The sequence below is a fragment of the Camelina sativa genome, chromosome 2 (genome assembly GCF_030686135.1).
Source record: "Camelina sativa cultivar CO46 ecotype springtype chromosome 2, ASM3068613v1".
Lineage (NCBI taxonomy): Eukaryota > Viridiplantae > Streptophyta > Magnoliopsida > Brassicales > Brassicaceae > Camelina > Camelina sativa.
Window position 1 is genome coordinate 11,901,323 of NC_141881.1, and position 144,179 is coordinate 12,045,501.

The 144,179-nt window shown below is 39.4% G+C and overlaps 9 protein-coding genes, 1 non-coding gene and 3 pseudogenes across 11 annotated transcripts; 6 read left to right on the forward strand and 7 right to left on the reverse strand.

The window, feature by feature from the left end:
- Positions 1-10,641: 10,641 nt before the first annotated feature.
- LOC147948476 (small nucleolar RNA R71) lies at positions 10,642-10,748 on the reverse strand. Its single transcript, XR_015586213.1, has one exon. It is a non-coding gene; the product is annotated as a small nucleolar RNA R71 (small nucleolar RNA).
- A 6,251-nt stretch (positions 10,749-16,999) lies between these two features.
- Positions 17,000-22,195, reverse strand: LOC147948477 (uncharacterized). The gene is made up of 10 exons (XM_087467117.1): positions 22,007-22,195; positions 21,760-21,909; positions 20,626-20,684; positions 19,899-20,015; positions 19,163-19,799; positions 18,925-19,060; positions 18,513-18,805; positions 17,850-18,232; positions 17,670-17,757; positions 17,000-17,578 (listed from the first exon to the last, which is right to left on the reverse strand). Exons 1-10 carry the CDS (start codon positions 22,193-22,195, stop codon positions 17,000-17,002), a joined length of 2,631 nt encoding a protein of 876 aa, XP_087323243.1.
- Positions 22,196-65,491: 43,296 nt separating this feature from the next.
- Positions 65,492-66,698, forward strand: LOC147948478 (uncharacterized; annotated as a pseudogene).
- A 440-nt stretch (positions 66,699-67,138) lies between these two features.
- LOC104750353 (uncharacterized) lies at positions 67,139-69,507 on the forward strand. The gene is made up of 9 exons (XM_087467125.1): positions 67,139-67,354; positions 67,438-67,644; positions 67,721-67,810; positions 67,893-68,000; positions 68,095-68,352; positions 68,440-68,760; positions 68,835-69,104; positions 69,223-69,318; positions 69,388-69,507. The coding sequence occupies exons 1-9, from the start codon at positions 67,160-67,162 to the stop codon at positions 69,505-69,507; spliced, it is 1,665 nt and encodes a 554-aa protein (XP_087323251.1). The 5' UTR covers positions 67,139-67,159.
- A 1,798-nt stretch (positions 69,508-71,305) lies between these two features.
- Positions 71,306-75,887, forward strand: LOC147948479 (uncharacterized). The gene is made up of 7 exons (XM_087467129.1): positions 71,306-71,786; positions 71,829-71,887; positions 71,942-72,234; positions 72,327-72,344; positions 72,502-72,709; positions 72,976-73,026; positions 75,663-75,887. Exons 1-7 carry the CDS (start codon positions 71,306-71,308, stop codon positions 75,885-75,887), a joined length of 1,335 nt encoding a protein of 444 aa, XP_087323255.1.
- Positions 75,888-77,099: 1,212 nt separating this feature from the next.
- LOC109126543 (defensin-like protein 206) lies at positions 77,100-77,462 on the forward strand. Its single transcript, XM_019230213.2, has 2 exons — positions 77,100-77,166; positions 77,259-77,462. Exons 1-2 carry the CDS (start codon positions 77,100-77,102, stop codon positions 77,438-77,440), a joined length of 249 nt encoding a protein of 82 aa, XP_019085758.2. The 3' UTR covers positions 77,441-77,462.
- Positions 77,463-83,343: 5,881 nt separating this feature from the next.
- LOC104721612 (UDP-glycosyltransferase 79B8 pseudogene) lies at positions 83,344-84,939 on the forward strand (annotated as a pseudogene). The gene has a single exon (XR_015578422.1). The product of XR_015578422.1 is annotated as a UDP-glycosyltransferase 79B8 pseudogene (transcript).
- A 5,902-nt stretch (positions 84,940-90,841) lies between these two features.
- On the reverse strand, positions 90,842-91,173 carry LOC104750378 (defensin-like protein 206 pseudogene; annotated as a pseudogene).
- A 9,187-nt stretch (positions 91,174-100,360) lies between these two features.
- Positions 100,361-101,032, reverse strand: LOC147948480 (defensin-like protein 206). Its single transcript, XM_087476905.1, has 2 exons — positions 100,926-101,032; positions 100,361-100,833 (listed from the first exon to the last, which is right to left on the reverse strand). Exons 1-2 carry the CDS (start codon positions 100,990-100,992, stop codon positions 100,652-100,654), a joined length of 249 nt encoding a protein of 82 aa, XP_087333031.1. The 5' UTR covers positions 100,993-101,032; the 3' UTR covers positions 100,361-100,651.
- Positions 101,033-110,145: 9,113 nt separating this feature from the next.
- Positions 110,146-110,816, forward strand: LOC147948481 (uncharacterized). The gene is made up of 2 exons (XM_087467152.1): positions 110,146-110,274; positions 110,364-110,816. Exons 1-2 carry the CDS (start codon positions 110,146-110,148, stop codon positions 110,814-110,816), a joined length of 582 nt encoding a protein of 193 aa, XP_087323278.1.
- A 3,482-nt stretch (positions 110,817-114,298) lies between these two features.
- Positions 114,299-114,745, reverse strand: LOC147948482 (defensin-like protein 206). The gene is made up of 2 exons (XM_087476909.1): positions 114,639-114,745; positions 114,299-114,546 (listed from the first exon to the last, which is right to left on the reverse strand). Exons 1-2 carry the CDS (start codon positions 114,703-114,705, stop codon positions 114,365-114,367), a joined length of 249 nt encoding a protein of 82 aa, XP_087333035.1. The 5' UTR covers positions 114,706-114,745; the 3' UTR covers positions 114,299-114,364.
- Positions 114,746-130,284: 15,539 nt separating this feature from the next.
- On the reverse strand, positions 130,285-130,906 carry LOC147948483 (defensin-like protein 206). Its single transcript, XM_087476913.1, has 2 exons — positions 130,840-130,906; positions 130,285-130,747 (listed from the first exon to the last, which is right to left on the reverse strand). Exons 1-2 carry the CDS (start codon positions 130,904-130,906, stop codon positions 130,566-130,568), a joined length of 249 nt encoding a protein of 82 aa, XP_087333039.1. The 3' UTR covers positions 130,285-130,565.
- A 9,538-nt stretch (positions 130,907-140,444) lies between these two features.
- On the reverse strand, positions 140,445-141,066 carry LOC147948484 (defensin-like protein 206). Its single transcript, XM_087476917.1, has 2 exons — positions 141,000-141,066; positions 140,445-140,907 (listed from the first exon to the last, which is right to left on the reverse strand). The coding sequence occupies exons 1-2, from the start codon at positions 141,064-141,066 to the stop codon at positions 140,726-140,728; spliced, it is 249 nt and encodes an 82-aa protein (XP_087333043.1). The 3' UTR covers positions 140,445-140,725.
- Positions 141,067-144,179: the final 3,113 nt, after the last annotated feature.

Consider the following 144,179-nt stretch of genomic DNA (forward strand, 5'->3'; position numbering starts at 1 on the left):
CATGGTCATGCACTTACCTTTGCCACACGAGAAACTAAACCTTAAACAATCAAGAACACGCTCCCAGAAAGCTCCTACGACGATCCCAGCTACAGATCTCTACAGGAACGCCCCAAATCTCCAAGAAATCACCAAGAACTCTCAAGAACTTTTTCTCTCTTTTCTTCTCTCCAAACACGGCCACACCACGAAAATCAGACCAAAAGCAACGACCCTAAGGGTTTTCTTTTCTCTTTTGACCAAAACGCAGCGTTTGACTTAAGTCAAAACGCAGAAAATTACCCTTGCATCGACCGATGCACCTCTTGCATCGACCGATGCAATCCTCTAAACCGGGTTTTTGGTTCACGGATGTTACAATTCTCCCCCACCAAACTAGATTCGTCCTCGAATCTCGAACAACCATCAGCCAAGGACTCCTGCGCAACCGTCTCCACGGCCCGCACTCCTCCGACCGATCTGCAGAAGGTCACCTCTAGGCGATAGACTCACGCTCCAGGCGTCATTTGCTCTCGACTTTTGGACTTTCCTTTACTCACAGGCCTAAACCTTGAGTTTTTATTGGCTCCTCATCAGACCTAAGTCTGCATGCCATAATGTTGGCTCCTCATCGGGCCTAGACCCGCATGCCATAATATATAAGGAAAATCCAACTCGTCTCTCGGGTTGCCACCCTACAGCGCGCCCCCGGATCGTCATCCGAAGTCGATATACCAACTATATTCCCAAGCCACAAAGTCTCTGAATATGGCAGTACTTGGAGAACTAACTCCTCCAAGAGTCGCGAGCAACAATTCTGAACACGTCTGAGTCCTATCCCTCTCCAGGTTTCCTTCCTGTGACTCGTGTAAAAACATCTCAATGTCCTACCAGCCACATATCCCCTCACTGGAATACCTCATCACCACACAAGGATCATATACATGCCACAAGGGCCGCCACAAGGGCCGCCACAAAGCCCAAACAAAATGTCCTAAAGAGGACCGCCACCAAGGCCAAACAAAATGTCCTAAAGAGGACCGCCACCAAGGCCAAACAAATGTCCTAAAGAGGACCGCCACCAAGGCCAAACAAATGTCCTAAAGAGGACCGCCACCAAGGCACTCTGGCTAAAAAGCCCGTCACAAAGACCATCCGTCCCGAAGGACCGCCACAAAGACCATCTGTCCCGAAGGACCGTCACAAAGACACTCTGGCTAAAAGCCCGCCACAAAGGCCATCTGTCCCGAAGGACCGTCACAAAGACCATCTGTCTCGAAGGACCGTTACAAAGACACTCTGGCTAAACAGCCCGCCACAAAGGCCAAACAAATGTCCTAAAAAGGACCGCCACCAAGGCCACACAAATGTCCTAAAGAGGACTGTCACAAGGACACTCTGGCTAAAAAGCCCGTCACAAAGACCACACATTGTCTAAAAAGACCACCACACACGGGCACACTGACTCAAAAGTCCGCCACTAAGGCCACATACAAGCCCCCTTTAAGGCTTTCCGCCGCTAAAATGGACAAATTCTAACTCCCATAAAACTTTCCATATTTAGCACTTTCCATTTTTGGAAACTTTCCACTTTTGGAAACTTCTAATCCAGGAAACTTTCTTCCAAAACCCCGCCTCACGGAAACTTTGTACCCCAAACACCACCTCATCTTGTTACTGAGTCGCACAACCAACCACCCTAAGCGACCGAGTAACAAGAGAGATGGGCTGGAATACTCCATTCCCGCTCCAGCCACGGATTACAGATGGGACCCGGCTAAACAAGCTCCAGTCGCGGCTTGCTTCTCATACCACTTCTTGAACCTTGCCTTAATCTTTGCATCAGGCTCCCAAGTCTGCTCCTCCACACCATCACAGTCCCACATAACTCTCATCAAAGGAATCTTCTTCTTCCGAAGTTCCTTGATCCTCCTCTCGAGAACCCTCACTGGTCTCGCCTCCAATGTCATGTTAGGCTGAAGATCCTCAGGAATCTTAGCCAACACCTCCTCTCCCTCGCGGACACACTAAAAACACATGGAAAACCTTATGGAATGCACGCATCACCTCAGGTAACTCCAATCTATATGCCACTGGTCCAACCCGCTCAATCACTCTGAATGGACCCATATACCTCAGACTCAACTTAGTCTCTGACAATGACCTGTTCGGACCCTGCAACATGGCCATCTTGAGGTACACTCTGTCTCCTACCTGAAACTCAAGATCTTTCCTCCTCCTATCAGCATAACTCCTCTGCCTATCCTGAGCCTCCTTCATGTTCAGGTTGAGAACCCAAATCTTCTCTGAGGTCTCCTGAACAAAACTAGCACCAAACATGCTCCTCTCCCCCACCTGAGTCCAGCATAATGGTGTACGACATGGCCTCCCATACAAAGCCTCATAAGGAGCCATCTTAATACTCGCCTGATAACTGTTGTTGTAAGCAAACTCTACCAGGTTCAGGTGATCTGCCCAATGGCCACCCCAATCCAACACACACATCCTCAGCAAATCCTCCAGCGTCTGGATCGTCCTCTCAGACTGTCCATCTGTCTGGGGATGATAAGCTGTACTCATATGCACCTTAGTGCCCATCTCTGCCTGAAATGCTTTCCAGAACACCGAAGTGAACTTAGAATCTCTGTCAGACACAATGCTCGCTGGCACCCATGCAATCTGACTATCTCCCTCACATACTTCTTAGCCAAGACCGCTGCTCCATCAGACTTCTTAATGGCCAGAAAATGTGCTGACTTAGTCAACCGGTCCACAATGACCCAAATAGCATCAAAGGTCCGTGACACTGGCAATCCTACCACAAAATCCATGGTGATCATATCCCACTTCCACTCAGGAATGGGTAAACTCTTCAGCAACCCGCCAGGAACCTGATGCTCAGTCTTCACCAGCTGACACACATCACACCTCGAAACCCAACTAGCCACATCCTTCTTCATCCCGACCCAATCATAGTACCTCTTGAGGTCACGGTACATCTTAGTCGCTCCTGGATGAATGGACAACTTGCTCGCATGAGCCTCTCTCAGAACCTCCTGCCTCAACTCCTCATCCTTGGGCACACAAACCCGACCGTGCACCAAGATAGTACCATTATCTGAGACCTGATACTCTGAATCTACATCTTTAGAGGCATTCACCAGCCCCAAATCCTTCTCCTGAGCCAACCGCACCCTACTCAGAAGATCTGCTCTATCTACTGCTTCCAAACCCAACGGTTCCTGTGAAACAGCACACAAGCTCAAAGCACTGATCTCTCCAACCAGAGACTCCATCTCCTGCTCCTGAGCCGAAGCTACCCTCTTCCAACTCAGAGCATCTGCAACCGTGTTAGCCTTACCAGGATGATAGGCTATCTCCAAATCATAATCCGCCACAAGCTCCATCCACCGCCTCTGTCTCAAATTCAACTCAGGCTGAGTGAATATATACTTCAGGCTCTTATGATCTATGAACACCTGTACCTTTGCACCATAAAGATAAGATCTCCAAATCTTCAGGGCAAAAACTACAGCACCCCTCTCCAAATCATGAGTAGGATAGTTGCCTTCATGCACCCGCAACTGTCGTGAAGCATAGGCAATCACCTTCCCATGCTGCATCAGAACACACCCCAAACCAACTCTAGATGCATCTGTATAAACCACATAGGGTTCTCCCTGCTCAGGCAAAGCCAACACTGGCGCAGTAGTCAACATCTCCTTCAGGCTTGCAAAGCCTTCCTCACACTCTTCTGACTAGACAAAAGGAACATCTTTCCCTGTCAACTTAGTCATAGGACGTGCTCTGCTTGCAAACCCCTGCACAAATCTCCTGTAGTAACCTGCCAATCCAAGGAAACTTCTGATCTCTGTGGCATTTTGCGGTCTAGGCCAATCTCTGATAGCCTGAATCTTCTCTGGATCTACAGAAACCCCCTCTGCAGAAACAATGTGACCCAGAAAGCCCATCTCACGCTGCCAAAAACTACACTTGCTCAACTTGGCAAATAACTTCTGCTCCTGCAGCTTCTCCATAACTGCCCTCAAATGCACTGCATGCTCTTCAGGACTCTTAGAATAAACCAGAATGTCGTCGATGAAAATAATGACAGATACATCCAGAAACTCCTGAAACACACTGTTCATCAATCTCATAAACGCTGCTGGTGCGTTAGTCAACCCGAAAGGCATCACCACAAACTCATAATGCCCATACCTCGTCCTTAAAGCAGTCTTCCTCACATCTGCCTCATCTATCGGTATCTGATGATAACCCGACACCAGATCTACCTTGGAGAACCAAGTAGCACCCCTCAATTGATCCAACAACTCATTGATCCTAGGAAGAGGATACTTGTTCTTCACAGTGACCCGGTTCAAACCCCGATAATCGATACACAACCTGAAACTCCCATCCTTCTTCTTCACAAACAACACCGGCGCTCCCCACGGTGATACACTAGGACGGATGAATCCCTTACTCAATAAATCTTCTAGCTGCTTCTTCAGCTCTGCCATCTCTGCTGGAGCCATCCTGTAAGGAGCCTTGGATAACGGCATCGTCCCTGGTTCCGGTTCAATGGTAAAAGGATCCGACCGAGATGGTGGTAATCCCTGCAATGACTGAAACACATCCTCAAACTCCTCCACTACCGGAATACCGCTCACCATAGACTTCCCCACTGACTCAAGCATATATATAGTAACCAAATAAGCCTCACGGCCCTTCTCGATCATCTTCCCAGCCTAAATGGCTGAGATCACGAGACTCCCCAAAGTCGGTCTAATACCCTGAAAAACCAACTTCCCTCCTGAACGCTCAAACTCCACTCTACCCCGATGGCAATCCAAATGCACCCTATGCCGATGCAACCAATCCATCCCGAGAATAACATCATATAGCTCCACTGGACTGATAAGCAAATCCGCTGGCCACGACTCCCCTGCGATCTGAATATCAATTCCTCTGGCTCGTCCATTCACTCTCAGGAACTCGCCTCTCGCAACTCTGACAACTCCTACACGCTCTCCAGGATCCCCGCTGATCCCCGCACACTCTGCACACTCCGGAATAATGAAGCTATGGGAAGCTCCAGAATCAAATATAACATGGGACTTAAACCCGCCCACCAACAAGGTCCCTACACAAACCTCATGTGTTGAGAACCTAACACTTTATCACAGGAAAACATAAAATCTGACCCTACTAAATTCACAAAGATTAAGTACCAGAAATTATACCTGTGATCGCCCCCGCACTGGTTCCACCAGTCTCTATTGTCGTGTAACCCCGTGGCGCCTGCTCAATCCGTGCCACCTGCTGACCTCCAGGCTGCACCTGCTGCAACACTGCCACTGCTGCCGGCTGCAACTTGGGACAAAGAGGCCTGATGTGCCCTGTCTCCCTACAATGATAACATACCCGAGGCCCCGTCGTCGGAACACTCCTCTTGGGACAACTAGCAACCCTGTGATCCTTGCTCCCACAACCGAAGCAACCCGCACCACTCGGCTTCTGCGAAGCCTCCCACTCCCTCTTGGTTCCCTGAGCATGCCTACCGCCCCTACTAGAACCACCCTGCTGCTGAGCCTTACTAGGCTGAACTGCTGGAGCTACCGCCACTGACTGTGCCCGGATATCCTCCTCAATCTCGGCTGCAGTCTCAACCAGCTCTGCACGCGTAGCATAACTCCTCCCTCTACAGTGAACTCTCAAGTCATCACGTAGAGCCCTCAAAAACCTCCTGATCTGAGCCTCCTCAGACTCCATAGCCCGACCCCCATAACATAGAAGTCGACTGAACTCCAAGTCCAGCTCCCGCACTAACCGCGTCCTTTGAGATATCTGAAGGAACTGCACCTCCAACCGGTCCAATACCTCTTTAGAAAAATACTTGCGGTTGAACTCCATGACGAAGTCAGCCCAATTCATCTCCCTCTGCACCCTCCTAGCAACCACGGATCTCCACCACAACTCAGCATCACCACCCAAAAAGTATACCCCTATGTCCACCCAAAACTCCACAGGACATCTCAGAGTATGGATGTTACGTTCCATGCATCCGCAGCAGTAGGATCTGTACCACCCAAAAACCTCTCGGTGAACAGACCCTTCATCTCCTTGAGCATAGCCAAATAACGTCTATGCTCTCCCACATCCGCAACCACTGGCTGCCGCTCCTCCGCCACCACTGGTGGCACTACCTGAGCCCGAGCCGGTACCACTGGTGGTAACCGCTCTAACACCTGTGCTAGCATAGCCGCAAAGTCAGTACCAGGGACTCCACCCGCTGGGACTCCCACACCCGGAACCCTAGCATCACCGGCCACTGGAGCATCAACACCGCCCCCTCCTGCCACACTCACGGAATCCCCCGGAACACCCTGCGACTCGCCAACACCCTCAGCTGTCACACTCTCGTCCTGGGTCTCACTAACCACTGGGACTCTGCCCCTACCACGACCACGTCCGCGTCCACGACCACGTCCGCGTCCACGACCTCGACCAGCCACAGTATCCTCTCTAACCATCTGCACTACCATGAACAGAAGGCTAAGCAAACAATTTCTGTTATAACACAGAAACATAAACTCACCGTGGAATCACACAGTCGGCTCGAAGAGGATGTTCTAGGACTCCATACCACACATAATTGACTAACTCACATAATCAATCAAAGCATGCAAATCCCAAACATCTACAACAGAAACCTAGTGAACCCAAACCTAGAACCGTAAGGGCTCTGATACCAAAATGAAACAACCGACCCCTTTTTTTTTAATAAATAATAAATAATAAATAATAATATAATAGAATAAATAAAACTACAACTAGTGGTCCCATATCCACTAGCCACCTAACCACAATCACAACCAACAGCAGAATAACCAATACCAATCAATATCCAATAATAAAATATAACCGTATTCCAACATAATCAATATCCAAAACAACAGGAATCATAGAACCAGCAACCTAGCAATGTTCTAAAAGACCCAACTCTAGCAACCTAGCAATGCCAGACAACATAAAACCGAGTCCCTAGAACATCCTCCTCTTCATTGCCTTGATTCCACGATCACACTTTGCCTTTACCTGCACCACAAACACATATTGCAATGCATGAGTATTTTATAAACACTCAGTAAGGCAATCCTCCCATCTACTGGTCTATACACACAAGCAATAGAGTATCAATAACCAACACACAACAATCAACAAATGACAATAACAAAACAGGACTTAGCATCGACCGACACCACACATGCATCGACCGATGCCAAATGGGGAAGCATCGATCGACACACAAGCTGCATCGACCGATGCAAGTGTAACTTGCATTGACCGATACCCAGTCTGCATCGACCGACGCATGCTCGACGTAACACGAAAACCCTAGAGTTTACGCACCGTCCTCGCACTTGCATCGACTGATGCAAGATATGCATCGATCGACGCAACGTCGAGCACCATGATTTCCTCGGTTGGTGGTTATATGCTCTGTGCCAGGATGCACGTGGAGGGTCGTGGCCACTGTGAAGAATAATTCAACCACTTTTTGGGTCACCAAATATCTAAATGTGCATACATTTTCTATTGTGGACCGCGTAGCTCACCGTAAGCGTTGCACCTCCAAATATATTGGGATGCTTTTTGTAGACCGGATAGGAATATTAGATGGTATTGTCCCACAACATATCGAAGATTCAATGAGGACAATGTTCGGCATGACATTGGATTACACAACTTTGTACAGGGCTTTACAATATGCCTTGGAATATGTGAGAGGAAACGCCAAATCTGGATATGCGAAGTTGCTTTATTGTCTTAAAAAAATAGAGCAGTCAAACCCGGGAAGTGTCGTTGACCTTGTTGTTGATGACGAGCATAGGTTTAAGTACCTTTTCCTATCTTTCGATGCTTCAATCTGTGGTTTCAATTACGTGAGGCGAGTTATTGTGGTTGATGGGATCTATCTCACCGAAAAGTATGAAGGTGTATTGCTAGTCACTTGCGCACAGGATGGTAACTTTTAGATATTTCCGTTGGCTTTTGGAATTGTCGACTCGGAGTGTGATGCTTCATGGGATTGGTTTTTCACCAAATTAAGTGAGTGTATCTCAGATGAATATCCACTGGTAGTAGTTTCAGATAAGTGCAGTTCAATAGCTAAAGCATGTCGCAATGTAATGACATGGGCAACACGAGGATAAGTTACTACCATCTCCAACAAAACATAATTTCTAATTTCCATGGGAAGCAACTGATGTACTTGGTTAAAGGGGAAGCATATGCGCATACGCATGCTGATTACAACCGCTACATGGCTTCTCTTACTAACGTAAATCCGGCCCTTGCAGCGTACTTTAATGAGGTAGATCCAGCTTTATGGTCTCGGGTTTACTGTCTAGGAGATAGATACAACATCAAGACTAGCAACATTGCGGAATCTATCAACTCCATGCTAAAGAAAGCCAATGGTTATCCCATCACATATCTCATTGAGTTTATTACGAAAAAGTTAGGTAGGTGGTATTGGAAAAGACGAGATGATGCATGATATATCATGGTTTTGTGGTTTTAACCATGATATAAGGAGTTTTTTAGAGTCTTTTGATTTGTTTTCTAGGATGTTTTGAGTCTTTACAGGTTTTCTAGGATTTTGGCATGAAAGGAGCGAAATGGAGCAATTTGGATGATTCTGGAGCATTTAATCCCGAAGGAAATCAATTTGGAGTTTGATTTTATGAAGAGCATTGATCGACACTCTTTAGCATCGGTCGACACCAAGTCTAAACCGACGAGAGAGCCAAGTTTTGGAAGTTTTACAATTTTACCCAAAGTCTTCCATATTAGCAACACAAGTCCCTGACGTGTTTTAGGACATATATATATAGTTTTTAGGTTTTTGCAAACCCTTAAGTTTTATTCTAGCAAGTTTTATTTTTCTGCAACCCTGTGAGATTTTGAGAGCTTTTGGGAGAGAGAGATCTGTTTTGTAGAGAAGAATTCTTGAACTCCTTCTTACTCTTTTTAATTTCAATTGCTTATTATTCAGAATTATGTTTTGTTCTTCATTGAATATGTCTGAGTAGTTTGCTTGTTAGGTTTAGGGTTTTTCACAGGGATTTTATGAATTGTTAGATCTGTTTATGTAGGATTTTTTATCTTTCTAGATCATCATCATAGGTTGTTCTTAATGCTAGATCTTTGATTAGTCATCTGGATTTAGATCTTAGGATTATTGATTGATATGAGAATATAATTGATTTTCCTGATAAAACCTTTTGATGAGCAAAATTATTTCTTGCAAAGAGATTTGATTTAATAATTTTGTGAACAATCTAAACCTGATTTTATTGCTGATTTTTAACCTAGAATTTTACAAAGAGATTTGGATTTTCTGGTTTTAAATTTAGATATTACTTGCAGTGAGAACTGATTTAATTTACAAAAGTGTTTAGAGTTCTAGATCTGTTCTTAATTGTTTGAATCCTATTTATTTCCTGATTTAATATTTTATAATTTCTTGAGAAATTCCCTAGGCCTAGCTTTTTGTTCCATTGAATTTACAATAGCTTTTATTTAATATTTTGCATTGTTTATTTAAATTCAATTTAATCTGTTTAGCATAATTGTAAAACTCTATAATTTATTGTATAGACTTGAGTCCTTGTGGAATTCGACCCTAAGTATTACAGTGACCTCTTAATTTGAGAGAGTAGCTCTAGGGTAAATTTGAGCATATCAAATTTTGGCGCCGTTGCCGGGGACTCTTTGATCTACCATTAGATTTGAGTTTTTGATTTTGTCTAAATTTTTATTTTTATTTGAAACTTACACACTTTTGTTTTCTTTTCTCTCGTGTGTTTCAGGTGTATGCCTAATAAGCCTAACACAAGGAGCAACAAGATTGGTCCAATTCTGAAGCTTTCAAACCAAAAGTTGGGAAAACTTGAGCGTGAGAACAGAAAAGCAGCCAAATCCTTGAAGATAATTAACCCAATCATTCTGATGCGAGATGAGGATGGTGCTTTGTGGGATCAAGAGGGCCACTTGCGCAATGAGCTAGGCCAAAAGATTGATGTAGAAGGCAATGTGATTGCCGAACCTGTTGTCAACGAGCAGGCTGTCGTGAACCAGCAAGCTGGTGTCGTTGATGATCCGAATCTTGGTATCGATCGACACCAACCAGGTGGTATCGATCGACACCCACCTGCAGCAGACGGACGTGGAGCTGCCAACCACGTCCAGAACACAGTTCGAAGACAGGAACAGAACCGAGATCTGATCAGGACCATTGCTGACAACAACCAGGCTGATCTGGTATATGAGAACCGGTCTGCTATTGTTCCTCCTCCATTCCAGAGGAATGATTTTGAGTTGAAACCTGCTTACTTTCAACTAGTTGGGCAGAGACCTTTCTCTAACCTGCCCAATGAGAAGCCTTTGGACCACATTGAGCACTTTGAGGATCTTGTGACCAGTATCAAGGCTAATGGAGTGACTGAGGACTTCATATTCTGCAAGCTCTTCCCATACTCACTTGCAGGAGAGGAATCTCAGTGGTTGAAGCAGTTGCCAGCTGGATCTTTGACAAATTGGCATGATATCAAGGTGGCTTTCCTCAACCATTTCTATGATGATGCAATGTCAGATGAGCTGAGAGTCAAGATCTCTTCATTCAAGCAAGGACATGATGAAGCTTTCAAGGCAGCTTGGGTGAGATTCAAAGCTTATCAAAGGGACTGTCCACACCATAGTTTTTCAAGGGTACAACTGTTGAGTATCTTCTTTAGAGGGTGTGATTGGAAGTATCAGTTAGCTTTGGATGCTGCAAGTCATGGGAATTTCAAGACAAGATTTCCAGAAGATGCTGAAGTTTTGATTGAGAATTTGGCTTCTAGCAATAGCACTAAAAGAGCTGATGCTGAGAGAAAGAGACTGCATGGAGAGTTCGATACAAACCAGCTAGCTTCTGTTAATGCTAAGCTGGATTCAGTGCACAATCTTCTTATTGGAAAGAAGTCAGTCCAATTTGCTGCTGAAGTTGAGACATTTGAGACAGAGCCAGAGAATACAGGGGAGAATGTCAACTATGTGTATGGAGCTGGGTATCAGGGACAAAGATTCGGTAATCAGCAAGGCAACATACCTTACAATGGTGACCAAAAGCAGCAACAGAACAATTGCTATACAAGGACCTATGGGAACTCCTCCTATCAGTCTTCACCTCCTAAGAATTCTTCAGAGAGTAGAATGGAAGCCATGCTTGAGCAGCTTTTGCAAGGACATGAGCAATTGACAGTGACATTCAATGGGAAGATTGACAATGTCTACACTGAGCTGAATGGAATGATTGAAGCATTGAACATTCATGCCAAGAAGTTAGAGAATCAGGTTATTCAGACTGCTGGGTCTGTCAAACGACAAGAGGGTTTTCTTCCTGGAAGAACTGAGTCAAACCCCAAGCATGCTTGCAATACCATATCAGTGAGAGATGAAGGTGATGGTGAAATTGCTTCTGCAGAAAAAGGAGAGAAATCGACAAATCTCTCGGTTTCAGATGATGGTGTCGATCGACACCACCTGAGTGTCCGTCGACACTCATCCCAGACGAACCCAGAACCTGAAAAATCTCAGGTTCCAGCAGTTGAGAGGGTGTACCAACCTAAGGTTCCTTTTCCTAAGCCTAGGAGGTCTAAGCAGGAGCTTGAGGAAGCTAGATGCAAGGCTATGATGGACAAGGTGATGATTGAGATGCCTTTGATTGATGCAGTTAAGCTTTCACCACCCCTTAGGCGCTGTCAAGAGAATGGTATCAAATGGTTTGAGCCCTGAGGAAGGAGCACTGCTTACTAAGGATGTCAGTGCGATTCTGTTAAACCAGCCTCCACAGAGGAAGAATGGAAAGAAGCAGGAGGTGGTTGTCTCTAAGGAAGTGAGTGCAATCATTCAATGTAGGACTGCAGAGAAGTTACCAGATCCTGGAAGCTTTGTATTTGATTGCGCTATCTCTACAGGAAGATTTTCTCACTCACTTTGTGACCTTGGCTCTAGTATCAATTTGATGCCACATTCTGTTGCTGTGAGACTTGGGATGACAGAATTCAAGCCAGCTCAGATTTCTCTAATCCTAGCTGATCGATCCCAAAGAATTCCTGAAGGTGTTTTAGAGGATATTCCAATTAAGGTTGGCAACTTCATGATTCCCACTGACTTTGTGGTGCTGAAGTATGATCAAGAGCCTAAAGATCCTCTCATCTAAGGAAGATCTTTCTTGGCTACAGCTGGTGCAATCATTGATGTGCAGAAGGGACACATAACACTGAATGTGGATGGTTTGAGTATGAGTTTTGAGATGGATAAACTGAGGAGAGCTCCTACCATTGATTGATAGACGTTTTTTGTTGAGAAGATTGCTCAGATAAACTGCAGAGAAGCAAATTCATGAGCATCAGAAGCAGTGTGGATCGACATCATCAACATGGTATCGATCGACACCCCTCCACGACCGAGACAGAACAGCTCCAAGACTGATGTTTCAAGTCAGAAACCTGTTCCCAAACAGAAAGTCTCCCACTCCACACTCCAGAGTCCTCAGGTAAGCAAAGGTACACCTCTTCTGCACCTAATCCTCCTCCTATCATCAACAAGAATTTCAAAGAGATAAAAACTGTTTTGCAGTTAACCAAGCCACGAGATTATCGTAGAGCGCTTGTTTCTTCTGTTGATAATTTTGCAGGACATAAGAGAAGCAAACCCATCCCTAAATCCTGCCCTGGTCCTATTCCTCACATCCTTGGCAGACCTCATGCACCTAAAGCTTATACACCACCTTGGATGAAGAGGACCTCAATGCCATGTTCTTATCCACCGGATGCCTGAGCTCCAGTAAAGTCAAGCTAATGACTAAAAACAAGCGCTTAGTGGGAGGCAACCCACTGGTAGGATTTTCTTTTTCCTTTGCTTTTCATTTATATATATATATTTTTTTTGCCAATCTTAGGCTTGATAACACTGGGGACAGTGTTGTTTAAGTCTGGGGTAGGTTGTCTACTAACTATGTTTTTGTTTTTGAGTTTCAGTTGTGTGAGTCAAAACCATAAAGTTTGAGTCAAATGTTTCAAAAAAAAAATTTTTGTCTTTGGGAATTATGATCTTGATTAATGATTTCTCTTATTTGGCTAATACTCTAATGATTACTTGTTTATGCTTGATCTCAGAACTGAAGCTTAGAGAGACTATGAGCCTTATCAACAATCCTGAAAGCCCTTATTCAAAGGATATCTGGTTCAACCAACGTTGTCTCAACTTTTATCAGGATTTTAACCGGACTTAATCTCTTACTCTGGGGTTGGAAATCAGTGGAGTAGACTTCTTCTTCAGGCCATACAAGACAGTGCAATTTTTCAAAGTATGTCTCCCCTCTCTCTTCCCTTCAGTGCTTTAAAAAAAAGATCAGAAAAGAAAGAGAATAAAAGATGAGATGATTTTGATCAGTTTAGAGAGGTAGGTAAATTACCTGTGACCTCATTATTCTACTCTTGAGTCAAATGATCACACAAAGCTTGGAAGCGAGGGGTAGGTAAATTACCAATGACCCCGGTATTCGCTTACACCTTTGATTAAGAAAAGAGAAAAAGAAAAAAAATTGGAAGTGAGAAAAGGGAGAGGAAAGGAGATGTAAGAAGAATGTCTTGGCCTGAAGAGAATCCATATGCCACTGATGAATACACCCAAGGTAAGAATTCACCTTATTTGTGCTTTATTATTGACTAATGAGATGGCAATGGTGAGACCAGAGATTCCATAGGATTGTGGATTTGAGTAAGGAATGTTGATGCTAATCATGGTTAAGTATAAGCAGTAAGTTCTTGAGTCAGGTAAATGAAGAGTGCGAATAAGAATCATCATGCAGTTGAGTGAGTTCCCTGTTTTCAAACCTCTTTCACATGTCTAAGCTTATGTTTTGCTTGAGGGCAAGCAAAGGCTAAGTCTGGGGGAGTTGATATATCATGGTTTTTGTGGTTTTTAACCATGATATAAGGAGTCTTTTAAAGTCTTTTGATTTGTTTTTTAGGATGTTTTGAGTCTTTACAGGTTTTCTAGGATTTTGGCATGAAAGGAGCAAAATGAAGCAATTTGGATGATTCTGGAGCATTTAATCCTGGAGGAAATCAATTTGGAGTCTGATTTTATGAAGAGCACCGATCGACACTCTTTAGCATCGGTCGACACCAAGTCTAAACCGATGAGAGAGCCAAGTTTTGGAAGTTTTACAATTTTGCCCAAAGTCTTCCATATTTGCAACACAAGTCCCTGACGTGTTTTAGGACATATATATATATATAGTTTTTAGGTTTTTGCAAACCCTTAAGTTTTATTCTAGCAAGTTTTATTTTTCTGCAACCCTGTGAGATTTTGAGAGCTTTAGGGAGAGAGGGATCTGCTTTGTAGAGAAGAATTCTTGAACACCTTATTACTCTTTTTAATTTCAATCGCTTATTATTCAGAATTATGTTTTGTTCTTCATTAAATATGTCTGAGTAGTTTGCTTGTTAGGTTTAGGGTTTTTCACAGGAATTTTATGAATTGTTAGATCTGTTTATGTAGGATTCTTTATCTTTCTAGATCTTCATCATAGGTTGTTCTTAATGCTAGATCTTTGATTAGTCATCTGGATTTAGATCTTAGGATTATTGATTGATATGAGAATATAATTGATTTTCCTGATAAAACCTTTTGATGAGCAAAATTATTTCTTGCAAAGAGATTTGATTTAATAATTTTGTGAACAATCTAAACCTGATTTTATTGCTGATTTTTAACCTAGAATTTTACAAAGAGATTTGGATTTTCTGGTTTTAAATTTAAATATTACTTGCAGTGAGAACTGATTTAATTTACAAAAGTGTTTAGAGTTCTAGATCTGTTCTTAATTGTTTGAATCTTATTTATTTCCTGATTTAATATTTCATAATTTCCTGAGAAATTCCCTAGGCCTAGCTTTTTGATCCATTGAATTTACAATAGCTTTTATTTAATATTTTATATTGTTTATTTTAATTCAATTTAATCTGTTTAGCATAATGATAAAACTCTATAATTTATTGTGTAGACTTGAGTCTTTATGGAATTCGACCCCTAAGTATTACAGTGACCTCTTAATTTGAGAGAGTAGCTCTAGGGTAAATTTGAGCATATCAATGCACTTAGTCTGACAACCACTTTTAGTCGGGGTGTTGAGTTCTTATTGGCCATAAAGGAGCATTACGCAGATATGATGACGGTAGAACGCATTGATGGTTGGCGTTTCTATGTTAGAGGTGGGCAACATGACTGTTTGGTTGACTTGGAAGCAAAATCTTGTTCATGCGGGGTGTTTGATGTTGAGAAAGTACCATGTTCACATGCAATTAAGGCTGCCAAGTCAAGCGGATGGCATATGTCTACCGTAGTCAAAACTTACTATAGAAAATATTATGTCTACGCGTCGTACGCGGGTAACATCATTCCCAATATCGAGCACAATCCAATTGGGCCAGATATCCGATGTATACCTCCCATACCGAAGCGGAAGCCTGGTAGGAAAAAGAAACCTCGTTGGCTAACATGGCTAGAACTGTCATGTAAAAAGGGGAGCAAGCTGAGGAAGTCTCATAAGCAATATGCTTGTTCAAAATGCAGACAGCCTGGAAATACTCGACCTCATTGTGTAAGTAACAATCCCACTTGATACATTTTTAACGTTTTGTATATGATCGAAGGTTACACTAACAATTATTTGTTCAGGTTGCTGAAGACGGCGAGTAGAAGTTAACTTCATTGTGAAGTCATCTAGAATTTCCGTCGCAAGAATTTGTCTCTGTAATATTTTAAGGGATTATCCCACGTGTTCAAGTCGACATTATTAAAGACTAGTACTTAACTATCATTTACTCGTAAGACCATTTTATGATACTCCTCTTCTTAACCAAGCACCATCAGCTAGAGAATGATGAGTCAAATTTTGGGGTCAGTTTCTGATACAAATTCGCAAATACAAATTACTGGTCCAATCTGCAACTACTGAGGTAGATCGACGATACTTGTGAAATCATGGACAGATGCAAATCCGGGAAGAAATTTCTTCAGATGCACTGTTCATGGGTTTTCCCATTGGTCAGACGCAGAACCATCATGTGGTTGGCAAAGGCGGAGCTTATTGGATGCAAGGGCTGAGATCCGTCGGCAGAGAGAAGAAATCAAGGTACTTAAAGAATCTATAAGAGAAATGAAAGAACAAGTTGTTAACGGTTTGGTGAACTCTGGGGTGGTTAACACATATGAGGAAGACAAGAAGAAGTTTGAATGTGATTTACTGGTAGCCAATGAAAGGGAAAAAATGCTTCGACAATTCTTGGTTTTGTCTTGGATAGGGCTCATTGTTGTCATGGCCATGTGTCTTGGGATGTGTATGAAGTAGGTTGCAGAAGAAGTCTTTTGGTTAACTTCAATCATATGTCTACTAAGCTTTCGATGTACGCTACTTATGTTTGCTAAGCTTTCGGTGTACGCTACTTGTCTTTTTTTTTTAAGTATTTTTTTTTTGGCCATCTACACTCTTTCACCCTGTTTTAAGCTTAACGTTTGAAGTTATATATATGTAACGAAAAACTGACCAAAAAAATACCAATATCCCACATATAACTAGTAGACAACAAGAACAATCATCCTTACACATTAGAGTTTTAAAAGGAGGATCCCACAAAAAATATCAAGATCCCGCCCATCATCATCCTAAAAATATCATGATCCCACCCACAAAATATAAAGATCCCCCAACAGAAACAAAACATCATCCTACATCATTCTAATAAGTCATACATAATTAAAACACGAGTTTAAGTCTTTCAAACAAAGTTTATAGTTAGTCCCAGATTGGGGGAGGATCATAGAGCCCAAAGTCGTCCATGTAGTTCTCCTCATTTGGTCCACGATGTTCAATCTCGTGAAATAAGTCACAAGCCATCTTCTACCTTATCCATGTGATGTTTGCGTCGCATAAAGTAGTAGGAAAGGTTATCCCAAGAGCATGACATTCTATGTACTTCAAAGTATACACACCACAGTCACATGGCTTCCTGTTCGGAGGCACTCCCTTTATAACACGCTCATGATTGAACTTCTCGTACGACCATATTTGCTTGTGGTCAGGGCTGGCTAACTCCCGCAGCACGTAGGGAACCAACACAGCAATAGGCTCGATGGCAGATGCAAGCTCTTCGTCGTTGGTGACACTCGGGATGCTATCCCAGACGACGATGTGTCCCATGGGAATCGAGATCCACAAAGCAACCCAGTGCGTCGACTTCACGTTTAAAGGCGCGTATAAGTAGTCCACTTCCAGACCCCATTGCTTGTTAGTCTGAGCATACGGTGGATACTCCCCTGCGTGGTAGCTGAAGGCACCGGCCGGCAAAAGTTTCCCAGATCGATTATCATTTGCCTCATAATTGACAAAGTCAAGGTACTTCGTTGTCCACAGATGAGTGAACATCTCAGGATTCTGTGCGTGTCGATGTCTCAATAGATTCAACCCCGCATCCATGTGCTGGATAACCACATGGATTTAAAACGAAGTTATATAATCTGACCCAAAGTTTTCTAGTATACTTGAAGAAGAAGTTTTCTAGTAGACTTACCGAATCTCGTAGCCAGACTGTTTTTGTCTGCAGTTCGTACCACCAAAGACAACGTCGGGATTTCTCTGGGACCTTGTTCTTGTACGTCCTGCGGGTGATGAATGGTTTGGATACATATAAGTTACTAGAGTTTCGAAAAATAGAATTTTTGAAACATACCATAAAAGTTAGTAGACTTACGGATCTTTCTTCAAGAAATCAAGCAAAACCTTCTTCAACTCCTTGTCTGCTTTATCAAAAGGATTGTATGCTGACGTGGCTGACTTATCACCCATGATAGTCTTGGCTGTGTTATCACCAACGAACGGAGAACGTTGACTTGACGCCAACCTCTTAACCTTTTCAGCCTTGCCATGTGCCGCAATCCTAGCCGCTTCTTTCATTGGTTCTTGTTTCTTGGCTCTAGCAGTCAAGTCGGCAGCTGTTGGGATTTCCGTGCGAATAAACACAGGTGGGTCTGACTCAGTGTCAGATGATTCAGAGCTGACTATCTTTGGTACCTTCGTATCCATACGAGTAACAGATGGAGATGGTTTCAGGGTCTGAGATTGACTTGGCTTGTTCTGCAAATTCCAATTTAAAAGTTACATGATCATTTATGAAAACAAATATTAATCAAAAAGTCGCAGCATATGTTTAAAAGTCTCGAATAAAACAAACAAAGACAACACGGATATAGAAGTCTACTTCACATAAGGAATTCTACTTCACATAAGGAAGACAACACTTGTTTTTATGTCTTCAAAGTTGACAACTTCTGGAAGTCTATTTTTTATTTGCCTTGTACCTGGTATTGTGATTGTGAGGGATCATAGTAGGAAATTGCAAGTGTTCAGAACTAACCATATCCGCTTGAGAGTCCTTCTGTTCCTTTGATACAACATCTTTCGTACTAGTAGCTGCCTGAGAGTCGTTCTGTTCCTTTGATAAAGGATCAGCCTCTTTCGTACCAGTTACATCTCCCTTCATTTTGGTAAGATTCGAAGCCAGACTTTCAATCTTCTCATTCAACATGTCAAACCGCAAATCACAACTGTTGAAACCTTCCTTCATCTGATCGAGCAGAGCTGCTCCCCACATGCCGAGCTCATCTTTAATAGCATCCAAAATGCTGATTTCCAACTCAGTTGAAGGACCTGGACAATGCCTCTTCCCACTTGGTTCACCAAATTCACCGGCTCTCTTGTTTGATCCTTTTCTTCAATCTTAACCTTCGCATTGTTGGATTCATAAATACCAACCGTCTGCCACAAACCTCTCCCCACTTCCATGGACCAAAATCCCCATTGAATGCTAGCTCTCAAAATGTTATCAATCTTGTCATCTGCTTCATCCTCTTCCCAAACAGAACTAATCATGCCACCAATAGTTTTGAAGTGTCTGAAGGAAGTCTACAATTTATACCAGTATACTAGTTCAAATCTAACACAATAATGGTTACCGACTCATCTAAGATCATAGATAAACTATAGACAAATCACAGAGATGTGTACCTGTTTTAGAATGCCCTCTTTGACATATTTTATACCGCGAGAACCACGGTAAGCAAGCAACAGTGGACTTAGATTGTTCGGCAACGGTTCCCCAATTAATTTGGCAAAATCAGGCATAGATTCGTACACCCATATCTGCAGAGGTTTGACAAATCTGTCTATGGTGTAACTCTTCTTGTTTAAGTCCTTCTCCTTAACAGACTGAATCAGGTTCTTGAAAGCAACTCTTCCCCAGGGATAATCAAGAAATGCATCTAAATCTATGACTAGCCTAGCCATATTTAGACGGATGGGCACTGATGGTTTCCTAGCTTCTATAAACCCAACGTAGATGGCTAAACAACCCAACCTAACACGATCTATTATATCCCAATTGTTTGAGTTCTTACATGCTGCGACCAGTTTCTCAATACTCGGACCGCTGTCTAAATTGACTCCAAGCTTCTCCCAAAACTCTTCCATCTCGTCTGAAACCTCAACCTGTGGCTGCTCCAACGACTCAACATCTTCACAGTTAAGTCCAGTGATGGCTTCAAACTCATTCAAAGAAAATCGTAAAGGGTTAGATCCAACCAGACTCCAGATCTTGTACTTTTTGTTGCAGACTATCTGTAAGGTGAGCATATGGTGAACCAGTCTGGAAGCCCATTCGAATTGGAGAAGGTTGAACTGTAACAAGACACCCAGTCAAGATTGATAAATCTCGTCCCATTCATCTGGCTCGAGAGCTTTGTACAGTTCATCAAACAGCTTCGTATCATTACTGTAGTAGCCGATGCTTTTTTGAGGAAGCGGCTCATCACCTTTCGTGCAAAACCTCCGAGGAAATTCTGGTTTTCTCGCCTCCTCCATTCTGCAAGATAAGATTAGGTTTGGCGGGGAAATTAAAAAACGAGAGATTGAGAAAGAGGAAGACTAATCCAATAAGTCTATGCGTCAAATTGAAAAAGAAGGCTACTATCGAATTGCAAAAGAAGTCAACCTTCAGTTTAATCAAAGAGGACAACGGCAGCGAAGACGATGCGGCGAAGATGAAGATGAAGCGGCTGGGTTGAAGAAACATAGTTCGTCGAGATCTGGTACAAATAAGTTAAACAAGTTAAGTAAACTGACAATCCGAAAGATAGAGATTTAGGTTTAACATGAACAAAAAAATGGGAAAATCAACCGTTAGTGATAAGCGATAGAGATAACCGGAAGAGATAAACGGAAGAGAAGCGTTTTCTAGTTCCTTATGAGGAAGAATTAGAGATGGCTATCCTATGTTATCTCGGTTTTTAAGTTGTATAAAACTACAATAATTATAATAATCCCGGTTTTATAAAACCAAAACCATTTTATTAGAAACAGTATCAGAAAATTATAAAGAAAATATAAAGAAACCGATTAATACCGGATCCCGCTTATTGGTAAATTATATATATAGATATATTACCGCCAACTAACGTCAAATCAATTTATACCTTGTAATGATTATGTTGACGACTTCTCTGTTAGACTTCTCCACGGGAAACTCAACCGTCTGCAAATCCATCAAATCAAATTAATTTTTGTACTATTATGATGAAGACTTATCAAGTAGACTTCTTTCTGGGGAAACTAAGACGTACTTTAAACTGTAAATCCATCAAATCAAATTAATTTTTGTGCTATGATGCTGAAGACTTATCAAGTAGACTTCTTTCTGGGGAAACTAAAACGTACTTTAAACTGCAAATCCATCAAATCAAATTAATTTTTGTACTATTATGCTAAAGACTTATCAAGTAGACTTCGTTCTGGGAAACTAAAACGTATTTTAAACTGCAAATCTATCTAATCAACCAAATTAATACATCGTTAACGACGATGAATGAGTTTCTATGGTACAGGGACAAAAGTTGCGTGTAAATATAGAATTCTACACTTATAAGTATAAAGTGATATGATATAGAAACTTTCTAAGAATTACACAACCGTGAATGATAGATGATTATACACTTATATGATGAAGTGAAGTGATATAGAGAAAGTTTCAATTACCCAACCGTGAACAGTCTCCAATTAAGCGTGGATGATTTATATTGACCGATTCAAGTATTAAAAGATTTTCAATCACCAATTCTCCGTCGTGAAGATGAACTACGTACTATTTTTTTTAAAGAGAAAAGAAATGATTTACTGATAACTTTTTTGGTTGCAGTTTTAAAATAATCAAAAGGCCCCGGGCTGGTTTATATATACGTGACGAAACGGTTACAATGAACAGTTACATAATTAATAACGAAAACCGTCGCATCGTAAATCATTAACGAGTAGACTTCTTCGACTGACTTCTTAATGTAAACGGGAGAAGTCTTCTAAATAGGTCAACTAATGAAGTCAACGATATCGTCCAAATATTACAGAAACTGAAGTAAGTTCACAGATTTACAGACATAAATACGCCATTCAAACAAACGGCCACAATAAACAGAGGTCACAGATTTTTATTGAAAGATCTACAAAGCAAAAGAGATTAATACAACAATTAAGATTATACCGGCGATTAAGACATTCTCGACCACCCCGCGTACACAACGAACTGACAGACGTAATTCCTTCATCTAATCTTTCACCTTGTCTAGCTCCTGCTGAACCCATAGTGTTTCATCATTTTCCTGGATGGCTGTAATAGAATTCCTTTGGTCAGCAAGTCCACCTCTCATTGCTTGAAGTTCTTGCATAATAGCCTCATCCCACCATTTCATAATATGGTCCTCTCCATCCTATACCGTACCATATAAATAAATATACTATAAGAATATTTTCTATACTCAAATAATAATTATACCAAACGAATAAACCATCATACAATCTAACAACCTCATGATTATTGCATCCAAAGAAAATCCTTCCAGGATTGTCGGCTATGGTGGAACATTTCATAACGGTTTCCCTTCCGCAGAAACCTTTGTCAGGAATTCCAACTCCAAGAAAGTTTACTTCGGGTGGACCTTCACTGCATACTTGCAAAGAACTAGAAGATGGCTGAGTGTAGCTGTGTAACCCCATATCTGTGTGCAAAATGAAAAAAAAAACTATGAGAACATGTATATTTTCGAACAAAATTAGCTAAAGCGTTACAAAAGCAAATAGCCGACGATAAATGATGAGAATATTTATCTGAGATGTCCTTGAGTTTCGAAGACGATAAATGATGAGTATAGAATCTGAATTTTTGAGAGCAACAATATCAGAATTTTTGAGAGAGAAATTGTGGAGAGAGAAAGCATATACAAACTAGGGTTGACTTACAGAAAGAAGTATTTATATGGTTACCGAATCCGGTTAGGTTAAAATCAAGGAATCGGTACGCATTTGGTTATGTTCAGCTATCGGTTTGGTTAAATTGTCGGTGAAATTAAAATATAATAATATTAATAGTTGATGGCATTACAAAGTCAGCCACCAATAGTCTACAGAGAAGTCTACTTAAGCAAACTCTAAATCAAATAATTTTAACATAATCAACCTTTCCTCCCTTAATTTGACTAGTTTATATGTAAATTTATTTTATTTCAATGCAGAAAATCTATGTGGTTATTATTTAGTTAATAGGTTTAGCAAATTATTTTTTATAATTTTTTAATTAAAATTTAAACTATAATTAAGGAGTAGACATATTTTTATGTCTTCCATTAGACGTCAATTTGAAATCCACCATAAAGAAATCTATTTCAGACTTCCTCGGGTTACATCTATCATTTCGGCTTCTGTTTTTTGTTTGGTCGTAATGGAGTCAACTGTAATTTCAGCACCCTTAGTGGTTATGTTTCTCGAATATTGAATATTAGGTCTACGATTTCATTCAAATACAAATAAAGGTACAAAAAATGCAATTGTCCCAAAGTTGAATGGGTTGAATCATTTTTTTCAACTCTTTCATCCCCAAAAAATAAAAATTAGATAAATGTTTATTCAACTTTGTAACATCCGTGAACCGGAATCCCGGTTTGGGAGTTGCATCGGTCGATGCAGATGGTGCATCGGTCGATGCATGTTCAATTATGTGCGTTTTGACTTAAGTCAAACGCTGCATTTTGGGTTAAGGAAAACCCTTAGATGCGAGTTTTGTCTCATTCGTGGTTGTGTGGCCGTTTTTGAGAAAAGAGAAAGAGAGAAAAGTTGTTCCTGAGTGTTCTTGAGAATTCTGGGAGATTGGAGGCGTTCCTATAGAGATCTGTAGCTGGGATCGTTGTAGGAGCTTCCTAGAGGCTTGTTCTTGTTTGTTTAAGGTTCAGATTCTTCTGTGGCAAAGGTAAGTGCATGACCATGGCTTATCTAAGCTAGAAGATTCTTTAATCTGCTTGTTGTGTGATGTTAGGCTTGTTAGTTCGATGCTATGGACGTTAGGAATCTTTCTTGTGGCTTGGGATCAAGTTTTGTGGTTGTAGGAACGAAGATCCGGTGAGAAGCTTCGGAGAAATCACGGTGATCGACGTTGCGTTGATCGATGCATATCTTGCATCGGTCGATGCAAGTGTGAGGACGGCGCGTAAACTCTAGGGTTTTCGTGTTACGTCGAGCATGCGTCGGTCGATGCAGATTGGGTATCGGTCGATGCAAGTTACACTTGCATCGGTCGATGCAGCTTCTGTGTCGATCGATGCTTCCCCATTTGGCATCGGTCGATGCATGTGTGGCGTTGGTCGATGTTGAGTCCTGGTTTGTTATTTGTCGTTTTGTTGATTGTTGTGTGTTGGTTATTGATACTCTATTGCTTGTGTGTATAGCCCAGTAGATGTGAGGATTGCCTTACTGAGTGTTTATAAAATACTCATGCATTGCAATATGTGTTTGTGGTGCAGGTAAAGGGAAAGTGTGATCGTGGAATCAAGGCAATGAAGAGGAGGATGTTCTAGGGACTCGGTTTTATGTTGTCTGGCATTGCTAGGTTGCTAGAGTTGGGTCATTTAGAACATTGCTAGGTTGTTGGTGCTATGATTCCTGTTGTTTTGGATATTGATTATGTTGGAATATGGTTATATTTTATTATTGGTTTATTATTGGATATTGGTTTGTTATTTCCGCTATTGAATGTGTTTGTGGTTAGGTGGCTAGTGGGTATGGGACCACTAGCTGTAGTTTATTTTATTATAATATATTTATTATTTATTATTATTTTTTTTTTTAAAAGATCGGTCGTTTCATTTTGGTATCAGAGCCCTTACGGTTCTAGGTTTGGGTTCACTAGGTTTCTGTTGTAGATGTTTGAGATTGCATGTCTTGATTGATTATGTGAGTTAGTCAATTGTGTGTGGTATGGAGTCCTAAAACATCCTCATCGAGCCGACTGTGTGATTCCACGGTGAGTTTATGTTTCTGTGTTATAATAGAAATTGTTTGCTTAGCCTTCTGTTCATGGTAGTGCAGATGGTTAGAGAGGATGCTGTGGCTGGTTGAGGTCGTGGACGCGGACGTGGTCGTCGACGCGGACGTGGTCATGGTAGGGGCAGAGTCCCAGTGGTTAGTGAGACCGAGGACCAGAGTGTGACAGCTGAGGGTGTTGGCGAGTCGCAGGGTGTTCCGGGGGATTCGGTGAGTGTGGCAAGAGGGGGCGGTGTTGATGCTCCAGTGGCCGGTGATGCTAGGGTTCCAGGTGTGGGAGTCCCAGCGGGTGGAGTCCCTGGTACTGACTTTGCGGCTATGATAGCACAGGTGTTAGAGCGGTTACCACCAGTGGTACCGGCTCAAGCTCAGGTAGTGCCACCAGTGGTGGTGGAGGAGCGGCAGCTAGTGGTTACGGATGTGGGAGCACATAGACGTTATTTGTCTATGCTCAAGGAGATGAAGGATCTGTTCACTGAGAGGTTTTCGGGTGGTACAGATCCTACTGTCGCGGATGCGTGGAGGACGAGTGTGGAACGTAACTTCCATATTCTGAGATGTCCTGAGGAGTTTTGGGTGGACAAAGGGGTCTACTATTGGAGTGGTGATTCTGAGTTGTGGTGGAGATCAGTGGCTGCTAGGAGAGTGCAGCGGGAGATAACTTGGGCTGACTTCGTCTTGGAGTTCAACCGCAAGTATTTTCCTAGAGAGGCATTGGATCGGTTGGAGGTGCAGTTCCTTCAGTTGTCTCAGGGGACACGGTCAGTGCGGGAGCTGGACTTGGAGTTCAGTCGACTTCTTTGTTATGGGTGTCGGGCTTTGGAGTCTGAGGAGGCTCAGATCAGGAGGTTTTTGAGGGCTCTACGTGATGAGTTGAGAGTTCACTGTAGAGGGTGGAGTTATGCTACGCGTGCAAAGTTGGTTGAGACTGCAGCAGAGATTGAGGATGATATCCGGGCACAGTCAGTGGCGGTAGCTCCAGCAGTTCAGCCTAGTAAGGCTCAGCAGCAGGGTGGTTCTAGCAGGGGCGGTAGGCATGCTCAGGGAACCAAGAGGAAGTGGGAGGCTACGCAGAAGCCGAGTGGTGCGGGTTGCTTCGGTTGTGGGAGCAAGGATCACAGGATTGCTAGTTGTCCCAAGAGGAGTGTTCTGACGATAGGACCTCGGGTATGTTATCATTGTAGGGAGACATGACACATCAGGCCTTTTTGTCCCAAGTTGCACCCGGCAGCAGTGGCAGCGTTGCAGCAGGTGCAGCCTGGAGGTCAGCAGGTGGCACGGATTGAGCAGACGCCACGTGCTTACACGACTGTAGAGACTGGTGGAACCAGTGTCGGGGCGATCACATGTATAATTTCTGGTACTTAATCTTTGTGAATTTAGTAGGGTCAGATTCTATGTTTCCTGTGATAAAGTGTTAGGTTCTCAATACATGAGGTTTGTGTAGGGACCTTGTTGGTGGGTGGGTTTAAGTCCCATGTTATGTTTGATTCTGGAGCTTCTCATAGCTTCATTACTCCGGAGTGTGCAGAGTGTGCGGGGATCAGCGGGGATCCTGGGGAGCGTGCAGGAGTTGTCAGGGTTGCGGAAGGTGAGTTCCTGAGAGTGATTGGACGAGCTAGAGGAATTGATATTCAGATCGCAGGGGAGTCGTGGCCAGCGGATTTGCTTATCAGTCCAGTGGAGCTATATGATGTTATTCTCAAGATGGATTGGTTGCATCGGCATAGGGTGCATTTGGATTGCCATCGGGGTAGAGTGGAGTTTGATTGTTCAGGAGGGAAGTTGGTTTTCCAGGGTATTAGACCGACTTCGGGGAGTCTCGTGATCTCAGCCATTCAGGCTGGGAAGATGATCGAGAAGGGCCGTGAGGCTTATTTGGTTACTATATCTATGCCAGAGTCAGTGGGGAACTCTACGGTTAGCGATATTCCGGTAGTGGAGGAGTTTGAGGATGTGTTTCAGTCTTTGCAGGGATTACCACCATCTCGGTCGGATCCTTTTACCAATGAACTGGAACCGGGGACGACACTGTTATCCAAGGCTCCTTACAGAATGGCTCCAGCAGAGATGGCAGAGCTGAAGAAGCAGCCAGAGGATTTGTTGAGTAAGGGATTCATCCGTCCTAGTGTATCACCGTGAGGAGCGCCGGTGTTGTTTGTGAAGAAGAAGGATGGGAGTTTCAGGTTGTGTATAGATTATCGGGGTTTGAACCGGGTCACTGTGAAGAACAAGTACCTTCTTCCTAGGATCGATGAATTGTTGGATCAGTTGAGGGGTGCTACTTGGTTCTCTAAGGTAGATCTGGCGTCGGATTATCATCAAATACCGATAGATAAGGCAGATGTGAGAAAGACGGCTTTCAGGATGAGGTATGGGCATTCTGAGTTCGCGGAGATGCCTTTTTGGGTTTAGTAACATACCAACAGCGTTTATGAGATTGATGAACAGTGTGTTTCAGGAGTTTCTGGACGTGTCTGTAATCATTTTCGTCGACGATATCTTGGTATTTTCTAAGAGTCCTAAGAAGTATGCAGTGAATTTGAGGGCAGTTCTGGAGAAGCTGCGGGAGCAGAAGTTGTTTGCTAAGTTGAGCAAGTGTAGTTTTTGGCAGCGTGTTATGGGTTCTATGGGTCACATTGTTTCTGCATAGTGAGTTTCTGTAGATCTGGAGAAGATTCAGGCTATCAGGGATTGGCCTAGACTACAGAATGTCACTGAGATCAGGAGTTCCTTGGTTTGACAGGTTACTACAGGACCAGGAGATGAAGTCTCTGGTAAGAGAGATCAGTGCGTTGAGCTTGTCTGCGGTTTCTCGAGAACGATTGGGTTAGGAGGCGGCTTATGGACCGGATCTTCTGAGCAGGGTGTGGTTGGCTCAGGAGAAGGATTTGGGGCTGGTGAATGTCTCTAAGGATATTGATTCAGAGTATCAGGTCTCAGCTAATGGTACTATCTTGGTGCGCGGTCCGATTTGTGTGCCCAAGGATGAGGATTTGAGATAGGAGATCTTGAGGGAGGCTCATGCGAGCATGTTTTCTATTCATCCAGGAGCGACTAAGATGTACCGTGATTTTAAGAGGTACTATCATTAGGTCCGAATGAAGAAGGTTGTAGCTAGTTGGGTCGCGAGGTGCAACGTGTGTCAGCTGGTGAAGGCTGAGCATTAGGTTCCAAGAGGATTACTAAAGAGTCTATCCATTCCAGAGTGGAAGTGGGATATGATCACGATGGATTTTGTAGTAGGATTGCCAGTGTCACTGACCTTTGATGCTATATGGGTCATTGTAAACCGGTTGACTAAGTCAGCACATTTTCTGGCCATTAAGAAGACTGATGGAGCAGCGGTCTGGGCTAAGAAGTATGTGAGGGAGATAGTCAGATTACATGGGGTGCCAGCGAGCATTGTGTCTGACAGGGATTCTAAGTTCACTTCGGTGTTCTGGAAGGCATTTCAGGCAGAGATGGGCACTAAGGTGCATATGAGTACAACTTATCATCCCCAGACAGATGGACAGTCTGAGAAAATGATCCAGACGCTGGAGGATTTGCTGAGGATGTGTGTGTTGGATTGGGGTGGCCATTGGGCAGATCACCTGAACCTGGTAGAGTTTGCTTACAACAACAGTTATCAGGCGAGTATTAAGATGGCTCCTTATGAGGCTTTGTATGGGAGGCCATGTCGAACACCATTATGCTGGACTCAGGTGGGGGAGAGGAGCATGTTGGGTGCTAGTTTTGTTCAGGAGACCTCGGAGAAGATTCGGGTGCTCAAGCTGAACATGAAGGAGGCTCAGGATAGACAGAGGAGTTATGCTGATAGGAGGAGGAGAGATCTTGAGTTTCAGGTAGGCGACAGAGTGTACCTCAAGATGGCCATGTTGCGGGGGTCCAAACAGGTCATTGTCAGAGACTAAGTTGAGTCCGAGGTATATGGGTCCATTCAGAGTGATTGAGCGGGTTGGACCAGTGGCATATTGATTGGAGTTACCTGAGGTTATGCGTGCATTCCATAAGGTTTTCCATGTGTCTATGTTGCGGAAGTGTCTCCGTGAGGGTGAGAGAGTGTTGGCTAAGATTCCTGAGGATCTTCAGCCTAACATGACTTTGGAGGCGAGACCAGTGAGGGTTCTCGAGAGGAGGATCAAGGAACTTCGGAAGAAGAAGATTCCTTTGATGAGAGTCCTGTGGGACTGTAATGGTGTTGAGGAGCAGACTTGGGAGCCTGAGGCAAAGATGAAGGCAAGGTTTAAGAAGTGGTATGAGAAGCAAGCCGCGACTTGAACTTGTCTAGCTTGGTCCCATCTGTAATCCGTGGCTGGAGCGGGAATGGAGTATTCCAGCCCATCTCTCTTGTTACTCGGTCGCTTGGGGGTGGTTGGTTGTGCGACTCAGTAACAAGATGAGGTGGTGTTTGGGATACAAAGTTTCCGTGAGGCGGGGTTTTGGAGGAAAGTTTCCTGAAATAGAAGTTTCCAAAAGTGGGAAGTTTCCAAAAATGGAAAGTGCTAAATGTGGAAAGTTTTACGATAGTTAGAATTTGTCCATTTTAGCGGTGGAGAGCCTTGGAGGGGCTGTGTGTGGCCTTAGTGTCGGACTTTTGAGTCAGTATGCCCGTGTGTGGAAGTCTTTTTAGACATTGTGTGGTCTTTATGACGGGCTTTTTAGCCAGAGTGTCTTTGTGACGGTCCTTCGGGACAGATGGTCTTTGTGACTGTCCTTTGGCACAGATGGTCTTTGTGACGGTCCTTTGGGACAGATGGTCTTTGTGACGGGCTTTTTAGCCAGAGTATCTTTGTGATGGTCCTCTTTAGGACATTTGTTTGGCCTTGGTGGTGGTCCTCTTTAGGACATTTGTTTAGCCTTGGTGACGGTCCTCTTCAGGACATTTGTTTGGCCTTGGTGGCGGTCCTCTTTAGGACATTTGTTTGGCCTTGGTGGCGGTCCTCTTTAGGACATTTGTTTGGCCTTGGTGGCGGTCCTCCTTAGGACATTTGTTTGGCCTTTGTGGCGGCCCTTGTGGCATGTGTATGATCCTTGTGTGGTCATGTGGTATTCCAGTGAGGGGATATGTGGTTGGTAGGACATTGAGACGTTTTACACGAGCCACGAGAAGGAAACCTGGATAGGGATAGGACTCAGACGTGTTCAGAATCGTCTGCTCGCGACTCTTGGGGGGACTTAGGTTCTCCTAGTACTGCCATATTTAGAGACTTTGTGACTTGGGAATATGGTTGGTATATCGACTTCGGATGACGATCCGGGGGCGCGCTGTAGGGTGGCAACCCAAGAGACGAGTTGGATTTTCCTTATATATTATGGCATGCGGGTCTAGGCCCGATGAGGAGCCAACATTATGGCATGCAGACTTAGATCTGATGAGGAGCCAATAAAAACTCAAGGTTTAGGCCTAAAAGTCGAGAGCAATTGACGCATGGAGCGTGAGTCTATCGCCTAGAGGTGACCTTCTGTAGATCATTCGGAGGAGTGCGGGCTGTGGAGACGGTTGCACGAGAGTCCTTGGCTGATGGTTGTTCGAGATTCGAGGACGAATCTAGTTTGGTGGGGGAGAATTGTAACATCCGTGAACCGGAATCCCGGTTTGGGAGTTGCATCGGCCGATGCAGATGGTGCATCGGTCGATGCATGTTCAATTCTGTGCGTTTTGACTTAAGTCAAACGCTGCGTTTTGGGTTAAGGAAAACCCTTAGATGCGAGTTTTGTCTCATTCATGGTTGTGTGGCCGTTTTTGAGAAAAGAGAAAGAGAGAAAAGTTGTTCTTGAGTGTTCTTGAGAATTCTGGGAGATTGGAGGCGTTCCTGTAGAGATCTGTAGCTGGGATCGATGTAGGAGCTTCCTAGAGGCTTGTTCTTGTTTGTGTAAGGTTCAGATTCTTCTGTGGCAAAGGTAAGTGCATGACCATGGCTTATCTAAGCTAGAAGATTCTTTAATCTGCTTGTTGTGTGATGTTAGGCTTGTTAGTTTGATGCTATGGACGTTAGGAAGCTTTCTTGTGGCTTGGGATCAAGTTTTGTGGTTGTAGGAACGAAGATCCGGCGAGAAACTTCGGAGAAATCACGGTGATCGACGTTGCGTCGATCAATTCATATCTTGCGTCGGTCGATGCAAGTGCGAGGACGGCGCGTAAACTCTAGGGTTTTTGTGTTACGTCGAGCATGCGTCGGTGGATGCAGATTGGGTATCGGTCGATGCAAGTTACACTTGCATCGGTCGATGCAGCTTTTGTGTCGATCGATGCTTCCCCATTTGGCATCGGTCGATGCATGTGTGGCGTCGGACGATGCTGAGTCCTGGTTTGGTATTTGTCGTTTAGTTGATTGTTATGTGTTGGTTATTGATACTCTATTGCTTGTGTGTATAGCCTAGTAGATGGGAGGATTGCCTTACTGAGTGTTTATAAAATACTCATGCATTGCAATATGTGTTTGTGGTGCAGGTAAAGGCAAAGTGTGATCGTAGAATCAAGACAATGAAGAGGAGGATGTTCTAGGGACTCGGTTTTATGTTGTCTGGCATTGCTAGGTTGCTAGAGTTGGATCATTTAGAACATTGCTAGGTTGCTGGTGCTATGATTGTTGTTGTTTTGGATATTGATTATGTTGGAATATGGTTATATTTTATTTTTGGATGATTATTGGATATTGGTTGGTTATTTCCGCTATTGAATGTGTTTGTGGTTAGGTGGCTAGCGGGGGTGGGACCACTAGCTATTGTTTATTTTATTATAATATATTTATTATTTATTATTTAAAAAAAAAAAATCGGTCGTTTCAAACTTGTTCATCCCAAAAAATAAAAATTAGATAAATGTTTATTCAACTTTTTCATAATCTTAATTTAAGTTAACCATTTACACTCTAAATGGAGAAATTTATCATTTTGCTAATGAGCTAAAAATACATATATTTTGAAAAAATAAGCATGGAAAATACTTAATGACACTCTTTGTCAAAAACAAATTTAAGTCTCAAACATTCTTTATGAAAGAGAGAGTAATTAATTCGAAAGACAATTGTATCTGATATGTATGGTTGTTCACTTCTAAACCGCACAAAAAGTTTCAAATGCACAACAATACATTTAGTTTAAGGATTGAATCTCATAGAGAGAAAGAGACTGAATGCACTCAAAAGGAATTCAGATTCACGAAATCAAGCTAATACTAAACTATTAAGGTGATTATTACGAGTAAGAAATCAACCGAAATAAAAACGATTGAAATTTAGAGATTATAAACGTTGGGCATAGGGTATATATCTTATATCTTATATAATATGAGAAGACTTTTTCCTAATTCTATCTGTAAGTGCGACACTTGGCGCTCTATATTTGTAATATATATCTTTCTCACTAATCTTAAATTAAATATTTTTATATATATTTTATTTTATTTCTATCTTATATGGTGTATAGTTTGCTCTAAAAGAAAAAAAATCATATTGTTACAAAAATATATTTCTTCCAACTTTTTAGTTTTAACATATAATATATTTTCTAATGAAAGCATATACCATATAACTTAAAAATAAAACTACTGATCAAACCAATTAAAGTAAAAAAAGTTTTCATACTTTTAAAGTAAAAATTGAAACCAAGTTCATTTATGATAGATTAATTTTAAAATATAGAATATGTACTAATATATTTTTAAAAATCACATTGTATTCAATAATCATATATATTGTATTAAGACAAAACTCAGATAAAAATAAAACTCTTGATTAAACCAATTAAAAAATAACAATTAACTCTGTCTGCTAATGCAACACTTGGCGTTTTATATTTGTGACACATGTCTTTTTCACTAATCTTAAAGTAAACATTTTTATATATTTTATTTTATTTCTATCTTATATGGTGTATAGTTTGCTTTTTAAAAAAAAATCGCATTGTTACAAAAATATATTTCTTCCAACTTTTTAGTTTTAATATATAATATATTTCCTAATGAAAACATATACTATATAACTTAAAAATAAAACTACTAATCAAACCAATTAAAACAAAATAAGTTTTCATACTTTTAAAGTAAAAATTGAAAACAAGTTCATTTATGATAGACTAATTTTAAAATATAGGATATGTACTAATACATTTTTAAAAATCATATTGTATTCAATAATCATATATATTGTATTAAAGACAAATCTCAGATAAAAATAAAATTACTGATCAAACCAATTAAAACAAAAAAAGGTTTCATACTTTTAATGTAAAAATTAAAACCAAGTTAATTTATGATAGACTAATTTAAAAATATAGTATATGTACTACTATATTTAAAAATCACATTGTATTCAATGTATTAAAGACAAAACTCAGATAAAATTAAATTGTATTTAATATTATATAAGTTACCGTTTGACTACCTTTAAAACGCATGTACTAAAAGAAAATAAAAATAGCATAATGGTATAATAACATATTCTTTAGTTTTAACATATAATATATTTCCAATTTCTTCCAACTTTTTAGTTTTAACATATAATATATTTCCTAATGAAAACATATACCATATAACTTAAAAATAAAACTACTGATCAAACCAATTAAAACAAAATAATAAGTTTTCATACTTTTAAAGTAAAAATTGAATCCAAGTTCATTTATGATAGACTAATTTTAAAATATAGAATATGTACTACTATATTTAAAAATCACATTGTATTCAATGTATTAAAGACAAAACTCAGATAAAATTAAATAGTATTTAATATTATATAAGTTACCGTTTGACTACCTTTAAAACGCATGTACTAAAAGAAAATAAAAATAGCATAATGGTATCATAACATATTCTTTAGTTTTAACATATAATATATTTCCTAATGAAAGCATATTTTATTATATAAAGTTTGATGTTAAAGTTACTCATCCACAAAATCGTGACACGTGTCAATTGTATATCTAAGATTTTTACACGTGTTCAAATTACTGTTTAACATGATCACGACAAGTGTCAAATTAACGATCTTAGATTTTATATAATGCTACACATATATTTTTGACTATTTCCACCTCTCTAACTATTTTCACATCTATGAATAATAGACATCGTATTATTATAATTTTTTTTCGTTGTTTAACATTATTTACCAAAATATTGGGTTCACAAATTACAACTTCACAACTTAAACGATGGTAAGGAATTTTATTATTATATAAAGCTTGGTTTCAAAATTACTCATTAACAAGATTGTGACACATGTCAATTGTATCGATAAGATGTCGACAAGTGTAAATTCAATATATTAAAATATTAAATATAAAATTTTTAAAAGTTTTAAATTTATCATAAAAAGAAAATCTATACATAAGTAACAATAAATAACTATATATATATATATATATATAATTGAACTAGTTTCTAATTATTAACCTAATTCTACTAGATTTTTTTTTTGTATTTATATAATAAGTAAGACATATATAAATGTTAGTTTCAATTTAGTTATTAACATGATCGAGACAAGTGTCAAGTCTATCGATAAGATTTACACTTGTCAAAAAATTTAGAAAAGGAAAACTAACAATTTTATCATGTAAATTATAAACTTTTGTTTTCAAATTTAGTCGTCAATGTTATCATCACATATGTCAAGTAATCAATTTAAGATGTTGACAAGTGTGTAAATATGTCGTCAACGTATAACAACACATGTTATTATACAAAACTTTGTTTTGAAGTTACTCATTAACATAATAGGAATTATATTCTATTTTTATGTTATATATTCATATAAATATTATATATGAGATTAAAATACGTATAAACGTTTGTGACGATACAATTTAAAATATTATATTATTTATTTCAAATTCATTATCAATTATAAATCCGTGATGATCTAAATTAAAATTTTATATGTGTTTTTCAAATTTCATTTTTCACTTAAGGATTTGAACGATTAGTATTATTAGATTTTAAATTATTTACTTCAATTTGATTTTCAAATTAGAAATCTGTGATGATTTAAAATAAAGTTTTGTAATATTTTTTTTTTAAGTTAAGGATATGTAATATCGAAAAAAAAATATTTTTGAAAAAAAAAGATTATTATGTTGTAGTATTTTTAGTTTCTATTTATATCTATGAATTATCTAAGTCTCATATGTCATTTTGTGCTTATAATTTTCAAATTTTTATCTTCATTATGTCAAATAAATTTCTTTTTTTTTTTTTTCAATTTCTCAAATTTTATTGGGTGGGTTATAAACTCATTGCAATGGTGGAGATACTTTTTTCTAGGTTTTTTTTTTTGAGTAAACAATTTTAATGGTTAAAGAAACTATGACATAAAACAATTTTAGTTGTTAAAGAAACTATGTCAAAGTGAAAGTAAAGGGACATAAAATTGGTTCAATTTGTTCATAGGCACATTTTATAGGTGGTGATAAAGAGTATACTTTAACAAGAAAATATTTTTTGGTGTATGAACACATTCTTTGTGGGAAAACTTAGAGTTAAATTGTATGAAGAAGTCCTGGAATTTTGGTTGATGAAAATTTCATTTTTGATTATTTTAACAATTTATATAATAAATTTTAATATAAAAGTATAAATTAATGTATTAATGTAAAAATGAAGAAAAAACAAATTTCACTTACAGGATTATGATTTTTTTTCTAACTAAATATTTTATAGCAAAATATTAATCTATCATTTTATTTATTTTTATTGACAATTTCAAATCCGCATATTATGCGGGTACTAATCTAGTTTTCAATAATCCAGACAATCATCAGTTGATTTTACTAGGTGGATTCTAAGACTAGCGAATCTTTAGCAATCAATAAGGCTCTTTGTTCCAGAAGTAGAACTTGTCTGTCACCAAGTTCAGTTCCTTGCTTCTACTCAAATATGACGGCATAACTTACACGATAAGATGATAACACTATAGAAGATGATGTTTCTTATATGTGATCCAAGGGACGGGTAGAGAAAATCGAGGTTAGAGAAAAAGCTAACTTGTGTGATTTATTGATTTCACAATCTGAACATAGGCTGGTCAATGAGACAGATTGATGACAAGGTAAAAAAAACGAGAAATAACGGTTTTGGTGATAGATGAGGCATGGTGGCCAAGATGAGTAGATGACAATGCCAATCATTGTGAAAACCCATCTCGTTGATCCTACTAGTCCTCCGCTAGCTTGTCTTTATAGGCCCGAAGCTGGCTCTGCAGGGCATCGATCCTAACTCCTCACTGTGGACATCTAAATCTACCAATAAGTTTTGGATGATTAGTTTCATTTCCACGGTGAGGGGTTAGGATCGATGCCCTGCAGGGCCAGCTTGGAGTCCATTGGGGCGGCTAGCGATGGACTAGTGGAGTCCGCAGGACAGGTTGTCACATAAAAGGTTAATTGGTGACAGCTTGTCCTGTGGAAAGGTTGTTAAAGGGTGGGGACCAGGGTTCGAGGAACGCCTGGCACACCAATAATCTACTGGTAGATTTGGATGAATAGTTCCTATCCACGGTGAGGGGTTAGGATCGATGCCCTACAGGACCAGCTTGGGGTCCGTTGGGGCGGCTAGCGGTGGGCTAGTGGGGTCCGCGAGACGGGTTGTCACATGCAGATCAACTGGTGACAACTTATCCTGTGGGAAGGTTATTAAAGGGTGGGGACAAGGGTTCGAGGAACGCCTGGCGCACTAATAACCTACTTCTGGATTTGGATGTCCACGGTGAGGGGTTAGGATCGATGCCCTGCAGGGCCAGCTTCGGGCCTATGAGGGCAAGCTAGCGGTGTGCTAGTGGGGTCAACGGGACAGGTTGTCACATAAAAGTTGCAGATCAATTGCTGACAACTTGTCCTGTGGGAAGGTTGTTAAAGGGTGGGGACCAGGGTTAGTGGAATGCCTGGCGTACCAATAACCTACTGGTAGATTTGGATGTCCACGGTGAGGGGTTAGGATCGATGCTCTGCAGGGCCACATTCGGGCCTATGGGGGCAAGCTAGCGGTGGGCTAGTGGTGTAACACCCGCAAACCATTTTCAAGAGATTTTAGTGAGGGTGTCGATTGACACCACAGGGGGTGTCGATCGACACTAGTTGTAGCCGGTTTGGTCGGTTCAATTTTAATTGTCCGGTTTGCGTGGTTGGTTTAGGAAATCCCTAAAATCGAGTTTTAAAAGAAAGAAAACGACCTAGGGTCGTGTTTTTGGTTGTCTTGCGCCGTTTGAGAGAAAAAGAAAGGAGAAAACAGTTCCTAAAGGTTCTTGAGAGAGTTTGTGAGAGTTCAAGGCGTTTTTGGTGAGATCTTGCTGTGGGATTAAAGATCCAAGGCTATGAACGTGTTAGAAGGTTGCTGGGAGTGTTGGATTTGTTTCCCTTTGGTCTAAATCTTCCTGCAAAGAGGTGAGTGCATGACCATGGCTTATCTAAGCTAAGATCTCTAGATTTTATGTGATTTGGTATTTATGTGGTTGTTTCTTTGAGTTCTCTATGGTATTTCGTCGCTCCTTTGGCTGGGTTTGGCTTCTGGGAATGCATGGGGAGGATTGGAGAAGATTGGAGGCGAGATTCGGAGTTTTTGATCGAAGGAAGTCGCTGCTCGACATGGGTGTCGGTCAACACCATTTGGGGTGTCGGTCGACACTAACGCGAGGACGACTCGAGACTTTGGCGAGTGTCGATCGATGCCATGTGGAGGTGTCGGTCGACACAAACTAGGGTTTTCGGGAGTGTCGGGCAGGGTGTCGGTCGACACCCTTCTTTCAGCTACGTCGGTTGTTGCATGCTTTGTATATTGCCTGGTTTGTTTTATTGATTGTTGATTGTGGCATGTAGAGATCTTATTGCTTGTGTGTATAGCCCAGTAGATGGGAAGATTGCCTCACTGAGTGTTTATCAAATACTCATGCATCTCAATTTGTGTTTGTGGTGCACGTAAAGGCAATATGTGATCGTGGAATCAAGGCAATGAAGAGGAGGATGTTCTAGGGACTCGATTGGATGTTGTCTGGCATTGCTAGGTTGCTAGAATTGAGTCATTAGAAACATTGCTAGGTTGCTGGTTCCTTGATTCTTGTTGTTTTGATATTTGGTTATTGCTTATGCTATGATATTGGATTGTTGTTGGTTATTATATTTATTGGATATTATTTATTGGTTATTGGTATTGTTATTCCGCTGTTGGTTGTGATTATGGTTAGGTGGCTAGTGGGTATGGGACCACTAGTTGTAGTTTATTTATTATATTATATTTATTATTTATTATTATTTTAAAAAAAAAAAGGTCGGTCGTTTCATTTTGGTATCAGAGCCCTTACGGTTCTAGGTTTGGGTTCACTAGATTTCTGTTGTAGATGTTCGGGATTGCATGCTTTGATTGATTATGTGAGTTAGTCAATTGTGTGTGGCATGGAGTCCTAGGACATACTCTTCGAGCCGATTGTGTGATTCCACGGTGAGTTTATGTTTCTGTGTTAAATAGTAATTGTTTGCTTAGCCTTCTGTTCATGGTAGTGCAGATGGTTATTAGAGATGAGGCTGTGGCTGGTCGAGGTCGTGGACACGGACGTGGTCATGGGCGCGGATGTGGTCGTGGTAGGGGCAGAGTCCCAGTGGTTAGTGAGACCGAGGACCAGAGTGTGACAGCTGAGGGTGTTTGCGAGTCGTAGGGTGTTCTGGGGGATTCCGTGAGTGTGGTAGGAGGGGGTGAAACGACCGACCTTCTTTTTTAAAAAAAATATTAAATAATAAATATAATATAATAAAATAAAGTACAGCTAGTGGTCCAATACCCACTAGCCACCTAACCACAAACACATTCAACAACGGAAATAACCAACCAATATTCAATAATAATCCAATAATAAAATATAACCAAATTCCAACATAATCATTATCCAAAACAACAGGAATCATAGAACCAGCAACCTAGCAATGTTTTAATGACCCAACTCTAGCAACCTAGTAATGCCAGACAACATAAAACCGAGTCCCTAGAACATCCTCCTCTTCATTGCCTTGATTCCACGATCACACTTTGCCTTTACCTGCACCACAAACACATATTGCAATGCATGAGTATTTTATAAACAATCAGTAAGGCAATCCTCCCATCTACTGGGCTATACACACAAGCAATAGAGTATCAATAACCAACACACAACAATCAACAAACGACAAATAACAAACCAGGACTCAGCATCGACCGACGCCACACATGCATCGACCGATGCCAAATAGGGAAGCATCGATCGACACAGAAGCTGCATCAAGCGATGCAAGTGTAACTTGCATGGATCGATACCCAATCTGCATCGACCGACGCATGCTCCACGTAACACGAAAACCCTAGAGTTTAACGCGCCATCCTCGCACTTGCATCGACCGACGCAAGATATGCATCAATCGACGCAACGTCGAGCACCGTGATTTCCCCGAAGCTTCTCGCCGGATCTTCGTTCCTACAACCACAAAACTCGATCCCAAGCCACAAGAAAGCTTCCTAACGTCCATAGCAACGAACTAACGAGCCTAACATCACACAACAAGCAGATTAAAAAATCCTCTAGCTTAGATAAGCCATGGTCATGCACTTACCTTTGCCACAGTAGAATCTGAACCTTAAACAAACAAGAACAAGCCTCTAGGAAGCTCCTACAACAATCCCAGCTACAGATCTCACCAAGAAACGCCTCAAATCTCCAGAAATCACCAGGAACTCTCAAGAACAGTTTCTCTCTTCTCGTTTCTCTCAAAAACGGCTCCACACCCACGAATGAGACAAAACTCGCATCTAAGGGTTTTCCCTAACCCAAAACGCAGCGTTTGACTTAAGTCAAAACGCACAGAATTGAACATGCATCGACCGATGCACCATCTGCATCGACCGATGCACCATCTGCATCGAACGATGCAACTCCCAAACCGAGATTCCGGTTCACGGATGTTACAGGGGGCGGTGTTGAATCTCCAGTGGCCAGTGATGCTAGGGTTCTGGGTGTGGGAGTCCCAGCGGGTGGAGTCCCTGGTACTGACTTTGCGGCTATGCTAGCACAGTTGTTAGAGCGGTTACCACCAGTGGTACCGGCTCAGGCTCAGGTAGTGCCACCAGTGGTGGCGGAGGAGCGGCAGCCAGTGGTTGCGGATGTGGGAGAGCATGGACGTTATTTGGCTATGCTCAAGGAGATGAAGGGTCTGTTCAGTGAGAGGTTTTTGGGTGGTACAGATCCTACTGCTGCGGATGCTTGGAGGACGAGTGTGGAACGTAACTTCCATACTCTGAGATGTCCTGAGGAGTTTTGGGTAGACATAGGGGTCTACTATTTGGGTGGTGATGCTGAGTTGTGGTGGAGATCGGTGGATGCTAGGAGAGTGCAGCGGGAGATGACTTGGGCTGACTTCATCTTGGAGTTCAACCGCAAGTATTTCCCTAGGGAGGCATTGGATCGGTTGGAGGTGCAGTTCCTTCAGATATCTCAGGGGACGCGGTCAGTGCGGGAGCTGGACTTGGAGTTCAGTCGACTTCTATGTTATGGGGGTCAAGCTATGGAGTCTGAGGAGGCTCAGATCAAGAGGTTTTTGAGGGCTCTACGTGATGACTTGAGGGTTCACTGTAGAGGGCGGAGTTATGCTACGCGTGCAGAGCTGGTTGAGACTGCAGCAGAGATTGAGGAGGATATCCGGGCACAGTCAGTGGCGGTAGCTCCAGCAGTTCAGCCTAATAAGGCTCAGCAGCAGGGTGGTTCTAGCAGGGGTGGTAGGTATGCTCAGGGTACCAAGAGGAAGTGGGAGGCTACGCAGAAGCCGAGTGGTGCGGGTTGCTTCGGTTGAGGGAGCAAGGATCACAGGGTTGCTAGTTATCCCAAGAGGAGTGTTCCGACGACGGGGCCTCGGGTATGTTATCCTTGTAGGGAGACAGGGCACATCAGGCCTTTTTGTTCCAAGTTGCAGCCGGCAGCAGTGGCAGCCTGGAGGTCAGCAGGTGCAGCCTGGAGGTCAGCAGGTGCAGCCTGGAGGTCAGCAGGTGGCACGGATTGAGCAGGGGCCACATGTTTACACGACAGTAGAGACTGGTGGAACCAGTGCTGGGGCGATCACAGGGACCTTGTTGGTGGGCGGGTTTAAGTCCCACGTTATGTTTGATTCTGGAGCTTCTCATAGCTTCATTACTCCGGAGTGTGCAGAGTGTGCGGGATCAGCGGGGATCCTGGAGAGCGTGCAGGGGTTGTCAGGGTTGCGGGAGGTGAGTTCCTGAGAGTGATTGGACAAGCTAGAGGAATTGATATTCAGAATGCAGGGGAGTCGTGTCCAGCGGATTTGCTTATCAGTCCAGTGGAGCTATATGATGTTATTCTCGGGATGGATTGGTTGCATCGGCATAGGGTGCATTTGGATTGCCATCGGGGTAGAGTGGAGTTTGAGCGTTCAGGAGGGAAGTTGGTTTTTTAGGGTATTAGACCGACTTCGGGGAGTCTCGTGATCTCAGCCATTCAGGCTGGGAAGATGATCGAGAAGGGCCATGAGGCTTATCTGGTTACTATATCTATGCCAGAGTCAGTGGAGAAGTCTACGGTTAGCGGTATTCCGGTAGTGGAGGAGTTTGAGGATGTGTTTCAGTCTTTGCAGGGATTACCACTATCTCGGTCGGATCCTTTTACCATTGAACTGGAACCGGGGACGACACCGTTATCCAAGGCTCCTTATAGAATGGCTCTAGCAGAGATGGCAGAGCTGAAGAAGCAGCTAGAGGATCTGTTGAGTAAGGGATTCATTCGTCCTAGTGTATCACCGTGGGGAGCGCCGGTGTTGTTTGTGAAGAAGAAGGATGGGAGTTTCAGGTTGTGCATTGATTATCGGGATTTGAACCGGGTCAATGTGAAGAACAAGTATCCTCTTCCTAGGATCGATGAGTTGTTGGATCAGTTGAGGGGTGCTACTTGGTTCTCCAAGGTAGATCTGGCGTTAGGTTATCATCAGATACCGATAGATGAGGCAGATGTGAAAAAGACTGCTTTCAGGACTAGGTATGGACATTATGAGTTTGTGGTGATGCCTTTCGGGTTGACAAACGCGCCAGCAGCGTTTATGAGATTGATGAATAGCGTATTTCAGGAATTTCTGGATGTGTCTGTCATCATTTTCATCGACGATATCCTGGTTTATTCTAAGAGTCCTAAGGAGCAAGCAGTGCATTTGAGGGCGGTTATGGAGAAGCTGCGGGAGCAGAAGTTGTTTGCCAAGTTGAGCAAGTGTAGTTTTTGGCAGCGTGAGATGGGCTTTCTGGGTCACATTGTTTCTGCAGAGGGGGTTTCTGTAGATCCAGAGAAGATTCAGGCTATCAGAGATTGGCCTAGACCGCAGAATGCCACAGAGATCAGGAGTTTTCTTGGATTGGCAGGTTACTACAGGAGATTTGTGCAGGATTTTGCAAGCAGAGCACGTTCTATGACTAAGTTGACAGGGAAGGATGTTCTTTTTGTCTGGTCAGAAGAGTGTGAGGAAGGCTTTGCAAGCCTGAAGGAGATGTTGACTACTGCGCCAGTGTTGGCTTTGCCTGAGCAGGGAGAACCCTATGTGGTTTATACAGATGCATCTAGAGTTGGTTTGGGGTGTGTTCTGATGCAGCATGGGAAGGTGATTGCCTATACTTTGCGGCAGTTGCGGGTGCATGAAGGCAACTATCCTACTAATGATTTGGAGATGGGTGCTGTAGTTTTTGCCCTGAAGATTTGGAGATCCTATCTTTATGGTGCATAGGTACAGGTGTTTACAGATCATAAGAGCCTTAAGTATATATTCACTCAGCCTGAGCTGAATTTGAGACAGAGGCGGTGGATGGAGCAGCGGTTGACTAAGTCAGCACATTTTCTGGCCATTAAGAAGACTGATGGAGCAGCGGTCTTGGCTAAGAAGTATGTGAGGGAGATAGTCAGATTGCATGGGGTGCCAGCGAGCATTGTGTCTGACAGAGATTCTAAGTTCACTTCGGAGTTCTGGAAGGCATTTCTGACAGAGATGGGCACTAAGGTGCATATGAGTACCGCTTATCCTCCCCAGACAGATGGACAGTCAGAGAGGGCGATCCAGACGCTGGAGGATTTGCTGAGGATGTGTTTATTGGATTGGGGTGGCCATTGGGCAGATCACCTGAACCTAGTAGAGTTTGCTTACAACAACAGTTATCAGGCGAGTATTGTGATGGCTCCTTATGAGGCTTTCTATGGGAGGCCATGTCGTACACCGTTATGTTCAGGAGACCTCAGAGAAGATTCGGGTTCTAAAGCTGAACATGAACGAGGCTCAGGATAGACAGAGGAGTTATGCTGATAGGAGGAGGAGAGATCTTGAGTTTCAGGTAGGAGACAGAGTGTACCTCAAGATGGCCATGTTGCGGAGTCCGAACAGGTCGTTGTCAGAGACTAAGTTGAGTCCGAGGTATATGGGTCCATTCAGAGTGATTGAGCGGGTTGGACTAGTGGCATATAGACTGGAGTTACCCGAGGTTATGTGTGCCTTCCATAAGGTTTTCCATGTGTCTATGTTGCGGAAGTGTCTCCGTGAGGGTGAGCGGGTGTTGGCTAAGATTCCTGAGGATCTTCAGCCTAACATGACATTGGAGGCGAGACCAGTGAGGGTTCTCGAGAGGAGGATCAAGGAACTTCGAAAGAAGAAGATTCCTTTGATGAGAGTCCTGTGGGACTGTGATGGTGTTGAGGAGAAGACTTGGGAGCCTGAGGCAAAGATAAAAGCAAGGTTCAAGAAGTGGTATGAGAAGCAAGCCGCGACTTGAGCTTGTTTAGCCTGGTTCCATCTGTAATCCGTGGCTGGAGCGGGAATGGAGTATTCCAGCCCATCTCTCTTGTTTACTCGGTCGCTTGGGATGGTTGGTTGTGCGACTCAGTAACAAGATGAGGTGGTGCTCGGAGTACAAAGTTCTGTGAGGTGGGGTTTTTGGAGGAAAGTTTCCTGAATTAGAAGTTTTTCAAAAATGGAAAGTGCTAAATATGGAAAGTTTTACGGGAGTTAGAATTTGTCCATTTTAGCGGTGGAGAGCCTTGGAGGGGCTTGTGTGTGGCCTCAGTGGCGGACTTTTGAGTCAGTGTGCCAGTGTGTGGCGGTCTTTTCAGATATTGTGTGGTCTTTGTGACGGGCTTTTAGCCAGAGTGTCTTTGTGACGGTCCTCTTTAGGACATTTGTTTGGCCTTGGTGGCGGTCCTCTTTAGGACATTTGTTTGGCCTTTGTGGCGGGCTGTTTAGCCAGAGTGTCTTTGTGACGGTCCTTCGGGACAGATGGTCTTTGTGACGGTCCTTCGGGACAGATGGTCTTTGTGACGGGCTTTTTAGCTAGAGTGTCTTTGTGACGGTCCTCTTTAGGACATTTGTTTCGCCTTGGTGGCGGTCCTCTTTAGGACATTTGTTTGGCCTTGGTGGCAGTCCTCTTTAGGACATTTGCTTGGCCTTGGTGGCGGTCCTCTTTAGGACATTTTGTTTGGCCTTGGTGGCGGTCCTCTTTAGGACATTTTGTTTGGCTTTAGTGGCGGCCCTTGTGGCAGGTATATGATCCTTGCATGGTCATGAGGTATTCCAGTGAGGGGATATTTGGTTGGTAGGACATTGAGATGTTTTACGCGAGCCACGGGGAGGAAACCTGGATAGGGATAGGACTCAGACGTGTTCAGAATTGTTTGCTCGCGACTCTTGGGGGACTTAGGTTCTCCTAGTACTGCCATATTTAGAGATTTTGTGACTCGGGAATATGGTTGGTATATCGACTTCGGATGACGATCTGGGGGTGCGCTGTAGGGTGGCAACCCGAGAGACGAGTTGGATTTTCCTTATATATTATGGCATGCGAGTTTAGGCCCGATGAGGAGCCAACATTATGGCATGCAGACTTAGGTCTGATGAGGAGCCAATAAAAACTCAAGGTTTAGGCCTATGAGTAAAGGAAAGTCCAAAAGTCGAGAGCAAATGACGCCTGGAGCATGAGTCTATCGCCTAGAGGTGACCTTCTGTAGATCAGTCGGAAGAGTGCGGGCCGTGGAGACGGTTGCACGGGAGTTCTTGGCTGATGGTCGTTCGAGATTCGAGGACGAATCTAGATTGGTGGGCTAGTGGTGTAACACCCACAAACCATTTTCTTGAGATTTTGGTGAGGGTGTCGATCGACACCACAGGGGGTGTCGATCGACACTAGTTGTAGCCGGTTTGGTCGGTTCAATTTTAATTGTCCGGTTTGCGTGGTTGGTTTAGGAAATCCCTAAAATCGAGTTTTAAAAGAAAGTAAACGACCTAGGGTCGTGTTTTTGGTTGTCTTGCGCCGTTTGAGAGAAAAAGAAAGGAGAAAACAGTTCCTAAAGGTTCTTGAGAGAGTTTGTGAGATTTCAAGGCGTTTTTTGGTGAGATCTTGCTGTGGGATTGAAGATCCAAGGCTAGGAACGTGTTAGAAGGTTGCTGGGAGTGTTGGATTCGTTTCCCTTTGGTCTAAATCTTCCTGCAAAGAGGTGAGTGCATGACCATGGCTTATCTAAGCTAAGATCTCTAGATTTTATGTGATTTGGTGCTTATGTGGTTGTTTCTTTGAGTTCTCTATGGTATTTCGTCGCTCCTTTGGCTGGGTTTGGCTTCTGGGAATGCATGGGGCGGATTGGAGAAGATTGGAGGCGAGATTCGGAGTTTTTAATCGAAGGAAGTCGCTGCTCGACATGGGTGTCGGTCGACACAATTTGGGAAGTCGGTCGACACCATTTGGGGTGTCGGTCGGCACTAACGCGAGGACGGCTCGAGACTTTGGCGAGTGTCGATCGATGCCATGTGGAGGTGTCGGTCGACACAAACTAGGGTTTTCGGGTGTGTCGGGCAGGGTGTCGGTCGACACCAGTATGGTGTCGGTCGACACTAGACTGTCAGTGTCGATCGACACCATCTGGTGTCGGTCGACACCCTTCTTTCAGCTACGTCGGTTGTTACATGCTTTGTATATTGCCTGGTTTGTTTTATTGATTGGTTATTGTGGCATGTAGAGATCTTAATGCTTGTGTGTATAGCCCAGTAGATGGGAGGATTGCCTCACTGAGTGTTTTATCAAATACTCATGCATCTCAATTTGTGTTTGTAGTGCAGGTAAAGGCAAAGTGTGATCGTGGAATCAAGGTAATGAAGAGGAGGATGTTCTAGGGACTCGATTGGATGTTGTCTGGCATTGCTAGGTTGCTAGAGTTGAGTCATTAGAAACATTGCTAGGTTGCTGGTTCCTTGTTTTTAGTTGTTTTGATATTTGGTTATTGCTTATGCTATGATATTGGATTGTTGTTGGTTATTATATTTATTAGATATTATTTATTGGTTATTGGTATTGTTGTTCCGCTGTTGGTTGTGATTATGGTTAGGTGGCTAGTGGGTATGGAACCACTAGTTGTAGTTTATTTATTATATTATATTTATTATTTATTTTTTTATAAAAAAAAAAGGTCGGTCGTTTCAAGTGGGGTCAACGGGACGGGTTGTCACAATCATCAATGTTTATTTTGGTGTTGTTGGACGCAAAGAAAGCTTGAAGGGTAGAGGTAGAGGCTTGCCACTTGTATAAGTCATCCTAGGTCTTTCCTCAGATTAATGGGACCCACGAGCTCAAGTACTTCACCTGAAAGTGGGCAGGGAAAAATTCCACCAAAACCTTATTATCATTAAATTCTTTTGTATATTGGGAACACATAGGACTCTGGTGAAAGATAAATTCTAAGAATGAGAGGATAGAAAAGTGGAAGCAGTGTGAGTGATAGGAAGTCCAGAACTGTCACCAATGAGAACACTGTCACCGCCATTGTATGGTTGATGAAGGCAGAGGTTGTGCAGATCATTGGTAAAGTGATGAGTTGCTCGACTGTCCATTATCCATGGAGTAGCAAGGTTGGAAGAATCGGCTGCTAGATGTGCTCGTGGCTGCCATGGACGAAATGGAGAGGGAAGAAGACTGCTATTGAAACAATCCGACCCATTTTTTTTTTAATAAATAAATAATAATAATAAAAAAAAATAATAATAATAAAATAATAATAATAATAATAATAATAATAATAATACATACTCTACAACTAGTGGTCCCATACCCACTAGCCACCTAACCACAATCACACAACAACGGATAATAGAAACAATAACAATATCCAATAAATATCCAATAATAAGTAACCAATATTAAAACATAGCAAATATCCAATAACCAAACAACAGGAAACATAAAACCAACAACCTAGCAATGTACTAATGACCAAACTCTAGCAACCTAGCAATGCCAGACAACATCCATTCGAGTCCCTAAAACATCCTCCTCTTCATTGCCTTGATTCCACGATCACACTATGCCTTTACCTGCACCACAAACACAAATTGAGATGCATGGGTATTTTATAAACACTCAGTGAGACAATCCTCCCATCTACTGGGCTATGCACACAAGCAACAATCAATAAATCAAACCAGACAATAAACAAAGCATTGCATCATTCGTTGTAACTGAAGAAGGGTGTCGACCGACACCAGATGGTGTCGATCGACACTGACAATCTAGTGTCGACCGACACCTCCACATGGTGTCGATCGACACTCGCCAAATTTATCGAGCCGTCCTCGTGTTGGTTTAGACCGACACCCCAACTGGTGTCGATCGACACTGATGCCAAGCATCGATTTCTTTCGATCAGAAACTCCGAATCTCGCCTCCAATCTTCTCCAATCCGCTTCATGCATTCCCCGAAGCCAAAACCCAGCCATAGCAGCCACAAATAACCATAGAGAACTCAAAGAAACAACCACATAAGCACCAAATCACAGAAAACTAGAGATCTTAGCTTAGATAAGCCATAGTCATGCACTCACCTCTTCGCAGGATGATTCTGACCAACATCAACGAATCCAACCCTCCTAGCAAGCTTCTAGCTCCTTCCTAGCTTCAAATCTCCCAAGAAAAGCCAACAAAACTCTCAAACTCACCCAAAATCTCAAGAACTCAGTTTTCCCTCTTTTCTCTCAAGCACAAATGAAACGGCGACCAAACAAACTTGCCAAAACCCTTCTGGTCGAAAATTCACTTAAATACTTCGGTTCAATGGTTTTCCTTAAACCAAACCAACCCAAATCGATAATTAAATCAAACTGGTCGAACCAGAAATTAATGGTGTCGACCGACACCCATCCCCAAAATGAACATTTTGGTTCGCGGATGTTACAATTCTCCCCCACCAACATAGATTCATCCTCAAATCTCGAACAACTATCAGCCAAGGACTCCCATGCAACCGTCTCCATGGTCCGCACTCCTCTGACTGATCTACGAAAGGTCACCTCTAGGCGATAGTCTCACGTTCCAGGCATTATTTGCTCTCGACTTTTGGACTTTCCTTCACTCATAGGTCTTAACCTTGAGTTTTTATTGGCTCCTCATCAGGTCTAAGCCTACATAACGCCCCCTCCGGCCACACTCATGGAATCCTCCTGGACATCCTGCGACTCGCCAACACCCTCAGCTGTCACACTCTGGTCCACAGTATCACTAACCACTGGGCCTCTGCCCTTACCACGACCACGACCAGCAACAGCATCCTCCCTAACCATCTACACTACCATGAACAGAAGGCTAAGCAAGCAATTTATTTAGAACACAAAAACAACATAACTCACTGTGGAATCGTACAGTAGGCTCGAAGAGGATGTTCTATGACTTCATGCCACACACAATTGACTAAATCACATAATCAATCAAGACATGCAATCCAAAACATCTACAACACAAAGCCTAGTGAAACCAAACCTAGAACCGTAAGGGCTCTGATACCAAACTGAAATGACCCGACCCTTTTTTTAATAAATAATAAATAATAATAATAATAATAATAATTCTAATAATCTACAACTAGTGGTCCCATATCCACTAGCCACCTAACCACAACCAAACCAATCAGCAGAAAATAAACCATGCTATAACCAATAAATATCCAATAATAATAACCAGTATCAAATCATAACAATAATCCAATAACCAATCATCAGGAAACATAAAACCAGCAACCTAGAAATATTCTAATGACCCAACTCTATCAACCTAGCAATGCCAGAAAACATCCAATCGAGTCCCTAAAATATCCTCCTCTTCATTGTCTTGATTCCACGATCACACTTTGCCTTTACCTGCACCACAAACACAAATTGAGATGCATGAGTATTTTATAAACACTCAGTGAGGCAATCCTATCATCTACTGGGCTATACACACAAGCAATAAGATCTCTACATGCCACAAGCAACAATCAATAAAATAAACCAGGCAATAAACAAAGCATTGCATCATTCGTTGTAACTGAAGAAGGGTGTCGACCGACACCAGATGGTATCGATTGACACTGACTATATGGTGTCGACCGACACCATGCTCGACATTCCCGAAAACCCTAGTTTGTGTCGACCGACACCTCCACATGGTGTCGATCGACACTCGCCAATCTTATCGAGCCGTTCTCGCGTTGGTGTCGACCGACACCCCAACTGGTGTCGATCGACTTTGATGCCGAGCATCGATTTCCTTTGATCAGAAACTCCGAATCTCGCCTCCAATCTTCTCCAATCCGCTCCATGCATTCCTAGAAGCCAAAACCCAGCCATAGCAGCCACGAATATCCATAGAGAATTCAAAGAAACAACCACATAAGCACCAAATTACAGAAAACTAGAGATCTTCGCTTAGATAAGCCATGGTCATGCACTCACCACTTTGCAGGAAGTTTTTGACCAACAAAGACGAATCCCACACTCCTAGAAACTTTCTAGCTTCTTCCGAGCTTCAAATCTCCCAAGAACAGCCAAGAAATCTCACCAATCCTTCCACAATCTCAAGAACCCTTCTTTCTCTCTTTTTCTCTCAAAACGATGAAACGGCGACAACAAAAACTTTCCCAAAACCCTTCTGTCGACATTTCCTTTAAATATCTCGTTTCAATGGTTTCCTTAAATCAAACCGACCAAACTCGACAATTAAATCAATCTGGTCAAACCAGAAATAGTTGGTGTCGACCGACACCACTCTTGGTGTCGATCGACACCCATCCCAAAAACCGATTAATTGGTTTGCGGATGTTACAGGATTTGACTAATGGGCCGGTCTTTGCGGTCCAATGTTAAAAAAAAAAAAAAAAAGACAATGACAATTACACCTACTTTTCTAAGACTTGCTTTTATCTACACCTACTTTTCAACCATGATGTACTATTGATGGAGTTTTTGCAAGTTTGACATAAAATTCAGACAACTTTGCCCTTGTCTCTCTTTTAAAGACATTATAAGTTATGTGATAATTATTTGATGATCTACTCCTCTCTCTCTCTCTCTTTTTCTCTCATTCTTTTATCTTTATTATCATTTATTTAGTTATTATTAATAAAGTTTGTATAATTTTTTGCACGTTTTTCTACATTTTAAGATGCACTTTGCTATACTTTAGATGAATAAGTTATATACTATCCAGTTTTAGCTGAACATTTATTTTATGATAAGTGGATGGTAAATTGTGGATACTTACTTGATTAGACTTATAAATTCATTATTTGAATATGTAATATGGTTGGTTGGATGTGGTTTTGTGGATGCACTTTTGAGGATGTCTTCCGCATGTGAAGTAACATTAATGACTTATGGTTTATGGTTTAAGTTTTAGGGTTTAAGGTTTAGGTATTAGGGCTTAAGTGAATGATGTGTCTATGTTTTGGGTTCAAGATTTAGGATTTAAGATTCAGAGTGTAGAGTTTAGTAATAACCATCAATTCTGGTGTCCATGACTATAACATCCGCGAACCAAAATGTCTATTTTGGGGATGGGTGTCGATCGACACCAAGGGGGTGTCGGTTGACACCAATATTTTTCTGGTTTGGCCAAATTGATTTAATTGTCGATTTTGGTCGGTTTGGTTTAAGGAAACCATATAACCGGATTATTTAAGTGGCAAGTCGACCTAGGTCGTTGAGTTTTGGTTGTTTTGGCCGCTTAACATAGAGAAGAAAGAAGAGAAAAGTTGTTCTTGAGTTTTTGTGAGTTTTTGGGAGATTTCAAGGCTTTGTGGGTGAGATCTTGCTGTGGGAGTGAGGATTCAAGGCTAGGAACGTGTGGGAAGCTTGCTAGGGGTGTGGATTCGTCCATTGTTGGTCAGAAACTTCCTGCAAAGAGGTGAGTGCATGACCATGGCTAATCTAAGCATGTGATTCCTTGTTCTTGCTTGTTTGTTGCTGTGTTTGTGTGTTTTTCTTGCTGGGATTGATTGCTACAGGTTCCTACGGATGTATAAGGCTTGGGTCTCGAGTATTGGACGATTTGGTGGAGTTTAGGAGCGAGATTCGACTCTCGTTTTTGTCTAGATCGCAGATGCAGAGGGAGTCTCGATTGACACCACTTGGTTTGGTCGACACCAGTGAAGCAGCATCGATCGACACTGTGGGGTAGTGTCGGTCGACACCATTGAGCCAGTGTTGGTCAACACTAGGCTGGTGTTGATCGACACCTCCCTTCCAGCGAGTCGATGTTTGTTTTCCTGGTTTGTATGCTTTGTTTGTTGATTGTTTGGAACATTGGATTTATTGTTTCTTGTATGTATAGCCCAGTAGATGGGAGGATTGCCTCACTGAGTGTTTATAAAATACTCATGCATCTCAATTTGTGTTTGTGGTGCAGGTAAAGGAAAAGTGTGATCATGGAATCAAGGCAATGAAGAGGAGGATGTTCTAGGGACTCGATTGGATGTTGTCTGGCATTGCTAGGTTGCTAGAGTTGGGTCATTATAAACATTGCTAGGTTGTTGGTTCCATGTTTTCTGATGATTGGTTATTTGGATATTGGTTATGTTTTGAATATTGGCTATTTATATTTATTGGATATTGTCATTGTTATTCCGCTGTTGATTGGGATTGTGGTTAGGTGGCTAGTGGGTATAGGACCACTAGTTTAGTTGTTATTATTATATTATATTTTTATATTTATTATTAAAAAAAAGGGGTCGGTCCTTTCATTTTGGTATCAGAGCCCTTACGATTCTAGGTTTGTGTTCACTAGGCTTTGTGTTGTAGATGTTTGGGATTTGCATGCTTTGATTGATTATGTGAGTTAGTCAATTGTGTGTGGCATGGAGTCCTAGAACATCCTCTTCGAGCCTACTTTATGATTCCACGGTGAGTTTATGTTTCTGTGTTATAGTAGAAATTGTTTGCTTAGTCTTCTGTTCATGGTAGTGCAGATGGCTAGAGATGGTGCTGTTGCTGGTTGTGGACACGGACGTGATCATAGACGCAGACGTGGTCGTGGTAGGGGCAGAGGCTCAACAGTGAGTGAGACTGCGGACCAGAGTGTGACAACTGAGGGTGTTGGCGAGTCGCATGGTGTCCAGGAGGATTCCATGATTGTGGCCGGAGGGGGCGGTGTTAATGCTCCAGTGGCCGGTGATGATAGGGTCCCAGGTGTGGGAGTCCTAGTGGGTGGAGTCCCTGGTGCAGACCTTGCGGCTATGCTAGCACAGTTGTTGGAGCGGTTGCCACCAGTGGTACCGGCTCAGGCTCAAGTAGTGCCACCAGTGGTGGTGGAGGAGCAGTAGCCATTGGCTGCGGATGCAGGAGCGGTAGCCAGTGGCTACAGATGCAGAAGCACATGGACGTTATTTGTCCATGCTCAAGGAGATGAAGGGGCTCGTGACTGAGCGGTTTTTGGGTCGTACAGACCCTACTGCTGCGGATGCATGGAGGACGAGTGTGGAACGTAACTTCCGTACTCTGAGATGTCCTGAGGAGTTTTGGGTGGACAAAGGGGTCCATCATCTGGTTGGTGATGCTCAGGTGTGGTGGAGATCAGTGGCTGCTAGGAGAGTGCAGAGGGAGATGACTTGGGCTGACTTCATCTTGGAGTTCAACCGCAAGTATTTTCCTAGAGAGACATTGGACCGGTTGGAGGTGCAGTTTTTGCAGTTATCTCAGGGGACGCGGTCAGTGCGGGAGCTGGACTTGGACTTCAGTCGACTTCTATGTTATGGGAGTCGGGCTATGGAGCCTGAGGAGGCCCAGATCAGGAGGTTTATGAGAGCTCTTTGTGATGACTTGAGGGTCCATGGTAGAGGACGTAGTTATGCTACGCGTGCAGAGCTGGTTGAGACTGCAGCAGAGATTGAGGAGGATATCCGGGCACAGTCAGTGGCGGTTAGTCCAACAGTTCAGCCTAGTAAGACTCAGCATCAAGGAGGTTCTAGCAGGGGCGGCAAGCCTGTGCAGGGAACCAAGAGGAAGTGGGAGGCTACGCAGACGCAGAGTGGCGGGGGTTACTTCAAGTGTGGGAGCAAGGGTCATAAGTTTGCTAGCTGTCCCAAGAGGAGTGCTCCGACGGCAGGGGTTCGTGTATGCTATCATTGCAGGGATTCAGGGCACATCAGGCCCTTGTGTCCCAAGTTGCAGTGGCAGCATTGCAGCAGGTGCAGCCTGGAGGTCAGCAGGTGGCACAGATTGAGCCGGTGCCATGGGTTTACACGACTGCAGAGACTGGTGGAACCAGTACCGAGGCAATCATAAGTATAGTTTCTGGTACTTAAACTTTGTGAATTTCAGTAGGTTCAGATTTTATGTTTTTCCTGTGATAAAGTGTTAGGTTCACAAGTTTGCTAGCTGTCCCAAGAGGAGTGCTCTGACGGCAGGGGTTCGTGTATGCTATCATTGCAGGGAGTCAGGGCACATCAGGCCCTTGTGTCCCAAGTTGTAGTGGCAGCATTGCAACAGGTACAGCCTGGAGGTCAGCAGGTGGCACGGATTGAGCAGGCGCCATGGGTTTACACGACTGCAGAGACTGGTGGAACCAGTGCCGAGGCAATCACAGGTATAATTTCTGGTACTTAAACTTTGTGAATTTCAGTAGGTTCAGATTTTATGTTTTTCCTGTGATAAAGTGTTAGGTTCTCAACACATGAGGTTTGTGTAGGGACCTTGTTGGTGGGCGGGATTAAGTCTCACGTTATGTTTGATTCTGGAGCTTCTCATAGTTTTCATTACTCCGGAGTGTGCAGAGAGCGCGGGGATCAGAGGGGATCCCGGGGAGCGTACAGGAGTTGTCAGAGTTGCGGGAGGCTAGTTCCTGAGAGTTATTGGACGAGTTAGAGGAGTTGATATTCAGATCGCAGGAGAGTCGTGGCTAGCGAATTTGCTTATCAGTCCAGTGGATTTGTATGATGTTATTCTCGGGATGGATTGGTTGCATCGGAATATGGTGCATTTGGATTGCCATCGGGGTAGAGTGGAGTTTGAGCGTCTAGGAGGGAAGTTGGTTTTTCAAGGTATTAGACCGACTTTGGGGAGTCTCGTGATATCGGCCATCCAGGCTGAGAAGATGATCGAGAAGGGCCGTGAGGCTTATTTGGTTACTATATCTATGCCAGAGTCAGTGGGGAAGTCTACGGTTAGCGGTATTCAGGTTGTTGAGGAGTATGAGGATGTGTTTCAGTCAATGCAGGGATTACCACCATCTTGGTCGGATCCTTTTACTATTGAACTGGAACCGGAGACGATGCCATTATCCAAGGCTCCTTACAGAATGGCTCCAGCAGAGATGGCAGATCTGAAGAAGCAGCTAGAGGATTTGTTGAGTAAGGGATTCATCTGTCCTAGTGTATCACCGTGGGGAGTGCCGGTGCTATTTGTGAAGAAGGATGGAAGTTTTTGGTTGTGTATTGATTATCAGGGTTTGAACTGGGTCACTGTGAAGAATAAATACCCTCTTCCTAGGATTGATGAGTTGTTGGATCAGTTGAGGGGTGCTACTTGGTTCCCCAAGGTAGATCTGGTGTCGGGTTATCATCAGATACCGATAGAGGAGATAGATGTGAGGAAGATGGCTTTCAGGCTGAGGTATGGACATTATGAGTTTGTGGTGATGCCTTTCGGGTTGAATAACGCGCCAACAGCGTTTATGAGATTGATGAACAGCGTGTTTCAAGAGTTTCTGGACGTGTCTGTCATCATTTTCATCGACGATATCCTGGTTTATTCTAAGAGTCCTGAGGAGCATGCAGTGCATTTGACGGCAGTTCTGGAGAAGCTGCGGGAGCAGAAGTTGTTTGCTAAGCTGAGCAAGTGTAGTTTTTGGCAGCGTGAGATGGGTTTTCTGGGTCACATTGTTTTTGCAGAGGGGGTTTCTGTAGATCCGGAGAAGATTCAGGCTATCAGAGATTGGCCTAGACCGCAGAATGCCACAGAGATCATGAGATACTACAGGAGGTTTGTACATGATTTTGAAAGTAGAGCACGCCCTATGACTAAGTTGACAGGGAAGGATGTTCCTGTTGTGTGGTCACAGGAGTGTGAGGAGGGCTTTGAAAGCCTTAAGGAGATGTTGACTACTACACCAGTGTTGGCTTTGCCTGAGCAGGGAGAACCCTATGTGGTTTATACTAATGCATCTAGAGTTTGTTTGGGATGTGTGTTGATGCAACATGGGAAGGTGATTGCCTATGCTTCGCGGTAGTTGCGGAAGCATGAGGGCAGCTATCCTACTCATGATTTGGAGATGGCTGCTGTAGTTTTTGCCCTGAAGATTTGGAGATCTTATCTTTATGGTGCAAAGGTACAGGTGTTTACAGATCATAAGAGGCTGAAGTATATATTCACTCAGCCCGAGCTGAACTTGAGGCAGAGGCGATGGATGGAGCTGGTGGCGGATTATGATTTGGAGATAGCCTATCATCCTGGTAAGGCTAACACAGTTGCAGATGCTCTGAGTCGGAAAAGGGTAGCTTTCGGCTCAGGAGCAAAAGATGGTGTCTCTGGTAGAAGAGATCAGTGCGTTGAGGTTGTGTGCTGTTTTACAGGAACTGTTGGGCTTGGAGGCGGTTGATAGAGCAGATCTTCTGAGTAGGGTACGGTTGGCTCAGGAGAAGGATTTGGGGCTGGTGAATGCCTCAAAGGATGTGGATTCAGAGTATCAGGTCTCATATAATGGTACTATCTTGGTGTACGGCCGGATTTGTGTGCCCAAAGAGTAGGAGTTAAGGCAGGAGATCCTGAGAGAGGCTCATGCGAGCAGGTTTTCTATTCATCCAGGAGCGACTAAGATGTACCATGATCTCATGAGGTACCATCACTGGGTCGGGATGAAGAAGGATGTAGCTAGTTGGGTCGCGAGGTGCGATGTGTGTCAGCTAGTGAAGGCTGAGCATCAGGTTCCTAGCGGGTTGCTGAAGAGTCTACCCATTTCTGAGTAGAAGTGGGATATGATTACTATGGACTTTGTGGTGGGTTTGCCAGTATCCATGACGTTTGATGCTATTTGGGTCATTGTGGACCGGTTGACTAAGTCAGCATATTTCAGGCAGCGGTCTTGGCTAAGAATTATGTGAGAGAGATAGTCAGGTTGCATGGGGTGCCAGCGAGTATTGTGTCTGATAGGGATTCTAAGTTTACTTCGGTGTTCTGGAAGGCATTTCAGGCAGAGATGGGCACTAAGGTGCATATGAGTACAGCATATCATCCCCAGACAGATGGACAGTCGCAGAGGATGATCCAGACGCTAGAGGATTTGCTGAGGATGTGTATTTTGGATTGGGATGGCCATTGGGCAGATCACCTGAACCTGGTAGAGTTTGCTTACAACAGTTATCAGGCAAGTATTGGGATGACTCCTTATGAGGCTTTGTATGGGAGGCCGTGTCGTACACATTTATGCTGGACTCAGGTGGGGGAGAGGAGCATGTTCGGGGCAGATTTTGTTCAGGAGACCTCATAGAAGATTTGGGTTCTCAAGCTGAACATGAAGGAGGCTCAAGATAGGCAGAGGAGTTATGCTGATAGGAGGAGGAGAGATCTTGAGTTTCAGGTAGGAGACAGAGTGTACCTCAAGATGGCCATGTTGCGGGGTCCGAACAGGTCATTGACTGAGACTAAGTTGAGTCTGAGGTATACGGGTCCGTTCAGAGTGATTGAGCGAGTTGGACTAGTGGCATATAGAATGGAGTTACCTGAGGTTATGCGTGCGTTCCATAAGGTTTTCCATGTGTCTATGTTGCGGAAGTGTCTCCGTGAGGGAGAGTGGGTGTTGGCTAAGATTCCTGAGGATCTTCAGCCTAACATGACTTTGGAGGCGAGACCAGTGAGGGTTCTCGGGAGGAGGATCAAGGAACTTCGGAAGAAGAAGATTCCTTTGATGAGAGTCCTTTAGGACTGCGATGGTGTGGAGGACCAGACTTGGGAGCCTGAGGCGAGGATGAAGGCAAGGTTTAAGAAGTGGTATGAGAAGCAAGCCGCGATTTGAGCTTATCTAGCCTGGTCCCATCTGTAATCCGTGGCTGGAGCGGGAATGGAGTATTCCAGCTCATCTCTCTTGTTACTTGGTCGCTTGGGGTGGTTGGTTGTGCGACTCAGTAAGAAGATGAGGTGGTGCTAGGGGTACAAATTTTCCGTGAGGCGGGGTTTTTGAGGAAAGTTTTCTGAAATAGAAGTTTCCAAAAGTGGAAAGTGCTAAAAATGGAAAGTGTTTATGAGTTAGAATTTGTCCATTTTTAGTGGTGGAGAGCCTTGGAGGGGCTTGTGTGGCCTTAGTGGCGGACTTTTGAGTCATTGTGCCGTGTGTAGCAGTCTTTTTTTGATATTGTGTGGTCCTTGTGATGGTTTTGTTTAGGACAGATGGTCTTTGTGACGGTCATGTTTAGGACAGATGGTCTTTGTGACAGTCCTGTTTAGGACATATGGTCTTTGTGACGGTCCTGTTTAGGACAGATGGTCTTTGTGACGGTCCTTTTTAGGATAAAGGGTCTTTGTGACGGTCCTATTTAGGACAGATGGTCTTTGTGACGGTCCTGTTTAGGACAGATGGTCTTTGTGACAGTCCTGTTTAGGATAGATTGTTTGACCTTGTGGCAGGTATATGATCCTTGTGTGGTCATGAGGTATTCCTGTGAGGGGATATGTGATTGGTAGGACATTGTGATGTTTTACGCGAGCCACGGGAAGGAAACTTGGATAGGGATAGGACTCAGACGTGTTCAGAATTATTTGCTCGCGACTCTTGGGGAACTTAGGTTCTCCTAGTACTGCCATATTCAGAGACTTTCTGGCTTAGGAGTATGGTTGGTATATCGACTTCGGATGACGATCCGGGGGCGCGCTGTAGGGTGGCAACCCGAGAGACGAGTATTGGATTTTCCTTATATATTATGGCATCCAGGCTTAGGCCCAATGAGGAGCCAACATGATGGCATGCAGACTTAGGTCTGATGAGGAGCCAATAAAAACTCAAGGTTTAAGCCTATGAGTAAAAGAAAGTCCAAAAGTCGAGAGCAAATAATGCCTGGAGCGTGAGTCTATCGCCTAGAGGTGACTTCCATAGATCAGTCGGAGGAGTGCGGGCCGTGGAGACAGTTGCACGGGAGTCCTTGGCTGATAGTTGTTCGAGATTCAAGGACGAATCTATGTTGGTGGGGGAGAATTATAACATCCGCGAACCAAAATGTCTATTTTGGGGATGGGTGTCCATCGACACCAAGGGGGTGTTGGTCGACACCAATGTTTATCTGGTTCGACAAAATTGATTTAATTGTCGATATTAGTCGGTTTGGTTTAAGGAAACCATAGAACCGGATTATTTAAGTGGCAAGTCGACCTAGGTCGTGGAGTTTTGGTTGTTTTGGCCGCTTAACAGAGAGAAGAAACAAGAGAAAAGTTGTTCTTGAGTTTTTGTGAGTTTTTGGGAGATTTCAAGCCTTTGTGGGTGAGATCTTGCTGTGGGAGTGAGGATTCAAAGCTAGGAACGTGTGGGAAGCTTGCTGGGAGTGTGAGGAAATCAAACTTCGTCTCGCTGGAAGGGAGGGAAATCAAACCAATTGGTGTCGATCGACACTCCCTCTACAAGCGCAATCCGCTCGAAGCCGAGAGTCGAATCTCGCTCCCAAACTCCTCCCAATCACCCAATACTCATAACCCAAGCCAAATACGTCCATAGGAACCTGTAGCAACCTATCCCAGCAAGAAAAACCCACAAAACAACAACAAACAAGCAAGAACAAGGAAATCAAAGGCTTAGATTAGCCATGGTCATGCACTCACCTCTTTGCAGGAAGATTCAGACCAATAGCAACGAATCCAACCCTCCTAGCAAGCTTCTAACTCTTTCCTAGCTCCAAATCTCTCAAGAACAGCAAGGAATCTCCCAATCTCTTCCCAAAAGCTCAAGAACACTTTTTCTCTCTTTCTTTTCTCAAAAACGATAAACGGTGACAAAAGACCTTCCCAAAACCCTTCTGGTCGACAAAACACTTAAATATCTCGGTTTAGTGGTTTTCCCTAAACCAAACCGGTCCAAATCGATAATTAAATCGAACCGGTCGAACCAGAAACAATCATTGTCGATCGACACCTCCTGTGGTGTTGATCAACACCCTCACCAAATACCAAAAATGGTTCGCGGGTGTTACAATTCTCCCCCACCAATCTAGATTCGTCCTCGAATCTCGAACGACCATCAGCCAAGGACTCCCGTGCAACCGTCTCCACGGCCCGCACTCCTCCGACCGATCTGCAGAAGGTCACCTCTAGGCGATAAACTCACGCTCCAGGCGTCATTTGCTCTCGACTTTTGGACTTTTCTTTACTCATAGGCCTAAACCTTGAGTTTTTATTGGCTCCTCATCAGACCTAAGTCTGCATGCTATAATGTTGGCTCCTCATCGGGCCTAGACCCGCATGCCCTAATGTATAAGGAAAATCCAAACTCGTCTCTCGGGTTGCCACCCTACAGCGCACCCCCGGATCGTCATCCGAAGTCGATATACCAACCATATTCCCAAGCCACAAAGTCTCTGAATATGGCAGTACTAGGAGAACTTAAGTCCTCCAAGAGTCGCGAGCAAACAATTCTGAACACATCTGAGTCCTATCCCTATCCAGGTTTCCTTCCCGTGGCTCGCGTAAAACATCTCAATGTCCTACCAACTACATATCCCCTCACTGGAATCCCTCATGACCACACAATGATCATAAACATGCCACAAGGGCCGCCACAAAGGCCAAACAAAATGTCCTAAAGAGGACCGCCACCAAGGCCAAACAAAATGTCCTAAAGAGGACCGCCACTAAGGCCAAACAAAATGTCTTAAAGAGGACCGCCACCAAGGCCACTCGTCCCGAAGGACCGTCACAAAGACCATCTGTCCCGAAGGACCGCCTAAACAGGCACTCTGGCTAAACAGCCCGCCACAAAGGCCACACAATTAACTAAACAGCTCGCCACAAAGGCCACACAATGGCTAAAAAGCCCGCCACAAAGGCCACACACGGCTAAACAGCCCGCCACAAAGACCACACAATGTCTAAAAAGACCGCAACACACAGGCACACTGACTCGAAAGTCTGCCACTAAGGCCACACAAGCCCCTCCAAGGTTTTCCACTGCTAAAATGGACAAATTTTAACTCCCGTAAAACTTTCCATTTCAGGAAACTTTCCTCCAAAACCCTGTCTCATGGAAACTTTGTACCCCGAGCACCACCTCATCTTGTTACTGAGTCGCACAACCAACCATCCCAAGCGACCGAGTAAACAAGAGAGATGGTCTGGAATACCTTCCCGCTCCAGCCACGAATTACAGATGGGACCAGGCTAAACAAGCTCAAATCGCGGCTTGCTTCTCATACAACTTCTTGAACCTTACCTTCATCCTTGCCTCAGGCTCCCAAATCTGCTCCTCCACGCCATCACAGTCCCACAGGAGTCTCATCAAAGGAATCTTCTTCTTCCGAAGTTCCTTGATCCTCCTCCCGAGAACCCTCACTGGTCTCGCATCCAAAGTCATGTTAGGCTGAAGATCCTCAGGAATCTTACCCAACACCCGCTCTCCCTCACGGAGACACTTCCGCAACATAGACACATGGAAAACCTTATGGAACGCATGCATAACCTCAGGTAACTCCAGTCTATATGCCACTGGTCCAACTCGCTCAATCACTCTGAATGGACCCATATACCTCGGACTCAACTTAGTCACAGTCAATGACCTATTCGGACCCTGCAACATGGCCATCTTGAGGTACACTCTGTCTCCTACCTGAAACTCAAGATCTCTCCTCCTCCTATCAGCATAACTCCTCTTTCTATCCTGAGCCTCCTTCATGTTCAGCTTGAGAACATGAATCTTCTCTGAGGTCTCCTGAACAAAACTAGCACCAAACATGCTCCTCTCCCCCACCTGAGTCCAGCATAATGGTGTACGACATGGCCTCACATACAAAGCCTCATAAGGAGCCATCTTAATACTCGCCTGATAACTGTTGTTGTAAGCAAACTCTACCAGGTTCAGGTGATCTGCCCAATGGCCACCCCAATCCAACACACACATCCTCAGCAAATCCTCCATCGTCTGGATCGTCCTCTCAGACTGTCCATCTGTCTGAGATGATAAGCTGTACTCATATGCACCTTAGTGCCCATCTCTGCCTGAAATGCCTTCCAGAACACCGAAGTGAACTTAGAATCCCTGTCAGACACAATACTCGCAGGCACCCCATGCAACCTGACTATCTCCCTCACATACTTCTTAGCCAAGATCGCAGCTCCATCAGTCTTCTTAATGGCCAGAAAATGTGCTTACTTAGTCAACCGGTCTACAATGACCCAAATAGCATCAAAAGTCCGTGACACTGGCAATCCTACCACAAAATCCATAGTGATCATATCCCACTTCCACTCAGGAATGGGTAGACTCTTCAGAAAACCGCCAGGAACCTGATGCTCAGCCTTCACTAGCTGACACACATCACACCTCTAGACCCATCTAGCCACATCCTTCTTCATCCCGACCCAATGATAGTACCTCTTGAGATCACGGTACATCTTAGTCGCTCCTCGATGAATAGAAAACCTGCTCGCATGAGCCTCTCGCATGATCTCCTGTCTCAACTCCTCATCCTTGGGCACACAAACCCGACCATGCACCAAGATAGTACCATTATCTGAGACCTGATACTCTGAATCCACATCCTTTGAGGCATTCACCAGCCCCAAATCCTTCTCCTGAGCTAACCGCACCCTACTTAGAAGATCTGCTCTATCAACTGCTTCCAAACCCAACAGTTTCTGTGAAACAGCACACAGACTCAAAGCACTGATCTCCTACCAGAGACTCCATCTCCTGCTCCTGAGCCGAAGCTACCCTCCTCCGATTCAGAGCATCTGCAACCGTGTTAGCCTTACCAGGGTGATAGGCTATCTCCAAATCATAATCCGCCACAAGCTCCATCCACCGCATCTGTCTCAAGTTCAGCTCAGGCTGAGTGAATATATACTTAAGGCTCTTATGATCTGTAAACACCTCTACCTTTCCACCATAAAGATAAGATCTCCAAATCTTCAGGGCAAAGACTACAACAGCCATTTCAAATCATGAGTAGGATAGTTGCCCTCATGCTTCCGCAACTGCCACGAAGCATAGGCAATCACCTTCCCATGCTGCATCAACACACACCCCAAACCAACTCTAGATGCATCAGTATAAACCACATAGGGTTCTCCCTGCTCAGGCAAAGCCAACACTGGCATAGTAGTCAACATCTCCTTAAGGCTTTCAAAGCCCTCCTCACACTCCTGTGACCAAACAAAAGGAACATCCTTCCCTGTCAACTTAGTCATAGGGCGTGCTCTACTTGCAAAACCTTGCACAAACCTCCTGTAGTAACCTGCCAAACCAAGGAAACTCCTGATCTCTGTGGCATTCTGCGGTCTAGGCCAATCCCTGATCGCCTGAATCTTCTCCGGATCTACAGAAACCCCCTCTGCAGAAACAATATGACCCAGAAAACCAATCTCACGCTGCCAAAAACTACACTTGCTCAACTTGACAAACAACTTCTGCTCCCGCAGCTTCTCCAGAATTGCCCTCAAATAAACTGTATGCTCCTCAGGACTCTTAGAATAAACCAGAATATCGTCGATGAAAATGATGACAGACACATCCAGAAACTCCTGAAACACACTATTCATCAATCTCATAAACGCTGTTGGCGCGTTAGTCAACCCGAAAGGCATCACCACAAACTCATAATGCCCATACCACGTCCTGAAAGCAGTCTTCCTCACATCTGCCTCATCTATCGGTATCTGATGATAACCCGATGCCAGATCTACCTTAGAGAACCAAGTAGCACCCCTCAACTGATCCAACAACTCATCGATCCTGGGAAGAGGGTACTTGTTCTTCACAGTAACCCGGTTCAAACTCCGATAATCAATGCACAAACGGAAACTCCCATCCTTCTTCTTGACAAACAACACCGGTGCTCCCCACGCTGATACACTAGGACGGATGAATCCCTTACTCAACAAATCTTCTAGCTGCTTCTTCAGCTCTGCCATCTCTGTTGGAGCCATTCTGTAAGGAGCCTTGGATAACGGCGTCGTCCCTGGTTCCAGTTCAATGGTAAAAGGATCAGACCGAGATGGTGGTAATCCCTGCAAAGACTGAAACACATCCTCAAACTCCTCCACTACCGGAATACCACTAACCGTAGACTTCTCCACTGACTCTGGCATAGATATAGTAACCAAATAAGCCTCAGTGCTCTTCTCGATCATCTTCCCAGCCTGAATGGCTGAGATCACGAGACTCTCCGAAGTCGATCTAGTACCCTGAAAAACCAACTTCTCTCCTGGACGCTCAAACTCCACTCTACCCCGATGGCCATCCAAATGCACCATATGCTGATGCAACCAATCCATCCCGAGAATAACATCATATAGCTCCACTGGATTGATAAGCAAATCTGCTGGCCATGACTCTCCTGCGATCTGAATATCAATTCCTCTAGCTCGTCCAGTAACTCTCAGGAACTTGCCTCCCGCAACTCTGACAACTCCTGAATGCTCCCCGGGATCCCCACTGATTCCTGCACTCTCTGCACACTCCGGAGTAATAAAGCTATGAGAAGCTCTAGAATCAAACATAACATGGGACTTAAACCCGCCCACCAACAAGGTCCCTACACAAACCTCATGTGTTGAGAACCTAGCACTTTATCACATGAAAAACATAAAATATGAACCTACTAAAATTCACAAAGTTTAAGTACCATAAATTATACATGTGATCACCCCGACACTGGTTCCACTAGTCTCTGCTGTCGTGTAAACCCGTGGTGCCTGCTCAATCCGTGCCACCAGCTGACCTCCAGTGGCTGAGGATGCTAGGGCTCCAGGTGTGGGAGTTCTAGTGAGAGGAATCCCTGGTACTGATGTTGCGGCTATGCTAGCACAGGTGTTGGAGCGGTTACCACCAGTGGTACCGGCTCAGCTGTCACACTCTGGTCCTCAGCCTTACTAACCTCTGGGACTCTGCCCCTACCACGACCACGTCCGCGTCCATGACCACGTCCGCGTCCATGACCACGACCAGCAACAGCACCATCTCTAGCCACCTGCACTACCATGAACAAAAGACTAAGCAAACAATTTCTATTATAACACAGAAACATAAACTCACCGTGGAATCACACAGTCGGCTCGAAGAGGATGTTCTAGGACTCCATGCCACACACAATTGACTAAATCACATAATCAACAAGACATGCAATCCCAAACATCACAACAGAAACCTAGTGAACCCAAACCTAGAACCGTAAGGGCTCTGATACCAAAATGAAAAGACCGACCTTTTTTTTTGAATAATAAATAATAATTATAATACAATAGATAAACTACAACTAGTGGTCCCATACCCAATAGCCAACTAACCACATTCACAGACAACAGCGGAATAACAAAACCAATATCCAATAATAATCCAATAATAATCCAATAGCAATCCAATATCATAGCATAAGCAATATCCAAATACCAAACAACAAGAAACATGGAACCAGCAATCTAGCAATGTTTCTAATGACTCAACTCTAGCAACCTAGCAATGCCAGACAACATCCAATCGAGTCTCTAGAACATCCTCCTCTTCATTGCCTTGATTCCACGATCATACTTTGCCTTTACCTGCACCGCAAACACAAATTGAGATGCATGAGTATTTGATAAACACATAAACACTCAGTGAGGCAATCCTCCCATCTACTGGGCTATACACACAAGCAACAATGATTCCAAAGTTCCAAACAGGCAACAAACAAAACAAACAAACCAGAAAATCAAACATCGTCTCGCTAGAAGGGAGGTGTCGACTGACACCAGCCAAGTGTCGACCGACACTGGCCTTGGTGTCGACCGACACTACCCCACAGTGTCGATTGATGCCCAACTTGCTGGTGTCGACCGACACCAATTGGTGTCGATCGACACTCCCTCTGCAATCGCGATCCGCTCGAAGCCGAGAGTCGAATCTCGCTCCCAAACTCCTCCCAATCGCCCAATACTCATAACCCAAGCCAAATACGTCCAAAGGAACCTGTAGCCACCAATCCCAGCAAGAAAAACACACAAAACAACAACAAACAAGCAAGAACAAGGAAATCAAAGGCTTAGATTAGCCATGGTCATGCACTCACCTCTTTGCAGGAAGATTCAGACCAATAGCAACGAATCCAACCCTCCTAGCAAGCTTCTAACTCTTTCCTAGCTCCAAATCTCTCAAGAACAGCAAGGAATCTCCCAATCTCTTCCCAAAAGCTCAAGAACACTTTTTCTCTCTTTCTTTTCCCAAAAATGATAAACGGCGACAAAAGAACTTCCCAAAACCCTTCTGGTCGACAAAACACTTAAATATCTCGGTTTAGTGGTTTTCCCTAAACCAAACCGGTCCAAATCGACAATTAAGTCGAACCAGTCGAACCAGAAACAATCAGTGTCGATCGACACCTCCTGTGGTGTCGATCGACACCCTCACCAGATAACAAAAATGGTGCGCGGGTGTTACATGCTATTACTCGTTTATGCAACTATTTCAACCGGTTATGCCAGAGTGTGATTGATCCAGAAAAGCTTATTACTCTTGAGCCTGAATTTGTAGAAACAATGTGTCAAATGGAGCGGTTTTTCCCTCCTTCACTATTCGATATCATGTTCCACCTTCCTCTACACCTAGGGAGGGAAGCACGGTTGGGTGGACCTGTACACTTTCGATGGATGTATCCGTTTGAGAGGTACTCTTTTTTATTTTTTAAATAATATTGTAGTTTGTTTTTAAATGTAAACCTAATTGACAAATATGTTCTCGGATTGACCTGTAGGTACATGAAAACACTGAAGACATATGTAAAAAATTTTGCGAGGCCAGAAGCGTGTCTGGTGGAGGCATATTTGGCTGAAGAATGTCTTGCCTTTTGTTTAGAGTTTCTTAAGAGCACTCTACCAATACAAGAAGCCATCAACCGTAATGAAGATGTTGAATGTGATAAACATATTCTAGAAGGTCGTCCACTACAAAAACTGATGGAAGTAACACTTTCATCTAAAGGGCTAGACATAGCTCATCGGTATGTTTAAATGAATACAGCGATTATGGATCCTTATATTGAGTAAGTTTACCTCTATTTGACATTGTTAATTTGCCATCGATCAGTTAAGAATCTATGAATAACATCTTGTTAATCTTTGTGACTCAGACTGCATTTGGAAGAATTGCAAGCTACTAATTTACGATGTACAAGAGATGAGACTTATTATTGGAAACTTCATACTGACCGGTTTGCAAAGTGGATAAAAGCAAAGGTTTGTACAAATTATACTATCATATTATCACTTTCTATTCTATCTCTTTATTTATCATTGACTGGCAAATAATGTAACTTTATGTTTAGATACCTACAAACTCAGAGGGTCATTTAACCAAGCTTAGATGGTTAGCATTTGGTCCACGACCTACGGCTCAAAGCTACAAGGGATATGTCATTAACGGCCATCGATTTCATAGAGATGACGTAGAGGGAATGACTCAGAACAGTAGAGTGACATACGAAGCTTTCAGTATGTGTAGATCTAGTGCTCGAGATAGTAGACAAATGGCTGACATGGTTGTGTACTACGGAGTGATAAAGGAGATCATTATGCTTGACTATCACATGTTCCAAGTTCCACTATTCAAGTGCAGTTGGGCAAACAGAGGGTATGGTGTAAAGGAAGAAGACAGCTTCACTCTTGTGAACCTCCATATGAACCAGTCATCTTTTCTACAAGATCTATACATTATGTCATCACAAGCAAAACAAGTTTTTTACTCTAGAGAAGTTGATTCTTCATCTTGGTATGTTGTTATGCAGGCGCCACCTAGAGGTTATCATGAATTGGAGACAGAAGAGGAATTTGTTAGTGGATCAGTATCAATCGTGTAGCAAGATGTGAATAATCAAGCGTCTGATGATGAAAGTTTTTGTGTTAGGGATGACTGTGAAGGGATTTTAATATAATAATATCAACTAGTGCTCCTGTGTTGTAGAGTTGTGAATAATTATATAAGAGTTTTTACTAATGATGATTGTTGTTGTTGAAGGGTGAAACATGAAAGCAACTGAGCCTAGTGTCCGACGTAGCAAGCGCAAACAAGTTAATGAGGAAACAGAGACTGAGCAACCAGAGACGGAAATGGAGACTAAGCAACCAGAGAAGGAAACTGAGTCTGAACAACAAGAGAGGGAAACGACGCAGACTGCAAACAACAAAAAGAGAACACGAGGACCAACTAAGATGCGTAAATTGGCAAAAGATGCTATGGAGAAGGTAGATGTGGATTTCTCAGCTATTGGCAAACATTCAGGCCCAGGATCAGTGACACTTTCATCGTTTCTTGGTGCTCTTGTGAGGGAGCATGTACCGGTACTATTTGACGATTGGAGGGCAGTTGATTGTGCAACTAAGGACATAATGTGGGAGGAAATTAAGGTACTAAGTGTTTATGCTATTATGAATGTGATTTCAATATTTTAACCTAACTCAGTGTTTAAGTTTTCTGTACATTTGTGTAGGCAAGGTTTAATCTGGAGGAAGGTTGGCAAAGACACAGTGTTTTCAAACAGATGGGTGCAAGCTGGAGGGCTTATAAATGTAGGTTTGTTACTAAAATTAAAAAATGTAAGAGTGGCATTGAGAGGCTTAAGTTAAAACCAAGCAACATTCAGTCTCTATCATCTTGGAACAATTGGGTGAAGAGTAGGACATCCCCTGCTTTTAAGGTTATGTACTTATTACAATTTTCTCTTATAGTTCATTTTACTTGCTACAAGAGTAATTAACTTTAAAATACTGCAGGTTAAAAATGAGAAATACAGAAACCTAAGGAAGTCTCAAATTCTTCACATAACCAGCTGTAAGGGCATGTTTCGTCTATCTATGGAAATGGTATGTGTGTCTTTCTCGTGTATATTGCACGTTTAAAGTGTCAAGCTTGTAATGGTTACATACTTTGTTAAAACTTTAATAGAAGAAAAAGAGTCCTGACCCAAGGAAGGTTACAAGAAGTAAGGTGTGGTTAGCTGGACACACTCACTCTGATGGGAGACCTGTGAAGCCAGAATTTCAAGATACAATTGTAAGAATAGTTCTTTGAGTGTTAGCCAATATATTTTTATTTTAGAATCATGATAAACTGGTTAACTGATATTGTTCACTAATATTTGTACCAGGAGAAGATACGATCAATTGATAGTCAAATGGACTCCACCACTACTGAAAATGTAAGAGAAGATGCTATCAGTCAAGTTTTAGGGAAAGATAGATATGGAAGAGTTAGAGGGATGGACAGAGGGATTAGTCTAAACAAGCTGGAGTATATTAACGCTAGAGACGCACATGTTCAGAAGCTTGAGGCTTCACAAGCTGAAATGCTGGGCAAGATAGTAGAATTGCATAATGATGTTCGTTGTTTACTATCTGGAAGAAGGGTAAGTTTCACACTTGTTTTTTGATAATGGCTAGTAATGGGTAATGTTTAATTAACCAATTCTGTTTTTCAGCCATCCGGTGTAGAGTTCGATGCTCAGTCTAATGTTTCAATCACAAACAAAGGAGGAATTAAGTGTAAGATATTGGCTTGGTGCGGGCCAGAAGTTGTTGTGGGGGAAGGGGAATTCTGCTCGTCTGACCCAAACTATATGATTGGTCGTATTCAACTCGGTCCAGACGCAGCAGCTATTATTGCTCACACTGCTACAAAGCCAGATGCATTTGTATGGAGGCCTACCAAAACGCTTTACACCATTACTGAAGCTATCGGACTTGAAATTCCTTGGCCAGCTGAAAGGCTAATTTTGGCTTCAGACAACATCTCCACAACGGGACATAAGCCTGAGGTAAATTCTCGAAGTATATCATATTTTATAGTTCATATCATTGTGGATAGTAACTAATATATGAATATCTTTAGGCATCCGATGAAACAAATGATAAATGCAACATCTTTGCTTGGAATGTAACTGAAATTATTGGTGAGGGTGTAATTTGTTCAGTTGACCCAACTGACAAGGTGAACCATATCACTCTGGGTCCTAATCCTGCAATTGTTAAGGTTCTCACGGTGATTCATCATGATGCTTTTTTGTTGAGACCAAGTATTGATATGGCAGTACTTGGTGATGTTCTAATTGAGACCATCGCATGGCCACTTGATAAGATTGGATGCGATGCCAACACATCTGTACCAGATGTTTCAGCATAATCATCACATGAGGTTAATATCTGCTTACTCTGTTTTTCCTTCATTTTTAAGACGTTACTAGATATCTGATGGATGTATTTGACAATTTGTCCACCAGGGTACAACTAAAAGCGCTAGTAGCACAAGAAGTTCCCAAAAGAAATGTATCTTGTTCGATTGCAGCGGTTCCGGAGAAATTGTTGCAGAAGGTCATGTTTGTTCAACTGACCTAGATGATCGAGTAAACTTCATCCCATTAGGTCATAATGCTAGCAAGGTTTAGGTAGATGTGTCAAAGAATGAAGATGCTAAAGTGTGGAGACCAAATTCTGAAATCGAGTGTGTTGCTGATGCTATAGGTACAACGGTTGCTTGGCCTAATGACAAGATTGAATTTAAGTGATGCAAGAACTTGTTACATTGTGTTGTTTTGAACCTCAAACTTTTTGCTTTTGTGTTACTGTGTGAGTGGCCTTTTGTAATACATTTTGATACTATTTAAAATTTGTGTTTTATCAGATTTTCCCAATTTTAATTTTGTATAAAAGACCACTAAATAATAGCATTATGATAATGATAAAAAAATAAAAATAAAATTTTTTTTAATAATCTTAATAACAAAAGAAAAATGCTATTCTATACTTTTAAATTACACACGTAAAACGTTATTATATAATTTAATATTGCATAGGAAAAAATGCTATTATAAAGTATAATATCGCATACAAAAAGCGTTATTATAAACTTATATATTGAATAAAAAACCGTTATGTTAAATGAACCTAAATATAGCGTTTCGGAAAAACGTTATTAAAAGTCTCATACTTTTTATAACGGGCGTATAGACAACGTCCGTAAGAGCGCTATGGAATCCTACCATAGCGGATATGACGCGCTATTAATACTCACTTTTCTTGTAGTGGATGCATCAGGCACCCCATCAGAGATCTTAGCAGAGCTTCAGCCAGATTTCGTAGGTGTAATCCAAGGTTGCTCATTGATGTCAGTAGAATCCACAACTGGAGCAATAGTCGTAGAAGTAGAAACCACAGCCACCGGCTGTTCCGTAGATAAACGAGGTGGCAAAACAGTAGAGGTATCCGGAGCCTTCGCCGTTTCACAGGCTAGAGCTGAGGATTTGAGCTCCAAAACTAGACTAGATGCATCTCCAGATTGCCCATCAGCAACTGTCACAGAAGACGCAGAAATACTCACGGCAGAGAGGCATGATTCCTTGCGGTGCCCCCACTTCTTACAGAAGCTACATCGTGGTGGTAACCACAGGTAAGCACACTGTACGGTTGTATCCAACTCGCCTTCTTCCTCCCCCGTGAACACATACTCCACCAGAAGTTCTTCTGTCAAACCCGCTTCAACCAAGATGTGAGCCTCATCAAAGCTAACGCAAGTATCCGTTTTTGGATGCAGTCTGATAGGTTTACCAACAACACTGGACAAAAACTCTAGACCCTTATCCGTGAACATAGTGGGCGGAACATTGGTGAGAGTAACCCACAATGGAATCGACTTCATTGCTGGCTGCGTGTCTTCCGTGAATGGAGATCATTTCGACACTATCATAGGTATATCTGTAATATTCCACATTCCTCTATTCAAAATTCGATTGCGCATCCCCTCATGCCGGATTGAAAACTTCACTGTGGAATCATTCACTGCATAGACATCTATGAGGGAAGACTTGTCTCCCAAACGCCAGATCTTGTTCACAATCATGTGAATTTTCCCAACATGTGGAGCCTTCATATTCAAAAACCTCCCAATCAAAAAATCTTCCCAAAGAGGCTTCGCCCCAAAAAACACCTCTTTTGGTACTACCACCTTTGCCTTTACATCAACCTCTGAAACAAGAAACTTCTGTTGAGTGAACACATGCTTTTTAGTTACATGAAGCTAGGTACGACTCGCTGTCTTATTTCCCCTTCTCTGAATCTGAGACGAGCCCTCTTGAGACTGCCCCACAAAACCGCCAGAGATATCCCCAGAACCAGGTTCATCCTGCCGAATCACCTCCACAAGACTAGTAGCCCCCACCGGAGAAGAGCCCCGCTCCGGGAGAACCACAGTCTGAGCCGGAGAAGGCGCCGCCAACACCAAACGTGCAAAGAAAGCCAAGAAACCCTAATCGCCTTTGTGATCGCCTAATCGCTTTGAAGGATCCCTGTCGGAAACAAACTCTGAACATGTCTAATCCAACACCTCACACCATGGAGGAGGAACATGAGGCCTATCTTCGATGGGATCATGTGGCTGGCTTGGAGGAGAAATTCCTTAAACAGACTTCGAAGCTACATTGGCTAAAGGTGGGGGATAAGAACAATAAAGCTTTCCACCGGGCTGCTGCAACCAAGAAGGCTGTGAATACGATCAGGGAGATACAATGTAGTGATGGCTATCTGGTCAAGGGGGAAGATACAAAGAATGAAGCTGAACATTATTTCCGTGAATTTTTGCAGCTAGTTCCAACGAAGTATGAGGGCTGTACAGTTGATGACCTCCAACGGCTCTTATCGTTTCGATGTTCTATGGAAGATCAAACTATGCTCACTTCTGTGGTAACTAAGGAGGAGATAACAAAGGTCTTTTTTTCTATGCCTAACGACAAATCACCTGGTCCGGATGGATTCACGTCAGAGTTCTACAAGGCCACATGGGATATAATTGGTAATGAATTTACCTTGGCGATTCAATCTTTTTTTGCAACAGGTTTTTTACTTGAAGGTATCAATTCTACCATACTTGCACTTATCCCTGAGAAGTTGGAGGTAAGAGAGATGAAAGATTATCGACCTATTTCGTGTTGTAATGTCATTTATAAGGTCATTTCAAAAATACTAGCCAATCGGTTGAAGTTGGTTCTGCCTAAATTCATTGCTGGTAATCAGTCGGCTTTTTTACAAGACCGTTTTCTTATTGAGAATGTCTTGCTTGCAACTAAGCTTGTGAAGGACTATCACAAGGAGTATATTGGTAAGGCGTTTGATTCTCTGCAATGGTCTTTCCTCACCAACACCCTCTCTGCTTTACATTTCCCTCCACTTTTTATTCATTGGATCAAGTTATGTATCACGACTGCATATTTCTCGGTTCAAGTTAATGGCGAGTTAGCTGGGTATTTTAAAACTACTAGGGGATTACGGCAAGGTTGTTCCTTATCACCTTATTTATTTGTCATCTGCATGGATGTTTTATCAAAAATGCTAGATACGGCAGTGGGGACAGGTAAATTTGGCTATCATCCGAGGTGTAAACCTCTCGGGATTACTCATTTGAGTTTTGCCGACGACCTTATGGTCCTCACAGATGGCAAACTTCGATCCATATAGGGCATTACTGCAGTCTTTGGTCAGTTTTCTAAGTATTCGGGGCTTAAAATCAGTATGGAAAAGTCTACCATGTATCTCAAGGGGCTTAAAATCAGTATGGAAAAGTCTATCATGTATCTCACAGGTGTTCCAGATGCTACTCGCCAACAAATTGCAGAACGTTTCTGGTTTGAACAGGTACATTTGCCAGTTCGGTATCTAGGTTTGCCATTGGTTACAAAGCGCTTAACACTAACAGATTACACGCCCTTACTAGAGCAGGTGAGGAAGTGCATTGGTTCTTGGACATCACGCAACCTCTGTTTGGCAGGCACGTTTAACTTGATCAGTTCGATTATCTGGAGGACTTGCAACTTCTGGTTAGGTGCTTTCCGCCTCCCTCGCTCTTGTATTCGAGAGATAGACAAGATTTGTTCAGCTTTCCTTTGGTCAGGAGCGGATATGAATCCAAATAAGGCTAAAGTTGCATTAGGAGAAAGTGTGTTCACCATTAACTAAGGGTGGACTTGGATTATGGAATTTGAAAGAGGCAAATGATGTTTGTTGTCTACGACAAGTATGGCGAATTATATCTCGAGGTACGTAACTCCTTATGGGTAAAGTGGGTCACGCGGTATTTGTTGCGGAATGACTCGTTTTGGGTGGTTAAAGAGACTGCTACAAACGTCTCCTGGATTTGGAGGAAGATTCTAAAATAAAGAGCAGTTGCACACTCTTTCAGCAAGGCTGAAGTGGGGAACGGGCGGATGAAGGCAAACAAGTCGTTAGAACGAGGAATCATACTCTTTTTCCTCACTCCGGGTTTGTCCCACGAGGTTTACCGGAGGAGGTTTTAACGAGGCTAGGAGCTTTAGCGCAAACGTTTGAAGCCAAGACGTTCCCGCGCCAAGGCCGAAGATGTGTCTTTGTTTTTACTTATGCTTTGCGTTTTGAACAAACTCTAGAACTTTCTCCTTTGTAATGTTAAGTAGAGTGACGTGTGTGGTTGTGTTTAAATCACTTAGAAGACCGATGTGTTCTATTTCAAAGAGAACACGTCAAGGGCATTGTGTGCAGACCATTGCAAGTCCGCGTGTCCCTAGTCTGTTCTAAACCTAGCTCTATTTAAACTCTCTCTTATTTCTTGTAACCTCAGACTTCAATGAAATAAAAACATTTCCAAAGAGAGATTCTTTGACCCTTGTCTCACTCCTTTCTTTAGAATCAATCCGGGATTGATCTACCAAGAGAACCCTAGCCGACCTCGAACCGGGCTCGCCGTCGCTAGTCTGACCGTATTGTGGGGTGAGTCATTCCTCACGTGTCGTCATTCGATCCATCGTCGATCTCATCTCCCCTAGCCAAACCGTCCATCTTTTCGCTAGCCGTTCTGCAATTCTACTGAACGTACCGTACCATAGCCGCTCGACCACGTCGAGTCCAGAGTGCGAACTTTCGAACCACTCGTTTGTTTGCCGCGAAACTCGGTTTCCATCGTTTGTTTCCTCTATAGAATCGATCCACCGTGCCTTGTCCGAGAGAAGTTGCTCCTAGCTCGATCGGCCCGAGAGCACTCGTTTCTGTCCGAACCGCGAGACGTCCAACGTTCGCATCAGGTCCTCTCGTCCACATACCAGAGTCGAACAGAGAATTTTGATATTATGCTTTGGCGTGGGAAGAATGACAACTTCAGGGCAAAGTTCTCCACAAAGGAAACCTAGCACCACATTAGAACTTCATCAAACACGGTTCCTTGGCACAGAGGAGTATAGTTTACTCATGCGACACCAAAGTTTTCATTCTGCCTATGGTTAGCTGTACACGACCGCCTAGCCACCGGTGCTCGTATGGTTAGGTGGAATAGGGGAGCATCAGAGTTCTTTGGTCTGTGTCAGAACTGCATTGAAACACGCGGCCATCTCTTTTTTCCTGTGGTTTTGCTTCTGAAATTTGGGCTTTGAGTACCCCTTTAGCCAGATAAATACAACCGATTGGCAGACGCTTCTTGGCCATGTATCGGCTCTTACTCTGGATTAAGTTGAAATTTTTGTCACTAGATACATCTTCCAACTCACGGTTTACACTATCTGGAGGGAACGAAACGGAAGGAGACACAGAGACACACCTCATACCCCTTCTCAACTCATTAAGTGTATTGATCGACAGATGAGAAATAAGCTCCTATCACTTCAACGGTTAGGCGATCGCCGGTACAACCAAGGATTACAATTCTGGTTTACCTCAAGAATGTGACTGTCAATTGCTTCTCTTTGTTCTCAACCTTATTATACCTTATAATGCACTACTTGTAAAAACGTTATTTATTTTAAATATAATTTAACATTAAATTAAAAGAAAAAAGCTTTGCTTCAGTTTATGTGTCGTTTTTCATTGTTTCTCCTTTCCGCTTATTAGTTTGCATTATATTCATTTTAATTTTAAAAATTAAATTAAATTATTATTAGACAGACATAAAAAGGTAATTAATTTACGCTTATATATGTCCCATTTTGTTGGTAAGTCGCACATGAGATTATTAATTAATGATATAGTGTATATATTCATAAGATGCTTAAATGTCAAGAGAATCGATATAGTGTCGCCATGATTGCTGTGCTGTAATGCAGCTGATACCCTAAAGATTATTAATTAATGATAATGAAGCCAAATCGTTTTCATTGTTGGATTGAAAAAATGCCCAGATTCGTGCTTACTCTTTCCATGACACAACAATGTCATTTTTAAACAATAGTTAGTTACAAACTAACGAAAAGAACTTATTATAAGAAATTAGTTAGAGAGATGACGAAAACAATATCTTCCTTTTGGTTGATAATTTTAAGAAAGTGCATGATTAAAAAAAAGGATAGACTATGAAAACAAAATGTAATGAAAAAGACGGCAATGCACAATGTGGCGACATTATGAACTAGGGAAATCCTGAAAGAAGAGGAGGGATTAATCAAACAAGAGTATAACACTGGAACAAAATATTGAGTATAAATAAATCATCACACCTATGGATTTGTATCATCAAAGTTTAAATTTTAGTGAAAAGAAAAAAGAAAAGGCAAAGCAAAACCAAAAGAAATGGCAAAATACCTCAACTCCATCAGCTTTAGCGTTCTCTTGGTTGTCCTCGTGATGGCTTCAACCGGTATTGATTGAACCTAGTTCTCTATTATACTATTCAGTTGTAATCTTGTGCTGATGATCTTTTTGATGAATATTTTAGCATCTAGGAATCCTCAAGAGCGAGGCTGGTACTAATTGTCCCGGTGGGTGCTCTACTGCCTCTGAACGTATGTTCTTAGGCGAGTGCGGACCTGACCCATACACAGGTACAGAAGCTGATTGCTGTACGTGTTGCAAAAACAACTACAAGACTTCTCCTAATGTACCATGTTGGTCGGCTGTTGAGGGAACCATCAAACATTGCCATTGCTACAAACATGTCTGAATTAACCTCCTATAATTACCAAGTGTAACTTTTGTTTCCATTTGGTGTGAGGACATGACATGTGTGTATGCTTACGTTCAAGTTTTTTTTGCTTCAAAATGTTTGTTTCTACTCTTGTGTCATTCTGAATATATACTGAAGGTTTTTTCGTGTTATACTATAGCTCCCTTACCGCTCTCAGTCAATTTAATTGCTTCACATCCTTAATTTTTTTACCCTTATAAAAGACATATTGATGAAACGTCATTTATGTGTAAAGAAATGATTGGGTACGCAAATGTTAAGATGTAAATATTATTTCAAAGACTTGGCGACAAGGTTGTGTGATTAGGTCTGTCTATTAGTAAACTAATATCACAATTCAGTTGTAATTAAGTGGGCAAAAATTGTTAGCGAGATTACAAAAATAAATTCATTATTCATCAGATTTTTTTGAGGAAAAACCTGAAAACACTCTTTTTATTTATTTATGGATAATATTAGTAGATGTTCAAGTTTTATAAAAAATTAAGATAATAACTATGAATTTTTTTTAATTAGAAAACGATTATGGACCCAAGATTTAAAAAGGGTGAATTGACAAAATCACCCTTCTTTTATTTTAGAATTGGAGTGAATAAAAGAAATATTGGATGGCCAATACGAAAAAAAAAAAAATTTGTATTGTGACATTGGAAAATAGCGTGTAACATATAAAATGAAGGCGTCTTTATAGTAGAACCCAATAACATGTTCATTATATAGAAAACATAACATATTTTACAAGCAAAAACATGATATTTATGCTTTCATGTTTGTTAAAAAGATTAAGACATTACGAGACAAAGCATTGAAAAGTTGAAGTATATGAGATAGTGTCGCCATATTTGCTGAAACCCTAAAGTGAAGCCAAAACTCACCATATTCATGACAATATATAGAAAAAGAAGAAAAAAAAAAAGGTAAAGAAAAATTGATTATACAAAACAGCGACGACTTTTCTTTTCTTGATAATATAATATAAGACAAATGCATGACTAAAAAATATAGACTTCAAAAATATATATCCTAACGAACGAGAGCCGGCAATGAAAAATTATGGTGACATTATGAACAATTATTCATAAGTTACAAAATTTTGAATATAAATAGACCACCACACCTATGGATTTGTATCATCAACTTTAAGTGATCATACAAAGCCGACAACATTTTTTTAGGAAAACGAAAGAAATGGCAAAGAACCTTAACTGTGTCAGCTTCACCGTCCTCTTGGTAGTCCTCTTGATGGCTTCCACCGGTATACATATTTATCCGAGTTTTCTAATATACTTTTCAGTTGTCTTTTAATTATCTTGTGCTGATGATCTTGATGAATATGTCATCTGGTAGAAATTTTGAAGACCGAGGCTCAAACATGCTCCACGTTCCTCGACGAGTGCGGGCCAGAACCGTTCCTAGGTACAAATGCTGATTGCTTTAACTGTTGCAAATACACATACGGAAGTCCTCCAGCATGTAAAGGGCTTGTTGAGGGAAGCGACAAACACTGTCACTGCTACCAAAATCCCTAAGGTTTTGATATAACCTCATACAGTTACCAAATGTAACATTTCTTTTCTCATTTGCTGTAAGGACAATGACATGTCATTATGTTTATGTTCCTTTTTTTTGCTTCCAAATAAAAAATAGCAAGGGTAAAGCTTATCACTGCTTCCTTGTAAGCTCATGTCGTGTGCACTTTTGTTTCATTTTGATTACTAAATTTGTTTTATGTTTGTGTTTCTCATTTCATTCCCGTCTACATTCAAAATTTTGTCGGCCGAAGAAATGATATATAATTTTTTTACCTCATCACTGTAAATTCAGTTTTTTAAGATGCATGTTTCATGTCATCCCAATCATGGATTTTTTTTATTTAGAACTCCTCGCATTAAGCCAATGCAATTGGGTGCGCCGCGTTACAATAACATCTTGAATTTCTTCAGGAATTAAATTAGTATTTCCCTATATTTGTCCAAGAAAAAGCCTTGCAATAAATGGACCTTTTAGAAGCTTGCATTTTCCATTTGGAGTGCAATTGTAATGCCCATACTTAGTCTTCACTCCACTTCAGGCTCGACTTATCATACGAGCAATAAATCCTCCATTTACATTCCCCTCCAATACCACATTTATAGAAATTTTTTGTATTATCCCATCTATCTTGTTTAATGTTTCTTGCTTTGCTCAAAGCATAGTCCAACACAGCTGTTTTGAACTCATAACCTGTATAAAATGCTTCCCACAACTAACTTATCTTATATTTTCCTTCTCGTTCATCTGAACTCTCTGGAATTGTATGTTGCTCAATAGATATCTCATCAAAAAAGTAGATCAGAAAGGTTTTTTAAAATTGCCCATAATAGGAAGGCTTTGAAACTATCTTGAAACGGGTTTAGCTCGCCTTTTTTGTCTATTTTGCTCAAAAATCTATTAAATCTTCTTTGGAGCACAAATGCTTGGAAATGGCCTTGAAGCTACTAGTATCACGTCTAATCCTGTATGGGAAAAAATACGATGTAATTAGCCTGCAACATTGGATGTGCATTTAGGGGTTACTTAGCAATGTGATATTTTTTCACTTATAGTTTATTTACAAGAATTGCTAACTTTCGTAAGGAAGAAGCTACGGTTTTCTTAGTAGTTGTCGAGTGTAGGGTTCTTGAGTGCCAAAAAAAGAGTACCCCCTCCCCCCTTGTGTAACGCCTACGAATCGGAATCCTGATTTCGGGTGTGCATCGATCGATGCAGGCTGTACATCGGTCGATGCAAGGTTCATTTTATGCGGAACGACTAAGTGAAACGCTTGTTTTGTTGTGTTTTTGGGTTTGGAAACCCTACAGTCAGGTATAAAAGGAGTAAGCTCGACGTGTTTGAGGGTTTTAGCTGTTCTTGTTGTTCTAAAAGGTGTGAGAGAAAGAGAGTTCTCGAGAGTCTTGTTTGTGAGTTTTGGTGCTTTTTCTTGAGAGATTCTTCTGTGGGAATGGAGATCCGAATTTGGGGAGAGTGTTGGGGCTTGATGTGGTGTGGTTTCGTGCTTTTAAAATCAGAATCTTCTTGTGAAAAGTTGAGTGCATGACCATGACTTATCTGAGCATGAGATCTTTACGTGTTTGTGTTTTTTCTGTGATTTGGTGGATTGATTCATTGTTGGTTGTGATTTTCGTGTTTTATGTGGTCTGGTTTGGTTGTGGATGTGTTCTTAGATGAATGATGGTGTTGGAGGACGAGTTGCGGTTGATGACGGCGTTTGGTTTCGACGCTAGGGCAACTGTATCTATCGATGGAGAAGCTCTAATTATCCTAGAAATATATATATATATATATATACTAGAAGTAGACTCGCGCGATGCGCGAGATAACTTTATAATAATTTTAACATATTTTAGAATCTAAATATTTAAATTTTTATATCTTGTGTTTCGATAAATTATCTTATGTTTGTTATTTGTTTTGTTTTTAAATAAGTATTCTCAGTCACTTAAACTGAATGACTATTGATTAGTTAAACATTAAACTGAATTTTTTGTTAATATGAAAGGTTACTTTAAAATATTTAGTCTGTATCCCACAATATATAGAGCTCTTCATGTTTTGATGCACAATCAAGACATACAAACATTTTTTACGTTGAGAAAAAGAACATTGATTACGTATAAAATAAAATGCGGCTGAACATGGACATTATGTGTTAGTTTGTCCGCTTTTAACATAATCTATAAAACATCAATATCTTCTAAAACCAGACACTTCCAAGAAGGGCGAGACTGTGACTTGAATTTCTCGAATATCCTCTTCTTGAGCTGAAACTCATGCTTTTTATTCATTCTCTGTGTAATTAATTTTATTAATTAGATAACTAACGGTAACATAAATAATTGTGATATTTATATATTTACCGGCATGCTTCACATATGCTTAAAAGTTTTATTATAATAATTTGAATGTTTTAGCAATAAAATATTTTAACCTTAATGAATTATACAAATGCCTTTGAAGGCATTTGTGTTCTAGAAGTAGAATTCTTTGTGTTTCTTGATTAATTGTATTTGGAAAAGAAAGTTCTCTGTTAGATATTTCTATATTTTTATCACGTATTTTATATCTATTGAACATATTAAATGCAAGCTCAATTTTAGTTTAGGAGTTAAAAAATGTATTAATATATATTGATATATTGTTATATCAAATAAAAATTGTTTTTTTTCTGTGTTCCTTTTCTTTTAAAATATATATACATATGTATATATATATATATATATATATGTTGTATTATACTCAAAATAACCAACAAAAAAGAGTAAAAACATATCATCGTATTATCGAGTTACTTCTTTTAGTGTTAACTGCATAACCTAAGAGCACCAAATATTTTTTTTTTTTTTCTTCTATGTTTTTATTTCTAAAATCATGTGATGGATGGAAGAAGAGATAACTAAAATCTTCCTATTTCTCCAAGATATTGTCTCTCTCTCTAGAATGCAATTGGGATTAGCTTAGGATGATCTTTGGATCTTTCGACTTGCACACATGGTCTAATCCCATTGCCTTGCTCTGCTTGCCGATAAGAACTATCATCACATCATCAACAATCGATCATAGCTAGGATAAATAATGGAACATATGAGAAGAGAAAATAAGTGCATACATAGTATAACCCAAACAATAATGTTGTGAAAAAAATATAGATGTTAATCATATTGTAAGAAAATAATTAAGACTAAATTGTGTAAGAAAATAAAAACTGAATTTGGAAGAATCACATGGCTTTGGAAACCCATATCATGAGATATATATCACTTAGACGTCCAAATCTTTCTCGATCCTAAACCCTAAACCATCGCAAAACATTTCTCATCAGAAGTCATAACCTATAAATAAAATAAAGGACCATGGAAATGGTTATCGGAAAGAAAGTTAATAAATACATACAAACACGGTTGTAACGTTAAGGAACAATTTTAAAGTAATAGTTCGAAACAGTTAATATTTGTTTAAACTCATTTTCATAGGTAATAAGTAGCATGGGTAATAAGTAGCATAAATATTTTGAGTAATATATAATAGGGTTTATGAATTATGATCTAAAACTAATTTTTTTTATATTAAAAATTTATCAAACGGATCGAAAGAAAAAAAATTGCAAAATAGGCATTTGAAACAACATTTACAAGTGAGAATGTGGTATGTGCCTAAGACCTTCTTCATCTAAATATTTCTAATGAATAACTACATTTCACATGGACACTGCTATATATGCTCCAAAATTTCGACTCAACTTATTTATTTCAAAACCTACAAATGTCGCATAAAAAAAAAAGTTAAATATTACAAAATTTAGAAAATTATGTGTGAGGTAGAATATGATGTTTGGTGAAGACTTTGTCTAGCTATTTATAGATAATTTTTTAGTAGTATGAGAGGTTTTTCAGTTTTTTTTTGGTCAAACATGATGAGAGTTATGGTTACATTTCAAAGAATAAATTTACCATAGGTTTTGTCTATGTTTTTTTTTTTTCTTTTTTTTTTTGTTAAACACAAATTGTATTGAAGTTAATACATTAAAGTGTATTCATATGATGAAAGATTTGTTTCTAAATTTTTTCAAACATCATGAGAGTTACATTTTAAAAAATTAATATGCAATAAATTGTGTTAATGACTACTATTAAAGACAAATAAAATATCATATTGTTTTATATCTTTAAATTATTTTAGAATAAATTGATTTGATCTCTTGGCACAAAAACTGTGAAACAAATATTATGAATTTTTTGTCAACAAAAAATTATTATAATATTATAATATTTTTTATAGCTTGAAATTAGAAAAAATTTAATAATCATCACATTATATTGTTCCAAAATTATGATATTAATATTTAAATATTTAATTATTGGAATTTTATTTTTTCCAAAATTATAATATTAATATTTATATAAAATATTTATAAATGATAACTATGCGAAATTATAATATTATCTTAATTATATAAAATATTGATAAATGATATCTATATATAATTACTAAAAGGACATTGTATATATAAATGTCAATATATTTTTTAGTAGAGAAATATCGTTTAAATTTACTGAAAATGAAAAATAATGTATGTAATTTTGAGAAAAAAAAAATAAAGAATTTAATAATTGAGAAGTGAAGATGTAAACAATTTCCCACCAATTGGCTCGTTTGAGCTGATCTTTTGTTAACAAAAAAAAATTGAGAAGTGAAGACATGTGTCAAAAATATACGCTGCCAAATGTCGTCATTTTATGCAAAGTTAGGAGAAAACATTCTCATATTATATAAAATATATATATATATATATATATATATATGGTATTAAAATATTCTCTTTTTTTGAAACTTGATATGGAATCTAATTATCTTCTTTATCAAAACTACTTTTAATTGTCATCATCAGAACATATCTTCAGAGTATACATTTAGTTATGAGGTAAAAAAATAACTATTAGTAGACAAAATAGACGGTGGTTATGCAGTTGATGACGATGCAGAAGAGAAGATGATACACTTCTTGCAAAGTTCATGAATCTCGTCAGTGACAATTTATAGAATAAAGTCATAATACTTTCAGAATTTCTTTGAAAAGAACTGTTTAAAAAATTAATACAAATGTTTTTAGAATTTTTTTTTTCTCTCATTTTCTTATTCTCTTAAATTTTGTTTTTTTTTTCTTATTTTCTTCTTTGAAGTCTAAAAAAAAATCTAAAATTTGAACTAAAATTTTTTTTGCGAGGCCCATCTAAAGTGGGGGCCCCATTGCAATGTTTCAAAAAAATGCCCTCAAGTCTGGCACTGCTCGTCACAGCTGAAAAATGGACGATATTTACTATGTTTAGGCCTTATACTACGGTTATGGTTATTACGGTTATGGATTAATAACCACCAGTTATGATTAGAAATTTGTTTAGTTTTAGGTTTATGGTTCTAGTTAAGGGTCTTTTCTTGGAGATTTTACGATGAAAATAAACAGAAAAAGTGTGAAATAAGCGGTTGAAATATAATATATACAAAATGTTGGGCTACAAGGAATTCTTAATTCTATTATTTTCTTCTACACAAAATGTTGGGCTTTAATTCTATTATCTCAATAAATATATCAATCCACTAAACTAGTCTCCGCTAAACTAGTCTCCAAGTTATAAATATAACAATCAAAGCAAAAGACGAAGAAAAAAAGGAAAACCCATGCCTCCAACTGTGATTGATTTTTGTATTGTTCTTCTTCGCTATCTTCTCTCGTGACATGTTTTTGTTAAGTTCTTCTTGGCTCTCTTGCGTGACTTGTTGTTTGTAGTGAATTATTTGCTCTCTTCTCTAGTGACTTCTTTTTGTAGTGTTCTTCACAATTAACTATTTTGTTTTCTTACACATGTGCTTCTGTAAACCACTAACTTCTCAATAAGTATCTCAATTCACCAAACCATTCTCCAAGTTCATATAAGGGTGTTTCGCTGTACAACAATCAAATCAGCAGACGAAGAAAAAAAAAACAAAAAAAAAACAGATATTTCTTTGAGTTCTTGAATACTTTATGTTTTGTGTTTTTACAATTTGGGAAAGGAAATGGAGCCAAATTTCCATGCATTTATGTTCCCATGGTTTGCTTTTGGTCATATGATTCCTTTTATACATCTTGCAAACAAACTAGCTGAGAAAGGACACCGGGTTACTTTCTTGCTACCTAAGAAAGCTCAAAAACAATTGGAACATCTCAACCAGTTCCCAGACAGTATTGTCTTTCACCCTCTCACAATCCCTCCTGTCAATGGCCTCCCTGCTGGTTCCGAGACAACCTCGGATATCTCAATCTCGATGGACAACTTCTTGTCCGAAGCCATGGATCTTACTCGCGATCAGGCTGAAGCTGCCGTTCATGCTTTGAGACCAGATTTGATCTTCTTCGATTTTGCTCATTGGATTCCAGAAGTGGCTAAAGAGCATATGATCAAGAGTGTGAGCTACATCATAATATCTGCTACAGCTATATCTCATTTACGTGAGCCTGATACTCCATTAGGTGTTCCCCCACCGGGTTATCCTTCTTCGAAGGTGTTGTGCCGTGAAAACGATGCTCATGCTTTTATAACCATGCCGTTATTTTACGAGAGACTTTATCATCAGGTCACTACAGGTTTTAAGAGATGTGATGTCATCGCACTGAGGACATGCAGAGAAATGGAAGGTAAATTTTGCGACTATGTATCGCATCAATACCATAAGAATGTTCTTTTGACTGGTCCAATGCTCCCTGAGCCTGACACAAGTAAACCACTAGAAGAACATTGGAGCCATTTTCTGAGCGGGTTCCCACCGGGGTCTGTAGTGTTTTGTGCATTTGGCACCCAAATTGTTCTTGAGAAGGATCAATTCCAAGAACTCTGCTTAGGGATGGAGCTGACAGGTTTACCCTTTCTTTTAGCTGTAAAGCCACCAAGAGGATCATCGACGATCCAAGAAGGTTTACCAGAAGGGTTCGAGGAGCGGGTTAAGGGGCGTGGTGTGGTTTGGGGAGGATGGGTACAGCAACCTTTGATATTGTCTCATCCATCGGTAGGCTGCTTTGTGAACCACTGTGGTCCTGGAACAATATGGGAGTGTCTCCTGAGTGATTGCCAAATGGTTTTAATTCCATTTTTCGGTGATCAAGTTCTCTTTACAAGATTGTTGACCGAGGAATTCGAGGTTTCTGTAGAAGTTTCGAGAGAAAAAACCGGATGGTTTTCAAAGGAGAGCTTAAGAGATGCGGTCAAGTCTGTGATGGATAAAGACAGTGACCTCGGGGAGCTAGTGAGGAGTAACCACGCCAAATTGAAGGAGATTCTTGTTAGTCCTGGACTATTTGCTGGTTACGTGGATAACTTTGTTGAGGCACTGACTGATTTGATCAATGTCAAGAAACATGATTAGATGTAAAATTGTATGTTTTTTTATGATGAGGGTTGGTTATGATACTAAATCAATAATTTTCAAAGTTTAATACATTTGAAAGCAATTTTAGTTACGTAGCAAAAGTTCCAAATTTGTTTCTTTTTAAAATTTTAAGTTGATGAATACTGGGGAATATATCATATGTATCGATGGGCTTAGTAATTATGGGCTTGTTACGTATTTATCACGTCTTAGTCGGTTGTATGTGTTCTGTGTAAACCCTAATCGAGTCAGTGTATATAAGCTGTTTAACAGCAGATCAATCAAAGCAAGGCAGTTTAATATCCAATTCTACATAGTATTAGAGCTAAGATCTCATAAACATACCTAAATTTTTTTTTTTCCGGTGTCTTCTTCTTTTTCTTTTGTTCGATAGTTTCGAACTCTCTCAACTCACTTTGTTTCAAAGTTGTTTCTTTCGATAGTTTCGGGATCCCTCCTCTCATAGTTTGAGAAGTCATGTCAAATTCTGAAGAATCCTCTGTTACAAAAAGTGCAGCAGCGGCGATGTCTCAATCCGTGTCTGTGGTGGTCTCGCCGTACACCCTTGCTAGCTCCGACAACCCTGGTTCCATGATCTCTGCTGTCGAATGGGCAACGGAGATGTTGAATGCTCTTCAAGCTAAGCGCAAAACAAGGTTTATTAACGGTACGATTCCAAAGCCGGTGAGCAGTGATCCTGACTTTGAGAATTGGCAAACCGTGAATTCGATGATAGTTGGGTGGATTCAAACAAGTATTGAGCCGAAAGTCAAGTCTACTGTCACCTTCATATCCGATGCTCATCAGTTATGGGTCGATTTGAAGGAACGTTTCTCTGTGGGAAACAAGGTGCGTATTCATCAAATCAAAGCTCAGCTTGCTTCTTGTCGTCAAGATGGGCAGACCATTCTAGATTATTATGGGCGGTTGTGTACTCTCTGGGAAGAGTATGGTATTTACAAACTGATCAAAGCATGTACTTGCGGTTTGTGTGTTCGAGGTGTTGAGCCTGCTAAAAAACGTGAAGAAGAGAAAGTACATCAGTTTGTGTTGGGGCTTGATGAATCTAGGTTTGGAGGCATTTGCACTAACATTATTTCAATGGATCCATTGCCTTCTCTCGGTGAAGTGTACTCTCGGATCATCAGAGAAGAACGTCGTTTGTCTACTGTTCGGGTTCGTGAGCAGTAAACCAAAGCTGTAGGATTTCTTGTTCGTCGTGACCAAAGTGAGCTGTTGCCTAATGTTGCCAATCGAACTGATTCGTCACTGGTGCGGTCTCAGACGAGTTGTTCTCATTGTGGCCGTGTTGGTCACGAGAAAAAGGATTGTTGGCAGATCGTTGGTTTTCCGGAGTGGTGGTCTGAACGTAATAATAACGGTCGTGGTTCTAGAGGACGTGGACGTGGTGATCGCGGTTCTAGTTTCTAGGGTTCTTGTTCCAATGTCTCGGGTCGTGGACGTGGGCAGGTTGTTGCAGCTCATGCCGCCAGTGCTAATCCTTCAGCGTTTACAAATTGTCTGGTAAGCTAGCACTTGGCGATGTTGTTTTAGACACCGGTGCGTCTCATCACATGACTGGGAATATGTCTCTTTTACTTGATATTGTGCCTATTCCATCGTGTTCGGTGAGGTTTGCTGACGGTAGTAAAACCAATGCCACAAGCATGGGAGTTCTTCCTCTTTTGGACACTGTCAAGTTGACTAATGTCCTTTATGTTCCTGATTTAACTTGCACCTTACTCTCGGTCTCAAAAATTGTGAAACAAACGAAGTGTTTTGCAACATTCACTGATACTATTTGTTTCTTACAGGACCGTTTTTCGAGGACTCGGATTGGGACCGGGGAAGAACTTGATGGGGTGTACTATCTTACGGATGTTGCTACTGCAAAGATACATACGGTTAAAGTCTCTTCTGATCAAGCCTTGTGGCATAAGCGCTTAGGACATCCAAGTTATTCGGTGTTTTCGTTTTTACCTATGTTTCTCATTCATCTACGTGTGTTGGTTCTCACTCTTGTGATGTTTGTTTTCGGGCAAAACAAACAAGAGAAACTTTTCCAGAAAGTATTAATAAAACCAGTGATTGTTTTTCCTTGATTCATTGTGATGTTTGGGGCCATATCGTGTTCCTTCTTCTTGTGGTGCTGTGTATTTTTTGACGATAGTCGATGACTTTTCAAGAGCTGTGTGGACGTATTTGTTACTAGAAAAGTCAGAAGTGCGTGTTGTTTTAAAGAATTTTTTGTCGTATACAGAAAAACAGTTTGGCAAGTCGGTGAAAATGATTCGTAGTGATAATAGTACAGAATTCATGTGTCTTTCTGCCTATTTTCGTGAGCAAGGTATCATTCATCAAACATCGTGTGTCGGGACTCCACAACAGAATGGACATGTAGAACGCAAACATAGACACATTCTCAATGTTTCTCGTGCGTTGTTGTTCCAAGCACATTTGCCTATAAAATTTTGGGGCGAAGCTGTTCTTACATCTGCCTATTTGATCAATCGGACCCCTTCCTCTGTTCTTGGTGGTCGCACTCCATACGAGGTTCTTCATGGTTGTAAACCTGTGTATGACCAACTTCGTGTCTTTGGATCGGCGTGTTACACTCATCGTATGTCTCGTGATAAAGACAAGTTTGGTGAACGTAGTCGACGGTGTATGTTTGTCGGTTATCCATTTGGTAAGAAAGGTTGGAAAGTCTATGATCTTGAGCGTAATGAGTTTATAATTTCTCGTGATATGGTCTTTAATGAAGATGTTTTTCCTTATGACCAAGCATCCTCTTCGTCTCCGGTTGTTGTTTCTCCCGCTACCTCTCATGATGATGATTGGGCGTTGTCTTCGTCTCCTCTAGTAAGGGGGAGTTCTGATGTGAATAATGTTGATTCGTTCGTTCATGCTGCTCAAGATAGTGCTGATCAAGATAGTGTTGTTGCATCTCCGCCTGCTCTCTCTCCTGTTACGACACTGGTTCCTACGACTGTTGTTCCGACACTCGTTCCACCCGCTAATCACGATGGTCTTGTTGATTCATCCTCACCACACACAGAAGGGTTTGTCTCCTTCTACTGATTTAATGCCTGTTGTATCCACTGTTGAGCCAGTTGTTGAGCCAGCTGTTGAGCCAGTTGCTCCTAGACAGAGTACATGACCCAAGAATGCGCCTGTTTGGTTAAAAGATTACGTTACCAACTCCGTGATATGTACACCCGACGCATCACCCATTCTCCTCGACTCTCCACTCCAGTCCTCGTCATCGGATCCAGGTACTGTGCTCTATCCTCTGACTGATTTTCTCTCCGATAAAAGTTTTTCACCACGTCATAGGGCATTTTTGGCTGCCATCACCACCAATGTCGAGCCTAAGCATTTTAAAAAGGCTGTCCAGATCAAAGTGTGGAACAATGCTATGAACAAAGAGGTTGATGCTCTTGAGGTGAAACGTACTTGGGATGTTTGTGATTTGCCACCGGGAAAAGTTGCTCTCGGTAGTCAGTGGGTTTACAAGACCAAGTATCATTTCGATGGTTCCATCGAACACTACAAAGCCCGTCTTGTTGCTCTTGGTAATAATCAAGTTGAGGGGGAGGACTACAATGAAACGTTTGCTCTTGTTGTACGCATGACTACGGTTCGTACTTTGCTTCGTCTTGTTGCGGCTAATCACTGGGAGGTCTATCAAATGGACGTCAACAACGCATTTCTTCATGGTGATTTGGAAGAAGAAGTGTATATGAAGCTTCCTCCAGGTTTCCGTCATTCGCATCCTGGCAAAGTTTGTCGTTTACGCAAGTCTATCTACGATCTTAAACAGGCTCCACGGTGTTGGTTTAAGAAGTTATCAGATTCTCTTCTTCGGTCTATTCTTTGTTCATCTACTCTCATAAGGACATTGAGTTACGGGTTCTTGTCTATGTCGACGATCTTATCATTACTGGTAACAATGGGTACATGATTCAAAAATTCAAGGAATATCTCAGCCATTGTTTCTCTATGAAAGATCTGGGTAAGCTTAAAAAATTTTCTTGGTATTGAAGTTAGTCATGGTAAGGAGGGGATTTTCTTGTCTCAACGCAAGTACACTTTGGATCTTCTTGCTGATAGTGGTACTACGGCTGTGCGACCTGCCATTACCCCTCTTGAGCAAAATCACTAACTTCCTCTCGATGATGGTCCTCTTCTTACTGATCCTAAACCGTATCGTCGGCTGGTTGGTCGTTTACTCTATCTCCTTCACACTCGTCCAGAGCTTAGTTACTCTGTTCATGTTTTAGCTCAGTTCATGAAAGAACCACGCGAGGCTCATTGGAATGCTGCGTTGCGTGTTGTTTGTTTCCTTAAGGGCGCTCCGGGTCAAGGTATCCTTCTTAAAGCCGATCAAGATTTGTCTCTTCTTGTGTACTGTGATTCGGATTGGTCGTCTTGTCCTTTGACGCGTCAGTCTCTTAATGCTTATGTCGTTTTACTTGGTGATTCACCTATCGCTTGGAAAACAAAGAAGCAAGATGTTGTCTCTCACTCTTCAGCTGAAGCTGAATATCGGTCAATGGCTTTTGCGTTAAAGGAAATTATGTGGTTACGCAAGCTATTGACAGGATTGGGTGTCAAACAGTCCTCTCCCGCTCATCTCTATTGTGATAACCAGGCTGCTCTGCATATTGCATCCAACCCTGTTTTTCATGAACGGACTAAACATATCAAAAATGATTGTCATGCTGTTCATGATGTGGTTCTCAATGGTACTCTTTCTACTCATCATGTGCGTACAAAAGAACAGCTCGCGGATATTTTTACCAAAGCTCTTGGTCGTTGTCAGTTTGAGTATATAGTGTCCAAGTTGGGCATTCAGGATCTTCATGCTCCAACGTGAGGGGGAGTATTAGGGAATATATCATATGTATCGATGGGCTTAGTAATTATGGGCTTGTTACGTATTTATCACGTCTTAGTCGGTTGTATGTGTTCTGTGTAAACCCTAATCGAGTCGTGTATATAAACTGTTTAACAGCAGATTAATCAAAGCAAGGCAGTTTGATATCCAATTCTACAATGAATCATTTTTTCAACTCTTTCATCCCAAAAAGTAAAAATTAGATAAATGTTTATTCAACTTTTTCAAAATCTTCATTTAAGTTAACCATTTGCAAAAGCTTTTGGCAAAGCCATCCTATATTCAACTTTTTATGGATGACAAAAAGGCGAGCAAAACCTGTTTCAAGACAGTCTCAAAGCCATCCTATTATGGGCAATTTTTAAAAACCTTTCTGATTTACAAAATAAACATTATTGGTGTCAATAGAAATCTGACATTGTCCTCCTTCACCTCCTGTTTGAATTAGACCAATACGTTCAGCCATTCAGAAGTTATGCTCATTCTACCGAGACGTGTCGCAGATGTGCTTCATATACTATATTACAGATAAGATCTTCATATACTTTTTATGCTCATTCATACAGATAAGATCTTTAATTAAACCCTTTTCTCATACGCTTAATCGCTTAAGCAATATATAATACATGTGGTTTTCCTCTGCTTGAGTAGTACAATTAGTCGAATGGATGGGCCTTGTACGAACACCGAGTAATAAACCAATCATGCGATTGAGATAAAGTAATTTTTTTTCTTTTTGTAATAGTAATGTTTTTTCTTATTAGCGTCAAACATGCATCATAACAACTGATTTAACAGTCCAAGTTTATACCTCCAGATGAGATAAATATTTATATTGAATTTCTTCGGTCGACAAGATTTTGAACGTAGACAGGAATGAAATGAGAAACACAAACACAAAACAATTTTAGTAATCAGAATGAAACAAAAGTGCACACAACATGAGCTTACATGCAAGCAGTGAGCTTTACCATCGATTTTTTATTTGGAAGCAAAAGAAACTTAAATATAAACATAATCACATGTCATGTCCTTACACCAAATGAGAAAAGAAATGTTACGTTTGGTAACTGTACGAGGTTATTTCAAAACCTTATGGATTTTGGTAGCAGTGACAATGATTGTCGCTTCCCTCAACCAGGCCTTTACATGCTGGAGGACTCCCGTATGTGTATTTGCAACAGTTATAGCAATCAGCATTTGTACCTAGGAACGGGTCTGGCCCACACTCGTCAAGGAATGTGGAGCATGTTTGAGCCTCGGTCTTCATGATTTCTACCCGGTGAGATATTCATCAGCACAAGATAATTAAAAGACAAATGAAGAACATAATAGAAAACTTGGTTAAATATATATACCGGTGGAAGCCATCAATAGGACTATCAAGAGGGTGGTGAAGCTGACACTGTTGAGGTTCTTTGCCATTTCTTGTATTTTTGCAATAAATTGTTTTTTGCCTTTTATGTTCAATAAACTGAAGTTTGATGATACAAATCCATAGCTAGATGTGGTTTTCTATTTATACAAAATTTTGTGACGTTGTATATAATTGTTTAATCCCTAGTCCTCTCTTTCCCCAAGTTCATAATGTCACCACAATTTTGCATCGCCGTCTCGTTCGTTAGAATATATATTTGAAGTCTATAATGTTTTTAATCTTATGTTTAATCTTATATTATCAATTTTGCTTTAATTTGTTTTTTTTTAAATAAATATTGTTTAAAAAATAATAATGTTGTTGACTGTTGTCATTGATAAAGTAAGCACGAATATGGTGAGTTTTGGCTGCACTAGTTTATCAATAAACGTAGAGGGTTTCAGTAATATGGCGACACTATCTCGTATACTTCAGCTTTTTATGCCTGGAACGCTTATCAAATGCTTGGTCGTGATGTACTGATCAACTTAATTATTATTCATTTTCTTTTACAAACATGAAAAGCATAAATTTCAATTAATGCATATAATCTGTGTAGACTTTAAGTCTGACATTAGAGTGGCATTAGGAGGGAATATAGCTACCACAAGACAAAGGTATAAACTACAAAAAACGAGTTAATTACTAGATAGGGACTTTTCTCAATGGCATTTATAGGTTTTGCCATTTCACCTTAAACTTTTTAGATTTGCCATTTTTTAAGATTTAAAAACACAATTTAACACATTATGTTTAGGTTTTTTGGTTTCATTTTTTCTTAGAGTTTAGTATTTGATATTATGTATTTTAGCCAAATAAAAGTATAAAAACACACATTTTGATAAATAAAAAATGGCAAATCTATAAAATTTAGGTGAAAATGGCACATTCATAATATTTGAGTGAAGAAATGGCAAAATCCATAAGAATCCCACAAAAAAACACATGGAACCTTAAGGTAATAAAACCTGTTGGAAGTCCGTCAGAATAAGCCCTTTCTTCGACAATTTCTAACGATTTATCGATGGCTATATTTATTGAGCTGTAATTTTCTTCTCATTTAGTGGATTTTTTAGATTTATCTTGCCCTGGACATAACTGATGGGTGATAATCACATCGTATTTTTAGTATCCTTTCAATAAGTTTGCACGGAGAATTACAAGTGTTATTAGATACTTCAAGGCCATTTTTTATGTATTTGGGCTTCAAATAAAGTTTTATAGGTTTCTGAGCAAAATGGAAAAAGTCGAGCAAAACCCGTCACATAACACTTTCAAAGCTTTTGAAGTTTGGTTTCCGTTGATCCACATTAAAAGATCATGAACTCTATAGAAAGTTTGAAGAGTCAAAAGTCACCTTTAAATGTAATCCACATGATTCGTTCAGCCATTCCAAAGTTACGCTCAACCTACCAAGACATGTCGCAGACCGATCAGTACAACCGCTAGTAAACCTCTTGTCCATACCAGGCATGGGAACCATGACCAGTATCCTCCCTACATTACACACCAGTCACAGCTCACGTGACTAGTCTAGAAAGCAGCCTCCCAGCACTGACCAAAACAACCAGGTTTTGATATTTTAACCCTAAATCGACTTCCTACACAATGAAGCCTATACAAATTTGTTTTAACTTAGGCTTTAGTTATAAATTTTGTAATATTTATATTTTGTTGATGATGGATTCGATTAAAATGTCAATTTTAATGTTTAGGTTTGAACTGGTTTTGGGAGATTTTCAAATCATTTTAATTGTTCATATGTCCCAATTTACTTAATACATACTCTTTTGGAAAAGACATGAATAAACATATGATTCGTTGCAACAAACCGTCATTGGATTCTTTGCAACATCAGGTGATATTCTTATGATTTGGAGGTTAGCATTTAATTCAGCAATGGCGGCTGTTAACGCGGCGAGGAGGCGGAGGTTAGCTGCCATGACTTAGTCAAAATCGCTCAAAAAATTGGTTAAAAAAAAACTCCTATAACTAAAATTTTGGCTTAAAACTCATTGATGAAAGGTATATTTCAGCTTTTAATTTGGACAAGAAATGTGAGTAAGTGACAAAGAAAAATAAAGAACATGAAAAATCTGAAGAACAAAATACAGGAAATGTGTGGCGGCCGTTAGGTTTTTGGAAAGAAGGTGTCGTGAGCAAATTATGAATTTACCCTTTTTAATTAAGTTTTTTAAAAAACTTGGCGAATTGTAAGCTTCAAACCGTAGTTTTGAAACACATAAAATATTTTCAACCACTGCACTACATTGTCTTACAATGTTACGTTATTATCAATTAAAACCATAATATTAAATAAAAACACAACATATTCCCTAAAATGTTTTACTTGATCTAAAACATCAATAGTATAAATCTATCACAAATTAAATAACTCTATCAGGTCAATATATATAAATCCACCAAACTTTTGTCATTTCAGTAAGACTTTGGTCTATCACTACATTAACAAATATGTCGTCATAAACTAAATCTACCATGCTCAAAATATCTACCATCGCTAAAAATAATATATGTCAAAAAAATGTTTCATTGTACATATCTCTACAATAATGATATATAAATCTGTCAAACAAACCTGCCACTCTCGATAACTTTGGTAGACATAATTAAACATGTCACCATTGTAATAAATCTATCAAATATCTCTATCAATAATACATAACTAGATAATGACTCGCGCTGGTAGCACGGGGAATTTTTTTTTGTTATTTGTTAATAATATGTTTATGTTGTATTATTCAGTTACATACTATATAATATAGTACTAAATGGTGAGTTATGATTCATATTAAACTACTAATAGGTAGGCCTGGAAACTACTACCGATATTTGTATTCGACCTGTTTTTCGGTTTGTATCCGCCCCAAAAAAAGGTACTCGCAGCTTTAGGGTCGAGTGAAAGGTATAATAATTTTATTATCTGTGAATAATGATCCAGTATCGGATATTAATTTAATTTTTGAGCGTTCCGCTACCCGTCTCATTACCCGTTTTATTACCCGACTCATAAATACACGTTAATATTTTGTAGAATAATGTTACCAGCGTGAGGAAATATTTATGTAAATTTAGATTTGTTTGTTACAAAATAATAGTAGAAAAATTATTAATTCTATACATTTTATAAAATCATATATTTTATTTTGCTGAAGGTCATACTCTACTATTTTGGTTTGGTGCAATACCAAATTCGTTAATTATACATTTGGTAAAGCTAAAAAAACCCAACAAAATATGTATTGACCCGTGATTTGGTATTACAAATTAATGTGATCGTGTTTAGAGATCTTAATATACCAAATTTACAAATTGAAGTTATTGGTATAACATGTTATATATTAAATTTATAGGTAAAAGTTACAATTAGGTTATGAATATTATCAACATTATACACTTAGTAGTGTTTATATAGTTAATATTGTGTATAAACAATTAAGTTTTAGCCAATTAAATAGTTTGTTATTATTTCCTAAGATTTATGAAATAATAAATAGAGTTTTATAATTTTATAAACAAATCTAAACTTTTCTTTTGTTTATTAGAATAATTAAAATATAATGACATTTTCGTAATATGTCACATCAGAACTGGTTAAATTTTTAACAACATAGCTTAAATAAGTATATAGATATATTTTAAAAATAGAAACAATATTGTATCTTAATTTTAATATATATTTGTTATTATTAAATGATTTAGATATGTAAATATTTAATCTTAGTTTTATAAATAAATTTAAGTTTTATATTTTTCTAAATAGTTTGTTATTGTTTCCTAAAATTTCTAAAACAATAAATAGAATCTGTTTAATTATTTTATTACATAATTTCGAGATTATTTTATTATTATTTTATTAAATAATTCCGAAATTATTTTATTAATGATTTCTTGTAATCTAATATATTAATAATTACTATTTTTTAGGTAATCATTTTCTGGTTACAACAAATTAATATTAAAATTCTGTTATTATATTTTTGTATTGAAAATACAGTGGCATTTTGTATAATATCTTACATAAAGTAGGGTTGCTTAAATAATATAATAGAGATTCTATTATCTTTACCTAATATCTACCAAATAAATCTATCACCCACCAAATATCTATCACTTTTTCTCAGTCTACCATCACTACTATTCGTCTGCCAATTACATCTACCAAAGTACCTAGCTCTACCAACTATATCTATCAACTTTAATATAATTCTGTCGGAATAAATATATGTCTATCATCAAATGAATTATATGGACAGAAAATTTTCCCTCCAAAATTTTTGAACAGTATTCACCAAAACTCATATGTGGCTTCGTCTTTTAATAGCACAATGGTAATTCATTTTTTCTTTATACACCAACTAGAGAGTTAAAAAGCCATTAAATTTCTCTCAAAAAACATACAATTTAGTCATTTTTTAACATTTATAAGTTATTTTAGTAAAGCTCGCTGTTTATTTCGCTGCAATCATCTTCTCATCTAGTGGATTGTCTACACTGTTGTAACGTAGTCTCCACCACACACTGATGGGTTGTGATAACATCGTAATTTTTCAATCTCTAGCATTATTTTAATAAATTTGCAAGGAGAATTTCAAGTGATATTGGATACTTCAAGGTCATTTTATGTATTTGTGCTTCAAAACTGGTTCTAGGTTTTTGTGCTTCAAAGCTTTTGAAGTTCGGTATCCTTTGAAGACCTTCCCTGATCCAAATCAAGAGATCTTGAATTCTGTCAAATACTAGAAGAGTCAGGATTCATCTGTTAGTGCAATCAATCTCATCGGTTCATCCATTTTGAAGTTACGCTTGATCTACCAAGATATGTCGCAGACCGGCCAGAAAACATGCGGCTGCTCGGAAGCCTCTTGTCCACACCAGGCAAAGGAGCCATGCCCGATATCCTCCTACATTACACACTGGTCACACCCCACATGAACAGTCTAGAAAGCTGCCTCCCTGCACTGACCATTACGACCCAGTTCCGATCTTTTAACCCTAGAATTCCTACACCTTGAAGCCTATAAGTATTTGTTTTTAACTTAGGTTGGCGACATCAAACCTTTGTCGATTAAACTTCTATCCTCTCTTCTCTTCTGCTAGTGCACTCAAATCCCTAATCACCATAAAATCAATCTTCAGCGGCTTCCACTATGATTCCAGCACAGATGAGGAACTCCACACGCCACTGTCGTCATTGCCACCACCGACTCCTCGTGTTCCGGTTGATCCTACCACGGCGATGGTAGTCTACGAGCCTCGTGACGAGTTGACTACTGCAATTCCCATTCCGGAGAATCCCACATCCACCCCCTCGTTTACTGATGAGGATGACGAAACCTGTGACTCTTTGTCTTCTCCGCCAAAAGAGGTGCCATCACAATTTCCGGTTGTTGATCTCACCGGTGATGTTCCCAAGACTGTTCTGTCGAGTCAGGGAATCTCGTCTCGTCTGCGCAAACGATAGGCGACTGTTGATGCCGACAGCCGCGATTCCAAGCGCCAGTCTCTCGCCAAGGATAAGGGCGTCTCCACTTCTCGCAGCGGCTCTTCGAAGGATTTTAATGTGAAACGATTCACATCCGCTGAAACAGCTCGACGGTATGGTTTCTTTGCTTCACGAACCCTTGCCCCTGAAATTAGCTATTCTCTGGGTGCTGATGATAAGGCCAGAGAGCTGATTGATCAAGCCGGTCTGTTTCAAACCATCTCTCACATCGAGTCTTTTGATTCGGATGTGGTGTATGAGTTTTGGGCGAATCTCCCTGCAGTGAAGATTGAAGGGGATTCGGTTGATGTTCTTGTTCGTGACTGGATGTATGAATTCTCACCGGGTCGAATCAATGCTCCGTTTGGTCTACAATCCGTTGATGTGCGCGAACAGCGACAGCAGACGGCTGCTATCCTGGAGGAGGATCTAGCATTGTTTTGTCCGGTGGTAAGGTGAACTCCTGCAAGCAGCTAGTGGCTACAACAATCAAGAACCCAGTCATCAGAGAGCTACATAAGATATGTTGCAGCAACTGTTCTCCTACGGTGAACACCGGGTATATCTCGACGAATAGATTCATGGTGATCTACATGATTATGCATCACATCCCATTCGACTTTGGGAGGATGATCTTCGATCAGGTCATACAGTTGGGTCTGCAATCTCAAATCTGGTTTCCGGTTGCCGTTTCCTAGCCTCATCTATCAGCTCTTGGAAGCTCAGCGACCTGTTCAGAGTCTTCGGCCACAGGCCATGAAGACGACCAAGGGGAAGAAGACTGCATCAATACCTGCTGAGCCTGTTCTTCAGAGTGGTTCGTCTACAGCGTGCAAAGCCATCCGGTTGGCTATAAAGATCCTGCAAGACGCCTTGGACGCTGGTAAGTAGTACTCACTCTGATTGTATTCCTGGCATATTCTATTGATGTTTTTGACTCACCTGTGCCAAACAAGCAGGGGGAGATGAGTTTGATTCTAAAGCTTAAGGGGGAGTCTGGACTATGGGGGAGCAGTTCTTTAGTTTTTTTATTTCTGTTGCTTAATTTTTGTTCCTAGTTGAAGCTTAAGACTTGTTGGTGTTTTGTTTTAAGACTCGTTTTTGGATTGCTTGGTGATCCAATTTATTTTTAACAAGTTCTTATCCGGCTAACCGTTTGTGCTTTTGAGCGGTGCAATATCTTGCTGGTATGGGTTTGTTGTTGTCTTGGCTGTTGTTGTTTGTGTATTTTCATGTTTGATGTGGTAGTTGCTTGTGTGGCAAGATTCAGTCAAAAAGGGGGAGATTGTAAGTGCATCAGAGCTCTGTCGGTGACACGATGCTGTGGAGAGTCTCAGAGGTTTTATTAGCTGATGTGGTGTGGAGTGCTGAGGTGGAGGAAGATTGTTCGACAAGGTGACGAGCCTTTGGTTTTGGAAGGAATGAGCGATCGTGATATACTCGAAGATATTGAGAGTATATCTCGATAAGGGAATAAGGATATTCGAAAAAGATTGTTTCCTTTTTGTTAGGATGCATAAAGATTTAGGTTAGAAATCTTTGATGCAAGTATAAGTAGATGAGGACTAGCCTGAAAAAAGGTAGCACTCATGGGGATAAAAGTTGTGAGATTTGTACACTTAAGCAATCATAAAAAAGGCTTAGAAGGAGAGTGTGTTAGTTTCTCTTAAATCTACACAGGATGTTTTGTTAGATAGATAGGAGAGTGAGCTGAGATTCAAGTCTTGTAAGAAACATAAGTTTGTGTATAAGATTGAATAAGAAGCGTTTGCTTGGCACGGTTCCAAGTGGGTTTATCGCTTGTGTGTATCTCTATACCCATACACTTTTTCTTCTTTTTTCTTTTCACTAAACTTTAAACTTTGATGATACAAATTCATAGGTGTGATGATCTATTTGGGATTATTACACAAAATGCCATTTATTGAGCCAAATCTTTTTGTTTTTGCCATATGTCTCAATAATTTTCAATTTTGCCATTTTTGTCATTTTTAAATATGCAAAATTTTTGAGTTTTCTTTTCATAAAACACATACTTCATAACAAAAACTATACCCTAAAAAAAAACTGGAATCTAATAAACCCAAACATCATGTATAAATTTGTGTTCTTAGATATAAAAAAGTGGCATTTTTGAAAGTTTTTTGGACAAATGGCAAAACCTATAAATACCCCTCAAATAAGTCCCTATCTAGTAATTAACTCTGATCTATTTATACTCTATATTTTGTTCTAGTGTTATACTCTTGTTTGATTAATCCCTAGTTCATAATGTCGCCACATTGTGCATAGCTGTCTTTTTCATTACATTTTGTTTTCATAGTCTATCCTTTTTTTAATCATGCACTGTCTTAAAATAATCAACCAAAAGGAAGATATTGTTTTCGTCATCTCTCTAACTAATTTCTTATAATAAGTTCTTTTCGTTAGTTTGTAACTAACTATTGTTTAAAAATGACATTGTTGTGTCATGGAAAGAGTAAGCACGAATCTGGGCAATTTTTCAATCCAACAATGAAAACGATTTGGCTTCTTTAGATCATTAATTAATAATCTTTAGGGCTTCAGCTGCATTACAGCACAGCAATCATGGCGACACTATATCGATTCTCTTGACATTTAAGCATCTCCTTATGTGCGACTTTCCAACAAAATGGGGCATACTATCATATAACCGTTACTTAATTACCTTTTTATGTCTGTCTAACAATAATTTAATTTAATTTTTAAAACTAAAGTGAATATAGTGCAAATTAGTAAGCGGTAAGGGGATTGTGTAAAAAAACGATACATAAACTGAAGCAAAGCTTTTACATAATACAAGAAGAAAACTCAATCATGCAGTTCGACTACCAAATCAACTGAGTATAATTGCTAAGTCTAATTTTCCTGTGTGATTAACAAGTAAAAGCATAAAGCTATAAGCGAAAAAATACCACATGGCTAAGTAACCCCTAAATGCACATCCAATGTTGCAGGCTAATTACATCGTATTTTTGCCCATAGAGGATTAGACGTGATACTAGTAGCTTCAAGGCCATTTCCAAGCATTTGTGCTCCAAAGAAGATTTTATAGATTTTTGAGCAAAATAGACAAAAAAAGGCGAACTAAACCCGTTTCAAGATAGTTTCAAAGCCGTCCTATTATGGGCAATTTTAAAAAACCTTTATGATCTACTTTGTTTATGAGATATCTATTGAGCAACATACAATTCCAGAGAGTTCAGATGAACGAGAAAGAAAATGTAAGATAAGTTAGTTGTGGGAACTGCATTCTATACAGGTTATGTGTTCAAAACAGCTGTGTTGGACTATGCTTTGAGAAAAGCAAGAAACATTAAACAAAATAGATGGGATAAGACAAAAAAAATCCTATAAATGTGGTATGGAGGGGAATGTAAATGGAGGATTTATTGCTCGTATGATAAGCCGAGCCTGAAGTGGTCAGTGAAGACTAAGTATGGGCATTACAATTGCACTCCAAATGGAAAATGCAAGCTTCTAAAAGGTCCCTTTATTGAAAGGCTTTTCTTGGACAAATTTAGAGAAATGCTAATTTAATTCCTGAAGAAATTCAAGATGTTTTTGTAATGCCGCGCACCCAATTACATTGTCTTAATGCGAGGAGTTCTAAATAAAAAAGTTCATGCGATTGGGATGACATGAAACATGCATCTTAAAAAACTGAATTTACAGCGATGAGGTAAAAAATTTATATATCATTTCTACGGCCGACAAAATTTTGAATGTGGACGGAAATGAAATGAGAAACATAAACATAAAACAAATTTAGTAATCAGAATGAAACAAAAGTGCACACGACATGAGCTTACAAGGAAGCAGTGATAAGCTTTACCCTTGCTATTTTTTATTTGGAAGCAAAAAAAAAGGAACATAAACATAATCACATGTCATTGTCCTTACAGCAAATGAGAAAAGAAATGTTAAATTTGGTAACTGTATGAGGTTATATCAAAACCTTAGGGATTTTGGTAGCAGTGACAGTGTTTGTCGCTTCCCTCAACAAGCCCTTTACATGCTGGAGGACTTCCGTATGTGTATTTGCAACAGTTAAAGCAATCAGCATTTGTACCTAGGAACGGTTCTGGCCCGCACTCGTCGAGGAACGTGGAGCATGTTTGAGCCTCGGTCTTCAAAATTTCTACCCGATGGCATATTCATCAAGATCATCAGCACAAGATAATTAAAAGACAACTAAAAAGTATATTAGAAAACTCGGGTAAATATGTATACCTGTGGAAGCCATCAAGAGGACTACCAAGAGGACTGTAAAGGTGACACAGTTAAGGTTCTTTGCCATTTCTTTATTTTTGCTAAAAAAATGTTGTCTGCTTTGTATGATCACTTAAGGTTGATGATACAAATACATAGGTGTGGTGGTCTATTTATATTCAAAATTTTGTAACTTATGAATAATTGTTTAATCCCTCCTCTCTTTCCCCAGTTCATAATGTCACCACAATTTTTCATTGCCGGCTCTCGTTCGTTAGGATATATATTTTTGAAGTCTATATTTTATAATCATGCATTTGTCTTATAATTATATTATCAAGAAAAGGAAAGTTGTCGCTGTTTTTATATCATCAATTTTTCTTTATCTTTTCTTTTTTTCTTCTTTTTCTATATATTGTTTAAAAAATAATAATGTTATTGTCACGAAGATGGTGAGTTTTGGCTTCACTTTAGGGTTTCAGCAAATATGGCGACACTATCTCATATACTTCAACTTTTCAATGCTTTGTCTCGTATTTTTTTTAACAAACATGAAAAACATAAATATCATGTTTTTTTTTGTAAAATACGTTATGTTTTTCTATAAAATGAACATGTTATTGGGTTCTACTATATTACACGCCTTCTATTTTATATGTTACACGCTATTTTCCAAAATCACAAGATAAATTTTTTTTTTTTTGTATTGGCCATCCAATATTTCTCTTATTTTCTCCAATTCTAAAATAAAAAAGGACGATTTTGTCAATTCACCCTTTCTAAATCTTGGGTCCATAATTGTTTTCTACTTCAAAAAAAAAATCATTGTTATTATCTTAATTTTTCATGAAACTTGAACATCTACTAATATTATCCATGAATAAATAAAAAAAGTGTTTTCAGATTTTTGCTCAAAAAAACGTGATGAGTAATGAATTTATTTTTGTAATCTTGTTAACAATTTTTGCTCACTTAATTACAACTGAATTGTGATATTAGTTTACTAATAGACAGACCTAATCACACGACCTTGTCACCAAGTCTTTGAAATAATATTTACATCTTAACATTTACGTACCCAATCCTTTCTTTACACATTAATGACGTTTCATCAAAATGTATGTATTTTATAAGGGTAAAAAAAATTAAGGATGCAACTCTGATTTGGGCTATGGAATCTCTTCTAGTGGTTGGTGTCGGCTGTCAAGTTTTTGAGACGGATTATGCAGAGCTAGTCGTGATGATTTAGACGCCTGATGATTGGCCCGCTTTTTCGAATCTGCTAGACGATTTTTCCTCGCTCAGACCCTCCTTCCCCTCCTTCACTCTTATCAAGATCTCTCGTACGTCCAACGTGAGAGCAGACTGTCTTGCTCTCTCTTCGAGATCTTTAATTTCTAAAATTTCTTTTGTAAACTCTTTTCCTCCTGTTTGGGCAAACAATCTTGGGAATCTTTTTTAATTTAATTAAATGTTTGGTTGAAAAAAAAAATTAAGGATGTGAAGCAATTAAATTGACTTAGAGCGGTAAGGGAGCTTTAGTATAACACGAAAAAAACCTTCAGTATATATTCAGAAAGACACAAGAGTAGAAACAAACATGAGCTTACAATACTTTGGCGAAAGCAGTGATAAGCTTTGCCCTTGATGTTTTATTTGGAAGCAAAAGAAACTTGAACATATACATACACACATGTCATGTCCTCACACCAAATGGAAACAAAAGTTACACTTGGTAATTATATGAGGTTATTTCAGACATGTTTGTAGCAATGGCAATGTTTGATGGTTCCCTCAACAGCCGACCAACATGGTACATTAGGAGAAGTCTTGTAGGTGTTTTTGTAAGCTGTAAAGCCCCAAATGGAGTCCAACAACAAGCTGATTTGGGCCTTAAGGATACTAAGCCACCGTTGTTGCTTATATTCAAATGGCATCTCTCATTAACGGTAACAGAGGACAGTCACACACCACTTGTAATGTCACCACAATTTTTCATTGCCGGCTCTCGTTCGTTAGGATATATATTTTTGAAGCCTATACATTTTATAATCATGCATTTGTCTTATAATTATATTATCAAGAAAAGGAAAGTCGTCGCTGTTTTTATATCATCAATTTTTCTTTACCTTTTCTTTTCTTCTTCTTTTTCTATATATTGTTTAAAAAATAATAATGTTGTTGTCACGAAGATGGTGAGTTTTGGCTTCACTTTAGGGTTTCAGCAAATATGGCGTCACTATCTCATATACTTCAACTTTTCAATGCTTTGTTTCGTAATATCTTTATCTTTTTTACAGACATGAAAAGCATAAATACATATGTTTTTCTGTAAAATGAACATGTTATTGGGTTCTACTTTATTACATGCCTTCAATTTATATGTTACACGCTATTTTCCAAAGTTACAGGACAAATTATCTTTTTTTATGTATTGGCCACCCAATATTTCTCTTATTCTCTCCAATAAAAGAAAGGTGATTTTGTCAATTCACCCTGTCTAAATCTTGGGTATATAATTGTTTTCTACTTAAAAAGAAAATTTCATAGTTATTATCTTAATTTTTTAACAAACTTGAACATCTACTAATATTATCCATAAATAAATAAAACAGTGTTTTCAGGTTTTTGCTCAAAAAAGTGTGATGAATAACGAATTTATTTTTGTAATCTCGCTAACAATTTTTGCTCACTTAATTACAACTGAATTGTGATATTAGTTTACTAATAGACAGACCTAATAACACAACCTTGGCACCAAGTCTTTGAAATAATTTTTACCTGTGTATGGGTCAGGTCCGCACTCGCCTAAGAACATACGTTCAAAGGCAGTAGAGCACCCACCGGGACCATTAGTACCAGCCTCGCTCTTGAGGATTCCTAGATGTTAAAATATTCATCAAAAAGATCATCAGCACAAGATTATAACTGAATAGTGTAACAGAGAACTAGGTTCAATCAATAACGGTTGAAGCCATCACGAGGACAACCAAGAGAACGCTAAAGCTGATGGAGTTGATGTTTTTTGCTATTTCTTTTGGTTTTGCTTTGCTTTGTCTTAGACCTTTTTGTAAGTGCATCAGAGCTTGTCGGTGACACGATGCTTTAGAGAGTCTCAGAGGTCTGATTAGCTGACGTGGCGTGGAGTGCTGAGGTGGAGGAAGATTGTTCGACAAGGTGACAAGCCTTTGGTTTTGGAAGGAAGGAACGATCGTGATATACTCGAAGATATTGAGAGTATATCTCGATAAGGGAATAAGGATATTCGAAAAAGATTGTTTCCTTTTTGTTAGGATGCATAAAGATTTAGGTTAGAAATCTTTGATGCAAGTATAAGTAGACGAGGGCTAGTGTAAGACCCCGACCCTAAAATCCCGTACATGGCCGTACAGGCCAATAAAAATTTTCTTAGGGCCTATGTAAATTCTACTCGTTCGTTTAACAAGACTTAGCAGCGAATATGTAAAGCAGGTAATATAACCTAAAAATACGCATTCTTTAATTCTTAGGTTCAAATTATCCTTAGCAAAACATCCTTATCCCATGCATGGTAACAATACAATCCTTAGAAAAATAACACCATAATTAAAACTATCCAAAGCCACCATCCTCTTCCTCCTTTGCCTCCGTCACACGAGCTGGTCAGCCACTAAATTCTTGATCATCGGACATTTCCTTTTCTGCGTCCATTAAAAGGAGGTGTAAGCAAATAATGTTTGCTTAGTGGAGCGGTCATCCCGTCTCACTAGGCTCAGTTCAACGATCTCAAACTAACACATGGTATATTCCAATCAAGTCACGCAAGTCAAACAATTCACATAGGACAGTTGTCTAAGTCGTTTAGACCAACCACCATTCATATTGCAATAGAACACATTAAACATTAACCAAGACAAGCAATTAACAAGATTAAATAAACCACGGGTCAAGAGAATCAACCATGGAACTCAGCCACAGTCACGCACTCACCTTCGGTATCGACCTAAAGGTGCTAGTTTACTCGTCTCCTATGCTCAATCTGATCCCCGCTTCTACACGGACAGATCAACATCGTTAATACCTGATGTATAAACCCATAACCATCGACGGATCAAGGTGGAAGGATACTTACCGTTCCTCTCTCGACTTAGACTTAGGATCTCTCGGTTTAAGCTCTTATGGAAAACTCTTCTCTTTCTCTTGTGGTGGCTCTCGGATGTTTATGCGAATACTAGGGAAATACTAAGGGTTCCATCCCTTATATAGGGTCGACCAAACCGCCTTAAGCTGCCTTAAAACGATGAGCCTTATCGTCCCCTAACTTCCCTTATTTTTTGCATCTATCCTTATCCGATTAACTTTGTCTTTTCTGCGAGTTTCCTTTCCCGTGAGGCGGCTTAAATCTCGGCAAGATTACGGAGTCCCTGGGCCATCCATTGGCCCATAGTCTAATCGATCCATCCTTGTCCATCGGCCCGATCCATCGTTCACCGATGTGACCATTTCCGAATAGTCCTACTTTACTATCACTCTCACTATCACTATCACTATCACTAGGACTTTCACTCCCATTTCCACTCGGACTGTCACATAGACTAAATACCGAAATCTCCCTATTTTCATCCAGAAACTTACATGCTTGCATCATCTACCATGTAAGCCAAGGATTCCCTTTTCTTCAATTCAAACGTCTGTTTACTACTTCGGTAGTCTCAAACTCCTTCCTCAGACTCATGGTCAGTGTCCTTCTGTCCCATTTATTCATCCCATTCGATACTGAGGTTCGTACCAAAATTGTCATGATGACGTCCCATTCGCGTACCGTTATCGACACTTCTCGGCATTAGATATCGTACCGCCATCGGCACTTCTCAGCATTCGTCAACACTTCTCGAATGTGATCGACCATTTGCTCGATCCGTCGGTCGATCCCTGGTACCATACCATGTACGTACCTTTATCGACCCTGGTACCGTACCGCGTACATACCGTTACCGATCCTAGTACCGTACCGTTACCGACCCTGGTACCGTACCGCGTACATACCGTTACCGACCTTGGTATCGTACCACGTACGTACCGTTACCGACCCTGGTACCGTACCGCTATCGGCACTTCTCATGTACTGCCGGTACCGAGGAAACGGGTCATTACAACTAGCCTGAGAAAAGGTAGCACTCGTGGGTATAAAAGTTGTGAGATTTTTAACCTTCAAGCAATCATAAAAAAGGCTTAGAAGGAGAGTGTGTTAGTTTCTCTTAAATCTACACAGGGTGTTATGTTAGATAGATAGGATAGTGAGTTGAGGTTCAAGTCTTGTAAGAAACATAAGTTTGTGTATAAGATTGAATAAGAAGCGTTTGTTTGGCGCGGTTCCAAGTGGGTTTATCACTTGTGTGTATCTCTATACCCTTACAATTGGTATCAGAGCAGACACCTGATAAAAGTTCTGATATCCTTTTATAACAGGTGAGATCATGCAACATGGGTATGGAGAAATCACTGGGTTTCGTTGTGTCACCAAAACTGCTGAAGTTTGACTCTGAGAGTTTTGGGTTATGGAAAGTCAGGGTGAAGCAGACTATTTTGAGCATTGCCGTGGAAGCTTGGATTGATGTGGAGGATGGCTGGTCATCTCCTATGATCAAGGACAAGAAAGGTGATTTTGTTCCCAAGCAGAAGAAAAGATGGACAGCTGAGGAAAAAGCAAAATCGAAATATAATTCCCAAGCATTGTTAGACATCATCAATGCTCTGCCAATGGAGATCTTCATCCTAGTACAGGGGTGTGTGGCTGCCAAGGAGGCATGGAACTGTCTGGTAATCTTGTTCGAAGGCACAAGCAGTGTTAGGCGCGCCAGATTGATTAATCTTGCATCAGAATTTGAGAGACTTCACATGACTGAAGATGAATCTGTTGCTAGCTATGGCAGTAGATTGAATGGAATTGCACAAAAGGCTGCAGTTTTGGGAAAACGATACAACGATGAGTCAATGGTGAAAAAGATTCTCGAGAGTTTGTCTGACAAGCTTCAACCACATAGGTCTGTTGTAGTCAAGTCTCTAAACTTAGAGGAGGCTAAGTTTAATCTGTTAATAGAGATTATGCAGGCTGTTGTCATTCCTCAGGATAGAAAAGAAGATAGCAAGGGTGAGTCGTTGAACAACTTTGTAATACTGCCACTGAAGATATCAAGAAGGATGAGAGGGTGATCAGGTCAAGTAGTACTTTGATAGTGGATGTTCTAGGCATATGACTGGTACTCTTGACGCTCTATCACATGTAGAGGCTGCCGATGAAGGGAGAGTTACTTTTTGTGATGGAGGAGAAGGAATAATCCGAGGAAAGGATACAACTGGTGGTGAATCTCAACCACACCTAAAGGATGTTGTCTTGGTCAATGGTTTGAGGGAAAACTTGATAAGCATCAGTCAGCTGTGTGATGAAGGTCTGGATGTCACTTTTACCAAGAAGGGGTGTGAGGTAGTTGATCAGAAAGGATCTGTTCGGTTCAGAGGAAGGAGATCTAATAACAACTGTTACATGTGGGAATCGGCAATGCAGTGCGTCAACACAACCACTGTGTTAGACACCGATCTGTGGCATCAGAAACTTGGTTGCTTGAATATACGCACAACGATGGGGCTTGCTAATCAAGAAGCTGCGTACGGAATTCCTGAGCTGAAGGATGAACCACACTTCATATGTGGTCCTTGCAACAAGAGTGAAAAGTACTCTAACCAAACTATCCATAGTGATTATGAAGGAGAGGTTCAGAATTATAGGTCTGATCAACTTTGTGGTCATCAGGGCTTTATTCATCAGTACTTTATCACAAGAACACCAGAGCATAATGGAATTGTGAAGCGAAAGGACAGAACCCTGCAGGAGATGACAAGAGCTATGTTGCATGGAATTAAGGTTCCTCATTGGTTCTGGGATGAAGCTGGTCATACAGCATGCTACATCATCAACCGAGTGTGTGTTCATTCAGGAACCAACAAGACTTCTCATGAGTTGTGGAAAGGAAAGTCTCCTACAGTAAGCTACTTTCATGCATTTGGATGTCTCTGCTATATTCTAAATAACATGGACCAGGTAACAAATGATGAGAAGCAAGAGCAAGAACCTCCAAGCCATGGTGACTTGGTCAGCCCCATTTTTTCATCGGATGTTCTTTCTTCATCTTCTCAGGTTCATCGGAATCACTCCTCTAATTGTGTTATCGGTGCGATTCAGGGGTAGAGTTACCACAGGAAAGCAGCAGAGTGTTTTTGCTCTGAGTCATCAGAAGGCTGCTATTTTTGACACTGACTCTCAGGACCTTGATATTGTTCAATTATTTGCCTGGTTTGGTTCAACAATTGGGGAGAAGGATCCCATGGAAGCACTTCATGAAGAACGATGATTTGCTGCAATGCAAGATGAGTTGGGGCAACTTGAGCGGAGTAATGTGTGGGAGCTCACTAAACGCCGTGATAATGACAATATAGTGGCAACAAAGTGGATTTTCAGGAATAAGAGTGATGCCAGCGGATGTGTTGTGAGAAACAAAGATCGGGTCCTTGTTGAGCAACCAAAAAGTTTTGAGAACTCACAACATCCTGAGCATGAGTATTGGCTGAAGAAAGCTCTGTATGGTTTTAAGGAGGCACCGAGAACGTGATCTGTGTCAATGACATCATCCTCGGGTTCACGTGTATGGTGGGAGAGCTAAAATACGTTCAAGAAGTGTAAGTTGAACAATTATCTGATGGGAGTTTCATGTTACAAAGCACCTATGCCAAAGAGTGGGTACAATGTTTTGGGTTAGGGAGGAGTAAAGAATCAAAGATTCCTATGGGCAACAACCTGATATCTTGGCACAGCAAGAAGCAGAAGCGTGTCTCCCTTTCAACCACTGAGGCTGAATGCGTTGCCTTAGGTAACTGTTGCACACAGCCCGTGTGGATGCGACACATGTCTTTTGACTATGGTATGAATTCTTATACTCTGATAATTCATTGTGATAATTTGACTGCAAGAAACATCTTTAAGAATCTTGTTCAACAGTCTAGAACTGAACACCTTGATATTAGACACCACTTTGTTCGTGAACTAGTTGAGGCGAAACTGATCAAGAATGACCATGTGAGCACTGTTTTTCAACTATCTGATTTGCATGCTAAGCCGTTGGGGTTTTAACAAAGCCATAAATCTGAAAAATCTATTGGTGTCTGTGAACTCTAATCTCCTTCTCTGAGTTGTGTTGGTCTAAGACAGGAACATGTGCTAGGACAGATCATGGAAATCCTAGAATATATAGAAGATCAACGCTCTGAAAATAGTTGTGGGAAATAGCTGCCTGTCATGCCGGTCTGTCCATCCTGTTAAATGTTGTCATGATTTAAGGAGGTCAAAGAGCTGTGAAGAGACATGCACATATATTCTCAAGATCAATGTCATGTTGAATGAGAAGCCTAGAATCAGTGATTGACAAAATCAAGTGATGTCACTGAAGTTCAAGGTGGTGAAACAGATATCAAAAGTCTGAGTGGAATATCAAAAAAAAAATATTTAAAAAAAATAATAAAAGAAAGGGGTGTGTTGTGCTCTTCAAAGAGATGTTCTCCAGCTGCCTTAACATGTTAGGATGGATTGTAGACTGAAGGCATCTCAGTGTGAAAGACTACCCGCATGTAACAGGTCTCTGATCTTCGACAATTCAAGAGGTTGTGATAGTTCCTAGCAAAGGTTCTGAACAGGTGGTTGACATGACACACAGGTATGGCTAGTGTTCTGATTTTTGTTAATATATATATATATATATATATAAAGAAATAAATGTGTGCTCATGTGTTGTTTATTTCTTGATCTGGGTCCCTCCATGGTCATCGTAAGTGGCTGTGCATAATTTGTGTGAGTTCATGAACTTTTTAAAGATTTGTTTGAGATCTAGGAAAGAGGGAGAAGAACTTGGTGTTATTAAGATCTTATCATTAATTCAAATTGATGATTAGGGAAGATTATGGAGTTGAAAAAGAGAAAAGATTCGGTGTACACTAATGGTTAATTGAGTGTTTTCAGGATTGTCTTTTATGTTTTGGGCCGAGTCTTTACAGCCCATTGAGACACACGAGGGTGTATAAAAGGAGCGGCTAGGGTTTTTGGCATTTTCCTCTTCATCCTTGCGACATCAAACCTTTGTCGATTAAACTCCACACGCCACTGTCGTCATTGCCACCACTGACTCCTCGTGTTCCGGTTGATCCTACCACGGCGATGGTAGTCTACGAGCCTCGTGACGAGTTGACTACTACAATTCCCATTCTGGAGAATCCCACATCCACCCCCTCGTTTACTGATGAGGATGACGAAACCTGTGACTCTTTGTCTTCTCCGCCAAAAGAGGTGCCATCACAATTTCTGGTTGTTGATCTCACTGGTGATGTTCCTTTCTGTCGAGTCAGGGAATCTCGTCTCGTCTGCGCAAACGATAGGCGACTGCTGATGCCGACAGCCGCGATTCCAAGCGCCAGTCTCTCGCCAAGGATAAGGGCGTCTCCACTTCTCGCAGCGGCTCTTCGAAGGATTTTAATGTGAAACGGTTCACATCCGCTGAAACAGCTCGACGGTATGGTTTCTTTGCTTCACGAACCCTTGCCCCTGAAATTAGCTATTCTCTGGGTGCTGATGATAAGGCCAGAGAGCTGAGTGATCAAGCCGGTCTGTTTCAAACCATCTCTCACATCGGGTCTTTTGATTTGGATGTGGTGTATGAGTTTTGGGCGAATCTCCCTGCAGTGAAGATTGAAGGGGATTCGGTTGATGTTCTTGTTCGTGACTGGATGTATGAATTCTCACCGGGTCGAATCAATGCTCCGTTTGGTCTACAATCCGTTGATGTGCGCGAACAGCGACAGCAGACGGCTGCTTCCTGGAGGAGGATCTAGCATTGTTTTTGTCTGCTGGTAAGGTGAAGTCCTGCAAGCAGCTAGTGGCTACAACAATCAAGAACCCAGTCATCAGAGAACTACATAAGATATGTTGCAGCAACTGTTCTCCTACGGTGAACACCGGGTATATCTCGATGAATTGATTCATGGTGATCTACATGATTATGCATCACATCCCATTCGACTTTGGGAGGATGATCTTCGATCAGGTCATACAGTTGGGTCTGCAATCTCAAATCTGGTTTCCGGTTGCCGTTTCTTAGCCTCATCTATCAGCTCTTGGAAGCTCAGCGACCTGTTCAGAGTCTTCGGCCACAGGCCATGAAGACGACCAAGGGGAAGAAGACTGCATCAATACCTGCTGAGCCTGTTCTTCAGAGTGGTTCGTCTACAGCGTGCAAAGCCATCCGGTTGGCTATAAAGATCCTGCAAGACGCCTTGGACGCTGGTAAGTAGTACTCACTCTGATTGTATTCCTGGCATATTCTATTGATGTTTTTGACTCACCTGTGCCAAACAAGCAGGGGGAGATGAGTTTGATTCTAAAGCTTAAGGGGGAGTCTGGACTATGGGGGAGCAGTTCTTTAGTTTTTTTATTTCTGTTGCTTAATTTTTGTTCCTAGTTGAAGCTTAAGACTTGTTGGTGTTTTGTTTTAAGACTCGTTTTTGGATTGCTTGGTGATCCAATTTATTTTTAACAAGTTCTTATCCGGCTAACCGTTTGTGCTTTTGAGCGGTGCAATATCTTGCTGGTATGGGTTTGTTGTTGTCTTGGCTGTTGTTGTTTGTGTATTTTCATGTTTGATGTGGTAGTTGCTTGTGTGGCAAGATTCAGTCAAAAAGGGGGAGATTGTAAGTGCATCAGAGCTCTGTCGGTGACACGATGCTGTGGAGAGTCTCAGAGGTTTTATTAGCTGATGTGGTGTGGAGTGCTGAGGTGGAGGAAGATTGTTCGACAAGGTGACGAGCCTTTGGTTTTGGAAGGAATGAGCGATCGTGATATACTCGAAGATATTGAGAGTATATCTCGATAAGGGAATAAGGATATTCGAAAAAGATTGTTTCCTTTTTGTTAGGATGCATAAAGATTTAGGTTAGAAATCTTTGATGCAAGTATAAGTAGATGAGGACTAGCCTGAAAAAAGGTAGCACTCATGGGGATAAAAGTTGTGAGATTTGTACACTTAAGCAATCATAAAAAAGGCTTAGAAGGAGAGTGTGTTAGTTTCTCTTAAATCTACACAGGATGTTTTGTTAGATAGATAGGAGAGTGAGCTGAGATTCAAGTCTTGTAAGAAACATAAGTTTGTGTATAAGATTGAATAAGAAGCGTTTGCTTGGCACGGTTCCAAGTGGGTTTATCGCTTGTGTGTATCTCTATACCCATACACTTTTTCTTCTTTTTTCTTTTCACTAAACTTTAAACTTTGATGATACAAATTCATAGGTGTGATGATCTATTTGGGATTATTACACAAAATGCCATTTATTGAGCCAAATCTTTTTGTTTTTGCCATATGTCTCAATAATTTTCAATTTTGCCATTTTTGTCATTTTTAAATATGCAAAATTTTTGAGTTTTCTTTTCATAAAACACATACTTCATAACAAAAACTATACCCTAAAAAAAAACTGGAATCTAATAAACCCAAACATCATGTATAAATTTGTGTTCTTAGATATAAAAAAGTGGCATTTTTGAAAGTTTTTTGGACAAATGGCAAAACCTATAAATACCCCTCAAATAAGTCCCTATCTAGTAATTAACTCTGATCTATTTATACTCTATATTTTGTTCTAGTGTTATACTCTTGTTTGATTAATCCCTAGTTCATAATGTCGCCACATTGTGCATAGCTGTCTTTTTCATTACATTTTGTTTTCATAGTCTATCCTTTTTTTAATCATGCACTGTCTTAAAATAATCAACCAAAAGGAAGATATTGTTTTCGTCATCTCTCTAACTAATTTCTTATAATAAGTTCTTTTCGTTAGTTTGTAACTAACTATTGTTTAAAAATGACATTGTTGTGTCATGGAAAGAGTAAGCACGAATCTGGGCAATTTTTCAATCCAACAATGAAAACGATTTGGCTTCTTTAGATCATTAATTAATAATCTTTAGGGCTTCAGCTGCATTACAGCACAGCAATCATGGCGACACTATATCGATTCTCTTGACATTTAAGCATCTCCTTATGTGCGACTTTCCAACAAAATGGGGCATACTATCATATAACCGTTACTTAATTACCTTTTTATGTCTGTCTAACAATAATTTAATTTAATTTTTAAAACTAAAGTGAATATAGTGCAAATTAGTAAGCGGTAAGGGGATTGTGTAAAAAAACGATACATAAACTGAAGCAAAGCTTTTACATAATACAAGAAGAAAACTCAATCATGCAGTTCGACTACCAAATCAACTGAGTATAATTGCTAAGTCTAATTTTCCTGTGTGATTAACAAGTAAAAGCATAAAGCTATAAGCGAAAAAATACCACATGGCTAAGTAACCCCTAAATGCACATCCAATGTTGCAGGCTAATTACATCGTATTTTTGCCCATAGAGGATTAGACGTGATACTAGTAGCTTCAAGGCCATTTCCAAGCATTTGTGCTCCAAAGAAGATTTTATAGATTTTTGAGCAAAATAGACAAAAAAAGGCGAACTAAACCCGTTTCAAGATAGTTTCAAAGCCGTCCTATTATGGGCAATTTTAAAAAACCTTTATGATCTACTTTGTTTATGAGATATCTATTGAGCAACATACAATTCCAGAGAGTTCAGATGAACGAGAAAGAAAATGTAAGATAAGTTAGTTGTGGGAACTGCATTCTATACAGGTTATGTGTTCAAAACAGCTGTGTTGGACTATGCTTTGAGAAAAGCAAGAAACATTAAACAAAATAGATGGGATAAGACAAAAAAAATCCTATAAATGTGGTATGGAGGGGAATGTAAATGGAGGATTTATTGCTCGTATGATAAGCCGAGCCTGAAGTGGTCAGTGAAGACTAAGTATGGGCATTACAATTGCACTCCAAATGGAAAATGCAAGCTTCTAAAAGGTCCCTTTATTGAAAGGCTTTTCTTGGACAAATTTAGAGAAATGCTAATTTAATTCCTGAAGAAATTCAAGATGTTTTTGTAATGCCGCGCACCCAATTACATTGTCTTAATGCGAGGAGTTCTAAATAAAAAAGTTCATGCGATTGGGATGACATGAAACATGCATCTTAAAAAACTGAATTTACAGCGATGAGGTAAAAAATTTATATATCATTTCTACGGCCGACAAAATTTTGAATGTGGACGGAAATGAAATGAGAAACATAAACATAAAACAAATTTAGTAATCAGAATGAAACAAAAGTGCACACGACATGAGCTTACAAGGAAGCAGTGATAAGCTTTACCCTTGCTATTTTTTATTTGGAAGCAAAAAAAAAGGAACATAAACATAATCAAATGTCATTGTCCTTACAGCAAATGAGAAAAGAAATGTTAAATTTGGTAACTGTATGAGGTTATATCAAAACCTTAGGGATTTTGGTAGCAGTGACAGTGTTTGTCGCTTCCCTCAACAAGCCCTTTACATGCTGGAGGACTTCCGTATGTGTATTTGCAACAGTTAAAGCAATCAGCATTTGTACCTAGGAACGGTTCTGGCCCGCACTCGTCGAGGAACGTGGAGCATGTTTGAGCCTCGGTCTTCAAAATTTCTACCCGATGGCATATTCATCAAGATCATCAGCACAAGATAATTAAAAGACAACTAAAAAGTATATTAGAAAACTCGGGTAAATATGTATACCTGTGGAAGCCATCAAGAGGACTACCAAGAGGACTGTAAAGGTGACACAGTTAAGGTTCTTTGCCATTTCTTTATTTTTGCTAAAAAAATGTTGTCTGCTTTGTATGATCACTTAAGGTTGATGATACAAATACATAGGTGTGGTGGTCTATTTATATTCAAAATTTTGTAACTTATGAATAATTGTTTAATCCCTCCTCTCTTTCCCCAGTTCATAATGTCACCACAATTTTTCATTGCCGGCTCTCGTTCGTTAGGATATATATTTTTGAAGTCTATATTTTATAATCATGCATTTGTCTTATAATTATATTATCAAGAAAAGGAAAGTTGTCGCTGTTTTTATATCATCAATTTTTCTTTATCTTTTCTTTTTTTCTTCTTTTTCTATATATTGTTTAAAAAATAATAATGTTATTGTCACGAAGATGGTGAGTTTTGGCTTCACTTTAGGGTTTCAGCAAATATGGCGACACTATCTCATATACTTCAACTTTTCAATGCTTTGTCTCGTATTTTTTTTAACAAACATGAAAAACATAAATATCATGTTTTTTTTTGTAAAATACGTTATGTTTTTCTATAAAATGAACATGTTATTGGGTTCTACTATATTACACGCCTTCTATTTTATATGTTACACGCTATTTTCCAAAATCACAAGATAAATTTTTTTTTTTTTGTATTGGCCATCCAATATTTCTCTTATTCTCTCCAATTCTAAAATAAAAAAGGACGATTTTGTCAATTCACCCTTTCTAAATCTTGGGTCCATAATTGTTTTCTACTTCAAAAAAAAAATCATTGTTATTATCTTAATTTTTCATGAAACTTGAACATCTACTAATATTATCCATGAATAAATAAAAAAAGTGTTTTCAGATTTTTGCTCAAAAAAACGTGATGAGTAATGAATTTATTTTTGTAATCTTGTTAACAATTTTTGCTCACTTAATTACAACTGAATTGTGATATTAGTTTACTAATAGACAGACCTAATCACACGACCTTGTCACCAAGTCTTTGAAATAATATTTACATCTTAACATTTACGTACCCAATCCTTTCTTTACACATTAATGACGTTTCATCAAAATGTACGTATTTTATAAGGGTAAAAAAAATTAAGGATGCAACTCTGATTTGGGCTATGGAATCTCTTCTAGTGGTTGGTGTCGGCTGTCAAGTTTTTGAGACGGATTATGCAGAGCTAGTCGTGATGATTTAGACGCCTGATGATTGGCCCGCTTTTTCGAATCTGCTAGACGATTTTTCCTCGCTCAGACCCTCCTTCCCCTCCTTCACTCTTATCAAGATCTCTCGTACGTCCAACGTGAGAGCAGACTGTCTTGCTCTCTCTTCGAGATCTTTAATTTCTAAAATTTCTTTTGTAAACTCTTTTCCTCCTGTTTGGGCAAACAATCTTGGGAATCTTTTTTAATTTAATTAAATGTTTGGTTGAAAAAAAAATTAAGGATGTGAAGCAATTAAATTGACTTAGAGCGGTAAGGGAGCTTTAGTATAACACGAAAAAAACCTTCAGTATATATTCAGAAAGACACAAGAGTAGAAACAAACATGAGCTTACAATACTTTGGCGAAAGCAGTGATAAGCTTTGCCCTTGATGTTTTATTTGGAAGCAAAAGAAACTTGAACATATACATACACACATGTCATGTCCTCACACCAAATGGAAACAAAAGTTACACTTGGTAATTATATGAGGTTATTTCAGACATGTTTGTAGCAATGGCAATGTTTGATGGTTCCCTCAACAGCCGACCAACATGGTACATTAGGAGAAGTCTTGTAGGTGTTTTTGTAAGCTGTAAAGCCCCAAATGGAGTCCAACAACAAGCTGATTTGGGCCTTAAGGATACTAAGCCACCGTTGTTGCTTATATTCAAATGGCATCTCTCATTAACGGTAACAGAGGACAGTCACACACCACTTGTAATGTCACCACAATTTTTCATTGCCGGCTCTCGTTCGTTAGGATATATATTTTTGAAGTCTATACATTTTATAATCATGCATTTGTCTTATAATTATATTATCAAGAAAAGGAAAGTCGTCGCTGTTTTTATATCATCAATTTTTCTTTACCTTTTCTTTTCTTCTTCTTTTTCTATATATTGTTTAAAAAATAATAATGTTGTTGTCACGAAGATGGTGAGTTTTGGCTTCACTTTAGGGTTTCAGCAAATATGGCGTCACTATCTCATATACTTCAACTTTTCAATGCTTTGTTTCGTAATATCTTTATCTTTTTTACAGACATGAAAAGCATAAATACATATGTTTTTCTGTAAAATGAACATGTTATTGGGTTCTACTTTATTACATGCCTTCAATTTATATGTTACACGCTATTTTCCAAAGTTACAGGACAAATTATCTTTTTTTATGTATTGGCCACCCAATATTTCTCTTATTCTCTCCAATAAAAGAAAGGTGATTTTGTCAATTCACCCTGTCTAAATCTTGGGTATATAATTGTTTTCTACTTAAAAAGAAAATTTCATAGTTATTATCTTAATTTTTTAACAAACTTGAACATCTACTAATATTATCCATAAATAAATAAAACAGTGTTTTCAGGTTTTTGCTCAAAAAAGTGTGATGAATAACGAATTTATTTTTGTAATCTCGCTAACAATTTTTGCTCACTTAATTACAACTGAATTGTGATATTAGTTTACTAATAGACAGACCTAATAACACAACCTTGGCACCAAGTCTTTGAAATAATTTTTACCTGTGTATGGGTCAGGTCCGCACTCGCCTAAGAACATACGTTCAAAGGCAGTAGAGCACCCACCGGGACCATTAGTACCAGCCTCGCTCTTGAGGATTCCTAGATGTTAAAATATTCATCAAAAAGATCATCAGCACAAGATTATAACTGAATAGTGTAACAGAGAACTAGGTTCAATCAATAACGGTTGAAGCCATCACGAGGACAACCAAGAGAACGCTAAAGCTGATGGAGTTGATGTTTTTTGCTATTTCTTTTGGTTTTGCTTTGCTTTGTCTTAGACCTTTTTGTAAGTGCATCAGAGCTTGTCGGTGACACGATGCTTTAGAGAGTCTCAGAGGTCTGATTAGCTGACGTGGCGTGGAGTGCTGAGGTGGAGGAAGATTGTTCGACAAGGTGACAAGCCTTTGGTTTTGGAAGGAAGGAACGATCGTGATATACTCGAAGATATTGAGAGTATATCTCGATAAGGGAATAAGGATATTCGAAAAAGATTGTTTCCTTTTTGTTAGGATGCATAAAGATTTAGGTTAGAAATCTTTGATGCAAGTATAAGTAGACGAGGGCTAGTGTAAGACCCCGACCCTAAAATCCCGTACATGGCCGTACAGGCCAATAAAAATTTTCTTAGGGCCTATGTAAATTCTACTCGTTCGTTTAACAAGACTTAGCAGCGAATATGTAAAGCAGGTAATATAACCTAAAAATACGCATTCTTTAATTCTTAGGTTCAAATTATCCTTAGCAAAACATCCTTATCCCATGCATGGTAACAATACAATCCTTAGAAAAATAACACCATAATTAAAACTATCCAAAGCCACCATCCTCTTCCTCCTTTGCCTCCGTCACACGAGCTGGTCAGCCACTAAATTCTTGATCATCGGACATTTCCTTTTCTGCGTCCATTAAAAGGAGGTGTAAGCAAATAATGTTTGCTTAGTGGAGCGGTCATCCCGTCTCACTAGGCTCAGTTCAACGATCTCAAACTAACACATGGTATATTCCAATCAAGTCACGCAAGTCAAACAATTCACATAGGACAGTTGTCTAAGTCGTTTAGACCAACCACCATTCATATTGCAATAGAACACATTAAACATTAACCAAGACAAGCAATTAACAAGATTAAATAAACCACGGGTCAAGAGAATCAACCATGGAACTCAGCCACAGTCACGCACTCACCTTCGGTATCGACCTAAAGGTGCTAGTTTACTCGTCTCCTATGCTCAATCTGATCCCCGCTTCTACACGGACAGATCAACATCGTTAATACCTGATGTATAAACCCATAACCATCGACGGATCAAGGTGGAAGGATACTTACCGTTCCTCTCTCGACTTAGACTTAGGATCTCTCGGTTTAAGCTCTTATGGAAAACTCTTCTCTTTCTCTTGTGGTGGCTCTCGGATGTTTATGCGAATACTAGGGAAATACTAAGGGTTCCATCCCTTATATAGGGTCGACCAAACCGCCTTAAGCTGCCTTAAAACGATGAGCCTTATCGTCCCCTAACTTCCCTTATTTTTTGCATCTATCCTTATCCGATTAACTTTGTCTTTTCTGCGAGTTTCCTTTCCCGTGAGGCGGCTTAAATCTCGGCAAGATTACGGAGTCCCTGGGCCATCCATTGGCCCATAGTCTAATCGATCCATCCTTGTCCATCGGCCCGATCCATCGTTCACCGATGTGACCATTTCCGAATAGTCCTACTTTACTATCACTCTCACTATCACTATCACTATCACTAGGACTTTCACTCCCATTTCCACTCGGACTGTCACATAGACTAAATACCGAAATCTCCCTATTTTCATCCAGAAACTTACATGCTTGCATCATCTACCATGTAAGCCAAGGATTCCCTTTTCTTCAATTCAAACGTCTGTTTACTACTTCGGTAGTCTCAAACTCCTTCCTCAGACTCATGGTCAGTGTCCTTCTGTCCCATTTATTCATCCCATTCGATACTGAGGTTCGTACCAAAATTGTCATGATGACGTCCCATTCGCGTACCGTTATCGACACTTCTCGGCATTAGATATCGTACCGCCATCGGCACTTCTCAGCATTCGTCAACACTTCTCGAATGTGATCGACCATTTGCTCGATCCGTCGGTCGATCCCTGGTACCATACCATGTACGTACCTTTATCGACCCTGGTACCGTACCGCGTACATACCGTTACCGATCCTAGTACCGTACCGTGTACGTACCGTTACCGACCCTGGTACCGTACCGCGTACATACCGTTACCGACCTTGGTATCGTACCACGTACGTACCGTTACCGACCCTGGTACCGTACCGCTATCGGCACTTCTCATGTACTGCCGGTACCGAGGAAACGGGTCATTACAACTAGCCTGAGAAAAGGTAGCACTCGTGGGTATAAAAGTTGTGAGATTTTTAACCTTCAAGCAATCATAAAAAAGGCTTAGAAGGAGAGTGTGTTAGTTTCTCTTAAATCTACACAGGGTGTTATGTTAGATAGATAGGAGAGTGAGTTGAGGTTCAAGTCTTGTAAGAAACATAAGTTTGTGTATAAGATTGAATAAGAAGCGTTTGTTTGGCGCGGTTCCAAGTGGGTTTATCACTTGTGTGTATCTCTATACCCTTACAATTGGTATCAGAGCAGACACCTGATAAAAGTTCTGATATCCTTTTATAACAGGTGAGATCATGCAACATGGGTATGGAGAAATCACTGGGTTTCGTTGTGTCACCAAAACTGCTGAAGTTTGACTCTGAGAGTTTTGGGTTATGGAAAGTCAGGGTGAAGCAGACTATTTTGAGCATTGCCGTGGAAGCTTGGATTGATGTGGAGGATGGCTGGTCATCTCCTATGATCAAGGACAAGAAAGGTGATTTTGTTCCCAAGCAGAAGACAAGATGGACAGCTGAGGAAAAAGCAAAATCGAAATATAATTCCCAAGCATTGTTAGACATCATCAATGCTCTGCCAATGGAGATCTTCATCCTAGTACAGGGGTGTGTGGCTGCCAAGGAGGCATGGAACTGTCTGGTAATCTTGTTCGAAGGCACAAGCAGTGTTAGGCGCGCCAGATTGATTAATCTTGCATCAGAATTTGAGAGACTTCACATGACTGAAGATGAATCTGTTGCTAGCTATGGCAGTAGATTGAATGGAATTGCACAAAAGGCTGCAGTTTTGGGAAAACGATACAACGATGAGTCAATGGTGAAAAAGATTCTCGAGAGTTTGTCTGACAAGCTTCAACCACATAGGTCTGTTGTAGTCAAGTCTCTAAACTTAGAGGAGGCTAAGTTTAATCAGTTAATAGAGATTATGCAGGCTGTTGTCATTCCTCAGGATAGAAAAGAAGATAGCAAGGGTGAGTCGTTGAACAACTTTGTAATACTGCCACTGAAGATATCAAGAAGGATGAGAGGGTGATCAGGTCAAGTAGTACTTTGATAGTGGATGTTCTAGGCATATGACTGGTACTCTTGACGCTCTATCACATGTAGAGGCTGCCGATGAAGGGAGAGTTACTTTTTGTGATGGAGGAGAAGGAATAATCCGAGGAAAGGATACAACTGGTGGTGAATCTCAACCACACCTAAAGGATGTTGTCTTGGTCAATGGTTTGAGGGAAAACTTGATAAGCATCAGTCAGCTGTGTGATGAAGGTCTGGATGTCACTTTTACCAAGAAGGGGTGTGAGGTAGTTGATCAGAAAGGATCTGTTCGGTTCAGAGGAAGGAGATCTAATAACAATTGTTACATGTGGGAATCGGCAATGCAGTGCGTCAACACAACCACTGTGTTAGACACCGATCTGTGGCATCAGAAACTTGGTTGCTTGAATATACGCACAACGATGGGGCTTGCTAATCAAGAAGCTGCGTACGGAATTCTATTTTATATGTTACACGCTATTTTCCAAAATCACAAGATAAATTTTTTTTTTTTGTATTGGTCATCCAATATTTCTCTTATTCTCTCCAATTCTAAAATAAAAAAAGGACGATTTTGTCAATTCACCCTTTCTAAATCTTGGGTCCATAATTGTTTTCTACTTCAAAAAAAAAAAATCATAGTTATTATCTTAATTTTTCATGAAACTTGAACATCTACTAATATTATCCATGAATAAATAAAAAAAGTGTTTTCAGATTTTTGCTCAAAAAAACGTGATGAGTAATGAATTTATTTTTGTAATCTTGTTAACAATTTTTGCTCACTTAATTACAACTGAATTGTGATATCCCCCAAAACTGAAGTTGGAATTGAGAAGTTGGAGAACTCCTGCTAGACAAAGTATGAAACTAATTGGGAAACTCCTACTATATTAATTGGGAAGTACAAATATGAAACTAACCTTAAAATGTGTAAAAAATTACATTCAATTGCCATTATAAAATTTTAATTAAGCTTAATTAATTAATTTAAATAAATATAATTAATTAAAAAATAAAAAACACTCACAAATCAAATATTAAAAAATCTGAAAAAAAATTTCTCTCTAATAAATTATGGACGAAATTAGTAAATATTTTTTTTTTTTTAAATATGAACCAATCAGAATTTTAAAAACTAAGATTTTATATCCAAGTATACAATATAATTATTTTTAATAACTAAATTTGAAGATTTCGTTAAGATTTCAAATTATGGTTCTCCTATCATCTTTATTTTCTTTTATTTACAAATTGTTTAGAATTTTCAAAGTTGGACAACTCCTACTATATTAATAGGGAAGTACAAATATGAAACTAACCTTAAAATGTGTAAAAAATTACATTCAATTGCCATTAGAAAATTTTATTTAAGCTTAATTAATTAATTTAAATAAATATAGTTAATTAAAAAATAAAAAACACTCACAAATCAAATATTAAAAAATCTAAAAAAAAAAATTCTCTCTAATAAATTTTGGACGAAATTAGTAAATATTTTTTTTTTAAAAAAAATATGAACCAATCAGAATTTTAAAAACTAAGATTTTATATCCAAGTATACAATATAATTATTTTTAATAACTAAATTTGAAGATTTCGTTAAGATTTCAAATTATGGTTCTCCTATCATCTTTATTTTCTTTTATTTACAAATTGTTTGGAATTTTCATATAATAGTTATGATTAATAAAATGCATAATTTTTCTGCATATGTTGTGATTTAAATTTTTAAAAACGAAGATATATTACTCAATCTATGAAAAATGTGTGTTTTAATTTTTACATTGGCGGGTGGTAAAACTAAAATTTATATAGATGATAAATTAATAATTTGTATATGCTCACAATTATAATATTAAAATTACTATTTTATATTTAACAAAATAATAATGCATATACAACAACCAAACAATATAAAACTGTAATAAGATGTCAAAAATAAAATACTATAATATTCTAAAATAATTAGTATTCCAATAGACTAATAGATTTACAGAACAATTAAAAATAAATATTATCTCAAACAAAATAACTTTTCTTAAAAAAGTATAACGATAACTTTTATTATTATATTATAAATTTTAAAAAAAAATGTTGATCCGTGCTATAAGCACGGGATATCTCCTAATATTGAGTAATAGTGAAATACAGAGTTTTAATAGTGAAATACAGAGTTTTGATGAGCTCAGCAACAAATCGCATAAGCAACAATAGAAAGAAGAGAACAACTCAAATGGATTGAAAGTTTTGGAACCATAGATAGAGAAAGGTGTCTTGGTCTGGAGTTGGAGGTTGTCCCCGGCTGACTGCATTGTCAAGCCCGATGAGTCTACGTCGAAGCAGAAGTTGTATATCCTTCCTGAGCTTATCTGTAGAAGAGAAGGAGGTAGAGTGAAGCCTTGTATTACGCCCAAATTGAGTATAGAAGAGCTTGAAAAATTAATTGGCAGATGACATTAAGCTTCCTATTTGCGGTAGGATTCTTGATCCAAGTGAGGAGTCCATTGAAATTGTTAGAAAGAGGCGGATGTAGCTGAGCAAAGAAATCCAGCCATAAGACCTTCGCATACGAACACTGGAAGAATAGATGGTCCCTTGATTCATCCCCTGCTAGACAAAGTAAACAATTAGCTGGAACCTGCAAATTCCAACTTCTCAATCTGTCCCTTAACAACTGAAGTTGTCCAACTTAATAAATGGTTACAAATAGTTATAAATACGTTATAGTTATAGATAGGCTATAGATTAATCCATATATTAATATTAATCGGTTACACCTAAATATTAGGGATATTCCAAAATGATAATTGATATATTAATGGTAACAAATAAAATCATGGATATTCTAAACTGTATTTTCGGAAGATTTTAGTCCTATATCACGTTGTTTTCAAAGATCTTTAAACACATTATTACAAATTTATTTTCCACAGATTTTATCGATATACCACAACGTTAAGCAAAGATAGATTACGAAATTGATAGATTGATTGGTTAAAAGTTAAATAGTGGGTTACAAGATAGATTACAAAATAAAATTTAACCAGTGTTATAGCACCGGTACTTATCTAGAAACATTAGCAATATAAAACTTACAAAATATGTGTCTTTTTTCAAGCCTTCATATTTAGCATGTGATTTTATTGCATAATGCTTTAGCCAAAAAATTTTAAAAAAACAATCACATAAATTATATTTTATATAAAAATTACAATATAAACAAAAGAAATTTCAATCCGTGCTCTAGCACGGGTTATATTCTAGTTAGTTTACTAATAGACAGACCTAATCACGCGACCTTGTCACCAAGTCTTTGAAATAATATTTACATCTTAACATTTACGTACCCAATCCTTTCTTTACACATTAATGACGTTTCATCAAAATGTACGTATTTTATAAGGGTAAAAAAAATGAGAATTTGTTAAAAATGCCCCTTTTGATATACCCCTTTTCAAAAATACCCTCTTTTTTGGCCATTTTTATTTTTGCCCTCTTTTAATTTTTAATGACCATTTTACCCTTAGATGAAACTTATTTTATTCAATAAAAAGAAAAACAAAATTTTCCCGCCAAAAAATTTCCGACATATTTTCCCGCCAAAAATTTTTCAAAAAAATTTTCCCGCCAAAAAAAAATTACAAGGTTTTTAAAAGGTTTTATAAGGTTTCTACCTTATAAAAGCCTTATAAACACCTTGTAAAGGCTTTTACAAGATTTTTTAAAGAGTTTTAAAAGGTTTTTTAAACAACTTGTAAACGCTTTTACAAGATTTTTAAAAGGTTTTTAAAAGGTTTTAAAAGGTTTTTAAAAGGTTTTTAAAAGGTTTTTAAAAAGATTTTTAAAAGGTTTTTAAACACCTTGTAAAGACTTTTACAATGTTTTTAAAAACCTTGTAAAAGTTTTTATAAGATTTTTAAAAGGATTTTAAAAGGTTTTTAAACACCTTGTCAATGTTTTTAAAAACTTTTTAAAAGCATTTACAAGGTGTTTAAAAACCTTTTAAAAGCATTTATAAGCTTTTTAAAAGCATTTACAAGGTTTTTAAAAGCGTTTACAATGTGTTTTTAAAATGTATAAATTTCAATATTTTTGGCGGGAAAAATTTTCGATTTTTGCGGAAAATTTTTTTTTTTTGGCGGGAAAAAATAATTTTTTCGGGAAAAAATTTCGATTTTGGCGGGAAAAAAAAATTTTGGCGGAAAAATATTTTCGATTTTGATGACTGTACATTCTTGCTGTCACTCAAAAAAGGGTAATTTGGTCATTTTGTATATAAAGAGGGGTAGTTTTAAAAATGGGAAAAATGCCATAAAAATCCCCAAGTTTCAAAAATGGGACAAAATAATCCTCAACTTTTGAGATGTCATTTTAATCCACAACTTTGGGTTAACTTAACCAAAAAATATGAAACTTTCTTTGACCTTGCCGTTTTAGGCACGGGGTTAAGTCTCTGTCAGAAGCTAATAGACGAGGTTAACAAACCGTTAACGGCTTCCGTTTACCCAAAACGTCGACGTCTTATTATCGAGAAAACACTGAAGAAAATAAGAATCCCCAAATCGATTTCTAGGTTTTAGTTTTCAAATCCCCAAATCGATTTCTCAACCTCTCTCTTTTCCGATGAGTTCAAGTTCTATCCCATCCGGTGGCGTAGGTGAACGTGGTCTGCCGTCGAAGTGTGTGTGTGAATCCGGACATCTTTGAGAATCCGGACCTCACACATGCATGTTCACCATCGTATATCCTCTCCTCATCCCATATATCATCTCCACTATCATCATCACTCTCGTCTCCATCGTCCTCTCTCGCAGCCGGTCCAAATTCAGCTTCAAAATCATCACAGTTCTCTTCCTCTACACCAATATTACCGTCGTCATGATCTTCTACAGAATCTACATTTGGCTCGCAATTTCGTTCTATATTTGAATCTACAATGTTCCATCTATGATTTTCCTGATCTTCTTCACGGTTACCTTCGTCACGGTTGCCTTCGTCTGCATATCTAACCTCATCACAGTCTTCATCACCAACTACCTCACAATCATCTCCACTCACGGCCTCACGATCATCTTCGATATCTTCAGCAATCTTCTTCCTTTTTCGTTTACGTTTAGGTTTAGTAAATGCCTTACTGTTTTGATCTGCAGCATCCTTCTCGTTCTCCTCTACGAGTCGCTCAGCCTCAGGACCATCCTTTTCAGTCTCCACCTCGATTCGCTCCGCCTCATGTCCATCGTTCTCATTCTCCTCCTCGATTCGATCCGCATCACGTCCATCCTTCTCGTTCTCCTCTACGAGTCGCTCAGCCTCAGGACCATCCTTTTCAGTCTCCACTTCGATTCGATCTGCCTTAGGTCCATCGTTCTCATTCTCCTCCTCAATTTGATCCGCATCACGTCCATCGTTCTCATTCTCCTCCTCGATTTGATCCGCCTCAGGTCCATCGTTCTCATTCTCCTCCTCGATTCGATCCACCTCATGTCCATCCTTCTCATTCATCTCTTCGATTCGATCCGCCTCAGTATCAGACAGAATCTCAACCGTCTCGACTTCAAATTTTTTTTGAATAGAGTCTTTCAATCGCAACGACCGCCGTGAAAGAGAGAATTTTTTTTTCCTCCACGGGTCCTCGCCATGAAGAGACAATTTGAGAGAATTTTGAGAGAATTTGAGAGAATTTGGGAATTTTTTTTTTTAGGGTTAGGGATTATAATTTCGATTCGAGATTTGGGGATTTTTTTAGTTACAAACGACGTTGTTTTCTCGATAATAAGACGTCGACGTTTTGGGTAAATGGAAGCCGTTAATGGTTTGTTAACCCCGTCTATTAGCTTCTGACGGAGACTTAACCCCGTGCCTAAAATGGCAAGGTCAAAGAAAGTTTCATATTTTTTGGTTAAGTCAACCCAAAGTTGGGGATTAAAATGACATCTCAAAAGTTAAGGATTATTTTGTCCCATTTTTGAAACTTGGGGATTTTTATGGCATTTTTCCCTTTTAAAAATGGTCAACATGAAGGGGTATTTTTAAAAAAGGGTATGGAAAAAGGGGCATTTTTGAGAATGCCCCAAAAAAAATTAAGGATGCAAGCTCTGATTTGGGCTATGGAGTCTCTTCTAGTGGTTGGTGTCGGCTGTCAAGTTTTTGAGACGGATTGTGCAGAGCTATTCGTGATGATTCAGACGCCTGATGATTGGCCCGCTTTTTCGAATCTGCTAGACGATTTTTCCTCGCTCAGACCCTCCTTCCCCTCCTTCACTCTTATCAGGATCTCTCGTACGTCCAACGTGAGAGCAGACTGTCTTGCTCGCTCTTCGAGATCTTTAATTTCTAAAAGTTCTTTTGTAAACTCTTTTCCTCCTGTTTGGACAACCAATCTTGGGAATCTTTTTTAATTTAATTAAATGTTTAGTTGAAAAAAAAAAATTAAGGATGTGAAGCAATTAAATTGACTTAGAGCAGTAAGGGAGCTTTAGTATAACACGAAAAAAACCTTCAGTATATATTCAGAAAGACACAAGAGTAGAAACAAACATGAGCTTACAATACTTTGGCGAAAGCAGTGATAAGCTTTGCCTTGATGTTTTATTTGGAAGCAAAAGAAACTTAAACGTATACATACACACATGTCATGTCCTCACATCAAATGGAAACAAAAGTTACACTTTGGTAATTATATGAGGTTATTTCAGACATGTTTGTAGCAATGGCAATGTTTGATGGTTCCCTCAACAGCCGACCAACATGGTACATTAGGAGAAGTCTTGTAGGTGTTTTTGTAAGCTGTAAAGCCCCAAATGGAGTCCAACAACAAGCTGATTTGGGCCTTAAGGATACTAAGCCCACCGTTGTTGCTTATGTTCAAATGGCATCTCTCATTAACGGTAACAGAGGACAGTCACACATCACTTGTGCTGTTCGAACGGTCAAACAACCAAAGCCAGCTCATACTACGCTCCAAACACAGAACAAGTTCAGTCCTCTTGCGTCACCGATCGCCTGCTGCTGATGATGACATTTGTCAGCAATCTACCTAGTATTGTAACCTTTAGGTTAAACATCACTCCATTATATAAGGATGATGCAATGTAATCCTTTTTAATAAGAATAAAGATACACTTTTAAGCCTCTCTTCTCTTTGTATTACCTTGTGTTCTAAACTCTGCTTTCATGGTATCAGAGCACCAGTAATACGTTCTATGGCTTCAGATGATTCTTTTTCTTCCTCTCCTCTTTCCATTTCTCATGTTGTGACTCTCAAACTCACTGAGTCCAACTATCTCCAATGGAAAATTCAATTCGAGTCCTTCCTCTCACCTCAAATGCTTCTTGGATACGTTAATGGCTCGCTTCCTCGTCCAGCATCCACTCGATCTGTCACTGGTGCTGCAGGAGTTACTGAAGAGCCTAACCCGGAGTTCCAGAAGTGGATTCGTAATGACCAACTGTTCATGGCCTGGATCTTAGGATCTCTCTCTGAAACCGCCATCCGAGTCGTGTATGGTCTGCAGTCTGCTCAGGAGGTATGGTCTGCTCTCGCTAAAAGGTTTAATAGAGTTTCTACCACTAGGAAGTTCGAACTACAGAATAAGTTACATGCTTGTCTTAAGTCTGGTAAAACCATGGAAGATTACCTTAGCGAACTCAAACAAATCTTTGACCAGCTAGATTCAATCGGCTTTCCCATGACCGACCTAGAGAAAATACATGGGTTGTTGTTTGGTCTAGGCAAGGAATATGATACTGTTGCTACCGTGATTGAGCATTCTATGGATTCTCTTCCCACTCCTTGCTATGAAGATGTAGTCTTTAAGGTTATTGCCTTTGATGATAAGCTGAAAACGTACTCTGCTGTTCCTGCTGTCACTCCGCATCTTGCTTTTCAAACTGAGACAGCATACTATGATCGAGGAGGTTCAAACAACATAGGAGGTCGTTCTTGTGGAGGTTACAGAGGAAAAGGAAATTACTCTACCAGAGGACGCGGCTTTCAGAACCACAGTAGTGGTCAGAACAGTCAAAACAGAGAAAATGGTGGCACAAAACCAACCTGTCATATCTGTGGGAAGTATGGTCATAGTGCCTTTGACTGCTACAATCGCTATAATGAGTCTCTCACCAAACCTGATTTGCCAAATGCTTTGGCTGCAATGCGTGTCTCCCATAGTGAATAACAACACACTGGTGCAGAGTGGTTGCCTGATAGCGGTTCAACAGCTCACATTACCAACACAACCGCTAATCTGCAGCATGCTCAACCCTATCATGGAAATGATTCTGTGATGGTAGGTAATGGTGAGTTTCTGCCCATTACAACTATCGGTTCAGTGCCACTACAGACTCTATCAGACTACCCTTGTTCTGTGAAATTTGACTCTGATGGTGTACGTGTAAAGGACAAGCATACCAAGCAGCTCCTCACAACAGGAAACCTGAGTAAAGACCATTATGCGTTGGACAATCCTGCCTTTACTGCTCTCTACTCTACAAGACAACTTGCTACCAGTGATGAGGTCTGGCACAAGCGATTGGGGCATCCAAGTGCAGAGATTCTCCAGCATCTATCTTCAACTGCTGTTATTTCGATCAATAAACGCACCAACAAGTTCTGTGAGTTGTGCAGACTTGGGAAGAATGCTCAACTCCCTTTTTCTTCTTCGAGTTTTGTAGCTAGTAAACCTCTTGAGAGGTTACACTGTGATTTATGGGGGCCTGCTCCAGTCACTTCTACTCAAGAGTTTCGATATTATGTTTTCTTTGTGGACAATTTCTCTCGCTATTGTTGGTTCTATCCTTTGAAGAATAAATCTGAATTCTACTCAGTTTTCTTGCTCTTTCAAAGTCTTGTTGAGAATCAGTTTAATCGGAAAATCAAGATTTTTCAGTGTGATGGTGGTGGTGAATTTATAAGTAATCAGTTTGTCACACATCTTGCCAACAATGGAATCAAACAATTAATCTCGTGTCCTCATACACCGCAACAAAATGGACTTGCTGAGAGAAGGCACAAACATTTGTCTGAATTAGGCCTCAGTATGATGTTCCAAAGCAAACAGCTGTGTTGGACTATGCTTTGAGAAAAGCAAGAAACATTAAACAAAATAGATGGGATAAGACAAAAAAAATCCTATAAATGTGGTATGGAGGGGAATGTAAATGGAGGATTTATTGCTCGTATGATAAGCCGAGCCTGAAGTGGTCAGTGAAGACTAAGTATGGGCATTACAATTGCACTCCAAATGGAAAATGCAAGCTTCTAAAAGGTCCCTTTATTGAAAGGCTTTTCTTGGACAAATTTAGAGAAATGCTAATTTAATTCCTGAAGAAATTCAAGATGTTTTTGTAATGCCGCGCACCCAATTACATTGTCTTAATGCGAGGAGTTCTAAATAAAAAAGTTCATGCGATTGGGATGACATGAAACATGCATCTTAAAAAACTGAATTTACAGCGATGAGGTAAAAAATTTATATATCATTTCTACGGCCGACAAAATTTTGAATGTGGACGGAAATGAAATGAGAAACATAAACATAAAACAAATTTAGTAATCAGAATGAAACAAAAGTGCACACGACATGAGCTTACAAGGAAGCAGTGATAAGCTTTACCCTTGCTATTTTTTATTTGGAAGCAAAAAAAAAGGAACATAAACATAATCACATGTCATTGTCCTTACAGCAAATGAGAAAAGAAATGTTACATTTGGTAACTATATGAGGTTATATCAAAACCTTAGGGATTTTGGTAGCAGTGACAGTGTTTGTCGCTTCCCTCAACAAGCCCTTTACATGCTGGAGGACATCCGTATGTGTATTTGCAACAGTTAAAGCAATCAGCATTTGTACCTAGGAACGGTTCTGGCCCGCACTCGTCGAGGAACGTGGAGCATGTTTGAGCCTCGGTCTTCAAAATTTCTACCCGATGGCATATTCATCAAGATCATCAGCACAAGATAATTAAAAGACAACTAAAAAGTATATTAGAAAACTCGGGTAAATATGTATACCTGTGGAAGCCATCAAGAGGACTACCAAGAGGACTGTAAAGGTGACACAGTTAAGGTTCTTTGCCATTTCTTTCTTTTTGCTAAAAAAATGTTGTCTGCTTTGTATGATCACTTAAGGTTCATGATACAAATACATAGGTGTGGTGGTCTATTTATATTCAAAATTTTGTAACTTATGAATAATTGTTTAATCCCTCCTCTCTTTCCCCAGTTCATAATGTCACCACAATTTTTCATTGCCGGCTCTCGTTCGTTAGGATATATATTTTTGAAGTCTATATTTTATAATCATGCATTTGTCTTATAATTATATTATCAAGAAAAGGAAAGTTGTCGCTGTTTTTATATCATCAATTTTTCTTTATCTTTTCTTTTCTTCTTCTTTTTCTATATATTGTTTAAAAAATAATAATGTTGTTGTCACGAAGATGGTGAGTTTTGGCTTCACTTTAGGGTTTCAGCAAATATGGCGACACTATCTCATATACTTCAACTTTTCAATGCTTTGTCTCGTATTTCTTTTAACAAACATGAAAAGCATAAATATCATGTTTTTTTTTTGTAAAATACGTTATGTTTTTCTATAAAATGAACATGTTATTGGGTTCTACTATATTACATGCCTTCTATTTTATATGTTACACGCTATTTTCCAAAATCACAAGATAAATTTTTTTTTTTTGTATTGGTCATCCAATATTTCTCTTATTCTCTCCAATTCTAAAATAAAAAAAGGACGATTTTGTCAATTCACCCTTTCTAAATCTTGGGTCCATAATTGTTTTCTACTTCAAAAAAAAAATCATAGTTATTATCTTAATTTTTCATGAAACTTGAACATCTACTAATATTATCCATGAATAAATAAAAAAAGTGTTTTCAGATTTTTGCTCAAAAAAACGTGATGAGTAATGAATTTATTTTTGTAATCTTGTTAACAATTTTTGCTCACTTAATTACAACTGAATTGTGATATCCCCCAAAACTGAAGTTGGAATTGAGAAGTTGGAGAACTCCTGCTAGACAAAGTATGAAACTAATTGGGAAACTCCTACTATATTAATTGGGAAGTACAAATATGAAACTAACCTTAAAATGTGTAAAAAATTACATTCAATTGCCATTATAAAATTTTAATTAAGCTTAATTAATTAATTTAAATAAATATAATTAATTAAAAAATAAAAAACACTCACAAATCAAATATTAAAAAATCTGAAAAAAAATTTCTCTCTAATAAATTATGGACGAAATTAGTAAATATTTTTTTTTTTTTTAAATATGAACCAATCAGAATTTTAAAAACTAAGATTTTATATCCAAGTATACAATATAATTATTTTTAATAACTAAATTTGAAGATTTCGTTAAGATTTCAAATTATGGTTCTCCTATCATCTTTATTTTCTTTTATTTACAAATTGTTTAGAATTTTCAAAGTTGGACAACTCCTACTATATTAATAGGGAAGTACAAATATGAAACTAACCTTAAAATGTGTAAAAAATTACATTCAATTGCCATTAGAAAATTTTATTTAAGCTTAATTAATTAATTTAAATAAATATAGTTAATTAAAAAATAAAAAACACTCACAAATCAAATATTAAAAAATCTAAAAAAAACAATTCTCTCTAATAAATTTTGGACGAAATTAGTAAATATTTTTTTTTTTTAAATATGAACCAATCAGAATTTTAAAAACTAAGATTTTATATCCAAGTATACAATATAATTATTTTTAATAACTAAATTTGAAGATTTCGTTAAGATTTCAAATTATGGTTCTCCTATCATCTTTATTTTCTTTTATTTACAAATTGTTTGGAATTTTCATATAATAGTTATGATTAATAAAATGCATAATTTTTCTGGATATGTTGTGATTTAAATTTTTAAAAACGAAGATATATTACTCAATCTATGAAAAATGTGTGTTTTAATTTTTACATTGGCGGGTGGTAAAACTAAAATTTATATAGATGATAAATTAATAATTTGTATATGCTCACAATTATAATATTAAAATTACTATTTTATATTTAACAAAATAATAATGCATATACAACAACCAAACAATATAAAACTGTAATAAGATGTCAAAAATAAAATACTATAATATTCTAAAATAATTAGTATTCCAATAGACTAATAGATTTACAGAACAATTAAAAATAAATATTATCTCAAACAAAATAAGTTTTCTTAAAAAAGTATAACGATAACTTTTATTATTATATTATAAATTTTAAAAAAAAATGTTGATCCGTGCTATAAGCACGGGATATCTCCTAATATTGAGTAATAGTGAAATACAGAGTTTTAATAGTGAAATACAGAGTTTTGATGAGCTCAGCAACAAATCGCATAAGCAACAATAGAAAGAAGAGAACAACTCAAATGGATTGAAAGTTTTGGAACCATAGATAGAGAAAGGTGTCTTGGTCTGGAGTTGGAGGTTGTCCCCGGCTGACTGCATTGTCAAGCCCGATGAGTCTACGTCGAAGCAGAAGTTGTATATCCTTCCTGAGCTTATCTGTAGAAGAGAAGGAGGTAGAGTGAAGCCTTGTATTACGCCCAAATTGAGTATAGAAGAGCTTGAAAAATTAATTGGCAGATGACATTAAGCTTCCTATTTGCGGTAGGATTCTTGATCCAAGTGAGGAGTCCATTGAAATTGTTAGAAAGAGGCGGATGTAGCTGAGCAAAGAAATCCAGCCATAAGACCTTCGCATACGAACACTGGAAGAATAGATGGTCCCTTGATTCATCCCCTGCTAGACAAAGTAAACAATTAGCTGGAACCTGCAAATTCCAACTTCTCAATCTGTCCCTTAACAACTGAAGTTGTCCAACTTAATAAATGGTTACAAATAGTTATAAATACGTTATAGTTATAGATAGGCTATAGATTAATCCATATATTAATATTAATCGGTTACACCTAAATATTAGGGATATTCCAAAATGATAATTGATATATTAATGGTAACAAATAAAATCATGGATATTCTAAACTGTATTTTCGGAAGATTTTAGTCCTATATCACGTTGTTTTCAAAGATCTTTAAACACATTATTACAAATTTATTTTCCACAGATTTTATCGATATACCACAACGTTAAGCAAAGATAGATTACGAAATTGATAGATTGATTGGTTAAAAGTTAAATAGTGGGTTACAAGATAGATTACAAAATAAAATTTAACCAGTGTTATAGCACCGGTACTTATCTAGAAACATTAGCAATATAAAACTTACAAAATATGTGTCTTTTTTCAAACCTTCATATTTAGCATGTGATTTTATTGCATAATGCTTTAGCCAAAAAATTTTAAAAAAACAATCACATAAATTATATTTTATATAAAAATTACAATATAAACAAAAGAAATTTCAATCCGTGCTCTAGCACGGGTTATATTCTAGTTAGTTTACTAATAGACAGACCTAATCACGCGACCTTGTCACCAAGTCTTTGAAATAATATTTACATCTTAACATTTACGTACCCAATCCTTTCTTTACACATTAATGACGTTTCATCAAAATGTACGTATTTTATAAGGGTAAAAAAAATGAGAATTTGTTAAAAATGCCCCTTTTGATATACCCCTTTTCAAAAATACCCTCTTTTTTGGCCATTTTTATTTTTGCCCTCTTTTAATTTTTAATGACCATTTTACCCTTAGATGAAAATTATTTTATTCAATAAAAAGAAAAACAAAATTTTCCCGCCAAAAAATTTCCGACATATTTTCCCGCCAAAAATTTTTCAAAAAAATTTTCCCGCCAAAAAAAAATTACAAGGTTTTTAAAAGGTTTTATAAGGTTTCTACCTTATAAAAGCCTTATAAACACCTTGTAAAGGCTTTTACAAGATTTTTTAAAGAGTTTTAAAAGGTTTTTTAAACAACTTGTAAACGCTTTTACAAGATTTTTAAAAGGTTTTTAAAAGGTTTTAAAAGGTTTTTAAAAGGTTTTTAAAAGGTTTTTAAAAAGATTTTTAAAAGGTTTTTAAACACCTTGTAAAGACTTTTACAATGTTTTTAAAAACCTTGTAAAAGTTTTTATAAGATTTTTAAAAGGATTTTAAAAGGTTTTTAAACACCTTGTCAATGTTTTTAAAAACTTTTTAAAAGCATTTACAAGGTGTTTAAAAACCTTTTAAAAGCATTTATAAGCTTTTTAAAAGCATTTACAAGGTTTTTAAAAGCGTTTACAATGTGTTTTTAAAATGTATAAATTTCAATATTTTTGGCGGGAAAAATTTTCGATTTTTGCGGAAAATTTTTTTTTTTTGGCGGGAAAAAATTTCGATTTTGGCGGGAAAAAAAAATTTTGGCGGAAAAATATTTTCGATTTTGATGACTGTACATTCTTGCTGTCACTCAAAAAAGGGTAATTTGGTCATTTTGTATATAAAGAGGGGTAGTTTTAAAAATGGGAAAAATGCCATAAAAATCCCCAAGTTTCAAAAATGGGACAAAATAATCCTCAACTTTTGAGATGTCATTTTAATCCACAACTTTGGGTTGACTTAACCAAAAAATATGAAACTTTCTTTGACCTTGCCGTTTTAGGCACGGGGTTAAGTCTCTGTCAGAAGCTAATAGACGAGGTTAACAAACCGTTAACGGCTTCCGTTTACCCAAAACGTCGACGTCTTATTATCGAGAAAACACTGAAGAAAATAAGAATCCCCAAATCGATTTCTAGGTTTTAGTTTTCAAATCCCCAAATCGATTTCTCAACCTCTCTCTTTTCCGATGAGTTCAAGTTCTATCCCATCCGGTGGCGTAGGTGAACGTGGTCTGCCGTCGAAGTGTGTGTGTGAATCCGGACATCTTTGAGAATCCGGACCTCACACATGCATGTTCACCATCGTATATCCTCTCCTCATCCCATATATCATCTCCACTATCATCATCACTCTCGTCTCCATCGTCCTCTCTCGCAGCCGGTCCAAATTCAGCTTCAAAATCATCACAGTTCTCTTCCTCTACACCAATATTACCGTCGTCATGATCTTCTACAGAATCTACATTTGGCTCGCAATTTCGTTCTATATTTGAATCTACAATGTTCCATCTATGATTTTCCTGATCTTCTTCACGGTTACCTTCGTCACGGTTGCCTTCGTCTGCATATCTAACCTCATCACAGTCTTCATCACCAACTACCTCACAATCATCTCCACTCACGGCCTCACGATCATCTTCGATATCTTCAGCAATCTTCTTCCTTTTTCGTTTACGTTTAGGTTTAGTAAATGCCTTACTGTTTTGATCTGCAGCATCCTTCTCGTTCTCCTCTACGAGTCGCTCAGCCTCAGGACCATCCTTTTCAGTCTCCACCTCGATTCGCTCCGCCTCATGTCCATCGTTCTCATTCTCCTCCTCGATTCGATCCGCATCACGTCCATCCTTCTCGTTCTCCTCTACGAGTCGCTCAGCCTCAGGACCATCCTTTTCAGTCTCCACTTCGATTCGATCTGCCTTAGGTCCATCGTTCTCATTCTCCTCCTCAATTTGATCCGCATCACGTCCATCGTTCTCATTCTCCTCCTCGATTTGATCCGCCTCAGGTCCATCGTTCTCATTCTCCTCCTCGATTCGATCCACCTCATGTCCATCCTTCTCATTCATCTCTTCGATTCGATCCGCCTCAGTATCAGACAGAATCTCAACCGTCTCGACTTCAAATTTTTTTTGAATAGAGTCTTTCAATCGCAACGACCGCCGTGAAAGAGAGAATTTTTTTTTCCTCCACGGGTCCTCGCCATGAAGAGACAATTTGAGAGAATTTTGAGAGAATTTGAGAGAATTTGGGAATTTTTTTTTTTAGGGTTAGGGATTATAATTTCGATTCGAGATTTGGGGATTTTTTTAGTTACAAACGACGTTGTTTTCTCGATAATAAGACGTCGACGTTTTGGGTAAATGGAAGCCGTTAATGGTTTGTTAACCCCGTCTATTAGCTTCTGACGGAGACTTAACCCCGTGCCTAAAATGGCAAGGTCAAAGAAAGTTTCATATTTTTTGGTTAAGTCAACCCAAAGTTGGGGATTAAAATGACATCTCAAAAGTTAAGGATTATTTTGTCCCATTTTTGAAACTTGGGGATTTTTATGGCATTTTTCCCTTTTAAAAATGGTCAACATGAAGGGGTATTTTTAAAAAAGGGTATGGAAAAAGGGGCATTTTTGAGAATGCCCCAAAAAAAATTAAGGATGCAAGCTCTGATTTGGGCTATGGAGTCTCTTCTAGTGGTTGGTGTCGGCTGTCAAGTTTTTGAGACGGATTGTGCAGAGCTATTCGTGATGATTCAGACGCCTGATGATTGGCCCGCTTTTTCGAATCTGCTAGACGATTTTTCCTCGCTCAGACCCTCCTTCCCCTCCTTCACTCTTATCAGGATCTCTCGTACGTCCAACGTGAGAGCAGACTGTCTTGCTCGCTCTTCGAGATCTTTAATTTCTAAAAGTTCTTTTGTAAACTCTTTTCCTCCTGTTTGGACAACCAATCTTGGGAATCTTTTTTAATTTAATTAAATGTTTAGTTGAAAAAAAAAAATTAAGGATGTGAAGCAATTAAATTGACTTAGAGCAGTAAGGGAGCTTTAGTATAACACGAAAAAAACCTTCAGTATATATTCAGAAAGACACAAGAGTAGAAACAAACATGAGCTTACAATACTTTGGCGAAAGCAGTGATAAGCTTTGCCTTGATGTTTTATTTTGAAGCAAAAGAAACTTAAACGTATACATACACACATGTCATGTCCTCACATCAAATGGAAACAAAAGTTACACTTTGGTAATTATATGAGGTTATTTCAGACATGTTTGTAGCAATGGCAATGTTTGATGGTTCCCTCAACAGCCGACCAACATGGTACATTAGGAGAAGTCTTGTAGGTGTTTTTGTAAGCTGTAAAGCCCCAAATGGAGTCCAACAACAAGCTGATTTGGGCCTTAAGGATACTAAGCCCACCGTTGTTGCTTATGTTCAAATGGCATCTCTCATTAACGGTAACAGAGGACAGTCACACATCACTTGTGCTGTTCGAACGGTCAAACAACCAAAGCCAGCTCATACTACGCTCCAAACACAGAACAAGTTCAGTCCTCTTGCGTCACCGATCGCCTGCTGCTGATGATGACATTTGTCAGCAATCTACCTAGTATTGTAACCTTTAGGTTAAACATCACTCCATTATATAAGGATGATGCAATGTAATCCTTTTTAATAAGAATAAAGATACACTTTTAAGCCTCTCTTCTCTTTGTATTACCTTGTGTTCTAAACTCTGCTTTCATGGTATCAGAGCACCAGTAATACGTTCTATGGCTTCAGATGATTCTTTTTCTTCCTCTCCTCTTTCCATTTCTCATGTTGTGACTCTCAAACTCACTGAGTCCAACTATCTCCAATGGAAAATTCAATTCGAGTCCTTCCTCTCACCTCAAATGCTTCTTGGATACGTTAATGGCTCGCTTCCTCGTCCAGCATCCACTCGATCTGTCACTGGTGCTGCAGGAGTTACTGAAGAGCCTAACCCGGAGTTCCAGAAGTGGATTCGTAATGACCAACTGTTCATGGCCTGGATCTTAGGATCTCTCTCTGAAACCGCCATCCGAGTCGTGTATGGTCTGCAGTCTGCTCAGGAGGTATGGTCTGCTCTCGCTAAAAGGTTTAATAGAGTTTCTACCACTAGGAAGTTCGAACTACAGAATAAGTTACATGCTTGTCTTAAGTCTGGTAAAACCATGGAAGATTACCTTAGCGAACTCAAACAAATCTTTGACCAGCTAGATTCAATCGGCTTTCCCATGACCGACCTAGAGAAAATACATGGGTTGTTGTTTGGTCTAGGCAAGGAATATGATACTGTTGCTACCGTGATTGAGCATTCTATGGATTCTCTTCCCACTCCTTGCTATGAAGATGTAGTCTTTAAGGTTATTGCCTTTGATGATAAGCTGAAAACGTACTCTGCTGTTCCTGCTGTCACTCCGCATCTTGCTTTTCAAACTGAGACAGCATACTATGATCGAGGAGGTTCAAACAACATAGGAGGTCGTTCTTGTGGAGGTTACAGAGGAAAAGGAAATTACTCTACCAGAGGACGCGGCTTTCAGAACCACAGTAGTGGTCAGAACAGTCAAAACAGAGAAAATGGTGGCACAAAACCAACCTGTCATATCTGTGGGAAGTATGGTCATAGTGCCTTTGACTGCTACAATCGCTATAATGAGTCTCTCACCAAACCTGATTTGCCAAATGCTTTGGCTGCAATGCGTGTCTCCCATAGTGAATAACAACACACTGGTGCAGAGTGGTTGCCTGATAGCGGTTCAACAGCTCACATTACCAACACAACCGCTAATCTGCAGCATGCTCAACCCTATCATGGAAATGATTCTGTGATGGTAGGTAATGGTGAGTTTCTGCCCATTACAACTATCGGTTCAGTGCCACTACAGACTCTATCAGACTACCCTTGTTCTGTGAAATTTGACTCTGATGGTGTACGTGTAAAGGACAAGCATACCAAGCAGCTCCTCACAACAGGAAACCTGAGTAAAGACCATTATGCGTTGGACAATCCTGCCTTTACTGCTCTCTACTCTACAAGACAACTTGCTACCAGTGATGAGGTCTGGCACAAGCGATTGGGGCATCCAAGTGCAGAGATTCTCCAGCATCTATCTTCAACTGCTGTTATTTCGATCAATAAACGCACCAACAAGTTCTGTGAGTTGTGCAGACTTGGGAAGAATGCTCAACTCCCTTTTTCTTCTTCGAGTTTTGTAGCTAGTAAACCTCTTGAGAGGTTACACTGTGATTTATGGGGGCCTGCTCCAGTCACTTCTACTCAAGAGTTTCGATATTATGTTTTCTTTGTGGACAATTTCTCTCGCTATTGTTGGTTCTATCCTTTGAAGAATAAATCTGAATTCTACTCAGTTTTCTTGCTCTTTCAAAGTCTTGTTGAGAATCAGTTTAATCGGAAAATCAAGATTTTTCAGTGTGATGGTGGTGGTGAATTTATAAGTAATCAGTTTGTCACACATCTTGCCAACAATGGAATCAAACAATTAATCTCGTGTCCTCATACACCGCAACAAAATGGACTTGCTGAGAGAAGGCACAAACATTTGTCTGAATTAGGCCTCAGTATGATGTTCCAAAGCAAACAGCTGTGTTGGACTATGCTTTGAGAAAAGCAAGAAACATTAAACAAAATAGATGGGATAAGACAAAAAAAATCCTATAAATGTGGTATGGAGGGGAATGTAAATGGAGGATTTATTGCTCGTATGATAAGCCGAGCCTGAAGTGGTCAGTGAAGACTAAGTATGGGCATTACAATTGCACTCCAAATGGAAAATGCAAGCTTCTAAAAGGTCCCTTTATTGAAAGGCTTTTCTTGGACAAATTTAGAGAAATGCTAATTTAATTCCTGAAGAAATTCAAGATGTTTTTGTAATGCCGCGCACCCAATTACATTGTCTTAATGCGAGGAGTTCTAAATAAAAAAGTTCATGCGATTGGGATGACATGAAACATGCATCTTAAAAAACTGAATTTACAGCGATGAGGTAAAAAATTTATATATCATTTCTACGGCCGACAAAATTTTGAATGTGGACGGAAATGAAATGAGAAACATAAACATAAAACAAATTTAGTAATCAGAATGAAACAAAAGTGCACACGACATGAGCTTACAAGGAAGCAGTGATAAGCTTTACCCTTGCTATTTTTTATTTGGAAGCAAAAAAAAAGGAACATAAACATAATCACATGTCATTGTCCTTACAGCAAATGAGAAAAGAAATGTTACATTTGGTAACTATATGAGGTTATATCAAAACCTTAGGGATTTTGGTAGCAGTGACAGTGTTTGTCGCTTCCCTCAACAAGCCCTTTACATGCTGGAGGACATCCGTATGTGTATTTGCAACAGTTAAAGCAATCAGCATTTGTACCTAGGAACGGTTCTGGCCCGCACTCGTCGAGGAACGTGGAGCATGTTTGAGCCTCGGTCTTCAAAATTTCTACCCGATGGCATATTCATCAAGATCATCAGCACAAGATAATTAAAAGACAACTAAAAAGTATATTAGAAAACTCGGGTAAATATGTATACCTGTGGAAGCCATCAAGAGGACTACCAAGAGGACTGTAAAGGTGACACAGTTAAGGTTCTTTGCCATTTCTTTCTTTTTGCTAAAAAAATGTTGTCTGCTTTGTATGATCACTTAAGGTTCATGATACAAATACATAGGTGTGGTGGTCTATTTATATTCAAAATTTTGTAACTTATGAATAATTGTTTAATCCCTCCTCTCTTTCCCCAGTTCATAATGTCACCACAATTTTTCATTGCCGGCTCTCGTTCGTTAGGATATATATTTTTGAAGTCTATATTTTATAATCATGCATTTGTCTTATAATTATATTATCAAGAAAAGGAAAGTTGTCGCTGTTTTTATATCATCAATTTTTCTTTATCTTTTCTTTTCTTCTTCTTTTTCTATATATTGTTTAAAAAATAATAATGTTGTTGTCACGAAGATGGTGAGTTTTGGCTTCACTTTAGGGTTTCAGCAAATATGGCGACACTATCTCATATACTTCAACTTTTCAATGCTTTGTCTCGTATTTCTTTTAACAAACATGAAAAGCATAAATATCATGTTTTTTTTTTGTAAAATACGTTATGTTTTTCTATAAAATGAACATGTTATTGGGTTCTACTATATTACATGCCTTCTATTTTATATGTTACACGCTATTTTCCAAAATCACAAGATAAATTTTTTTTTTTTGTATTGGTCATCCAATATTTCTCTTATTCTCTCCAATTCTAAAATAAAAAAAGGACGATTTTGTCAATTCACCCTTTCTAAATCTTGGGTCCATAATTGTTTTCTACTTCAAAAAAAAAAATCATAGTTATTATCTTAATTTTTCATGAAACTTGAACATCTACTAATATTATCCATGAATAAATAAAAAAAGTGTTTTCAGATTTTTGCTCAAAAAAACGTGATGAGTAATGAATTTATTTTTGTAATCTTGTTAACAATTTTTGCTCACTTAATTACAATTGAATTGTGATATCCCCCAAAACTGAAGTTGGAATTGAGAAGTTGGAGAACTCCTGCTAGACAAAGTATGAAACTAATTGGGAAACTCCTACTATATTAATTGGGAAGTACAAATATGAAACTAACCTTAAAATGTGTAAAAAATTACATTCAATTGCCATTATAAAATTTTAATTAAGCTTAATTAATTAATTTAAATAAATATAATTAATTAAAAAATAAAAAACACTCACAAATCAAATATTAAAAAATCTGAAAAAAAATTTCTCTCTAATAAATTATGGACGAAATTAGTAAATATTTTTTTTTTTTTTAAATATGAACCAATCAGAATTTTAAAAACTAAGATTTTATATCCAAGTATACAATATAATTATTTTTAATAACTAAATTTGAAGATTTCGTTAAGATTTCAAATTATGGTTCTCCTATCATCTTTATTTTCTTTTATTTACAAATTGTTTAGAATTTTCAAAGTTGGACAACTCCTACTATATTAATAGGGAAGTACAAATATGAAACTAACCTTAAAATGTGTAAAAAATTACATTCAATTGCCATTAGAAAATTTTATTTAAGCTTAATTAATTAATTTAAATAAATATAGTTAATTAAAAAATAAAAAACACTCACAAATCAAATATTAAAAAATCTAAAAAAAAAAATTCTCTCTAATAAATTTTGGACGAAATTAGTAAATATTTTTTTTTTTTTTAAATATGAACCAATCAGAATTTTAAAAACTAAGATTTTATATCCAAGTATACAATATAATTATTTTTAATAACTAAATTTGAAGATTTCGTTAAGATTTCAAATTATGGTTCTCCTATCATCTTTATTTTCTTTTATTTACAAATTGTTTGGAATTTTCATATAATAGTTATGATTAATAAAATGCATAATTTTTCTGCATATGTTGTGATTTAAATTTTTAAAAACGAAGATATATTACTCAATCTATGAAAAATGTGTGTTTTAATTTTTACATTGGCGGGTGGTAAAACTAAAATTTATATAGATGATAAATTAATAATTTGTATATGCTCACAATTATAATATTAAAATTACTATTTTATATTTAACAAAATAATAATGCATATACAACAACCAAACAATATAAAACTGTAATAAGATGTCAAAAATAAAATACTATAATATTCTAAAATAATTAGTATTCCAATAGACTAATAGATTTACAGAACAATTAAAAATAAATATTATCTCAAACAAAATAACTTTTCTTAAAAAAGTATAACGATAACTTTTATTATTATATTATAAATTTTAAAAAAAAATGTTGATCCGTGCTATAAGCACGGGATATCTCCTAATATTGAGTAATAGTGAAATACAGAGTTTTAATAGTGAAATACAGAGTTTTGATGAGCTCAGCAACAAATCGCATAAGCAACAATAGAAAGAAGAGAACAACTCAAATGGATTGAAAGTTTTGGAACCATAGATAGAGAAAGGTGTCTTGGTCTGGAGTTGGAGGTTGTCCCCGGCTGACTGCATTGTCAAGCCCGATGAGTCTACGTCGAAGCAGAAGTTGTATATCCTTCCTGAGCTTATCTGTAGAAGAGAAGGAGGTAGAGTGAAGCCTTGTATTACGCCCAAATTGAGTATAGAAGAGCTTGAAAAATTAATTGGCAGATGACATTAAGCTTCCTATTTGCGGTAGGATTCTTGATCCAAGTGAGGAGTCCATTGAAATTGTTAGAAAGAGGCGGATGTAGCTGAGCAAAGAAATCCAGCCATAAGACCTTCGCATACGAACACTGGAAGAATAGATGGTCCCTTGATTCATCCCCTGCTAGACAAAGTAAACAATTAGCTGGAACCTGCAAATTCCAACTTCTCAATCTGTCCCTTAACAACTGAAGTTGTCCAACTTAATAAATGGTTACAAATAGTTATAAATACGTTATAGTTATAGATAGGCTATAGATTAATCCATATATTAATATTAATCGGTTACACCTAAATATTAGGGATATTCCAAAATGATAATTGATATATTAATGGTAACAAATAAAATCATGGATATTCTAAACTGTATTTTCGGAAGATTTTAGTCCTATATCACGTTGTTTTCAAAGATCTTTAAACACATTATTACAAATTTATTTTCCACAGATTTTATCGATATACCACAACGTTAAGCAAAGATAGATTACGAAATTGATAGATTGATTGGTTAAAAGTTAAATAGT

Bases quoted from the DNA above. Each gene is read 5' to 3' on its own strand.
- LOC147948482 (XM_087476909.1), bottom strand. From the start codon at position 114,705: ATGGCAAAGAACCTTAACTGTGTCACCTTTACAGTCCTCTTGGTAGTC. The intron at 114,547-114,638 runs GTATACATATTT...GCCATCGGGTAG, and splicing joins CCTCTTGATGGCTTCCACAG to AAATTTTGAAGACCGAGGCT.
- LOC109126543 (XM_019230213.2), top strand. From the start codon at position 77,100: ATGGCAAAGAACCTTAACTGTGTCAGCTTCACCGTCCTCTTGGTAGTC. The intron at 77,167-77,258 runs GTATACATATTT...GTCATCTGGTAG, and splicing joins CCTCTTGATGGCTTCCACCG to AAATTTTGAAGACCGAGGCT.
- LOC147948479 (XM_087467129.1), top strand. From the start codon at position 71,306: ATGTCTAATCCAACACCTCACACCATGGAGGAGGAACATGAGGCCTAT. The intron at 71,888-71,941 runs GTAAGAGAGATG...GTCATTTATAAG, and splicing joins TTATCCCTGAGAAGTTGGAG to GTCATTTCAAAAATACTAGC. The intron at 72,710-72,975 runs GTGAGGAAGTGC...GGAATTTGAAAG, and splicing joins ACACGCCCTTACTAGAGCAG to AGGCAAATGATGTTTGTTGT.
- LOC147948483 (XM_087476913.1), bottom strand. From the start codon at position 130,906: ATGGCAAAGAACCTTAACTGTGTCACCTTTACAGTCCTCTTGGTAGTC. The intron at 130,748-130,839 runs GTATACATATTT...GCCATCGGGTAG, and splicing joins CCTCTTGATGGCTTCCACAG to AAATTTTGAAGACCGAGGCT.
- LOC147948484 (XM_087476917.1), bottom strand. From the start codon at position 141,066: ATGGCAAAGAACCTTAACTGTGTCACCTTTACAGTCCTCTTGGTAGTC. The intron at 140,908-140,999 runs GTATACATATTT...GCCATCGGGTAG, and splicing joins CCTCTTGATGGCTTCCACAG to AAATTTTGAAGACCGAGGCT.
- LOC104750353 (XM_087467125.1), top strand. From the start codon at position 67,160: ATGCGTAAATTGGCAAAAGATGCTATGGAGAAGGTAGATGTGGATTTC. The intron at 67,645-67,720 runs GTTATGTACTTA...AAAATACTGCAG, and splicing joins GGACATCCCCTGCTTTTAAG to GTTAAAAATGAGAAATACAG. The intron at 69,319-69,387 runs GTTTGTTCAACT...AGCAAGGTTTAG, and splicing joins AAATTGTTGCAGAAGGTCAT to GTAGATGTGTCAAAGAATGA.
- LOC147948480 (XM_087476905.1), bottom strand. From the start codon at position 100,992: ATGGCAAAGAACCTTAACTGTGTCACCTTTACAGTCCTCTTGGTAGTC. The intron at 100,834-100,925 runs GTATACATATTT...GCCATCGGGTAG, and splicing joins CCTCTTGATGGCTTCCACAG to AAATTTTGAAGACCGAGGCT.
- LOC147948477 (XM_087467117.1), bottom strand. From the start codon at position 22,195: ATGGGGTTACACAGCTACACTCAGCCATCTTCTAGTTCTTTGCAAGTA. The intron at 18,806-18,924 runs GTTTGTGGCAGA...GGCATTGTCCAG, and splicing joins GTCCATGGAAGTGGGGAGAG to GTCCTTCAACTGAGTTGGAA. The intron at 18,233-18,512 runs GTTAGTTCTGAA...TGGAATTTGCAG, and splicing joins AGGACTCTCAAGCGGATATG to AACAAGCCAAGTCAATCTCA.
- LOC147948481 (XM_087467152.1), top strand. From the start codon at position 110,146: ATGGTAGTCTACGAGCCTCGTGACGAGTTGACTACTACAATTCCCATT. The intron at 110,275-110,363 runs GTGCCATCACAA...CGCAAACGATAG, and splicing joins TGTCTTCTCCGCCAAAAGAG to GCGACTGCTGATGCCGACAG.